General features: G+C 35.9%; 8 protein-coding genes and 1 long non-coding RNA gene across 16 annotated transcripts; 5 read left to right on the forward strand and 4 right to left on the reverse strand.

The window, feature by feature from the left end:
• Positions 1-982: 982 nt before the first annotated feature.
• LOC146136314 (muscarinic acetylcholine receptor M2-like) lies at positions 983-19,633 on the reverse strand. Its single transcript, XM_083395101.1, has 4 exons — positions 18,024-19,633; positions 13,600-14,009; positions 8,944-9,237; positions 983-3,796 (listed from the first exon to the last, which is right to left on the reverse strand). The coding sequence occupies exons 2-4, from the start codon at positions 14,007-14,009 to the stop codon at positions 2,791-2,793; spliced, it is 1,710 nt and encodes a 569-aa protein (XP_083251227.1). The 5' UTR covers positions 18,024-19,633; the 3' UTR covers positions 983-2,790.
• A 7,922-nt stretch (positions 19,634-27,555) lies between these two features.
• Positions 27,556-57,071, reverse strand: LOC146136315 (tetratricopeptide repeat protein 7B-like). 3 transcript variants are annotated; one of them, XM_083395470.1, is made up of 21 exons: positions 56,918-57,071; positions 55,949-56,106; positions 54,918-55,086; positions 54,165-54,286; positions 50,857-50,960; positions 50,545-50,620; positions 50,260-50,384; positions 48,153-48,216; positions 46,836-46,973; positions 46,500-46,583; positions 45,291-45,540; positions 44,057-44,114; positions 43,705-43,798; positions 43,212-43,351; positions 42,499-42,618; positions 40,653-40,732; positions 40,423-40,507; positions 39,833-39,977; positions 34,145-34,235; positions 31,353-31,458; positions 27,556-28,653 (listed from the first exon to the last, which is right to left on the reverse strand). In XM_083395470.1, exons 1-21 carry the CDS (start codon positions 57,027-57,029, stop codon positions 28,524-28,526), a joined length of 2,451 nt encoding a protein of 816 aa, XP_083251596.1. In that variant the 5' UTR covers positions 57,030-57,071; the 3' UTR covers positions 27,556-28,523. The 3 variants fall into 3 exon arrangements, with proteins under 3 accessions (XP_083251596.1, XP_083251595.1, XP_083251594.1); XM_083395469.1 differs by having other exon boundaries at positions 27,556-28,646; positions 50,179-50,384; XM_083395468.1 differs by having other exon boundaries at positions 50,179-50,384.
• An 8,110-nt stretch (positions 57,072-65,181) lies between these two features.
• LOC146136316 (rho-related GTP-binding protein RhoQ-like) lies at positions 65,182-71,740 on the reverse strand. Its single transcript, XM_083395142.1, has 3 exons — positions 71,371-71,740; positions 69,617-69,828; positions 65,182-66,486 (listed from the first exon to the last, which is right to left on the reverse strand). The coding sequence occupies exons 1-3, from the start codon at positions 71,495-71,497 to the stop codon at positions 66,238-66,240; spliced, it is 588 nt and encodes a 195-aa protein (XP_083251268.1). The 5' UTR covers positions 71,498-71,740; the 3' UTR covers positions 65,182-66,237.
• A 20,555-nt stretch (positions 71,741-92,295) lies between these two features.
• LOC146136317 (uncharacterized) lies at positions 92,296-97,616 on the forward strand. Its single transcript, XM_083395495.1, has 3 exons — positions 92,296-93,114; positions 95,186-95,475; positions 96,385-97,616. Exons 1-3 carry the CDS (start codon positions 92,316-92,318, stop codon positions 96,964-96,966), a joined length of 1,671 nt encoding a protein of 556 aa, XP_083251621.1. The 5' UTR covers positions 92,296-92,315; the 3' UTR covers positions 96,967-97,616.
• A 5,218-nt stretch (positions 97,617-102,834) lies between these two features.
• On the forward strand, positions 102,835-106,701 carry LOC146136318 (uncharacterized). Its single transcript, XM_083395270.1, has 2 exons — positions 102,835-103,328; positions 105,271-106,701. The coding sequence occupies exons 1-2, from the start codon at positions 102,946-102,948 to the stop codon at positions 106,673-106,675; spliced, it is 1,788 nt and encodes a 595-aa protein (XP_083251396.1). The 5' UTR covers positions 102,835-102,945; the 3' UTR covers positions 106,676-106,701.
• Positions 106,702-116,179: 9,478 nt separating this feature from the next.
• Positions 116,180-120,155, reverse strand: LOC146136319 (ribose-phosphate pyrophosphokinase 1). Of its 4 annotated transcripts, XM_083396008.1 has the most exons (8): positions 119,249-120,155; positions 118,806-118,989; positions 118,707-118,730; positions 118,561-118,659; positions 118,112-118,236; positions 117,584-117,757; positions 116,854-117,013; positions 116,180-116,781 (listed from the first exon to the last, which is right to left on the reverse strand). In XM_083396008.1, exons 1-8 carry the CDS (start codon positions 119,455-119,457, stop codon positions 116,689-116,691), a joined length of 1,068 nt encoding a protein of 355 aa, XP_083252134.1. In that variant the 5' UTR covers positions 119,458-120,155; the 3' UTR covers positions 116,180-116,688. The 4 variants fall into 4 exon arrangements, with proteins under 4 accessions (XP_083252134.1, XP_083252132.1, XP_083252133.1 ...); XM_083396006.1 differs by lacking the exon at positions 118,707-118,730 and having other exon boundaries at positions 118,561-118,661; positions 118,796-118,989; XM_083396007.1 differs by lacking the exon at positions 118,707-118,730 and having other exon boundaries at positions 118,561-118,657; positions 118,798-118,989; positions 119,249-120,154.
• Positions 120,156-125,630: 5,475 nt separating this feature from the next.
• Positions 125,631-126,740, forward strand: LOC146136320 (uncharacterized). The gene is made up of 4 exons (XR_014501615.1): positions 125,631-125,783; positions 125,832-125,987; positions 126,124-126,249; positions 126,357-126,740. It is a non-coding gene; the product is annotated as an uncharacterized LOC146136320 (long non-coding RNA).
• Positions 126,741-129,501: 2,761 nt separating this feature from the next.
• LOC146136321 (uncharacterized) lies at positions 129,502-135,902 on the forward strand. 2 transcript variants are annotated; one of them, XM_083395635.1, is made up of 3 exons: positions 129,502-131,640; positions 131,687-134,530; positions 134,870-135,902. In XM_083395635.1, the coding sequence occupies exons 2-3, from the start codon at positions 134,431-134,433 to the stop codon at positions 135,415-135,417; spliced, it is 648 nt and encodes a 215-aa protein (XP_083251761.1). In that variant the 5' UTR covers positions 129,502-131,640; positions 131,687-134,430; the 3' UTR covers positions 135,418-135,902. The 2 variants fall into 2 exon arrangements, with proteins under 2 accessions (XP_083251761.1, XP_083251760.1); XM_083395634.1 differs by having other exon boundaries at positions 129,502-134,530.
• A 745-nt stretch (positions 135,903-136,647) lies between these two features.
• On the forward strand, positions 136,648-140,365 carry LOC146136322 (uncharacterized). Of its 2 annotated transcripts, none has more exons than XM_083395452.1 (2): positions 136,648-137,189; positions 139,665-140,365. In XM_083395452.1, exons 1-2 carry the CDS (start codon positions 137,102-137,104, stop codon positions 140,282-140,284), a joined length of 708 nt encoding a protein of 235 aa, XP_083251578.1. In that variant the 5' UTR covers positions 136,648-137,101; the 3' UTR covers positions 140,285-140,365. The 2 variants fall into 2 exon arrangements, with proteins under 2 accessions (XP_083251578.1, XP_083251579.1); XM_083395453.1 differs by having other exon boundaries at positions 136,648-137,185.
• Positions 140,366-143,732: the final 3,367 nt, after the last annotated feature.

Consider the following 143,732-nt stretch of genomic DNA (forward strand, 5'->3'; position numbering starts at 1 on the left):
GGAAGAACGTCGCCTGGGTGCAACCGTTTGTTCAACAAGGAAACAAAAACAAAGACGAGGTGAGACAAACCTCGGTTGTGATTATAAAAAATCGATGTTTGCTAGCCTGCGTACCGCATTAAAATCTATACCTTGTGACATAATGGCCGAATAAACCTAAATAATGACGTGCAACGCATTTGCGATAACACAATATGGGACGTTGTTAACCTGACATTTAATCAATCGCCCAGTGATGTACTGCACTTCAGTGCTGTTTTTTTGTTATTACTGGAAAGGGGATTTAAAACGAAATGATGACAAAACGGTCGATTTGTTGATCTAACGATTCGAACGAACAACAAATGTAATACCTCAAAAAACAACATTGTACACAAATAATTTTTTTAAGGTAACACTATATTAAGAAAAAACTGAGATCACATGAAGCAAAGACATGCCAACTTGAAAAAAATATATCTTAACTTTGTTTTTTAAGCCGTTTTGTTAAAGAAATTTTCACAGGAAACCGGTACGTGGATGCCGTTTCCATTATCTACCATGTCCTACAGTAAGAATTTTCCATTTTTCAAGACAAATCAATGGTCCTAAAAAGGCACTTAAAATTACCCAAATGTTTTTCGTTATTATACTTTGCGTTTCTTGCTTATGTTTTCAACAAAATAAAACTTTTATGTGTATTCTTCGCATGAGGCCTAAGCCAAGTCGAAAGACGACTCTGATCATTTTTCCTATAATGTTTCGTATTAAATATAAGAGAATTACCAAATAATTATGGTTTAATAAATGAATTTGCAATCTTTCAAAAAATTTGCCTTGTTTTTGTGTCAAACACTTATGAAAACGCAAAACTGAAGTGTAGTTAAAAAAATGTGTGATGTATAACCAAATTATTTATTTCAATTATTCAAACAAAACATAGTTAAATTTTTGCAACAAATATCAAGTTAATAACATAAAACAAAATGCTAAAAGGTCAGAAAACTAATAGTGGTTTTAAATAACAATAGCCTACAGGGCGCTAAAGTAATGAAAAAACACGATTGAGAAGGATTTTCCTTCTTAGACGACTCGTGAAAAAACTCCGCCCCTTTTAATATTTATTTTTACTAAATTATTATTGGTTGGTTGCATGTTAGATTGTAAGCAAAAATAAGCCAGAACGAAACAAGTTAAAAACATTTTAACGAACGAAAAGCTCGTTGACTTCCCTGAGAGTATATATTTCGTAGTTAATGTCAATGCTCTTGACACCGGTATAAGACCCAGTGACGATATATATATCAAATAGGGCTGTCCGATAACATCATATCGCAGCCCATACCCTATATCAAGTGATAGTATCGGTACTCGCCCGATATTTGAGGGGTATTGATGCCGACCCGATACCAAATTAATATAGAAATTCCGGCCATGTATTGTGATCCAATCCAGCAATTCTACCTTGAAGAGTAAATTTGTCAAAACACATAGTGCAGGTTACAACTAGACAAACTGAACTTTTTAATGCTAAAGCAAATTAGGGCGCAGTAGCTTAGAAAAACTCGCTTTGATCGTTTAATTTTATTTATTTTGCTTGATAAAGCTATAGTAATGACGTTATAGGTATAGGGTGGCGAAACTTATTGTCCAAAATATCGGGTATTTTGGAAAGAAATTTTGGTAACATGTGGTCGAATACAACGATTTAGGGATGTCCGATACTTGACATTTTAATTCTATATCGATAACCTACATTTTCAACAAAGTATCGCGATCCGACCCGATGACGTCATAATTATGCGCTAACAAACACAATAGCAAAGACTTTTTTTTCTCAGGTTATTATTAGAACAAAATTTGCTTTAGTGTTTAAAAGTTTAATACCATCAGTTGTTAAGCTACTATGTTTGAAATAATATACCTTTTAAGGTAAGTATTGCTGCATTGGGCGACAAATCAAGGCTAAAATGTTTGGCCATCACTTATGGAAACAATGTTCCGCTGCGCCACAGATAGGCCTCATGATGTCGCCGGCCAATATGGTCTACGGGCTTGGATTTGCGCCACCTTGCACTATACATTTTTAGAAATTTAGAAACGTCAACAAGCAAGAACAACACATAAGAAAACACTTTAATATTAGGTCTAAATGCATCGCTGAAGATTTGCATTTGGCCTAAGAAAACGAAAACATCGTGAGGCACTGAAAAGACAAATAATTATTTTATACTGCAAAGTGCGTCGCGGGCCACACAAAATGTTCTCTGGTGCCGCATGTTTGAGACCCTGTACTAAATGTTTCGTGTCACCCGCTATTGTCAGATCTAATATGAAACATACCTTTCTCCATAATATTTATGTATAATTTAGACATCTGTCTCATGATATTAGTCGTAACAGCATAAAAACGAAGCATATTTGATTTTGGTCTTTTAATCTCATATTTTAACGAATATTGTATAAAATCCTTTGTAACCATTTACAGTACCGGGGTTTCGAGCTTAAACAATTTTATTATTTAGGCAGAACTAAATTTGCGCTTAAAATGTTGCTTCCTCTAAACTGCGGAAGAACTTGTGAGATTTTCGCTGGAAAATCTTTGTCAAAGGAAGCGTACAATGCAGCATAACGGTGTCTGCTGGGCCTTTGTTTGTAGTTTAAACTTTACGCTATGTAAGAATAAAAACAAGTTGCTTTGTGGCGAAGCCTAACAGTCATTTATAGAGTTTTATGTCAAATGCCGAACATTAATAGCGATTTCTGATCCTGAGATGAAAATCTTCATCTGCCAATGGTCCGCCGTTTAAACTATTTTTTGCTAGCTTGATATTTCAACTTAATTAGTTTTTTAATCTCGGACGTGTCGCGACTAGGGGAGCGATTTCTAGACCCGGCAATTCTCCCTGTCCTTAAAAATTTTTGTGCGTCTTTGGTCCACCACTTGGTGGTTATGATGGCTTTGAAGGTCCGGCGAAAGTTTTCATTGCAAAGCCCGTAACAGAACGGGTTGACGGTGCTGTTGAGGTAGCATAACCAGTAGCCCAGGTTCCAGGCAAATGCAGGGACGACGCAGGTTCGACAGATGGCTTGTATTACAACCATTAGGCTGTAGGGCAGCCAAAGTATAATAAAACAAAGGAGGATGACTTTTAGGAGAACAGTAACCCTTTTTTCGCGGGCTATGCGAACTGACTCACGTGGGTCCGAAATACTTCGCTGTAGTGCTCGACGAAAGGAAAACTGACGGAAACTCGAGCGACTGTGATGGTCTCGGCCTCTAAAGCTCGCCGCTCTTCTAATGTGATCGCATTCGTCTTTCGCGCTGCTGGTTACGGATATAGTGTTCGCTCTTACGAGCTCGTTGGTGGTTTCTGTTTGCCCTTGCTCAGCAAACCATCGCGCGGGCCGTCGCACATTTGCGTTTTCTGGACGAAGGCTGTTGCTATTGTGAAATTCAGGCTCCGAGATTGTCGATGATCCTTGCGAGAAGGCTTGACGTTTAAGGTTTGCTCTTGTGTTGAGAGCTAGGTTGTTGACATGCAGTGTATTGCGCATCCCTTTTAACCGGCTAGTACTGCTAGTCTTTGTGTACTTTTTGTTTTCTGAGGTTGTTCTTCTAAAATGGTTGTTACTCTTTTTGAGGTCTTCATCGTCAGAAGCTTGCTTCGGTACTGCCTCGTCCAGAAAAACGGGGGCGTTCAGGTCAGCATCAAGAGGTGAGACCATCGGAGATTCCTTCATCTCCGACGTTATCAAACTCCGGCTTTTGCACGTATTCGATGACGATGTGCTGTGTATTAGTGTTCGGACGCCTCTGACAAAACAATAAACTTGATAGCTATCGCGTCAATTAAATGCTATTGAATACAATTATTTAACATTAACACAAAATATATTCATGGGAACACATTGCCGCATTTAGCCAGATCATGTTTTATAAGAATACTTAAAGGTCTACAGTGAGTTAGGGCATTTCCACATGCTCCGTTATTTTAACCATATTTGTTATTAATAAAAATTAAAGATTGGGACAGAACTGATTTCTTACACCATTATGCGTGTCACCATTTATATAACGTGAATGTCACAAGCAAGCCTCATACCTAAGTCAACCATTTTTGTACCTTAAAGATGAGGAAAGGAAAAAATAATTTTAAAAAAGATCGTTATATGTAGTAATGCATTAGTGTCTTGAAATCGTCAGTCATTTGTTTTTGATTTTTTACTGAAGACTGGCGGAACGCAAAATAGTTCTTTATGGGTTTATGTAAAACTCAAACAGCTATAAAAAAAAGTTAAAAAAACAACAAACAAACAAAAAAACGCTGTCGTTTTAGAAAATTGTTAAGTTAACAGTTCAAAAGAATAGCCAAACATCAACAAAGAACTTAATATGTAAATTTTGACAAAATTTTGACTTTTTTGCCAAGTCAAAAACTAGCGCCCTACACACATCCTGTGTGAGAAAAAAAACTTATTTAATCATATAAACTATTATTATTATTATTATTATATTATCAAGAGTGAAAGTACTTTAACACATAAATAAACTAATATTCCGTTGGTAAGTTTTGTACTCAATCAGTATTTTTATTTTCCTTTTAAAGTAGCGCATCCTGACTATGTTCAATATCATAGAGAAATAGCGTGATCGATTTCACGTTATTCAATCATCCATTATGGGAAATGAGGGGGGCTTATTAAAACGGGAAGCTATGGCCTGTAACACATTAGCCAAAACCAAACGCAAATCACTAGAGGGCCTTAACAGCTTTGCTAAACTGTATAAAAATATACAAAAGCTCTCTTTTTTAAAGGAAAAGTATTGTGAACCCCCCCCCCCCAAAAAAAAAAAATAGTTTATAGTCAAACAAGTACAACCTAACACGTGTTAGCATAACAGTACATAGACGACATGGCCGTTACATTTTTACATAATAGGCACATATTGATTCGCGTATTGAAACGTCAGAACTTTAACGAAAAATAAGCTGTATAATCGTTTAAAAACACAAAAAAAATCGATTTAAACACAAAAGTAGATCCGTTTAATTAGACGTGTTAATTTAGCAAATGTGTGGGAAGATAACTACAATATTTAGTCCCTTTATTCAAAAATCAGTTTACTCGACAGAGCAGTGTACTAACTAATCTTAAACGTTTTTTCACTTTGATTTGTATATGTATAGGCGCAACGCAAGCTAACAGCCGATTTTAGCTCAATGCTAAAACGGATACATGTCTGGCAGGCAAAGTATCATTTTACAGTCTCTGCAATGTGCCGTGTCAACTCAAAACCGATAGAATTATACCACTACATGGGGGTTCTGACATCATTTTAAATCGTCACCAAAGCGCATGTCTACACCGGATTTATACAATACTACAGTGGCTATGTGTGCATGTAATTTGTCACATGTTATTCATGTTAGAAAAAAAGCGAAAGTAATTTAATTATTTATTTTGACTTATTGAAAAAAATAGTTATTGGAATTTATTGTTCTCACGGGCGTAACACAATAGAACTTAAAATAAAAACAATTGGCGACAATTTAGGTTTACTTGTTTAAATAAATCTCTAATACTATTTGGTGTAAACAAAATTGTACAATCTATTTTTATCGTATTGATCAAGCTTAATGTTTGTTAGAGTTGACATTAAAAACTTTCAAAGTGAAAAGCAATATACTAATGTCAGCTATACACAAATATAGGAATACCGTAAGAGCCCACAGTGCTTCCCCTGAGGTGCGCAACTGTGAAACTATGCAGCACAAACAAACTCAGCGTTTGCAGTCTATGGTTGGCCACCAGCATACAATATTTTTATTATTAGTCAGTTAAACTCATATTTGTAGTTTTTATTGTGACTTAAGAAACCCCCCTTGAGACATTTCGTAACGTTTTTTTTCCAAAAACATGAGTAGGGGGGACACAAAGTGATGATGACTTATGAAAGAATAGAGGAGCCGCAAAAGGTAACAACAACTGACAAAACCTTATGCGTATTAAAGTTCGTTTGTATTTCGGACAAATCGTATACTAATTTTACAGGCTTGCAAGATCTGTTTTTGTTTAAATCTCTGTTAACTCAGCATGAAAACATTCATGCTCACTATACTAACATTTGCTCAGTATGACAATTTATTAAAGGGAACACTGATTATGAGGCCTTCAAGAACGTTTACTGACCCCAATTGCCAGGGTACAGAAGAGCGCTGAACGGACGTAGGTTTTAGTTTCAATTAAATCAACTGCAACCGCTTTAAAAAAATCTACCGCACTGTTTTATCATCTTAACTACGTGCGCGGGATATCATCGACCTAGTTAAGCTTGGCAAAGCAAGAATGTCAAAAGGTTGCTACTTCAATTGTCGAAAAAGCTATATCTGGTTACAAGAGGTTTAAATAAAAAAACTATTTTAAGACAAACCTTATGGCACTCGGCTGGCCTAATACAAACACGGTTTCTAAATATTACATGTGGGCTCTTGTGCGATTATATTTAAAATGTTCATAGTTAATTGCCTTTGTATTTACTTGAAAATTTTTTTTTAAGTTCAATAGACATCAAGTATTCAGTTTAAACTTTCAAAACCTTTTAATTTATACAGGTGGCCCTGCCCCTCTAAACTGTTTTTTGTTTACTAGCAGTTGGTTTCAATAATTTCTGTGCAAATAAGTTCGGTTGGGTTTTTTGTTGCAAAGAAGCGAACAAGCACCATTGAAAGAAAAGGCGATAACATAGGTCGTAGGTGTACATCCGCATTTTTACCTACTAACAGGTTAACCATGTTTAATTTAAACAAGGGAGCCATTACACTACAGTCTACAAAAAAAGAATTTCTGTTGTTTGCGAAATGAAGACTTGTTCTGAATTATTTTTGGTGATTTTGAAATAACCTCAGATTTATTTCATCCCCCAAATTTTTTTTATAAAACTAAATTCTGTGAAGAAATCCCAATACACATTACATATGATTTGGGGTAATAAAAACACTCGGGTTTTGTTTATCAATTTCCGTTAAACGAACGAGCTTTAAACGAACGCTCTTCGACTACCTAATTTTATCCTACATATAGGTAACAATAAAATAGTATCCATGCCTTTTATGTCTACTCTATGGAATAGTGGAGCTAAAACAAAGAAATTACTCCCAGAAAATTAGTAGCTACAAGAGAAGAGCAAGGTGGACGTTTCAACTAAAAAGAAAAACTATTGGTTTGGCATATAAAGATACCGCTAGACAGAAATAGAGAAGTTTTACCGCACCAAGGTCAGTTGAACATTAATACAATAGGGAGAATGCATATGAACATTCTCGAAAGTCAAAACAGAGAAAATGTTTTCCGTACCACAATGTTAATTCTAGTATTGTCATCTACTGTAGATACATGCGTGCTTTTAATATTTGTTATTGCCTTATACACATATATATGTTAATATTGCATAATGCAATTTGAATGTTCTGAACTGTTAAAATTTAGAATTGTGTTTTGTAGACATATCCGCATTATAGAAGTTTTTTGGGGGAAAGCACCAACAGAAATTTAACGAAAAACAGCTTTTTAGGCACGGCCCTGCTAATATAAACTATCTAAATGTATTAGAGTGAATTATTTTTTCATAAAGGTCCTGTGTACTATTGTGTGTGCCCAACCCAATACAAAATGTAATTTCAGCCAAATTATCTAGTTTAAAGTTGCCATACCTCAGGATTTTCCCTGACATGCCGGGGGGAATCGATAATATGTGCTCAAATGTCCGGGATTTAAATATTTTAGCAAAACTTTACAAATATCGTTTGAGATGTTTGTAAATCCGAAAAATGTTTAAAAGAGTGTAGTATTTAAATATTATAATAATTTATGTATTTACGGGAAGTTACATAACAATCGGCCTAAAACTAGCACACCATTTATCGTTGGTTTAATTGTCATTTAATGCTACGTCATACACGAACAATCACATTATGTTTTATTATTTTTTAGTTCTTGGGTTTTCGTTCCGGAAAACACAGGCAAGTTTGGGTGTTTTTTAATACCGAATGTCAAGAAAGGAAACCATTATTCACACACATTGGGTCTACGCCTACTGTAAAAACGCCTGCTTCAATAGGCGATGTCGCAATCCCATAATATTTCTATTTAATGTCAACATTTTTTCGGGCGATTAGACTCATTCCAGGTAGCTTGTTTGAGCTCTGCTTCGCGCGAAAACAGCGGGTTTCTGAGAATTATAAGAAACGTTATGAAGTCATCTCCGGACAAGTTTGATCAGCCCCGGAACAATGAGCCTGCTTTTGTCTGAAATTGTGCGTTATCAAATATGGCAACCCTAATATAGTCAGAGCTATTTATGCTGTATGCGGAAATCTATGTCTTAGCAAAATGGAAATTGTATCACAAATAACAACCATTAAACTTAAAAACAACGCAATGTATGTCTTTTTTGCCCTTCGTGCAAACTTTTTACGTGAGTTCGTTGTAGCATTCAACTATAGAATCAACGGTCCTTATATATATTGAGCAATGTGCTAATCTTTCTCTTATGGCTATATGGTAAACATTTTGTCAGCTAAAACCAAATATACGCAAATTTATTCAAACTTCCGCAATTAACTTTGTTTCTTTTGAATAATTACACACCAGTTTGCTAAATAAAGGACGAATATCATGATTACATGAATTGTCGCGACATGTTCTGACAAAAGCTGTGACATCATATGTGAAAACATTGTGCAAATGCATAATTGCACCCGGCGCAAAGTTTTGTAATACAATGACCCCTCGTTAATCCGTATATCCTTATATTGCTGCGATCGGGGATTTTGTTAATTAACTTTATTGGATTCACCAAACGTAAGTAAAATCAAGCAAAATTAATTATTTTTTAAACAAGGTTGTACGCAGCGACAGTAAAGGGCCAAAGGTGGTTCGCGTTCATAAACTAACTCTTACTGCCGCCGTCTTCTCAGCTTGTAGATGACACGCTGATATAACATGCACATCAGGAAGGCCGGAAAGTAGAAGGCGATTATGATAGTGACAATTGTAACCACGGCACTATCGTTGATGAAGGGTATGTAGCAATGGTCGGGAGGGATCTTGCTTCCGTCCGAAATGACGTCCCACAGGATGATTGCTGGACCCCACATGAGGAACGAAAGGCTCCAGACGGCCGCGATGGCCAGCCCAGCACGTCGAGGAGTGCACCACTTGCGGTACTTTACCGGTTTGGTGATTGCAAGGTACCTGAAAAAAATAATACAATTATTATAAATCTTTGTTAATGTCCGTATTTATCTTATTCTAAATAGAGGAATCAGGTGGCACTTTATAAAGAATTCAATACATTTTGTCACTTGATTCCTCCATATTCAAAGTAATAGTTTATACTAGCCATTGCTGCCAAGTGTGAAATATATTTGAAAAAAAAATCTTAAACAGATTTGAAAGTACTTTTTACATTGTGTTTTTGTCGATCAAAAGAAAAATCACTGATTTACTAAAAATATTTGAGGTTGAATAGTCGTAATGTTACTATTCAGTTTACTCGTCTTTTCCCCGCTGAGCTGCGAAGAAATAAATATTAACGTTACAGGCGTTCGCATGAGATTCATATAACGTGTTTAAAACAATTAAAAAACGAACATATGTTTGCCTTATCCTAAACAATGGTGCCAACTTTAAGGTAATGCAGAGGTAAAGACTTTCAAACGTTTCATTTGTCAAAGTTTTCCGCGTCCTTTAAAACTTGATGATATTCAACAGAAAATTTCGATCCCCAGTTTTGATAGCACTGGTTTTAGGCCATTGTTTGTAAGCATTGGGTCTTGAAGCAGTTTTACGAGGTAGGCAAATAAAAAAAATTTGGAATGAACCCTTATACGCGACCAAATTAAGTAAAGCGAAGCAGGTAAACCGCAATAAGAGAGTTTTTGCATTTGAAACAACAGTTATTAAATCTACACACAGCACATTAACAGTTTTCCAACATTAATCGTTAAATGTACCTACTTTTGAACCAAAAATGTATCAGTAAGTGGGTTATATTGTTACCGACTACCGTTTTGATGATGTATTAGTGAAAGCAATAAAAACCTTTACCTACATTTGGAAATTGGTTTTTAAATACGGACCAACATAGTACATAATCATCAAATTATCACCCCTCCCGTATTTCCACAAAATCAACACCACACTGAAGTGATTGCTGTATCCCAAAAACCCAGGTTATACCGTATCCGGCTTTGACGTCTATTGGGGGTCAAACAAAACTTCACAAAACATAAAATAATAGACTGTTTAAAAGAAATTTTGTTTAGTGCAAAATTATTTTTTAAAACGGAAATGATTTATTATAATAAAATTGTTTTTATATGGATTCAAAATTTGACAATAATAACCAAACTAAGTTCTTTGGCCAAATATAATTCGTTTAACGGTGAAAAAATTGTAATACGACAGAACGGCCGCTAAAAATAGGTTGCAACTCAAAATTAGGCCAAGATCTGCATCACGCAGAATTCCCTGCAATGCGTCACTGTGGCCACGTTCGATCGAAATGCCGGCGCTCGATTAGATAAGGATCGATATTGTGGCCCTAAAATGCCTGGTATAACTGCAAATCGTGACAGCTTTAATGCAATTCGGTTAATAAATTGATCAACGTGATAAAGAGTCGCCAATTGATAAATTAAAGGCGTTATGTTAAATCATAAAAACCCTAATGGAACAAGGACAACATTCGTTATGCTGACCAACTATAAGATGTTAAGCCTATAACAAATTGCTGGAAAAGCTTTAATTGATATAATTTAAGTTTGTAAGTAGTATATGAGGCGCCGAATATTACTCATTTTCATTCCCAGTCACACACATACTAATGGTCAGCTAGATTCGTAAATATTACAAGCCAACGGTGATGGGTATAGATTACGCCACAAGAATTTATTAACAGTGTATATTTGATTAAAAACACTCTAAGCAGTCAGGCTACGAAATCTTCTACCATTTAACCACTTTCATTCAAATAATATAAGGTCTGAGACAAACCATGTGCTGAAAGGAACCGGAATGACCCGAAAGGCTTTTCGGTAAAATAGTATTTGCAGATACTCCGTACCGGTAAAAATGGTCTTATTTAATCAGGCCATGACACTTTTTAATGAAGGCTATCCCATCATCTCCTTTAATGTATTTAAACTAGAATTTCAGTTACATATTTGTGCACTACATCGAAAGATTAGCCCAAGGTTACTTGTTTTTGACATCCCGTTTTTACGTAACTTTGGACGTCATCTGTGAAAACTTACTTACCGGTAAGAAAATATTTCGACTTTTATCCCTGCTTAGAGCTTGTTAGATTTAGTGTCTTAATTTATTTATTTGTATCTTTCTTGCGCCAAACCTTGAGAGTTGTGAAAAAAGCTTGTACATTATTTCAAATGTGTTACGTCGCCCGATACTTAATGGTGTGGCTTAGGACCACCAAGGCGAGTAGCTTAATATATCATGCGGGGCAGCAAATATCAAGGGCAGCCACTAGAAAAGGAGGAGTTTATAATGAAATGTGCCAAAGGCGCCGAAAATTGTACGTATTCCTTTATCTTCTGATATTGCGGTTTTACAGACTTTCTAAAATTTCTTAAGACAGTCAAAGTCGTAAAAATTGTACTCTCTTGCAATAGCTGACGGAAAACAGAGGGCTTTTAACACCAATTGGAAAATGAAACCGGACATTGGTGGTTTGTATTTTGTAGCTTTAGATATTTTTCGAAACAACTCCCAAGACTAATTATACAATCACAAAATGCCAATAACATATTTACAATGATATTTTATGGGTTTCGAGGGCATGATTAAATCTCCCTTTTCACGTTGGTGTAAAATTTGAAAACAATTGTTGTATTTTTACAATCCTGGTAGTTCTTGGTGATTAAGCCAATATTCGATTTATGACAATAGAAGATAACATAAGTTTTAAAAGTTTTAATTATTATTGAAGTTCATATATTTACACTTGGAATATTGCATAAGGTCAAAATAATTACCTGATGAGATATACATTTTTCGCGTTAATTAGACTGATTAAGAAGTACCCTGAAACACAAGTAACACACCTACCGGAACGTCGCGGCACACCGGTTGCGGAGCAGTAGAAGCGCTGTCCTAAACCAGGCAAAATTACTACTCGCAAACAAAACAATAAACGTAACAAAGAATAATACGTAAGAAACGCAGTTGTTACGTTTAGACAACCTTCTCGACACCGGTACCACACGTTGGGTGGCGAGAAATCTAACGCATTATAAAAAGAAATAATGTTACAAAATAACTTTTGGCCGAGGTGTTTGCCATTAATTTGTCGGACTCTTATGTGTTCACAATGGCATGATTTCTGATATCGCTGTATGCCAAGCTCTATGGCCCACTGTAAACAGCGTCATGGCCCACTACTGGGCCATGGCCCATAGGTTGAAAACCTCTGGTCTAGGGCCACAATATAGTTTGTGGATTGGTTGCGGTCCAAACACAGAAAGCAGAGGCGGACTCAGGATTATTGTTTGTGAGAAAGGGCATAAAAATGTTTAAAGATGGGTTTCGTCAAAACGTGATGTTATTAAGCAAGTTACTACAGTTAGCTACCTCGTGGCAAATGTTTTCGCGGTAAATTTGCAACTAAATCCTTGTCTTTCAAAAACAACCGTTATATTTTCGATCTTATGCAGCAAAAATGCATTTGTACAGAACAAATATGCACATTTTTTTCATACAATACCATGGTGCGGCGCTTTTGGGGCTAAACCCTTCAAAACAACACGCAGCAGCACCTTAAAGGTAATTAAGTTTGGCCTACAGATCCGCCCGACAGCAATAGTATATGAATACCATACACAAAAAAAAAACAGTTAAAAACGAAAAGTTTTTATTAATAATCCAATACTTTAAATTTGATTGATCCTTTTATCGGTGAGCGAGTAGAAAAAAGTTAGGATATCAAATAACGTAATAATTCTCCGTGGACCACATGTGGGCTTGAATTTTGACCCCAAACCTATTATCTTCGCCCAAATTTTTGTTTGAAATTTTAGTATTTATTTATTTATTTATTGATGTTTTTTTGTTATTTTGTAGGGAACCCAAAACTACCGAGGGGGGCTTAACGATATTAAACTTGCGGTACTCTTTACACTATTTTGTCGTTGTTTTAGAATTTTAGGTTAGTCAAAAGCGATTTAAAAAATTGTTGGATTGGTTTTAAAAATTCTATAAAACCAAAAAAGTTTGCAGTTATATAGTTATAAAGAAACAAAAACACGAGTTTAAAATCATTCTTTGACATCATGATCTGTGGCTAAACTTTGAAATTATCGACCGTTTTCAGATTATGCAGAGCGTTTGCATACGCACTGCATGAAAAAAATCTAAGAAATATACAATCAAAGCTATAAGAAAGGTGTACCAAACTAAACATACCCTATGAATATCAGAACGGGTGATGATAACGCATTGTGTGCGGCTGGCTAAGCACACGCAAATAATACAATGCCCTCCAATGTTGTAATTTGTCAGACCACCCTGTTTTAACTAATTGTGGGCGAGGGTTCTGACCTGTCACAGCAGATGACGAGTAGGTTGGTGGCCGACGCGTTGCTTGCTGTGTAATCGACGGTGAGCCATGCCTTGCACATCGCTGGACCGAGCGTCCACGAATTATTGTTTACCGTGTAACTGGTAAAGACGTTCATTGAGAAAGCACCGATGGTGAGGTCACTGACGGCAAGGCTCAGGATCAAGTAGTTGCTGAAGTTGCGTAGGTTTTTATTAATCACGAAGGATAAGATCACGATAGAGTTACCGGCCACCGTCAGAAAACTGCACAGTCCTGCTGAGACGCACATAAGAATCACCACCTCTATGCTCAACCCGGTCGAGTTATTGCTGTTGCTTGTTAAATTATTTGTGTAGTTCATATTGACGGTTGGTGCGGACGTTGACAGCAGCGGCGAAGCGGTATTCATCTGTCAGTACAAGAAGGAGGTATATCGTAACAACTGAACTTGAAAGATTCAAATTGACACTACAAAATAGCCTATTTAAAATAGTCAATCCTAATATTCAGGGAGGGAATAAATTTTAAGTAAATCAATAAAAAATCACTAACGATAAACGTCGATCAAAAACCATTAGTGAATAAACAGGGTATATGTTCAGACAGAGATAGATGCACCAACGCACAAATCTTAGTTATTAGACGACAATGCAGCTTCAGTAAACTGTGGTTGGCCACAAATTCGATTAGCTATGACGAAAATCACGCAAACGCAATAAAAAAATTAATTCGAGCATTCAGTTTTAAATGAATAGGCCATTTAACCAAATCGTATAAAATTTGGTTTGTAGTTCTCTGTGAAACCAACTCTGGGGAAGTCTTTTCACTGCATAAAGAAACCTAGGAGAGCCCACTTCAACCTAAGGTAAAGCCATTAGTTTATAAATTTTTCACAGCCTTGCAGGTACGTTTACATTTAATTGCCTGTTTTGCGTCGAAGATTTGTTCCACTGCGTGAAACAACCCGACAATAGCGAAATACGCCCCGTGGGCAAATTCGTCCCAATGGGTCGCTTAACTTACTCCCTTTCCACAAGAAGCTTGATATTGGAAAATTTATCAAATTAGACTTTTTTCTTGATTTCGTTTTTGGCGTTTTTACCAGGTTATGCACCACTTTTAACTTTTTTTACTGCGATTTTTGTTAGTGGATGTGTATGACTTGACTATGTACAAGCGCCTTTGATGGGTCTGGTGATGGTTCAGACCAGAGCTACGCAGCAACGGATGTGTCGCGAAAGCATGTCACATGTGCGGCGGATCAACTACTTTTTTTACTGCGATTTTTGTTAGTGGATGTGTATGACTTGACTATGTACAAGCGCCTTTGATGGGTCTGGTGATGGTTCAGACCAGTGCTACGCAGCAACGGATGTGTCGCGAAAGCATGTCACATGTGCGGCGGATCAACTGTGGTGCCTTACTTATGCTTTCCATGTGTGCTATACCCAATAGTCCGTATTATAATTAACACGAGAATCGTATACACACACACCAAAGTGGGTATTTGGACGAATGCTGCAACAAATTAAACAGTATAAACGTTTCTAAATATAGTTGAAACATTTTTACAACCTATAGTAACTATAGTTACTTTAACTATACTATATATCTACGGTTCACAACCTATGGAGGTGGGCAAACTGGCTTGCTTATATGTTTTTTGTTATGTTTATTTTTTATTTTTTAAAGGTTTTTAAAGCTTTACATTAACCCAATTTATTCACTATGATGTTGCAGGATAACTGCTTTAAAGAACCGCAACACCGTTAAGTTGTTACAAAAGATTCAAAGAGTACAATAGGTCAAAACTACTATATTATATTATCAGTTGTGACCATTTTTTCGTGATGTATAGTTTGATGGGATCCAAAATCAACTCGCATCTGGCGTGGTTACATACGAGTCCAACAAACTTTAATCGAATCTACGCGGTTGTTTATACCAGTGTTTCATTCATTTTTTAGTTCCGTTTACCCCTAACACAGAATTCTACATTCCGTTCGCCCATAACTAGAACGGAATACAAAAGCATATAATGTTCATTTTTTAGCATTCATGTAAGGAAAATAGGAAACAATTTATAGTTTTTGTGGTGACATGGCCTCGTGCTCCTTGGATATGCCCCGGATGTTTTATGTTGTTAGTCCATGATTAAGCTTACCATACGTCCCATTTTAGTCGGTATAGAACTTTTTTTAAATATAGTCGACAAAAATGCCCCGCTGTTCAGTAAGACAACATTTTCCTATTAACAGATATAACCTTGTTGTGAACTGTCTTTTGTTAAACTTTGTGAAAAGTAATACCTAATGTGCGTTTTATTTCCCTGCGCAATATGATTTTAATTGTTACGTCACCATAGCGTACAATTTATCCGTGATTAATTGGTTGATTGTGAAGGTTGGTTTACACTATACGCGCTTTGCTCCTGGCATTAGCGTCTGGCGTAAAACGCAGGAGTCGTCCACTTTACACATAACGCGTTGCCAGCGTTAACGGTAAATTTTCTCGCTTTAAACCGAAAGCGTCAAAGTTAAAATATTTCAACTTTCCGCAACCGAAAGCTTTTTTCAAAAAAACTTTTTACGATAACGCTAGACGAGTGTAGTGTGAGCCAACAATTAGCCTCAGCGTTTTCAGTATAGTATCACAATATCATTTTGGCTGTAACATTTTGAGAAAATCAAATCAAAAATATAATATTATTATGACGATAGGAATTTAAAACAGTTCTGTACTATTATAAAATGGCAGACAATTCCGCCATAGGTATTGCTGTTATATTCGTTTTGGCAATGTAACTTGCGTCAAGATAATCGAGATAAAATCCGCTTTTTAGCTGTTTGCGAATCGTTTTCGTATAAGGAATAACCAAAGTAACAAAACAATACAATTACTAAAGGCGAATTTCAAGAAATTTACAAAAATCCTTAAAAATAACTAATTAGTGTCATACCAGACATTAGTACACATCAAAAAAATAACTGGTGACACCTATAGTCACTAATGCAGGACTTCATACAACAATAAGATGCTTGCATTATTGTATTCCAGAAAAGTCAAAATTTGGTAAGAAAAAAATTATTAGGTCAAAAATTGTCAAAATTTCAATTCAATAAGTGAAAAAATGTTAGTCCTATTCATTACGAATGGTCAACGGCTATGGGTCCTAAAGAATTACCCTATTCGTATAATATTATTGTGCGGTTTAGGGCGTGTGCTAAAAACAATTCTCTTTCATCGCACCTAATTGCTCTCAGGTTTTAAAGACCGCATAACAAACCGCGAAAGCGTAAACAATTTTAAAACCCAAGCGATGGACCTCACAATTTTCTACAGTATCATTAATGTTCTAATAGCTGCTTGATAAAACATGACTTTTGCAAACGTAATTGAATATTATAGTCCTTAAAAAAAACCTTATTTATTTTTACTGTATCCTTTGTTGATAGGATAAATACGGTAACAGAAAGTAAGTATCGGTTAGCCCTAACCGTATAGTTACAAATGGTGCTAACATCACGTGAAACGATTAATGTTTATCACTTTAATTGTAAAATTTTAGTTAAACAGTTACATAAATAAGCGCAGTGCACGTGTTAAACTTTCTTGATCAACTGTTTAAATCAAATGCGTTGAAAGCCAATATTCAAAATTTCTGATTAAAATTCGGATTTAACGACCTAATTCAAAATGTTTTGTTTTGCGGACCAAGGCGTAACTCTAAACAGAACTGTTGTTGGTATATCGGCAGAAAAGATAACGATAATTGTCTTTGATATCAATGGATACTAAAATTTCTTACAATTATCAATTCTTTTTAGAATTTGTAAGGTTAATTTTAAAGCCGTCATGTTTATCGAACGTTTCATTATTTTTGTTTGTTAATTCTTCGCAAAGGAAAAAACGCCCTTATATCGTTAAGGGTGGCAAAACTTATATTTTCAAGACGACATGGCGCCTCTCGAGTAAAACGATTTTTTTAATAGGATATAACATACTATAAATTGAGTTAAGAATCGCGCGGAGATATACAGTAAACATAAACCAGGCACAGCGCACGCTTTTACCAACCTATTCTAAAAAACATAAAAAGAAGTGTATAGCAGCGGGGTACACCATGTCAGTAGAAGTGTATAGAGCAGTTCAGTGCTACGCGCTGTACACCATGTCAGTCAAATGTTAAATGTCATTATGTCACAGTAAAAGCTCGGCGATCATAGTTAATAGGCAAATAGCAGTGTGGAATTCGTATTTTCAGAGTTTCTTTACAAAATTACGTAATGCAGAAGTGTACCGAGGTTTAGTAGTAGACTAAATGCTTCCGATATTGCAATTTCAATAGCAGCAATGCAGATACAAATATGTTTGGCAAAAAAGCAGACATAAATATAACCCAACACCTACTAATTTTATTTACCGTTTACTAGAGCGTTCCAAATGTTCCGAAGCAGCAATATGGACTTATTTTCTTCTAGTGGGGCACATTTTAAACCTATAAAACCGAAGTAGCTGAGGAAAAACAATAGATTTTATATTTGCCGATAAACAGAACCAATGTTTGCTTTTGTTTATTGTTATCCTATTGTGCAGTGGTTCCCAACCGTTTTTTATCTTTTCACCACTTTTTCGTAATCGTCCAGTGCCTTGTGTCCCCTTAACATATTTAATAAGTATCATACCTAAAACAGGTCGATATTTGTCGACTATTAGGCATCGCGTTGAGACCACATGGAAACACTTTGCTTCATTCCTAATCGCCGAAAACTTTAGTTCAAGAGAAATGGCATATTAGGCACAAAAAAATTTACGCATTACTTGATATATATTGGCATTTATCTAGGTGCTGCTTTCAACAAAAATGTGGAGGTCCGTTGACTCAACTGCTGTTACCTGTAAGGCTGTGTAGAAAGTAGAACCGCTTAATTCATTGCGTTTAAACTGTGTTAGTCAAATTACAATAACCGTATTGCAAAAACATTATAGATGTACGTAAACATTGAAAAATAGTCTTATATAAATATCAAAGAAAAATTATTTTTGGAAACAAGATAACTCACAGTTTATCTAAGTTAGCCAAACTTAATTTAAAAAGGTTAATTATACTTTCAATAATATGTCTATGTGCATTTTTAGTATACATGAAGCATATTATTGTATTCACCGTGACTTCGACCTAAACAAAACTGTTCTCAAAACAGGATGAAACAAACTATAAAACAAAAGATTCTTGGCCTGGTACCTAATGGTCTGTTACATAACCCCTTTAAAAACGTAGATCTTCATCAAATGTACCTAATTGTACTGGCAAAACTTATGCCAAATCCGCCTGAAAAGAAAATTAGCAAAGGGGCCAAAACAGCAAGAAACTATAAACTAATTAGCACAAGACGCAAATCGCAAGATCGTTAACCTTATTTTTGTTTCAGTTATACTTGCGTAATTACCTGCGCAGTTTCTAGGAAAGCTTAAACTCAGAGCGAAAAGGGTTTTAAGAATTTATGTTGCTTAAAATGAGAACCGATGGTGACGTTAAACTGTTCGTATTTTTTTTATTCTAGTACGGAGTTAAAATTTTTTTTTCCTGTAACACTTCATAATAAATTTAGGATTTTATTGCCATTCATTTACGAAGGTAGTTCTTAAACTTTTGACACTTGCCGACCGGTAAAAATCCTGTAACGGACCAGTAACCAGAATTTCTAAGGCACGATACCGGTACTTTACTTAGATAACCATACGGCAAGTCAATAATAATAAATGATACTAACAAGAAGTATATGGTATTGTATAGGGTTATAGCCTAGGTAATCTGGAACTGTGAGTATAAGATTTAGACATTTTAGGACAAATAACCATTTAGCATTTTTCTATTGCAACACGCCCCACAATTAAGGCAACTTTCCAGGTGGGAGTTGAAATTCACTTGAAAATTAGCTAAATTTTATGAATTAATCTTTTTCATTAAAGTTTTGCGTTAGAATTGCTCGTGCGGTTTATTAACACTAGAATTAGTTTCGCCGAACACAAAACAAATCTTACATTGAGTGACTAATGCAAGATTTTGCCATAACTAAAAGTGGAATAAGGATACAGAGCATTGCAAATTGTGTCATTGTAATTTGGCATGAATTTTAATTTCGAGAGTGCCATCCACTACTGGGGTGTTTTTCTACTTAACAGAGTCTCCCAAACGGCTTAACATATTGAAACATGATATTAAATCGGCGCTAAGTGCGATAAAGGTTTGCAGGTAAAGTTCAACTGCACAAATTAAGCAAACTTGGCAAACAAACAAACAAACAAACAAACAAACAAACAAACAAACAAACAAACAAACAAACAAACAAACAAACAAACAAACAAACAAACAAACAAACAAACAAACAAACAAACAAACAAACAAACAGTTTTTGCGGGCCAGCGAGTAAGAATCATAAATATAAATCACTCGTTTCAGTATTCGGATGCTTACAACACAATGAATTTTAGAATACAACCTTGACTGTTCTGTCATGTTAGCGAAAAAAGCAGAAAGTGCGGTTTACATTTACCGATAAACGTCGAAGTGGCGTTAACACAATTCTGAACAGCATGTTTTTGCACAAAGCCCTTAAAATGGCCGCTGTGTTTATGTAAAAACCTGAAGTTTCACTCACGACCTTAACTGCAAGATGGTAATTCGTTTTCTACAAGCCATATGATACACAACTCTACAAAAATACCTAATTATGCAGTTTTCCACCGACCTTATTAATATTTCTATTTGCACACTATACACGACGTTAGTCTTGCCTCTGAAAACGAAAAGGTTTCCAGAAATGCAAAGATATAAAATGTCGACCTGATTCAAACAAGTAAGTTATTGACATAAAAACGAATTGTATAGCATGTTATCGTAAACCCATGTTTAACCATTCATTTTTTTTATAAGTGGAGTCTTAAATTTATTCGGTAACATAGAGAGACTGTTCAAGTACCTGAGTCCTGTGACAAAGGGTCTGAACACTGGATTAGATATAAGTAAAGAATTATACACTTTGTATCCAAAAAATGTTTACATATAGGCACGTTATCACTTCCTCACGCACAGCTTTCAAATGTTTTTCAAATAGTAATGATTTAAATACCGCAGATGGATCTTTATAAACATTAACATCATCAAGGGTGCGCATTGTGCAACAAGCGGTAAGTAGGAAACAACACTGTTTTAACAGTTATTTTGCATTGAACATTTTTCGGCATAAAAACAGATTGGCCAAGTCTATATTTTACATCATACATTTTGTCTTATTTTTTGTTAGTTTAGGTGATATCACCAGCTAAAAGGTTACTGATAAAATCAATTTAACATTAGCATAATTTTATCAACTATGAGTTGACTCTAGCAATGTTATAAGCAAACAACGTTATTTAATTTTTTAAAAGTCTTTAATTGGTTTAAAGTCCAATATTTCAGATTCATTTTAGACCAGTGTGCAACTATAAATAGGGGTAAGCTAGTTTGTTGCCATGCCAACCATTTTCACTGCTGATCTATTAGATTTTATTGGTCATTTTGGAGACTCAAGCCTGAATTAGGTAAAGTTCTCGAGTAAACTCGTAAGAAAACATACAGGTAAACTAAAAAAGCTTTTAGTTGGTTAAAATTGGCAAAACTTTCAGTTGGAAAGGCTACGCGACGAATTAAACACATAAACGAGATTCGCATATTTCTCGAAATCATAGTCTAGCTGCTAGACATTTTTTTAAAACTTTTTATGCCCGACCTAGCTAGACTCTAGCTTAACGGAAATAGTACACTCCTCACATATTTAAAATAAAAACAATGTAGTCAACTGAAGGGCCGTAAGTTATGAATCCCAGCAATTAGTATGTGGATTTAAATTAAACTTCCGGGAACACCGTGGCGTAACTGCTGCAAAGTACTTTGCATCAACGTAATCTGATTGCAATGCATCCACGTAATCTAGTTGCAGTAACATGAAGACAAGACCGTTGTATCGAATTCAAAGTGCACGAGGTTAACCATGTAAAAAGGTTACTTGTTTTTTAAAAAAGTTTTTTTTAAAGATTACATGTTTTCTGACAATGTTTAACGTAAATTCGTGCAACGTCTTTAAACATTCTTCGAACAAAAATCCTGGATCCGGCCTCGGTTATTTCCCAGTCTCCTTCAAATAATTTATTAGTGTACCACTGGATTTATTTAAACACGCTTAGCAATCATATTTTTTACCTCAAAAACAAACCCCTGGGCAAGTGCGTTTCGAAAATTTGCCGAAAAACGAACAGAATTTATTGAATGTAAAACAAAACTCTTTTTAAAGGGGGCTCGGCGGACCTATGGGGGTCGGTAAACAAGTTTGAAGGGTTCAGCGCGACTAATTTAAAATTCCTTGTGTGACAACTTGTTTACAGCACATTTCAGAGTTAAAACTGACGTCATGCAGAATACTTGCTTAACATTTATATTCCTAAACTTAAAATATAATAATGTAAGGGTATCATAGTTTCTTGGTTTCGATAACAAATTGATTCATAAAATTCAACAAATATATTATTGTTGGCTGTCTATTTGCTATCAACTTTTTAATATTAATATTAACCACCCACGTTTTGTTGATACAGTAGATGGCGGGATTAGGGTTACGTGCGATGAGCAGAACAAATAGCATCCCAGGCAAGCAAACAACTGTAGCAACCTTCATGATTTAGTGTTGTTAAATAAGTTAGGGTAGCATAACAGACGGGGTGTAAGATTGGCAGGCAACACAGCAATGAAATTGACATCGGTTTGTTTCACACCCTGGGCAATCTATCTGCAGAACAGTCTCAAACAAATCAATATAACTGGAAAACGTAACAATGTTAGGTAATATTGGGTTAACGACCATAAATAAATTCACAACTATGTGTACATAAAGTTTGATCGATATTACAAAATATTCTGTTTATTCAAAACAAGTGTTGATACAAAAACCAGTATTACATTTGAGGAACCACGAATATGTTTTGTCAGCGCTTCGCTAATTAAATTCGTAAATCGAGAATAACGTGATCAAATCGATCCCAGACATAGGCCCTACAATTTTTACAAGCGTCGAAGTGAATCGAAAACGCGTTTTGTAGGACATATTCCCGTTCGTTTACCACAGCGACAAAACCGCGGGGTCGCATCAAACTGCAACAACGAAGCACCTGATCATTTTTTACAAGGTACAGATTATAAGCAGAAGTGATTAAATTGAAGAGACATACAATATTTAACTCATTGTTACGCTGTCACTAGGCCCATCCAATAGTAGTCACTGATGTTATTACTACACGCGGTAAGTCTTCGAACTGGCAAATATATTCAACTGGTCAGTATACACCTTGCTATTTTTATACTTTGCAACCCGGGAGTCCAATTAAACCACCCGAGGCCACACTACAGCTAAATCACTAAGCGTATGTCGGCTTCAACTCAGCCTATTATCGCAGCAGAACCAAACGCGAACAAACCAACGCGTGCTATGGCGCTTTGTAAGACTACAATAACGGGATATAGGCGCCTAAGTCTAACAGGAAAAAGGCTCTTCCCTTTATTTCGCGTGCTCGATTAGCTAGACGCAGCTAGCCTAGTTTAGTGTTCACGAGCTGCCTAAAACATATTCGGCAAACTTGTACTATTATGAAGTTACTTACAATACCCTAAAACGTATTAATTGCTTAAACTTAAGCTTGAAGTCAATACGTATTCACAATCAAAGTCCACAATTCGAAAATGAATTGTTTTATGAGGAGCCTTGGTCAATAGTAGTAACCTTTTAGTGTCTAACAATGACAAAAAAATAATTCTGCATTCGTATGGAAGCACAAAATAAACACTATGTGTAACTGTAACAATTTGAAACTGTTCACAAAAAATAAAGAAATGACGATCAATAGGTAATGCTCTACTATGAAGTGGGGCCAACATAGGCCTGCGATTAAAACATGGAAAATGATATCTTATGGCAAAACACTTGTGGCATTTGCTTATGTTACAGATTCATAACCAATGTTAGCAACACAAATGCAACATTTCTTGACTGGAGTCGTAAAGATTAGGCTCCAATATGGTAGTAGTCTTATTGATTTGTTTTTTTTGAGACTAAATTAAACATAAACACCGCCTACGGTACTAAAAACTATGTTTTACTTAAAGCTTACTGTTATTAAATGAATACGTTTTAGGCAAGCTTACTTTTATTGAAATGTAGTTTAGATGTGCAAATGGTAGCCTACACTTTGTGTTTCTTAAAGAGTTGGTGTAAATCAGGGATGTCCATCCTGCGGCCCGCCTGATATTTACGTGCGGCCCACCACTTATTCTTACTTTCAGTAGTAGCCTTAATTAAAAACAATTGTTTCGACTATCATTAAAACGGTTAGAATGCGCAGTATTGGATGTAGGCCTAATCTTATGTTTTTTCTGAGACTATAATCGAGTCTAATGTCGCATTTCAACACCCATCATTGCTAAGTAAGATATGTGTTTTTCCTGACCGTGTTAAGGAAATATATCAGCCCAAACATGTAACAACTCAAATTTTCGCGCTTCGCCATAACAAAAAAATAAATAAGATCGAGATTACTTGCATATTTGCGCATGAGTTCACTCTCGAAGAGCGGATGTTTATAAGTTGGGTTGTTTTATGACGTCACCCCTTCTGAGAGGTTTTGCCGCCCATCGAAATTTTTAAAGTGACAATGCGGCCCATCCAGCTAAAAGGTTGGACATTCCTAGTGTAAATCGACTTTTCTTTGGCCTAAAAAAATGCGATTTAGGAGTTAAATATAGGAATCAGGTAGACCACTGCGAGTGCCAATTTGCAGTTTCTGATTATATTAAGGCAAAATAGAATGCAATTAACCATTGGTTTGGTGAGGTCATTGACAATACCTTGATTGTAACAAAACTTTTTATCAGATTTGTTTCACAGGGAACACAATAAACCCCACAAAGCGTTGCAATGTTTAGCATTTGACAACAGTGAAAACTGATGGATCGATACAAGTGTGCACGATTCGCAAGGTCTACACAAGCTCTGTCTTGTTTTTAAACCTGTCCACACTCATTTAGGAAAAAAATAAACCTGTGCTTAGAATTTGCCGTAATTTTTACCAATTTACCTCGAAATATATTTTATCATTGTGACATTTAGAAAATCTAAGTTAAAATTTAGACCGAGGATTATTTTAAAGTCTTTTAAACATATTAAAATGGAAATTAAACGTTTTTTATTGTAGAAAAGTACTTACGTTTTTATAAAAGTTTTTAAGGAGAAAAATTATTTAAATTACTGCGATCAACTTGGCTATGAATTTGCTAACAGGTCAACAATTTTGCACGGCCAATGTAATGGTTCTGGCGATATGACAAAAGTCAGTACAATGTTAAAAAAACTGCTAAACCTGAAATAAAACTCTCGGCATTTTAACATTGATTTGAAGATGAATATGACTAATTAAAATAATCTAGTTTTTAAACTTTTTTGGCAGTTGTACGGTTTTATGTGTCACCTTCAAATAGCTCTTATTTTCTCGTATTCTTTGTTCACCGAAATATGCACAGTGCGGCATTACTAGCTTGATATCAAATGGTGGTTTTTTAAAATACCATTTCATAAACCTTTTGATGTAGGCAATACAGTGTTGTTGATCTCATACAGTTTAATTAAGCAATCCTTAGGAATTAAGGTGGTCACAGAATATTTAAGTCGACTTAATATCTTGTTTACAATCATATTCAAGTCGCCTAAATATATTTGTTTACATTTAATAAAATATGGCTTCAATTTGAAGTTACATCAAACAGGTTATACGGTACTCTGAAAATATTTCAACCAGAAAAGTTTTCCGGATAATAATGCCAAACAAAAACAATTTTCTTAAAATTGAGAATTGTCATGAAATTATTTGGGATAATGTGCTTTTTAATAAAGCCGATTAAGTAAAAAATTTAAATTTTTTTTAACAAAATGTGTGATTGCTTTGCTAAGTGTCCTAACTGACATGAACCTAAGGTTATCGTTCGATGTCGTGCAAACATATGAAATTGAAAGCCCGGTGAAAAGAAGAACAATTTTTAAACCGGTACGTCGTATGAGCTACTGGAAAAAATTATTTAACTGGAACACCGTTACGACAAACTTTACATTTAGAAGAATTGGCACAATGCTTGATATAATGATATTATTAAAGACGTTTCTGGCAAACAAGTTTACAAAAGATCTTTCACTCTACAATGTTTTAAGTTAATGGGGTGTTATGTACGATACAGTGACAACATTACAAATACCGTATATCGATTCACACTAAGCGCAAAACAGGCAATAACTATAAATCAATTTAACAGAAATTTCACTTTAAAAACGATACATCATTTCAAAAACGTGTCCTTTATTTCTGCTTTTAACGTTTCATTAAATAATGACTATAAATAACACAGAATTAAATCAGATGTTTTGTTAGCAAATCGCAATGTTCTAAAATCTAAACGACTGGTTTTCAATCTGTTAACCACGGCACACCACTATGCCTCAAAATATTCTCAAACACGCCATGGAGCTCTCGTAATTTGGAAAAAAGAAGGTATTACAAAATAGCACGCAGTCAAGTATACAAGACTTGAATTCACCACGGGATACCTAATAATATTGTTGCATTAACCCAATACCCAGCTTAAAGCAACTTTAGTTTGAAAAAATGTGCCCCGATTTTTCGTATTGCCCGCGAACCGAAAATAATTAAGACGTACTGTTCTAATTGAATAAAAGCACAAAACTTGCCAGACCGTAGTTCACTATACTCTGCGTAAAATATAAGCTGCACGTTCATAGGCTCCACATACCGGAAGCTATCCCAGTGAGGCTGCAACGCTCAGTCAATAACGACATCGCCATTACAAGCGTGAAACCAGAACTGAACTTGTGGCAGCCTGAATTGGTGACTGAATGAAGGTAAATAATCGTTTTCATTGCTTAGAGTACACGCTACCTAACTGCATTAGGCCCGCGAAAAAATATTTTTGTTTGGGTAACCCTAGCACTGCTCGGCAGAGGCGGACCTAAGAGGGTGAATTGGAGCACATGGCCATGCCATTTTTGGACAAAAAGTAGGGCGGTAGGTTCGGATACAAAATGTACGTAATTACTGACAAAACAACCAATTCTATCAAGTTAAAACGTGCAAATGTACTGCAATGATTTCAGGCTGTTAACGAAATGTTGCTTTAGCTTGAAACCATAGTTAGTTTCAAATGGTAACTGAACTATAGCCTAGAAATGTCCTTTTCAAGGTATAAAACCTTGCGTCGGTATAGATCAGTGGTCGGAAAACTGTGGGTAGCGAATTATTTTTGAATAGCTTAGTGTTATAATGTAGTTGTGGGCTGCGTGAAAGTCGTACATTCATTGCACCTTATTTTAAAAGTTGGTGTGGCATAGAATTTTTAAATTGGCTCAGCTTGGAAAGGCCCACGTGACTAATGTGGTCCTGGGAGCCTGTCGAACTATATTTTTTGTCAACTTAAACTGCATGCAATTTTTTTTTCTCGCTTGGCGCGTATATTTTTCGTTTGATAGTATGTTTTGCATTATGATATGGCAGTGTTTTGGGCACCAAGGCGCCGTGTTTCACCTTAAAATAAGATATCCTGAATCCGCCACTTTTCGTAGTGGTTTTACGTAGTGGGCCTTCAATAGCGCTAAAAAGAGTACTTTGGACCGCAACAAAAAAACGTGCCGCCCACTGGTATAAATAATACCCTTGTATCGGTGCCAGTCATTGCTTCCTGTTTATACTGTGTCTGTGTCAAGGTTACATACTGTGTCAAGGTTTCCTCAAGACCTCTGGTGTGTCGTAACTGCACAAAATAGTTTTGACAAACACAGTTTTTCTATAATAACGAAGCGGCATTATTGGCGTATTCGTCTTAATTTATTGGAAAAAAGTACGCCGTGTTGTATACATTTATAGTATTGCACAAACAGGAAATTTTTAAATACAGGTCCATACTGTACTGTAAAATGGCCAAATATACCAAAAGCTGGATTAGCTTTTCATTCAGCTACATGAGGAAAAAAATAAATAAACATAAACAAGTGTACAATGCTAGTCACAATTATGTGCAACATTGTACACAGGCAAACACATTAACTTGAATTTTTTCGTAATAAATTTTTTTAATAAAACGAATACTGAATTGCGCAGAATATACAAGATTAGACGTTTCGGAAATCAACTAACATTGTTTATCCGCGTAAACCATTGATTTTCAAACTGTGTAGCGCACACTAGATGCACTTTAAAAGATTGGCAAGTGTGCCGCTAAGCTTTTGTTATTTTTGAAGATATAGGCAGGGCAAAAAAGTATGCTAGGCGTGATTACACATTATACATTGGAAAACCAATAATCAAAGGACATTTACCTAGTGCCTTGGCATGTAAAAAAAGATCGATTGACAAGTTATGTAATTGTTGAATTGTAGAGAAAGTCTGCTGTGAATAATTTGACGTTTTTACTGTGCCGCAAGCAAAAAAGTTCAGGAAACACTGGTGTATACTTGGTAAAAGTGAGGTCATCAAACACGAATGGTAGAGTATTGACAGAAGATTCAAACAATAGTAAAGTGAAACTGTAAAAAAAAAACAATCTCTTACGTTAAAGTTCCTTGAAACGGATCATTCTAACGTTACTGTGCAAAATAAATAGATAATAAGTAAAACGTCTATATTAACATAGTCCTGGCCCGGAATACACGGAAAACACCGAACATCGGTTAAAGACTTGCTTTTTACATTTATTTAAACCAACTTTAATTTTATTTTTCTTTCTATGCAAACAAGCACCGAGGAGAACTAACACGAATATTATATGCAGATTAAGACTTTAAAGCTCCATAGGAATGACCGAAATCGGGATGACGGAAGAAGTCATCTCCAAGTTAATTGCTAGGTTTGTGCACTCGATTGCACCGCTTGTGTCGCCTTCCTCTTCAAAAATTTCGGCAAGCTGTTGCCTTAAAGATATTGAATAAAATGTTATAGACTGTAACTGATATTTATTTGTACTATTTTAGTTAAGTATCTGTTTCCAACGGCGCAGTAGTTCGCTAAAACTTCTCGCACATGGTACTAACATGAACAAAAACTGTTTTAAACCAACTAAAATGTTTGTAAAGCACTTTGGATAGGACTTAGTGTGAATTTTCAGTATGCTAGTATACGTTCTTACAACGCGCTTTTTATTGAAGGTTATCTGCCATTCTGGAAGCAAGCAATACAGTTGAATACCAATTACATAATGCTATTGTGTGGAGCGTAAAACTTTGTTTTAGAAGTGGTTGCGGAACTTCTACGTGATGACAAAAATCTAATATTATAAAAAAGCAACACAATAATGGTGTTTAGCGTAAAACGCAACACATATGCCCACAGTATCGATAACATTTAGGAGAAACACGCTGTGGTGTGATTTATAGCACACCAAAATACTCGTTTATATATGACAATGATAAAAGCAAGCCATTTATCCTGTTTACCCGAGAGCGAGAATCATGTGCTACCACCAACGCCCTTGACACCAAATGACGTAAATTCCTGAAGCACATTCGTGTTCCACGTTTGAAATCCATACACATCATGATCATTTTATTTACATGATAAAGTTTCTAGGTAAACTGGGGGCCAATAAGTATAATTGTGTACAACTTCTTTTTTAAGGCATGGAATATAAGTTGTATAGCATACCTGAGTGTGCGACATATTTAATGATTGGACAATTCCCTGGTTATTTCTTATTTTTTTCTTTGTGAAGTGCAGTATCTTAGAAAACCCGAGTGTGCATGTTTCTAAGAAACGTGCTTACTTTTAAGTTGCGTGTTTTGCTAATTTGTTTAAGAACGGTGTTTTACAAATTAGGACAGTTTGACCAAGTACAGCGAGAAACTTCATTCAACATTTATTCAATTTTCCCAATCCTATATTTCACGTATTCAACCATGAAATTATTATTCTCTCCAAAAATTAACTTGTAGCCATATCCGCAGTTAGGCAATAAGGTAATATTTTGGTTTAAACCAGAGGCGTTTAACCTGCGGCCGCCAAAGCATCTGAAGGCCCGCTAAACTTGTAACATTTGTACTTGACATATCTTGCCATGCAATTGTTTAACCATTGCTCTATGTAAAAAGTGGCAACACAACAAATATTTAGATTTAGACGATCTTGATTTACTTAATAAAAAAGCAGGATTAACGCTATTTGACAACTTCCAACTGTCTGAAATTAATTTAGGTAACTGTTTAAACGAAATAGCAGACGAAGCCTCATTGGTGTTCGCATTGTGTGGTAATTTTACGGAAATTTTTTCACTTGCGTTTGTTATTCAGATATACTGACGATGCCTTTGCTGGCGAAATGTATATATATATTTTAACATATATAAAAAGTGTCTGACCTCAATTATCAGCTTTGCTAGAGTATTTCTTCTATTAGATTTAGAAACTGACTGCAAAAAAACGGAATATATAGCCTAACGTCAGTTGTAACAAATAAAATTCGTTTCATCTGCTGTAAAGGGCAACGTCAGAGACAAGTTAAAAATGTTCTGCGTAGAATGAATATAGATTCCTTACTACTGTGAGTTACGTTAGCTTAATCTTGGAACAGATTCCGATCGATTTATAATTTTTAAAGCACATATCAGAATTAATTATATATTTATAAAACAGATTTATGACTTAAAAAATAGCAATTTCCAGTCCTTCTTTTACCAAACAAGATTTGCAAAATTAGTTAGCTGACTTGGGTGCAATTACAGTATTTGGTATAAAAATTGTATCGCAGTTCATGTACCAATGGAAAATTACCCACGTATTTGCGATCACACAGTTTATGAAATCACTATTTTTGTTAAGAAGTTTTCGCTGGAATGAATCCCCAGTGACGTCTAACATTTATAAGTAACCCAGAGGAATCTTTGCGTATATTTACAACATCATTCGATACGAATAATCTTTTAGACTTTGTAATCAATTTCGCCTGATGTATGATTAAAAATAGTTCACACTTTTTATAATTGAATCATATGTTACTAAATTATGGCTCGAGAACTTCTCTTGAACGCAAATTTTGCAATTTACTTAAATGAATTTGACGCCGACGGTTTAAAGGGTCCTCAACGTTTTCTGGCCGAGTAATATCTACACCTAGTGGTTTTTCGCCGCCGCTGCGTACCACTTGCTTTAAAGTGATAGACGGAAATATGAACAAAAAAAAACTTGCTGCAAATCGTAATTTACAATTTTCAATATTATTTTTTTCCAAATATTATCGACAACCTATTTCAGATGTGACAGTAACTTGCGTGTGATAGTTAGATACGTTACAGCAATAACGTTGTACACATCAACAGGGAAGTTAAGCTAACAAAACTCTGCATAAAATTAGAGCGTTTATCAAGCGGAAGAAAGCTGCGTCAAAGCGAAAGAAAAGCTTAACTTTTTATTTTTAATAACAATAAGTTATTTTTATAACAAATAGCTATTCGTTCATTGTTAATGATCGACTATTAGTGTGTTTCAATAATTACAAAGTGATGTGATTATTTAAGCCTGATTGTCGTTAACACATCAAAAATGACGTATTATTATTGCCTATACAATAAAATTTCGTCACTTAAAACCAGCCTTACTAGTGATACATCCACTCAACTTACCACACAGTGTGTGAGGCGAGATCCATCGCCACTGCGTCCCTGAGCAGTTTCTTTGCAGCATTGCGCTTTCCTAAACGACGTAAAATTCCAGCTTGGTTCTCCATTGCTGCAAATAAATGAAAACATTCGCAACTAGGAAAATACCAATAGTGTGTCAAACTGGCAATTATTATATAGCTATATAAATTAACATACATAATAACACATTAAAGTTATTTATTATGCAATAATAACAAATAGTATTAAGTTGAGTTTCACTTGGTTCGGTGTAAAGAAATTGATTGCCATTCGGGAATATATGATAAATAAAGTAAAATATACTTTAGTACGTATTGTAAGTATTCTAGTATATTCAGGCCACTGTGGCAGAATATCAAAACAACAAAAAAATAATAATATTCTTGTGAATCATAGATTAGCTGTTTACAATAACATATTGTGTGTCAGTCAAGCCAAAAGAACAAAATAAGTATTGGTGTTAGCAAAACTTTATATTAAATAGATGGAAACAAATTTGTTGTTTTTTCCTTCGCGCCACACAGCAGTTTAGAAAACCCTGATGTAGTTCTTTACCTAGGTGTGTTGTTTTTAAGAAGTTTATTTTATATATATATAGCCTCCTTTTTAAACTAAAGTTAATAAAAGCACTTTGCTTGATGTGAGCATAACGCTGAAAAGCTTATGTGTGTTTTTATACGCCCCCTTTTTAACAGGCAAGTCTGAAACCACATTTAGTAGGGGATTCACATTTCTGCCACAAAAACAGGATGGCCGTCATATTTTTGAACCGGAATACTGTAATGAATGTGTTGCTGACATCATTATGATGTGATTAGACCATTGTTTTTCTATCGCGACGGTATGCAAATCAACTTGGTTGACGTGCATGCCGTGAACTGCCTAACGATGGCATATTGATCAAGAGAGCTTACTCTTCTCTTAAGGAAGCGATAAGATAGCAAGCTGCAAACATAAGGATTGTTGCAAACTAAGTTGTGGTTTCGCAAAAGGCGCATACATATATAAGAGTCATTAAAGAAAAACTACAAACACAAAAATAGTAGTGCCAAATACAAAATTTCTGAACATAAAACATGCCGGCGAACACGCGGTTTGCTCACTCTGGTATGGGTCAATGCATAATTGCAGAGCGGAAAGAAACCCAGCCTAAAAATCGAAACCCTGTCGCTTAATGCAGAGGTTTAACTGTCAATATTGTTTTGACGTTATTCGAGGCTGGTAAGCTTAAGGTTTTGATAATTATCAATTTTCATCAGTGCATGGTACATTGAAAAAAAAAAATTGTTTTCTTATAGCACAGCATCTAAAAAGTCAAGTTTTTTTCGATGCCTTCATATACAAACTAATGTTTCGTTCTGGACCGAGTATTTTGACAGCAGTTTTCACGATTTGTGCTGCGGTTGAAACAGCAACGTCTGCCAGGCGCCTTGCTACCTGGCGTAATTGATAGTAATCGATTATGTGGTCAAACGTAAATGATTTGACACAGGGCTTTAACCCCAAGGTTTCTTAAAAATTTTCCCAAATCCAGAACACAACAGCCCTTGATAAAAAAAGCCTAAATTTAACAGATAAACTTTATTAGTTAAAATATAGGTTGCCAATTCTAAGTATGTGTTACAAATTAATAGGACTTGACTAACACATCACTTATTAACCGACTGAAGATCTTTATGTGTAGTAGTTTGGAATTTTGCGTTCATTAATTTTGAAAAAGTAATAAAAATCTCATACTGCATTCACGACTCCGGAATTTTGCGTTTATTTAGTTTGAATAAAGTCCTAAAAAAGCTCATACTGCATTCAAGACCCTTTCCCCTTTTAATTTTCCAAAACTACGGCAGTGACGTTGACTGATGTATCCTCCAGCCGGCTTCGGGCGTGTATTTATTTTTATGAAATGCATACGGGTCTTCCTCCCTGGCTTATACACATCGACATCGAACAAACCTAAGTTAGCAAATTTTAAAGTACTATACTAAAAATAGTTTTACTATAAAACACACTATAATGATAAGAACTGACAAATTATTTGTCGATCGGAAGCCCACTGCCTAACGAAACACAAACAAAACTGGACAAAACAGAGCTGTTTCTGCTTTATGTATTCATTATATACATGATCGTGTTTTACAAAGTATATAATTTTGAGTACAATGTAAACCTGTGTTTCGTTCTAATAAAAAAATATGTATATTTTTTTAGCCAAGTTTTGAAATATAGAAAATAAAAATTGCATTGGCTTTACGATTAAAATTAAAGTTTAATTATTATAAAAAAAATCTTTTTAAAACTTTCGATTACCAAAGCACAACATTAGATCGGTTCACGCCTCTGTAAGAAGAGAATTACTGGAGAATACCATAAACACCTCATTAATTGTACTAAATTTGTTTACCCTATACATTCTGTGCGACATGGTTAATCAAGTTTTCAAGTAACTTAGTCGAGGAATGTTATCTTAGAGTTAGAGTAGAGCAGGATTCATGTACGGACAAAAAATGGGATGTGGTGTTCTAAAAACCAATTTTTCTTAACCCGTAATAAATCAGTATTTCCTAACATTTTTCGCGACCTTAATACTAAGCATAAGTATAACAGCGTTCCCTTTTTCTTTTGGTCCAACTTTCTCAATGTTTTAATACAGTCGACAGCCAACCAAATCATATGGGCGACCCAGTTTACGATCGCCAGCTCGGGACCCATAGGTGGAGAAACACTGTTTCAAATCAAATTGCTCGTTCAATGCGTGAAAATTTCTGGATCCTTACCTTGCAAATGGACTGGTTCGATTGCCAGCACGTTGTTGTACATGACCGATGCCTCGTGCAGTTCACCCCGATGAGCGTGCAGTCGTCCTCGCTGTGTGATAAAACGGACAGTTAACGAGACATATTTAAAAGCAAGCCGTTGTCTTCCGATTCAAGACTTGGCCACTATCATAGCACTGTGCACCGTTTCACTCTGCTTTCGTGTATACTGTATTTCGGCATTGATACCGACGGATAAAAGTTCTTTTAAAAGGTAGTCATATTCACATAAACAATAGGGTTGTGGTAATAACGCCGAGCTAGTTTACTTAAACACAAATAATCTCACAGTCCATAAAATAGTACCTGTAAATGCCTCATTGTCGCTAAGCATTGGCATTCCTAAAGAAAACAAATAGTTTCAAAAAAATGAAATTAACAAATAGGTTGCGACATAGTTCTCCTGTAGGCTGTAAAAAACGACTGTTAAACTTAAAGGAAAATTGAAAAAAAAAATGCCACATGTTAACAGGTTGTTTCGTTACAATTTTTGTTCCAGGTAATTTAGAGTAAAACACTGGACTTTGTTGTGCCAATATAGTGTAAGAAACGGCAAATAATAAAGGCCTTTTATATACATTATAGCGCTTAACACTGTCAATTTAAAAACAAACAGAAGCCTTTTTTGACGCTGCTATGCTATTTCGCCAAACATCTAACGGTATATTTATGCAAATTTAAAACACATAAACACCATTTCACTGGGCTCGTGTGAACCTTTTATGTAGGTTTAACTACACAAACGGAAAACATGGTTTTATATACGATGGCGGGTTGTAAAAAACGTAAGTTTATTGAAAGGCGTACGATTGAACGATAGAAGTATAAGAGGTCAGCAACAAGTTAGGCCTACCCAATATACTTATGACTGGCCTACTATTTTTGCGATAGTTACTATAAAGACATAAAACATTTTGTTATCTACGTATATTATTATTATAAAATTCACTAATTGAGTAACAATGGTTCGACCAAACAGTATGATTGGAAATCAGTTTTGGAGCTAAATTGCTACGTTTCATATTGCTATAAAAGAATCATACTTGGTGAAACAAATACCCGGTGTAATTTGGCTGTAGGCCAGTAAATCTAGGTGAAAAATGCCTAAACCATAAAATGAATTGCAACACAAGTTTCCTTGTTGATACATCACGGAAAAGCTGCCAAGAACTACCACCCAAAAAGTCGTCACAAACTCACAATGCATTTAAATGCTAAATATCGGTCTCATAATAAAGTAGTTAATGTGTAGACATGTGTAGAAGTAATCCTTCAGTCAGCTTAATTATTCCGAACATGGACAGAAAATGGCATACCAGACTCATTACAGGTGATCCAAAAGTTATTGTCTAAACATGGCGCAAAAAATAGGTCAGGATTGCATTGCAGCACTACATTCTCTGTTTTACGAACTACAGAAGTGTGCCAACTGTTGTCAGCAAATGAACTGTTGGAAAAACAGAAAACCTATTTTAAAACTTTTTGTTATATAACAGGCAATTTCTCCCGGACGTTTATAAGCGGTTTGGAGAAGGAACTTAATAACTCTCGAGCCTATTAATTAAACATTAGCGAGTACATTTGCGTCTGCAATTGGGAAAACGATTTGGACAATCTCACAGTTCTCCACAAGGCTTTTAGTCAAGTCAAATTGTCTTTCATTCATTAAATATTGATCTGTCAATTATTGGTTTGGATGCTAGCGTAAACAACATTCAACCGTACACCGCAATTTCCTTGCGAGGTTCCTGGATGAAATAAAATACGCGCTTATTGGTATTATCGTCAGCTTAAGTTACGGATGACCAAAAACAAATGTCGCGTTTTTCTGGTAACAATATCTAGTTTTAAGCTATCCTCAATGTCTTTCGCCATTGTGAGTGGTAGTCTCAAGTCCCATGACTTTGAGTGGATTGAGACTTTTTACGAGGACCGTAAAAGATGTAAATTTGGAAGATGCGGAAAATAATTTTTTTAACCGTATATAAAGCTTTGTTTCGATCTGCCTTCAATCCTCGTCCGTGTTACTATTGTCGTATATTTTTGTAGGTGGGCCGCCAAATTCAGTGCCGCAAGTGAAAAAGGTTGCAAGCACTCATTTAGTGAACTGCCAATATTCAAAACTTATCTTGAGAAATGCGACAAAGATAAAATCCTTAAACATTTTTGGAAATGTCCCTTAATTTTGTTTTTACCGAATCAGGCAGTTATGATACTACGGTAGAGAATTAGGCCAAACTACTTACTATATTTAAGCAGTCTTTTGTGTTCTAGGCAGGTATATTTGCTGAATTGATGTAAAAAATTAGTAAAACAACATAAAATCATCTGACACACTCAACTAAAAATTATTCGTAATGTAAGCTATGGGCGCTTTTTACATTCACATGTCAAGGAAAAAACGGAAGGGGATTTTTTCTTCCATTTGACCTGCCCAAGAAAAACAGTAGGTGATTAGCCCAAAGGAAAAATTTGGTTGTCACAAGCAGGAATGCTTGGTTTTAAGGTCATTAAATCAACAAGTTCGGTCTTTGCCAACACATTTTAACTCGTGTAATAGTTCTGGCAAATATTTTTAGCTCGCCATAAATTGAAACGACTACCGAAAAATGTTACCTTGGCCGAAAAAATACAGTGTTCGCTCAAAATTTTAGGTACAAGCCATTACCAACAATGGTATATTTATCTTATATACGAATGATAAATGCGATACGCTGAGTAAAGCAAACCGTATTACATTGAGCGACCTAAGTAGGGTGGCAGCTCAATATTTGCCTGCCTTAATCGGCGTAATGTATAAGCATTTATCGGTCTCTTAAGATGTTAGGCGAAATAAAAAAGTGTCGAACCGTATAAAAATGTAACGACTATCGAACTTTTAAAAGATGTTTCTAGGGTTGGTTCGGATATTAATAATTTTTAGTATCATTAGTACATTCCACGGAAATGAATAAATCGCGCATTATGAATGTTTACTTCCTTAAAGCACATTGTATCAATTGCTAAATCTTCTAAACATTTGTCTTTTGTGTGTGTGGCAATGATACAAGATAAAGGGCTTAATATAATGATTGAATAAAGTAATCTGCTCAACAGTGGTTAAGTATAACTGCGAGATGTTAGTAGACCCAAGTATTCGACAGTAAGCAGCACTTCCCAACTGCAATCTATTAACTGTTGCCACAGTCCCTGGCGGGCTTTTGGGTAGAACTTGCAAAAACTGACTGCTGACTGAAAAAGTGTAAAAACGAACTTAAAACGTTAATGCTATCCGGTATGGCGGTAAAATTATATCCGGATATCAGATAACAAAACAGCCAGTTAACCACTATCTGGATAGTACAACCCTAGGTTTAACCCAATGTGTTTATTTTGCGCTTCAGGCAAACTCTTTACGTTAAGTAGAAAAAATATACACATTTACCACAATAACATGGTCCACTCCTTTAAATGTCGTATAAGAATTGCTCAAGGCTCATGGTGATGGTGATGTTAAAGATTTGGTTTGAAAGGGTCTTCAGTAAACCATTATCACACAGCTGTAGATTTAATTTCGAAATTTCAAAAAAACGTTATTTATATCGGATACTTTTACTACTCAAATTAAATATCTGAGAAAGTGAGTAATACTAAAACATAGCCACAGCAACTGAGGCAATAACCGCTTATGTTAGCAAAGCGCGAAAAAGTTGTCATCTTAATACAGCTATGCTTGTGTTTTCAAAAACATCGACATCGCAGTCCTTGGGTCTGTGATGCATGACCTGACACTTAAGCGCGTAGTCAGTAAAAACGGCCACTGTCAATACCCGAACTCTGCTATCATATCACAACGTGTTCTTCACCTTTTACTAAAGATTTCCGTGAAGTTCGACATTGCAGTGAGTCTTTAATCATTTCTTGCAGGCACGTTCTGCAGTTTAAAAAAAAATCCCAAACTTTGTCAATAACCGTTTTTAACATGCATTTTTTTCATCATACAGTAAATGCAGCCATAAAGGTTGATGATCCTGCGAATTGAAACGTCCTGCTAAAATCACATGGATGAATGTTGTTATTATGTGTTCAATGCGTCACTTTTGCTTCTAAATTATTTTGTTTGCAAAGGTAAATCTGATAAGCAATTTTTTTAAAGTAAAGTACATACACATAGCGAAAGAATAATAAAATTAATAAAAACAAAACCGGATGTCAGAAGAAGACTTTGTGCAAGGTCCTAATGTTAAGCAGCGCCGCGCGGACAAGGCTGCTTGAAGTAACATTCGACTTAGAATAGTATGTGGTTGTATATTTAAGATTTGTTCACAGCTTTTTGTAAGCAATGTTCTTGCACTACAATCCTGACCAGGCTGACTGATTTCGGTAACAGCCTCCCATAGGCATCTTGTGCTTATAACAAGTGTTGCGAAATTACTCGAACACTGTTATAATAAAAAGGAAAATAAGAAGTGCTTAGGGCGCAAATTGCGTTAAGTACGCAGCCTGTTTTTGATTTTTTTTATATTAATTTTAATATTTTTTTTTTATGTATTTAACCTACAGGAACTAACGATGCCAGAGTATAGGCGAAATATATATTATTCCCAAAAAAATGTCTGATCTCGTGTTTCACTCGAGTTTTTAAACTTTGGGTTTATGGTTTAAACAAAATCTTATGAACCACTAACTTAAGGTAAATTAAAGTTATGGTTTGTTACACGGTGGTTTTGAATTTCGCAGTTTCGATTGGTAGATTGGAGCCGAAGGTTATTTTCAAAGCGCCTTTTCATGCGAAATCTGCCTTGGTGATTTGTACAGCGTAAATAGTTTGTTAAAAGGTACTTGCTATGAACTTCATACTTTGTTCGTCGGTGTTAAACGTTTGTTACAGTTGAACGAAATGTCTACGCATTTTATAGTTTGTCAATTTATTAGATATAAAAATAGTAGGAGTACTATTCAAGAAAATCTATGTATTCTACTTTATAAATCTTGTAGGGCAACATGTCGTACTGTTATCAAATTTATACGGACATGGTAAAACGAAAATATGCAAAAAGCTTAAGGTACGATGAATTAATAGGAGCTCACAGTATGGTGAATTATTTTTTGTTTAACCGCGCAAAATTCAGGTATATTTGGCAAGTTATTGCGCTTGTTAAAGCGGTAATTACGTAACATTGCCGGAACAACGCAAGCAGTTCTTTACGAGTGTCAGGGGGAAACCGGGTGTTTCTAGTTTATTGTATTTTATTCAAATGAGATAAACAGTTAAATACATATACCAAAGACAAATATATCGGGTAAATACTGGGCCTTTTTAGCTTTACTAATCTTATTCAAGATACGTTACAAATCCGTGTATAGTGTAGCCTAGATAAAAATTTGTTTGTGAAATGGGTATTTATTGATCAATAATTTTAAACGATTTAACTCCTTGCCTTTACAAACACAAATAAGTAACTTGGCGGCATGTCCACACATTTAGGTTTTCCTGTTTGGCCTAATAAGCAGTTGTTTATTGTGTAATACCAAAAAACGTAATTTTTTAAAAACTAAAAACAACACAACATTTAGCATGCTTTAGAAAACTTTCATCGGTGGACTCAAATAAACCTGGCAATCCCTAACTTGATGTCTACTGATAACGTATTTATGGTAAAATCTTACCATGAAAATGACGGAAGGCGCGAGAGGATAGAGCAGGTTGGCTTCAGACACGCACATCTCGGCTTCATCGAAACGATTTAGCTCCAGGTAAACCTCGGCAACTTGCAACCACACCTGGCTGTGCACCGTCCACGCAGCTGACAACCTAGCAGAAGATCAAATGTGGTGAAAGTAAAGCCAGTTGGATGTTGATTGCTGCTCCACTGACCAGGATTTGACGACAAAAACGATAAATTGTCCCAATTTCACCTGCTGTATTCGACGGTTTGAAAATTGTTTGGACAGTAAGCGTTTTGTCGTAATTTCGATTAATATGTTCAAAACATTGGTTGAAGTAGAACTAGAGGTCTTTGAGGTCTTAAAACTATGTTTTTTTTGTTCTCTCTATCTCTAAATTGAAATTCATGGTGAATTGCAATTACATTTATGTCAGGTGTAAATTGGGAAAAAAAAGTTTTTTATATTTAATTTAGCATTGTTATACCTTTTCTAGAAAATTTATTAAAACATTCCGGTCTTAAAATGTGGGTGTTGTGTGCGGAAAAAGTAGCACTGGTATACAAAAAGCTTTATTATCAAGTTATTTTCACCTTGGTTGCAAATCAGCATACGACCCGAGATCAGATGCAGCTGTGTCCCATCTGGAGGGTGCCATAGAGTTGGCATAGGTGGAACCTAAAATATTCCATTGGAAATGAACACAATCCGAAACATATGACGAGACGTAACACCTGACTGGAATACTAAAAGCCAATTTGGACTATATAATACATACATACCCGCTTAAAAAACGAAAACAAATTTTAAGACAAAAACTCACCGGCGTCAAGCTCCCCTCCAATTGAGTGATTAATGCTCACTGCATCTCCAGTCATTCGATCGTTCAACGAAGAAGCCCCTCTGCAAAAAAGATAGTTAAATAAGCGATTCGCCCACATATGTGTATGTGTGTTAACAACTGTGATCTAGCCCTACTGAAGCTGCTTTTTTTTGAACGATTATGGCTTACGTATCATGACTTCGAACCTAACTGCAGGCTAGTTGTTTTTCTAGCCTGCCCTGCTTGCATTATTGATCGACAGACTCGGCGAGTCTGCAATGGCTGTTCGGTGTGTTAAATGAGCGATAAATAATTGCGGTTGGTGAAAACAGTGTTAATTAGGGCAGGGGCGCATCCAGAAATTCAAAAAGGGGGCGGGGGTTACGAATTTTCAACTTATGGAATTCCCCGTTTTCAGTCTGACGTTAATGACGTCATTCGTTTACTTTAGGCGAGAAACTAAACCAAGACCGTTTAATATGTGTGATTGATTTTGGTAGATCCATGCACGGGAGTACGCTAAATTACAAGCACGTCTGCCGCCACCTGCAATACTAAACGAAGATCATTTTCCGAGTGTTATTCGATTACCGCAACATCTGCGCCGGGCTGCGTGTCAAGTCAGCATAAAAAGCACGTCTTGTAGACTTACACCAACATTGCATATTTGCGCAGACAGCAAACAAGGAGCTTTTGCTGCGCCTAAACTCAACTTTTTTAGCGAGAAAAAACGAAACCGCTTGATTTATTGTTTTTAATTGTGAAACACACTTGCTGATCAGCCAAACCGAACGAATAACGACAGCGAAAAAAATCCTGCGTTTACGGTCGACCAGACAAAAAACGAAAAACGGCGTTTTGCGTTTGATTTTGGCTTTGCATTAGCTTAGACGCGCGACCTAATTACATTAAAACCATTGCCGATTAGGACGGTGATTAAAACACTGACAAAAACTAACAAAAAACGATAATATCACTAACGAAAGGGGGGGGGGTCCGGACACCCAACCCCACCTGGATACGCCACTGAATTAGGGCCAGCAGACCTATACCTTCTCCCTAGTGGAGACAGGTTGCCACAGGACTGGGTTCAGACCATTACAGACTTGTTTAGCCATTCTCGGCCTCCTTTTTGGTCAATGGGAAGAAGCCAGCCACAACTCTAACCTTATTTTACTTTACTTTTCCGTTAACCTGCGGTGGAGAAAAAATCATTAAAGTCATATTTTTCTTGGCGGGACAGAACGTTGTGAAACTGACAGTAGTGACAAAACTACGTTGTTATATTTACAAAAGGTATTGAACCTCCAATTAGAAAGGTATTGAACGAATTTTCTGTTTAAGGTAATAAAATACGACGTATTGTTTTTACTTTAGAATGCAAAGGTTTAACCCTAGTAACTTTGTAGATGTAGTTCAACCAGCTTCGATTAACATTGAAATTTGATGATTTGAAGATGAGGGGCAGCGACAGTTCTCATGGTGAAAATCATGAAGCATTGGATGCTAGATGCCAAAAAACGCGTGGAACACGCTAATATTACCAAAACAACTATTTCTTTACTATATAGATATACCAAGTGTTTTCTCAAAAAACTCAAAAGGGACAAGTTTTTTTAGGAAATCAGGGAAAAATAGAGAAATATGTGTCAAGAAAGCATTATCAACTTTAAACGAAGTCCAAACGGTTGTATACTTTGGTCTTAAAATTTAATAGAAGTCAACATCTTGAAATACACCTACTTAAATCAAACAAATTCAATTCAAATACAAAGTATCAGTATGTATACTTTATTTCTAATAAAAGTAAGTGATTTTTTGCCGATGCATAATATAAGCAACTTACAAGTTAGTAACGCCGCTCTTAGCCTGGTTTCCCCAAAGACGAACGATTTCATCACAGCTTCGTAGAGCTTCTTCACGCTCATCCGTTGTAAGTTCAAGCTTGCATTTGGTGGCGAGCAGACTGCATATGAGTGTAATTAATGAACAGTTTAAAGGCTGGTGTTTGTCGACTGATCGAACCGACGGTTACCAATTAACCCAGGGGTGCACAACCTGTGGCCTTAAATAATTGCTTATGCAGCCGATTATACATGTTGGATAAAACACAAGTGTTGGCGGCTGTAGGTTGCTACAAACATTTTGTCCAATTAATATGCGGAAATTTTGCTTTTGAAACAAGTACAAATGATATGTTATAGGCCAGGCAGATATCAGCCTCCAGTTGCTGGCTAAGATCATTGTAGGGAAGCGGGGTGAACAGATTTATGGCACAAGGCACAAAAGCTTTATGGCGCTATTCATCCTTAAGGCGTCGTTTATCATTGTAACCTTTTGCTATGAATCAACCGCCAATTTGGTATCAGGCCATGATACACCCTAGTAACGGACTAATACTGATACTATAAATTGACATCGGGATCCCGCCTCTGATGTTTATAAGGCCGGTAAAAGCTAAAATATTAGGTTATGCAATGTGCAATTTTGATCTAACCCCACTATGAGGAATACTGGGACGCTCCATTGGCCATTATCGATCGGAATCAATCCGCTTACCGGAGATTACCAGGATACATCAACAAGGCGGATCGCAGCGTGCTTTTTGCTTCGGCATGTTGTCTGCGCGAGATTTGGAGCAAAGCCAAAAGATGCAGAGAATCAAGATCTTCGGGGTTTGAGTCCAAAGCTTGATGAACCTGAAAAATATCACACCCTTTTTCATTAAACATAAGAACCCCCGACACATAAAAAATTGACTTTTCTGCATTCTAAGAACAAAAACTAAAAAAATGGTAGAAACCAAAAAAATTTGCTTTTAGACTAAAACAGTAAAGCGTATTACGTTAAGCGAAATAGTATTTTCAATAAATCGTGAATCATGTGATTATCAACAATCGTTTAACAGTAGTAAAAGCGAGACGAAGGGGCGTATGCAGATTATAAATATAGTAAAACAGCTATGCCGAAACGTTTACTAAATCTATTTTCATTTACATTCTTTCCAAATTTGTTTATGCTCCACATTGCTCTCCGGCGGATTTGTGCTCACCTTTTTAAACGCTTGTGCTATTTTTCTGGAGCGAGCAAGTTCAATGGCGAGAAAAAGGCAAGGTTTGTGATTATCCGGATCAGCCGAATGAGCCCTGATTCAACACAAAAACGAGACAATTTTTTGTGAAATAAAACGCGCTAATAAATATATGTAATATAAGTAAGTAAGCTTTAAATTATGCAACTGATAATATTTTTATTCCGTATATAAAGCAAAGATTTCACCTATGTTTATTGGATTTTAACGATACTCAATAATGTTAGGTGGAGTAAGAATCATTTGGCTGCGGGTCGACATAACGCCGTCTCAACATTGTCCAATAGATTTGACAATTAAACAACCTACTTACATTGAGAAAGCTTCCACGGCTTTCATTCGCAACTCGCAGCGCTCGGTGCCAGATAAACCTGCAGAAAGTTAAAAAACAAAACAAAATAAGAAAAAATATATAAAAGTTTGTTTAAGGAGTAGATTAGGCTGTGTTACAGATCATCACTTGGGCGGAAGACCTAATGTTTTAGAAATGTTAGCGAAGCTTTAGGTATGGTTAAACATATTAATCGCTAGATTTTAACAAAATTGCGTGCGCGGAAAGAGGTGTCTAAATCAGGTGGCGCTGTTGTTTGTACATTCACTAGCCTTGCAAAACGGTACTTCCACCAGGACAACGTAAAAATAAAAGGAACTATCTAGGCCAGGGCATGCCACTGCAGTGCTTCCCAAACATTTTTACAGTGCGACTAAAAATTTTTGTGAAACATTCTCGCTACCCAAGACACAAATAGCATGAAATAAGTTTGTTTTTACTGAATTTAGTCAACTTTAGCAAACAGTAAAAAACAGTTTATCGGGGACTGGGGTTAACTCCAAAATAATATATCTCCACTGACTTTTTTTAGAGATGACTTGACAAAGTTAAGTCATAACACAATTATTCTTAAAAAGCTTGCTGTTTTCGAGCCACCTCGTACGCAAAATGTATATAAATGCAGTCCAAAAACGCGTTCATATAATTAAAATTGATTTTAAAGGATAGGCACATCATTCGCATAAAATAGATAAGAATAATTTAAAATACCGGCATTCTTTTAGGCGGAATAAATTCCTTAAAAAAACTTTTAACGTTTTGTATTTACTTAGTAGAAGCTGTCAAAAATGTGGTTTTGGGAGCCATGGCCTGGTGACCTGGCCCCCACCACTGGATCAGCCCCTGTCCACAGAACTTTTTAACTATATACCTACAAGATAGTTCTGTAACCAACTACATTTGTATTTTGGGCTAATACGAGATTTATTAAAGGAAGTGATTTTAATACCACCAAAGCTGCTTATGGGGAATAATTTAGTCTATATGATGAGAGTTTGCACAAGATGAACTTGAATGAAATGAATGAAACAGTCCATTTTTACCAGATTCGAATCGTAACTAGGCAATTCTTTTTTGTCCTTCGCGACCAATATTTCGGAAATTGCTGATCTAGAGGCACAAGCTTTAGTGAGAGGCGGAAAATATAGCCAGTCTAATAGCACCAGACGCATACAATCGCAAATGCAAGTGGACAGCGTGAAACAATAGTACTTACTTTGCGATGCCTTGTTGGAAGCCCCAATACCCAGAGATAGATAAACAGCGCATTTTAAGCTGTCGTCCTCTACTTCTGCTTCAGCATTGTTCCGAAGAGTGGCGACGGCCAGCTCGCTGTAGCGAAGTCCACGATCGTAGTCGGGTGGACGTAAATGCTGGTAGCACGCTTTAGCGGCAAGAAGGTTGGGCAGCAGGTTATCCTGCTCGATGCGAGAGCACTCAGCGAAGCTCTGGATGGCACGTTCTGTCTGTTTACGGCAATGCACAAAATTACTAGCAAAATAGGCAGATTTTGAAATATTTGAAAGACTAACACTTAGACAAGCCCCTGATGAGTGACTTTTACCAACAGTGTGCATCAGACGTTTTCCGTTAAACCACTGCGCAACCTAAAAAGTAGTGAAATACGTTGTAAAGCTATCTTTTTTGATATCCAAAGAAATCAGTCCGCACTGTTTAACGACAAACTGTATATTAAACAAGAACAGTGATTTTAACCAGCGTGCGGTTTTCAGGGGTTCGGCACGAACGTTCTCTGAAATATTACCACATCGCCTAGTTAGGAAAAAGATATATCAAGAATTGTATTCAATTTTTTTTAAATTAGGTTCCTTTAGAAACAACAAGTAATTGGTGGTATACTTTTAGTATCGACACTAAATCGGTTGATATGGCCCCGAATAAGGCTTGGTGGTATGTTAATTATCATTCACAGAGACCATAGTTCTTATTGTCTTTACAAAAAATCTTTGTATAGGTTACCTACCTTCCAGGATTGCGTTGTAGTAGTTGTAACAAATTAATATCTGCTACTGCTTGTTAAGTTTATATAAGTTAATGGCAGGGGCGGATCGATCCAGGGGGCAATTTTCAACAAATTATTCGCCAAGAACTTAAAAGTATTTTAAGTATCTGGTGTGAACAACACAATCAGGTCCAAACACTTTAAGTCACATTAATTTTTTTTAACGCACTCATATTTAATCATAACCAATACGCGAATAGCTGTTTCTTTTTTAAATACATTTATTTATTTTTTTTAAAGTCGTTTATTTTGTCCATATAATGAAAAAGGCATTGGAAACTTCACGTTTTTTTAAATTTGAAGTAGTTGTATACATTTATATATACTATGTAGAATGAAAAAACTTATGCAACAGAAAATAAATTCTCATAACACATCAGAAATAAATGATGAAAAATGTACCTTTCCGGCGGCGAAGAGTCCAAGCGCAAACTGCTGCCAGAGATGGAAACGATCAAAAGCATATTTGAGTGCCTTTTCGACGCACTAAATACAACACAAATTATCTTACACTACAAAGTAAAGTCTGAAAAACAGGAATTATAAACGAAGTTCGAAATAACGAAACTGTTTAAAAATGATGAATACCAAATTACATTGAATTAATTACTAGTCAAAATTTTCAAAAACAGTTTTTAACAATTCTATCTTGACTTTCTAATAAAAACATTTTGAGATAAGTAAAAAACAAAATATTTTTGTCATCCCTAAGTTTGCTTATCCTAAATTTAGCAATACCGAAGAAAAAAGTCCAAATTGCCCCAACGGCGCGAGTGCGACGCTCAGAAGGTTGTAGAGAAACTCGGCATTGAGAAGCGTGTTTTCCCGACTGCCGGCGTGTACCGGAGACATGTCCAGCACTGGATCCATGTTCAGCTGGAACAACAAGTCAGCTGTGTTCTGCTTTCACTTTAAAATTTTTCAAAAACTCTGTGGTATTAGGTATGTCTTGGGCTATATAGACCAGCAAAAACCTTTCGAATTGTAGTACGATGCACGACTACTGGGGGTGGAGAAATATTATGTATGTTAAATACAGCAAAAAGTAAGTTTTATTTCGAATTGGTCGACCTATTTTAGGTTGCGTTTTTGCGAAAAAAAAAGCCTTGTACTTGACGTAAAAATTGTCAGATAGAACATTGTTGGGTTCATACTCCGGTTTTGGACTATATTTGCGAGTTTTTACGACCCATTTAGGCTATGTTTAGTCTGAGCAATATGTCATAGTTCAGGGTTTCTTAAAATGGGGGACGCAGAAAAAAAAAGCTTTTTAATATATATTAATATATATTTAGTATCGAATACCTTTTACGGCTATTTTATTTTTTAACTTATTTTATTCCAATCCATTAATATATTTTCCTCAGTACTAAATCTTTCCCATGTTTCTTATAATCAGCTACAGTGTCCATAATGTGTAACAAGACACTAGAGCAGTGGTTCTCAATCGCCGGTCCGCGTGAACTTTCCTGCCGGTCCGCCAAATATATTACAATCTTAAATCTCAACTACAAAATGCAAGACGCTGAAGGCTTGTCCATCAAATTTAGAACTTCGCCAGCTTCGTAATTTGCAACATTGTGGCGTAACATAGAGTTAATGGTTTACTTTGGACTTTATCGTACGACACAATGCAGTGTTGTGCCCAACTGTTTAAAAGTAGGCTACTGATAGTTAAAGTTAAATTTTAGGACCAGTTGCATGTGAAAAACTTTAATAGAACCACGTATAACACGTATGATATCAAAGAGACAGCAGCAAATTGCTCATTGAATTTAAGTTTCCATTCTTTGCTTTTAAGTTGCATACTTTTGTCATATTTGCATTTTGGGTTGATTTTGATTTTTGAAGGTCCACCAGTCCGCAAACTTTGTTTTGAAATTTTACCGGTCCGTAAGATAAAAAAAGGTTGAGAACCACTGCACTAGAGTATACATGCTAAACAGTTATCGAGTTGGTTGTTTTTAAGGCTTAATCAGGGCAAATGCGCAAGACCAGGGCTCAACGCCAAATCTTTTTTATACTTATCCAAACCAAGTAATAAAAAAAACTTACAATTGCTTCTGATATTCGGATAAGTAGAATAGCTTCCTGATCAACAGACATTGGATGAAACTGCCTGCAAAATTGTTAATAATATGATTAGATAGTGAATCTATTACCCTAAAGAGGAAATTATTGGAATCTATTTTAAAAAATTTAAAACAATCCCCATGCAAGTGCTGTTCAGTTGGAACGCTTTTTGACATGCAGAAGGAAATAGTAACCTAATATTTGGCACAACGATTCTATAACAAGTCACTTATATATAGCTCACAATATCACCTATGTTTTGAAATTTAAAAATAAATATAAAAATAGGAAAAATTTGCTAACGCAATTCAAAATAAATAAAACACAATAGATTTCCATCAATAAATTCTATTATCTTAAAATAAAACAAGGTCCTGGAAAGTTATTGAAATGTGTTGTTTGGTGGAAATATATGTGACAAATTAAATTTTCAGTAAGCTGAGAAAACTTTTAAGTAAAATATATTGCTTGATTCCAGGTAAAGTCCCAGTATTAGCAGGTGAACATATAAGTACAACGATCATCTAACAGTGGTAAAATTGATACTTTTACTATTTTAACTACAAAGCTTAAATTTCTACTAAATAAATTTGAAACTGTTAGTAAAACAGAATGCATTTTTTACCTATGGTTAAACAGTCAAAAACACCACACAATATTATATTGGTGATTAATAAACTAAAAGAAGATGCACAGTTTAAGATTAAAGAGTAGCAACATTTCATTAATTTTGCCTTCATCATTGACACCTAGTGAAATGAGTGATAAAATTAAATGAAGAAATGATTTATTTTAACAATATATTAATTTAGTTTTAGGTTGTTTACATTTTTACAAAAACAAACACAGCAATAAGATTGAAATTCTAGATTAGTGATTCCCAACCTTTGCTAACCTGTTGAACCCCAAGTTTTCGCTTAGCCTTTATTTCTTCTTTTTATGTGTGTGTCAATAATCAGGGGAAAATCAAGTTATTTTGTTTTGGGGAGCAGTGGAAGTTTTTAGGGATGACATTACAAAGTTACCTTAAAAACACAGTTTGTTCTCTATCAAACCCCTGGGATACCAAACAGAAAAAAAATAGAAAACAGAAGATCTGCGAATAGCGCATTTTTTGCGGGTAAGTTTGGCCTAACTACACATATGTAATTTTAATGCAAGTAATGGACATGATAAAAACAGATTGAACACCAAATGAAACCATTACTCACGCTCCCCCAAGAATTGCTTGGTGCCTCCCCCGTAGTTTGCAGCTACTAACTACTTAAGAACCACTGGTATGTAGTTTAAGAGTCACACAACATGATTAAATATGCATAATCGCTTATGGGCTGAATATATTGCCTTTGAACAGACAAAAAAGGAGTAAAATTGGGTCTATCATTAACCTATAAACCTAACAAGCAGTAGTAGTTTTAAAACGCAAGTTATTGTTGAAGCTTTGTTGCCTATATAAAGTTGCTACAGTTACTTACAGTTGCAGCAATGTTTGGACAACTTGTCCAATATAAAGACAATGAGAGACTGTTTTTTATGAATGCTATAATTACCAAAGATTTTTTAAGGTTGATATTTTCAACTTTTTTACCGATACCAGTATTTTAGTTAAAGCGGAATTTTAAATATATGCTACAAAAAGTATTTTGTCTTGAGATTTTATTTTGATGGGTTATATTTTTTATATATTGCAGTTTATTGCTTTACACAAAAAATCTAAGACATCACCAAGTTCTAATTTTGTATTTAGATTGGTACAATATATGCCTTGTTGTTTGTTATTTATGCTTTTGGTTATAGTTATAAAAAACTAAATAGATTTCTAAAGGAAAAATCATTAGATAGAGAGTTTGTCATGCTTTGGATCATGCTAATACATATTTTAGTGAATCATTCAATTCTAACAGTGGTCATTTTAACACTAGCACTCAATCATTCCGAACTTAAAAGATGTCATGCTAATGCTTTTGTCTATGCCCCACATGAGGAGCATGCTTGGCTTTACACTAACTTTTCTCCTAAGAAGAACTTTGGTTTAGGTTGGGTAAAAGGGGGACCACCATCACCGAAGCTAAAAGATAAACTTTCTGACTTTTTATCCATTGATGTTGAAAACGAGGTGAACGGGGTAGCTGGGTAATCATCTTGATGATCTGAGCAGTATTCCTTTTTTGAAATTCCTCTTAATAGAACAGTGGCCAGTTTACAGGCAAGAGTCTTTAAAAAATATATATATATATATTAAATAAGGCAAATAACAACAGCACCATGTTTCAACATAACCATATTTTGGGGATATAACAAAATATTACAATGGAATAAAATACACAAATAAACAATTTTACTCTTAGAACATCAACAAATTTTTTGTTTTTACCTGTCTGATATGAAATGTATGGCAATGCAAGAGCTTAAGAGAATGTCTCATAAGGTTGATGCCTTTCCAGCTTTCTCTGTACAAAAATAGCTACTATAAAACAAAACAAGTTTAAAACCTGGTAAGTTGGGACAAAAAATATTTCAAGCAAAAGGCATCATTTGATCGAGGTAACGTTAGGATCAAACGAATTGTATTAGCATTTCAGGTCTTGTGAGTGTTTTATACTGACAGTTTAAAATCCTTGGCATCTGATATTTTACATTAATCAACCCTATATGCAACACTTAAGAGTTTGTATAAAACTATTACTTATTATTGAAATGCAGCATCGCTGCTCTTTGGATTCCATTTTCTATCACAGAACTGATGATTGAATCATCTTCTATATTACCACCTTGTTGAGTAGGATACATCTGAAAGTTATAAAATAAATTTAAAATATTTTTATTTTAAAAAATGAACCATAATTTAATCATTAAATTAAAAAACACAGGAAATAATTTAAAATAAGAGTAACTAAGTCTGAGAACAAAAACAAAAGACAAATTTGTGTTTACCTTAATTTGAATATGTAATATACCACACTATAAATAGGTATATTAGGGTTGTGTACTAAATCATTATCTTTTTAAATTGGTTCTTGATGTTTTAACAGAACCACTTATAGGTCTACTTAAAGCAGTAGTTCTTAAACAGGGGGTGGGGGGTTGTTAGGAGGTGCAAGGCGCAAAGGACCAATGGAAACAGAGACCTAATCATGACAATTGTTTTGGGAACCGGGTAGTTCTATCATGGCGCATTTAACTATAAAATAATTTTGTTATCTTGGATTTTTTACAAATGTTTATTTAAAGCAAACTAAAACTATCAAATAATATTTTGCATAATTTGCCAGTCGTATTTTTTCAAGAGCACCTATCATCTTCCTATGCTTTATAATATTATAAGAAATGCTGGCTGTATAATACAGATTCTACATTAAAGCAATAGTGAAATTTTGAAAAGTTGGTTTTATTATATTTGAAAATTTTTTTTGAATGGAAATAATGTTTTATTAACAAAAAGCCTGTAAGAGTTTTTATTTCATTAAAGCTTACACAATAAAAATAAATTAATAACTGTATTTGTCAAAAACTGAAAAATTGCGGCACTTTGGACAAATTTGATTTTTAAATTTGAAAAGTTTTGGCACAGCCAAGTTGCATCAGGTCGGAGTAAGAAATAAAGCATTTGAAAGTGTGGTAAAACTGCAACTGTTTAGAATAAAAGCCACAAGTCAACACAAATTTTTGGACATAAAGTGGTAGAATCATTTAAGGATATGTTGAAACTACTGAGCCTAATGTCTTCAATTTTGGTTCAATTGGCTCAAGCTTTTGAGATATTTGACATAGAAAATATTTTTAATATTGTTATCTGAAGATATAATAGAGAAGCCTTTGTGTGGTTAGCGCCATTCTGGTATTACAGCGCCTCAATGTTTTTTACAGTGGCTTTAAACTACTCTATACCACATATTCAAGACTTTATTGTTCATCTTGCTGGCCATGCTTGCTATAATACAACTAATAACAGGCTATCAACAAGTTTCAGTTACTGACCAGACATGCAAAAAATGCTGTTGTAACACCATTTGATCAATGTGAGTTTCTAAGAATCTTTTTTGAGTTAAGGACTATTAAACTAAACTGGTCAAGGTTTGCACTTTCCCTATGTTTACCTTAATGGGATTCTTGTTGCAAGTCTAACCAAGGCAGCTCAAATGAAACATTTATAACAGCTTTTCCAGTGGCTTTATAGGGTCTCACAGTTAGCGCAGTTAAACCACAAATTAAAGATTGGGATGCGTATTTTTGTGGAAAAAGTGTGTCAAAGTTCAGCATCATGTTTGTTCTGTATTAAAAGATTGCAGGCCTTCACTTCCTGTTTTCAGAAAGCTATCATATTTTATTGACAAACCAAATTTGACATTTAAAGTCATGTCATCAGATAGAGGCCAACAGTTCCTGTCTGAGCTGTGGACCATCATAGGCCAACATTAAGGTAATCAGCTCCTACGCACGATAGCGTTCAGCCGTCAAGAGAACGGGAGTGCTTTAATCGCAAGTTGACATGGTGTACTCAAATTGGTTGGACAAGTTGCCTTGGGTGTTGCTAGAGACACAAACTGCCCAAAGAAGACTTATAATTATTCATAACAGTTGGTGTGTGGTGCAGCATTGGCAGTTCCCACTTCAACATTTTTACAAGTCTTAGAGGAAGCCTAATAGCTTTTGCCGCAAATATTGTGGTGTCACAGTACAATAGTAACCCTCCTTTGTCTGTCCTCAATGTTGGAGGTCTTTAATAGGCCATTTTTGCCGACAGCTGCAAACCGACTTACATATATTTGACCAAGCCTGTTCTTTTTAATAGAAATAAAAAAAACAATGAACTATACTGGCATAACTATAATTTGTTCAAAATTATAAAAAAATTGGAAACACATAATGCTTATCAAAACCAAGAAAACTATTGAAGTAAGCTAAAATTGGGAGTAATAACCAGAACTTGTTATTTTAATAGTGATGCCATCGAAGCAACCCAAATTTACAATTTTACTGATTTGTAATGACGTCATAAAAATATGACACAGCCAATTACCGTCCAGCAAAGCGTACTTTTATGATGCGTCAAAACCGCTAAGTGTGCAATCCTTAACTTTAGGCAAAAAACTAAAACAAGACTGTGAAATATCTGTGATCGATTTATGGTAGAATCTTGTTGGAACTATTAGCAGCAATGTTTCTTAAGTCGCATGTACGGGACCACGCTAAATTGCAAGCACGTCTCTTGTCACCTGAAGTACTAAACAAAGATTTTTCTGGGTCTTATTATGCCACGATTAGCGCAACATCTGGCCGTGGAGCAGTTTGCCCAATCAGCTAAAATACAAGCTGTGGTTGAGAAAAAATAAGTTGTGTCAATTACACACTAAACATGTGGTCTTAGGATATGCTTATAGAGAATAATTTTCCAGTAGCAATCAAAATAAAATGATTTTGGATTTGCATTAGCTTTAGATGCATGGCCATATTACATTAAAAACATTGCCGCCTGCAACGATAAATAACACCCTGACAAAGACGAACAAAAACGATAATATCACTAGGGAAAAGGAAATTCTGACACCCAAACCATTATTGTGTTGACATGCATACTGGATAATGCAAAAATAATTTTGCTATCAATTGATCTGCAGTATAAGCTAAAAATTAAATTTTATTGTCATCCTATAAGTAAATTACATGGAATAACCTTATATCTGCTAAGCTAGTAACATCATTGCGACTTGTCACTTTTCCGACTACAAAAATGCAAAATACCAATTCTACAGTTATATAACTTCTGTTGAATTTAGGAACTCAAGATGTGGAGTATGCAGACATCATCCCCCAACAAACACACATAGGGTTGTACACCAGTTAGTTATACTACTCCTGTACCATAAAACAGAAGCGCTGCATGGAATTGTTCCATGATGGTTTGTTTGGGTTAAGTTTGGACACCGGTTGTTCCAATAGTCTACCTTCACTGCAAAAATGTATAACAAAATAGTAAGACCCTAGGTGTCTCACCCTTTCTCTTTCCACCAAATATTTAAAGAAGAATTGGGCAGACAGTTCATACAAGTAAGCAGGCGACTTTGTCTTTGAGGTCTTCGATTCGGGCCCTTTTGCTTCTTGTTCAATACACATACCTAAGATAATGATGGTATTTAACCAAGCATACACAGAATACAGAAACATTTAACATGCTTTATATAGCTATATATATTATTTAAATTTGGCAACTAATGAAGCTGTTTGAAAACAAAATACAAAATATGTCTTAAAAATGAAATGACTTTCCCTGTTCTTAATATTTGTGTTAGTTTGTGCTTGGTTTGTTAGTTATAAAGATAACTTGTTTTCTATACAAAATAAAGTGGGGAATAAAGAGGAAGGATAACAACAGATAGTGTTGAACAAAACTGCACACAAGCTACTAAAAAAATTTTTGTCAATAAAACTTATGAAGAAAAAAATGGGCTACAGATTACGTATTTAGACAAGGATTTTTAAAAGGTGTTGCAAAACGTTTTAAAGGACTCCAGGGCTATAAGGGCCACAGTTTGACAACCACTGGTCTTTGGTATTATTCATATCATTCATTTACAGCAGTGGTTCTAGAGGGGTGTTGTGTTGCCTTCGTGGCGACTGTGTAATATTTGCTCAAAAATTAAATCTTAACGGAAAACAATTTAAACATAAAGAGAAGTAAAAAAAAGAACCTGCTGTAAACCAGCTTACATACAAAATAAATGTAAGGTTGGTACAGAGTAAACTAACCTTTTATGGCAAAAGCTTCCGACAGCAATCGTATCATGTATAACGGGGAAGCAGATTGAGAAGTTGCTTCCATATCAAATTTATCATAGCACTTCAGAGCTACTGTTATGTTTCCTTGGGCATAATTCACTTTTCCAAGTAACATTGAACTCTCTTCAGGTACTTTAAACTGTAAACAAGGTTAATGAAAAAGACATAAACCAAATAATTGAATTTGGTATTGAATATATCAGGGCTGCTCAGGCACTTTACGAATTGTCTTACACAAAAACATTTGCTGGTCTTGAAGTCCCAGTGTTTAAAGCTGTAATCAAAATAATGCAACGTTTAAAGCAATATCAAATATTTGTTGTCAGTTTACACAATACACATCATTTAACAACATACAACTCAATGTTATTTTTAACATTATTTTATCAAATTTTAAAAGAAAATTAGAAACTTAAAACATGATCTGTACTCAGTAGAAGTACAAAATGTGAACTTATTATCTAATTCATGTTGCCATATTATATACTTATATACTTCTTTTGTGAAATTAGAGATAAAACACTAAACAAAATTATTTCCGCAGACAAATAAAGTAACAGTAATTTAGGTAGACAAAACATATTATTAAAGGAGGTCATAGAGTAAAAAAACAATATGTAAAAGCTGTTTTTTTAAATCTTATATTTAGTAAAATATTCATGATTCTTGTTTCAAAAAACTGATTACTAAGGCCACCACAAACTATTGACAGAGACAAGCTAAAACATCTTTATATTTGACTAATCATAAGGCTATTAATAATATTGGGTGATTTTATGCATTTCAGTTCACACAACTGCTTTGAATAGCAGTTAAGAATGGCTGTCATTATATGGTATTGAATGAATGAGAGATTCAAGTACACATTACAATTTTAATTGACGTTTCACTTCACAAATTTAAATAACCTGCTGCAAAACTGAACACAGGCGCTTGTAGGTTGTTTTAAGTGGAACAAGGATTTGTTAAGTGCCATTTTCCAAAAAAAAAACAATTCTTACCAAAGATTCCTTGCTTTCCAAGTTGTTAATACTAGACAAGCGATCTTTAATCCCTGTAAGAGACTTTTTAGCAAATTGTATATTGTCTGATGTAAGTTCGTGATTCATCAAATACTGTTCCAACTCGGAATCACATTCAATAAGTTTGACAACTGGGTCTGGAAATAAAGAAATACATAAGACATAAGTACAGGATAGCAAGAAATATCTTACAAACAAAAGTTAGGCAGACAAGTTAGCTAAAATCATTTTTTTACCCTGCTTGACTATAATGCCAGGTGCATAGTTTGCAATTTCCTTAACTGCGTTAAGTTACAAAAGCAACATTCCGTTAAACATGCTGGCCTCAGACAAATGCGCTACAGGGTTACTTAAGGTCAAATTTGGGCCCATATTCAAGGGAGGTTATGTACAGCGTAATTGTCCACTATTGGTTATGGCAATACTAACATTGTATTTTTTGAAGCACATTTGACTGCATAACAGATTACGTCAATCAAAAAAAGTAGAACTGGCATACAACAATATTTTAACAAACAGGACCTTATTGTTGAGGAGTTGATTGTTTAGTGTTGCACTATATTGGCAAAATATTAAGTTTGGGCAACAACCTGGACATGTATTATGTACTACTTACATAACTGCTTTAAATAACAGTGGTTAAGCATGTTAAACATTTGGGAATTGGGAGATTATTTTTTATTACAATATACACATAAATTAGCAAATTGTTGGATGTATTCCTGTGACTGTCGGCACTGTAGGGTATATTAATATTAATACCCCAAACAAAATCAAGGCTAAATTTAATAAAAATATATTAGGATTCAATGTTTCTGGATTCGTTAGAAAACCTGCGTTCTTTTAGGTCCTCAGCCCTACAAAGTTACAGATTGGTTTGTTAAAACATTACACAATAATAAAAAAGTACACTCAACTCATTTAAAAAAAAACATACAATACTGCTACCTGAAGATCCGTATTTGGTTGAAATCAGTTTAAGGGATTCACTTAACTTGTCCAAACTTCTCTCATTGCGATATTTCAAAACTTCAGACTCCAATTTGTGTCTTTTACTCATTCTTGTTTTGAAATTTAAAACACTTTTATATAGGAAATATAGGAAAACTGTGTAACAAGTTAAAACAAGAGTTATGTTTGTCAGCTTTGACTCGCCTGACAACCAAGTAAATTATGGTTATTATCAGATCTAGCAGCAGATTCAATTTGGTAATCTGCTGCAAATAATGTTTAGCAGTAACATAAGGACAATTATGGTGTGAAAGTTGCCTAACAACAAACTACAGGTTGTTAAGCTAGAGCAGTGGTTCCTAACCTGTGGTAGACATACGACTATAGCAGTGGTTCTCAAACTTTTTTAAAAAAATTACGCAATGGAGCCCTAGGATTTTTTAAAATTGCTCATGATCCTCTTAAAAATATACACAAATAAACACAAATACGTTTTTAATAGTATCGATGGCACATGTACAATTCCTTTTTTGCTATTAGCACGGCTATGTTTGGTTCTGTTTTGGACAACGCAACCCTCATATCGTGAATCGCATCCACCCGGTTTCTAGCTTTTGGATTGATGGAAAAGAGGGCCGAAAATGCAGATTAACACTTGTATGTTATTGACACGACGCACTATGATGTCACAATGCACAATTCAACTCAAAGCATGCAATCACGTGAATGAACAAATAATCGTAGCTTGTGATAACGATTAACGAGTGCAAATACGTTTTAACTACGTTAACGTAATGTCACTTTGCGCGTATAGGTCGAGCCGGAGTTTTGCTTTCTTTCTTTTGTCCCACAATTAGACCTATGTACAGCATAGTCATTATTATTGTGTTTGTTAAGCTTTGTTTGGAAAAGTAAGTTGTCTGAAAATTTTATTGCACAAAATATTTTCTTCTTTAGGGTCGTCAGGTTGACTTTTTGTTAGGTGCTTAGCGGTCGAAAAAAAATTGTTTCGCGCACCCTAAAAGGATGGGAATGCAAGCATCTTTCAGGTCTTATTCATGCGAATTTAAGGAAAATCAATACAGGGGTAATCATTATTGTTATTTTGCAGCAGCAATAAGAAAAATTTTCCTTTTTCCAAATATAATCTAAAAAAAACCTAAAATTTGCTTCTAGCGTTGGACTGCTGGAAGCAAGCTTTTTACTCATATTACAGATATGATAAACATAAGTGAAGTTGTGCAAAATAATTTCATTTAAAATCAAGTAGTACCCAACAGTAGTAAAAAGTCACATACTAGTACCTGACCAGTAAAGGTGAGTACCACTGGTTTAGAGGAAGGATGTACACTAGTGGAAAAATAGGTACTTGCAAACTTGCAAAAAACTTTAGGCAAAACACAATGTTACTGCTAAAATTTCACAGATTTAATAACATAACTTCTTAAAGTTGTGTGGCTCTAAATCAATTACTTGAGTAAAATAAAATACTATTGGCAGTAACTTAAATTTATTTGCACAATTTTATGCTACTTAACACTAACAGCTCCCAGGTTGGAAAGTAAGGTTTATCCCTTGTTGCCTGCTCAGCCGGGGCCATAGCCATGCATTTCATAAAAAATTGCTTTAAATTCAATCAGCTGTTAAAAGTTACTCAAGCTACAATACTTTGGTTGCGCTAATGGTTTTCACTAGTATAGTACCTGATTTTCAGCCATGTCCATTTTTAAAAAATATTATGACAGCCTCACAAATTTTAGTAAAAATACTATTTCAGCCTACATTTTTAAGCTGCAAAATTGTCTCTCCCACGCAATATTCAAAGTTTCCAATCTGAAACAGCTCTTCTCGCAATTGTCAAATGATCTGGGTTACACACTATTATCAATTTGGAAAAAAATTTGACACCAATATCTATATTTCTTAATTTTGCATTTTTTTAAATTTAATTAACGTAGTAGCCATCTTTCCGTTCTGGCAATAGAGTATGAACTGTTTTCTTCATGCTGGTATATGAAACACTATTTTTGTGCAGTTGTATACTAAAAAGTTTGTTTGATATTACGGCAACATTTTGACCATGGATAAAAAAAAGTTAAAAAATAAATAAAATAAGTACAAAAAGTTCAATTGACTTGTTTACTTTTGTCCTCATAACACTTATTATAGTCGAAATGTTGGTTTGGAAAAAAAAACTATTAAACAAAAAACATTGTATATTTGATACTCCACTAAACTACTGCCTACAATGATATTGCACATTTGAGATGCATAAGTAAAATGAATTTGTGCGCTTGTCATTAAGTTAGTCCTAAAATTTTGGGTACTGGTGTAGAAGTCTGTCACATTTTCATCCTGGAGTTTAAATTGCTAACATTATTTGGGTTAGAGTGCGAGTTCGCCTTTGGGTTCGGGTGGATTCAGTTTAATAATTATTATATTCATTCTCCCAGATTTATTTCTTCCTTGCAATTCCAAATGTAACTCATTTTGTTTATGTAAAAATAGGTGGGATTCTAGACCAGCCAGTGCATTACAAATTCTGTAATACATTAAAATAGACAAAATTACTACGGAAAACCGTAGAAAGTAACAAAATTGATCTAAAACCGATTCATAACGTTCCAGTTCGGTTCCGGTTTGGTTCCGCTTCGACTCCCTGCTGCAAAGTACGTCACGAAAAACGTATTCAAAATGTTTGGCATATATTTTTTAATATTTTTTTATTTTCGGCAATGTAATAAAACTTGCAAGAAATTTAAAATAAATGCTGGTATACCAAAAAAATCTTAGCTCGCCAGTTGTGCCTTCACTTAAAAAGGTTAACAAACACTCAAACAGATTCACTTCAAATGTTATCGCATTCCCTCAAAGCAGGGGTGGGCAACATACGGCCCGCAACGGGATTTTGAGCAGCCCGCAGACAGTTTCCGGTTATGGCCCGCGGCCACATTCTGCCACACATAATAGTGATTGCTTTTCAGCTAAAAAAAAACAAGCATTAGGTAGATCCCCAGCATAGATAAAACTGTCTGTTCCGCTTAGTTGAGCATATAAGACACCATATAATTTCGTATAAGGCAGTAGGATTAATATGGATCCTCGCTCCTAAGGCGATGTTATATAGTATTGCCGACTACTAGTTGTACTGTTAGCTTGCTTATTTTTTTCCATAACAGAAGGTCGCAGAATGTAAGGGAAGCCAAGGGACCAGATAAGGTAGTTTTAGCCTCGCCGAGAGACAGGACGGCACTTTGACGAAGAGATGCAGAGCATATAGGCAAACACGGGAAGAAGGCCATTAATAGAATATGACACAAATATCGTTTAAATTAATGTGGAGGATACTTTCCACAAAGAGCTTAATTGAAATGACAGCGGACAAAGTTGCGCGAGTGAATTCGAACGGGAATCCCCATCTCGACCATTTTCGACCAACATAAATCGCTTCTCGCGCGCGTCGACATTTGTGAGGTCACAAACGACGGAAATGTTGTGTGTTCTTGGTAGTATATATGATTTAGTTCTATTTATTTAGTATTTGTTTTTGTAGTATTTAGGTAAATTACCACGTTGAGCTATAGGCTACAATTTATTTTTTTAAATTTATGTTGTAGGCCTACCCCTGAAAGTGAACTTAACTTCTTAATATGATTATGAAGGCTGCGCAAAATCGGAAAGGGCGTTCAATCTTAGTAACGTGTTTTTTATCTATATTTTTTGGTTGATACTTATAATGTTTTATAGGCTACTCTTCGTAGCGCTGATTCCTAACTTGGGTCTTGCGAAAGTGTTTATGGAAATATTTCCAGGGTGTTATTTGATGGTAGTAGAGTTTTTATATGTTGTTTGTTTTGAACATCCTTAACAAGGCATACTAAAGAATGTAGATTAGATTTATTGAGACCATAAAACTGTTAGCAGGGATGGATCCAGGGGGAACACTTGACAATGTCCCAGAAACTATATTTTTTAACTACAAAACTTTTTCGCACTCTGCGCGAATCTCGACTATGTTTACAATATGTTCTAGCGCATTTTTAAAACTAACATTTTTGCGTTTTAGTCAAAATGCGACGTGCAGCTTATCGCACTCTCCAAAAAGAATCCTGTTGGAATTTTAAACGATATAAATATAGCGCATCTTCGCCGAATCAATAAAGTATATCTAAAAAAGGGATAAAAAGGGAGTGGGGGGATAAAGTTACGTCATAACGTAAAACTAAAGAAGCGTGCTGTTCTCGAACGAGCTGGTGTGCAACCATACAACTGCAGTCAATTTTAACGCAAAAAATGCGTTTTTTGATTTCAGTTAAACTTTTGTACTTCATTTTTAGAATGAAATTCTACGCATTTGGCACATAAACCACTAGTCCTATAGACTCCCGAACGGCTGCATCGAATCATGGAAAATATAGGATAAACTTCCTGTCGTTCATCTTGTTTTAAAAGTTTACCTAATTTTTGTAACGTAGCCATGCAAATTATTAATTGCCGATACCCTTGCCTTAAGTGTCCGAAAAATGCTGTTAGGCGAGCAACTAATGTGCAATGCCAGGTGCAACGGTTTCGCAATTTCGGGCGTTCAGTTGCAAAAGAAACATCCATCGTAAAATACATAAAGTACTCAGGGTCATGGGCGCCCGCACAGGGGGGCAAGGGGGGGGGGGCAATGCGATTATTAGTATTATTTGTAAGTGTAATATGTATTATTTATGAAGGTTAAAAATATTATACCGGTACATTATTATCCATTGCCCCCAGTGGCGTATCCAGGGGGGCGAGAGTTAATATCCCCCATTTTGTAAGTGATATTATCGATTTTTGTTCGATTTTGTCATGGTTTAACAAAGTGTTCGAAGCGGCGTGCTTTTTAAGTAATTGGGTCACGCGTCTTAATTTAATGCGAAACCAAAATCGAGCGCAAAATGCCGTTTTTCGTCTTTTGTTTGGTCAACCGTAAACGCTGGTAGTTTTTCTCTTTCGTTATTTGTTTAGGTTGACTGATTAGCAAGTGTGTATTCGACAATTGACAACGCTAAGTCAAACTTTCTTTCTTTTTTTCTCGTTAAAAACGTCGAGTTAGACCGAGTATGTTTCTCGCTGTTCGGTCTCTGCGCTAATATCTGAAGTTGGTGTAACAACGGCATTTGTTTAACTGAAGCAGATTCTTAAAAGGAGGTATAATGGTGACTGTCGTGCGCGTTTCAAAGTCTCCATTTTTAAGTAATGATAGTTAACGCAAAATTATGCTCTTTAAGCATACTCTAAGACCACGTGCTAAGTGTGCAATGGACAAAACTTATTTCCCCTCAACCGCAGCTTGTAATTTAGCTGACTTGGCACACAGATCGACGCAGATGTTGGGCTAATCGTGGCATAATAACACCCGGAAAAAACGATCTTCGTTTAGTATTGCAGGTGGTGAAAGGCGTGCTTGTAATTTAGCGCTAGTTCCGTTCATGGAACATAAAAACTGTCCTGCTGATAGTCGAATTATGTATGATTCTACAACAATTAATCACACATATTTCACGGTCTTGGTTTATTTTTTCGCCCGAAGTTAACGATTGCACACTGGGGTTTCGCAGCTGGCGCCTGACAGGATTGTTAACGACGCACGTGGTCGCTTTTGCTGGACGTATTTGGCTGTTTCTGATTAGTTTTGTTTATCACGTCTTGCAATCACCATTCTATGACGTCATACTGTCACTGTTTTATGACGTCATTATTCATTAACGTCAGACGAAAATAGGGGAATTCCCTAAGTTTAAAATTCAGGACTCCCCTTTTTAATTATCTGGTTACGCCCCTGATTGCCTTCCCCTGGAAAATTTTCTGCGGGCGCCCCTGCTCAGGGTTATTCAAATATTCAAGGTCATTTTTAGGCCAACATTCAACGGTTCATGCACAGCTTATTTGTCAAGTAGGCTAATAGTAACGCATTAATAAAACAAAAATCGGGAAATCATCTCGACGAATGTAGTGACATCGGTTGGCTCACTACAAAACAAAGACGAATATAAAAAAACCTTGGAGACGTCGAAGAACAAGATTTGTAATGACTAACTAAGTTAATTTAAATTAAAATGACTTATTTGTACAATTTTTAAAAGTAAGTGCATTTATTTGTTGATTAATTGCTGTATTTGTTATTAACGTGAAGAAGTAAAACAAGTAAAATACTTTAAACACAATGCTTGGTATTTTTATAAGCAGGGGTCACGAGGGTCGAGAGCCTTTCAAAGGGGGCCACGAAGCATAAAAGGTTGAGAACCACTGGACTAGATCTTTGTCTGTGATGATAGCCGTGTTTATGTCCGGAATTCTGCGCTTAATGATGTGGCGGGAAAGTTGTATATCAGATATCATTCTTTTCAGTTTGTCGTTTGAAGGCAATAATTTAAACACACTGCATACGTGTTTTGGGCCCATATAATGTTCCAAGTATTTTGATACGATGCAAGCGTTACAGTGGCTGATTACTTCGTAACTTGTATCGGCTTTTCTGTCTACTTTTTCAACTGATAAGTTTTCTAATATTCCTGGTCGATGTTAGCATGAAAGGAGTTGAACTGACGCTAAATATTTGAAGCTTTAAACTGCGAAAAAACTCTCCCACTCGGTTGCAAACTTGATATGCTTATCCCTCATATTTTTGTTTTCCTGTACACTTTATTCCTGTCATAACTTTATTTCCCGTAACTAAAAAAGGGTGGGAATCACTGCCCTAGGGGGGTGAAAGCTTTATTTATAGATCGCGACATTGTGACCTTTTTTAACCAATGGTATTGGTAGTGCGTTCTCTGTGATTATTTGTTTTTGTTTGGAAGTACTCACATAAATTCGTGAATAAATACAGCTTACCGGTGGGGGGGGGGGGGGGGCTAATTACCCATGTTTATACATATGAGTATGTTTATTAATTCACATATATCTAGTTATAAAAACTAAAAGCCTTACGATAAAAAAAGCAATTTATTTGATTGCAACTTATTTTTTTTATCAAGGCAACACATTGTTCAATGTACAAAATAAAATGTGATTTGGTTGTCGTAGTTCGTTGTATGACTTCTAGCAAGTTCTTCAAATCGAAATGTGTACACACTATACCTATTTAAGTGCAATATTTAAAACCAAAAGCATAGTTAATCAAATGGATAGATTTATTTGTATGTTACCACTTTTTAACATTGGATTCAGTAAAGCTCGTGTTAGAGTTAGACCAGGGGTGGCCAACACGCGGCTCGAGAGCCACATGAGGCTCTTCACCCAGTTATATGCGGCTCTTACGTTCATGTTGCGCTTATGATTTGGTTTCGATTTCCTTTAATTAAGTTTTGAATTATTGTCGGTTTCGACTTGCCTAAGACCATTGTATTTTTAGTAACACTTTGAAAACAAGATAAACGCATAAATTATGCCCAAATACTACTAATCTACGACATTATATAAATTTGTATTCAATATGCGTCGCGTCTCCTTCTAAATTCAATTTTTGTCTATTTAACGAAATAAAGGTACTTTTTTCGAGCTTCGTGCGATCGGTTTGTGGGGTGAGTAAGAAATGGAGTGATAGGCCCAATCATTTCGTTGCTTGTGTGTACGGTGTGGCTCTTAGCGGTTAACCAAGTAGGCTAACCAATGCGGCTCTTGATATGTGATTCGCTGGCCACCCCTGAGTTAGACTATGTAAAATGACATATTAGCTGTGTTGTAATGACTTGAGTCAGTGACTTAATGGCTTGACTGGGGCAACGGATGAATTGAACTGGGACTTGACTTATTGTTTTTGCCAAAAAATTGAATTGGAATTAAATTAATTTACAAATGACTTGACTTGGACTTTTGAAATGACTTGTTTGAAACACTGCATATTAGTGAGGTAACAACTATAAAAGAAACAAAACGAATAAATTAATTAACTTAATATCCAATTCGTTTATAGGCCAAATTAATTTTGTCGCTCTTGCCGGATATTTAAACAATATTTGTAAGATTTCTTATTTTTGTTTAGAATTTTTTTCAAATGATGGGCCTTCAGAGAAACAAGATAAAAGAAGAATCGAAGCTCTTTACCAACCGGTAGACATTGTGATGCAGATAAATGTAGAGGTATACAATTTGAGTAGGACTTTTTAGTCCTATCTTTTGCATTTCCTAATAGATTTATGGATGTATACAAAACACGGAAAGGAAACTAATCGAATCGCCAACTCCCTTTTGTACAGACTTTGCTGACTCAACAAGGGACGTTTAATTTTTTGCGCAATGTATTATATTCAAAATGTGCGCTTATTGATTCCAAACATCTAAAAAAATGCTCACATTTTTGCGCACATTGTGCAAAAACATATGCTCGCCTTCCCGCCTCAACTGACGACATTGATTGACAATAAAGTTTTATCCTGCAATAGGCGCGATAACGGTAAATAAAATTTTGTCGTCATGTGTAGAATTTTTTGCAATGGAACAGCGCAAACTTTTAACAGAAATATTCCACCAGGCATAGAAAACAAAAATAGGCTACAAAGTGGCATAAAAAAGACAGAATTATAATTTTCATGTAGCCATGAACAATCGACATTTTGTTCTAAAATTATGAGTGCAAATACAATTAGCCCATTTAATTCGTACCACATTTTAATTAGGCAGTGGGCTTTTGAAGCTATTTAAAATATTTTGGATTTTACTTCTAGAACTAATATAACTGCACATAATAAGGTTGACTAGGAATTTGGGAAAACATTTGTACAGTTAACGCTATATATGTTCGCCTTCCATTTGCGAAAAATAAATCAAAGAGTGCTTGTATGCTTTAGAAACAACAAATATAAAGCTTTATGGTCATATCTAAAACGAGCCATTAACAAAGTATAGCAGCAGTAAAACCATAACAAAGGAAAATTACTTCTCTAATCGTTATTTTCATTTGTTTTTTTATCTAGAATTCTAGAATGTTGTTTTCTACAATTCGAGATTAATGGGTCTTCTAGAGCAGTATAACAGCTAAAAGCTAACAGTGTAAAGGCCACAGAAAACTTTCAAATAAAAATAACATATAATAATTCACCAGTGCCCAAACATAAATCAATAACAGTTGGCACCCTATTTCTATACGATATATATCACTAACGTTATAAAGAACACTATATACATCGGCGCTGGCTAATACAATAGTATAGAATTAATAACCCTCAAATAAAAATAATCAAAATTCTAAAATAAAAACAATTCCATTCCGAGAATTGCTACCAGTCAACAGTTGCCGATGTTTCATATTTTACCTAAATCAAACGCTTGAGCTTGTAGAAGTGTTAGGAAATCACACACAGGCGCTTTTCTGTTCGTTCGTTTTTGACGGGTGGCGACAAAATGGTATGAATGGCTTCATCAAAAACATCTTTTATTCCGTCCATCGTTACTGCTGAACATTCCTTATAACACGCAGCTCCTAGTTTGGATGCACGCTTTTGTCCCATTTCCTTGGAGACCGGCTTCTGTTTGCGCTTATGCAGCTCCTGGATTTGACGTGGATTGTCGCGAAGATCGATTTGAGTTCCGACCTTAGAAACAATGTTAAATAACCTTAATGAGAGATATTGATTTTTGAGACTATATTCATTACCTAAACAAAAAATACTGTTACATACACAAAAAAAAACAATACACGAACAAATATAACGTATTTGTAAAAAAAGTTTCTTTCAAAGTTAAAAATTTTACTCTTTCAATCTACAGTTTTGCGCTTTTTGCGATTGTGTATTGGCCAACTGACCTAAATTTAGAAAGAATATTTTATTTACGTTTAAGTTACGTGTCTATGACGTAAATATGTGGCACGTTTTTTAAATATCATGCTTTCTTCTCCCTCCACCACCAAAGAGAACACAAAAACATAAATCCTGGATTCGACAAACTTGTAAAAAACGTTTTGTGACAGGGCTTTTTTTTCAATTTATTTACAGTGCAGGCTATAGGCTATATCTTATTCTACTATTTAACGTTATTATATCAACTTCAGTACATGTGGTCCGCTAATGTTTTTTTTGCTTGCAACCTCTTTACAGGATAAAAAGGCAAATCAAATTCGAAAATGTTTGCATTAACTGCAAAAAGTTAACAAACATAAATAAATTGCCAACTGCGCAAAAATAGCGAACACTCCTGGACAGATCAGAAAATCCTATATTCCAGAACAGTTAAAAAAACACTGATCTGAATGACCAACTAAACACAGTTAAGTAATAAATGTGTCGCGGAGTTCGACCATTGTATTATTTTTTTTCTTTTTTTACCATTGTATTTATTTCGTATCCGGCGTTTTGCAAGCTTTTCTCGCGTTGTTATTTTGTTAGCGCCTCGAAAGGTCAGCATGTGTTGATTTACGTTTGAATGGTGATAACTGATCACTAATTACATCAGTGGTTCTTAACCACAAAAATAATAAATAGATTGCGGCACCCCTGCAAGATTTGTCCGTAGGTAAATCACTAGAATGTCACAATAAACGACACTGGAACAACACACACCAACTTTGCACAACGTAGGAAGTTATAATAGACTTTATTCCACTTTAATCTTACACAAAAAGTTGTAAGAGTTAAGCAAAAATCAAATTCTTAATGATTCTCAAATATCTCTCGACGCCCTTTAACATTACAAATGGCCGCGGCACCCCGGTTGAGAACCACTGGATTACATACTACGCCATATAACACTGTGCGGTGCACAACTGAACATCGATACTGACGAGTAGTAAACCTTCGAAGAATACAAAGTTACAAATGTTGATCCTGCATTTCACCTAGGTTTTGTAAACTTCGAGCTTTAGTTGAAAACGTGATAACGTGACGTCACAAAAACAAAAAATCTTATAAACACTTATTGTTCTCTAACGAATCAGGACACAAAGTTTAACTGAAATCCTGTCAAATCAATCAAAGCGCGAAAAAACAAAATTCTAATTGATGAAATTGCCAACACTTTTAATTTAAAACGAGACGTGACGCCTTAAAGATACATAAACGAGATTCGCTTATTGCTCATAATAACACCATTTAAAACCAGTTTAACAGAAATAGCACTTTGTAGACTAGAGTTCAGTGTAACGCCTTTTGGGGTGAATTGATTCAAAACGTTTGTAAAAGTGGACAGATGTTCGCGAAAAACTTTTGTTCAGATTTGCATAATTAAAGTTGGCAAAAAATATAGTTTGGCCGTGGCCTGATGCTCCTGATGGTGATGTGTTATACCAGTGGTTCTTAACTAACGGTGGGCGGTAATTTTTGACCAGTCAGTCAAAAAGTTGGCTTTATTTATGTGGATGACAAACTATGTATTTTTGACAATCATAACTGCTTAAATACAAAATTGTTTCACGCTTCGCGCGAACTTTAATTGTCTTTTGAGTATGTTCAGACCGACTTGGGATCTCAGAATGTTCAGCACAAAAGCGCCATGAGTAATTCTTGTCCTTTTACTTGTAAATCAAAATTTAATCCAACTAAGGACGTTCATGTCAAGCATGCAATAGGTAACAGGTGTACGTAGCTAAACAAATCCTGTATATGAGTTAAATATATCATTATTGCTTCCATTCGCTCAAGCCGAACAAGGCCACACAGCTGCACTAGTAAGACAAAGCAGCGAAACACCAATGTATACCAAACTAATTACAGTATGTTGTTATTTTGGTTTGAGTCTGCTGTGACACAGAATCATGCATAGATTTACGACGGCTAACACGCATTTTAACTCGGCAGTGTGAATATGACGACATTGTATGTCTGTAACGTATAAGAGCATACGCTCTTTTGCGTCATTAGAAGGGCGTTTCACAGGAATGTGTGAAACTCAATGCCCTGTAAGTCTCAATATGGCAATAAGTTAGAATTTTCTAATAAGGTTATGTAAAACAACCTAAATATCTACTATTGTATTTTACTTAAGAAACAGAACCCAACAGCAACATTACAACGACGCTAATGCATTTGAATGTAGAAGGAAAGCAAATAAATAACTTAAAGGTAAAGATGTTTTCACCACATATTCTTTAGGAAAGCGAACAGGTAATTATTAGATACACAACCTCACTGTCTCTAAACATTACAATTTTAAGCTATCGAAAGTCCAAAAAAAGACTTTGTCCTACTTTAAGTCCTAAGTTTTCAACACTTTTTTTACGTAAACCTATTTGTTTACTTAAATTCCTGTAGCAACGTCTGGAAAAAGTGCACTTAAAACGTGTAACGAGTTGCCTGTGCATCACTGATAATTAATATTAGGGTGTTCTTTATAGAATCCAAAACCATCAGCGGCAGATTTTAGCCAGTCGATCACTGCTCCGCTGACGCGTATATTAACAAGTAAAACTCATAGTTAAAAACATGAGGGAAAATAGGATCAAACGTTTTGTTTAAAAGCCTTTTTTAGTCTACTGTCGTGTTTCCATATTTCATTGTTTACTCTTATTGGTTTGTTGATGGCTGCGCTCTGATTTTATATATTTATTTGTACTCTTACAGGAATTGACGATTCCACTTGGTGAAATATATTTTCCTTTTAAACAAAACGTCTGATCCTGCTTTTACTCGTGCTTTTAACTCTGAGTTTTACACACTGATTATATAGTATGGCAATCAAACGGGAGTATATCTCCTAGGGACCTAGGCCTATTTGTCGATTTATACTCACAAGAAGAAAGGGTACGTTAGCGGCGTGCTCTTTCAGCTCTGGAATCCAGGTTTCCTTTATGTTTGTAAAGGAGGAGGGTACGACCACCGAGTAGCAAACAAGGAATATGTCGGCCTTGTTATAGGAGAGAGGTCGGAGACGGTCATAGTCCTCCTGCCCGGCCGTGTCAATCAGTTCTAGCAAGTAGGGTGTTCCTCCAACGTTGATATTAGCTAAAAAAAATATGGGTTTAACAAAAAGAAAGTTATGCATTATGAAGTTTATGTTGCAAGTCCTAATTCACCATGTGTTTCGTTTATTTCCAAGTCGTACTGTGTTGAAACAGTTTAGTATTCAAAAGTCATCATTTTTTTTAATTCAGTTCAAGCGATTTATCCGTCTTAATAAATTATCATGCCTGGTAAGCCAATAGAAGGCTTAAAGGCATGTTTATATCTCGACAGTGTAAATCTGGCGTTGTGTGTGCAGGGTTGTGTGGATAACGGAAACTATTGGTGCCGTGGTAATTTCACCACACAAACAACGGTATGCCGTACACTCGGTTTCATAACTTGCGCTGTTGGATACCATATGTGTCACTATTGTAATATATTTTGACCAACTACATTTGGTAAATATACAGATATGATGGAAAATTTTATCGGTTATTATGTGGGCTCTCCATAGTGGTTGTTTTAGACTTTTTAAACAAATAAAGACGCTGTAACTTTAGATGCAGTTCGATTTACATACGCTGTAGCATAAATTGGTATTGCTTTTGATACTGTGTTTACTAAGATAAAATAATATATAAGTTAACTGGCACACCAAGTTATCACAAAGAATCGAATAAAAAATATGTAATTTATGTATCTTCCACGTTTAACATGTTAATGCTCACCAAAGGTAATTAATTCTATTACGTTGTTAAAGAAAGAATAACTAATGGTAATAACCAATTAATATAATTTATAAACTCCAAGCGCAAGTTATACCACAAATTATTATAATTGTTTCGTGAAAGTTGTAACGCATTCTTAAAGAATCAGGTTTTGGGTTAACTAGAATTACTTCAATATATGCGCAACGGATAGCCCAAAACACCGCAATGCAGAAAAAATATGAGCCTATAACAGTGTTTCTTCAACTATTTTTCTTACGATGCCTTTAATAAAGTTAATACACTCCTGACACACCCAGCAATAAGGATTTTACTAATTTGTATCTCTTGTTTTGTGTAATAATATATTGTGTGAGAAAATGACAATCAGTCGCAGCAGTTAATTCTTAACAAAGATTTCGAAATAAATGATTAATTTTGCAAGCATTTTCTTACAGCAATTGCTTTTAAATGATAAACAGAATTATTGTGCAACGCCCTTGGAAAATTGAAACGACGCGCTAGGGCGTCGCGACGCACAGTTTGAGATATCTGGCCTATGAAGCCCGCAAAGCGAAAAAACATAAACCATGCGTTTAGCAATCCATCCAACCACTGGCAAACCTTACTAACAAATTGAAACAAAGGCAAATTGTATTTGAATGCTATACAAAAAGTAACTCTGTTATTTATGTCAAGTAAAAGACAGTGTAAAAACAGAATTCACAAAAAAGAAAAGTATAGGGCTAGGCTAAAAGTCCAGGCAAAAACGGGAAAATATTCTGTTTATTTGGTTTACGAGCCCCTAGAAGTCGTGTCCCTCATCCTGTTCACAACCAAAATATATTAAAAAACCCTTGTCAAAAAATTGAGAACGACCACACGGTATGCTCACCTGCATACTGGTCAAGTATAGTCGGCACGTATTCGTCGGGAAAATCCCCTTTACTGTAACTGATCAGCATACTGGTTTTTCCAACTGCGCCGTCGCCAACCACGACGCACCTCAGCAGACTAGCCATCGCTGTTTGCGCTTCTGCTGCCACTTCTGCCGTCCGCCTGTCGTCCAGCTCTTGGAGCTAATCCGATTAGCTTTCACGGAACTTTAAACCATCGGCAAACAACAACATAAAACGCAAAGCCGAACTGTTTGTTGCAAGTCTGAAGTTTTTGTTTGGATTCTTTGTGGAGAATTGGATGTTTCACGGCTTTAGAAATATAAAGTTTGCATCAACCAGTTGCCGGTATATATGTCTTCTACATTACATAGGTCTGAAATAAACAAAATACATACGTCTTTGCACAACGGCTCACTAATAACTCTGTAATTGCAACATTGATTTAAATTAAATACAACTTTTGAAAGCAAGTATATACATCGTATTAAAAAGGGCATGCCTTTAATAGACAGGTTTAAATAACTTGACAGTGCTGTGCACGTTTTAACCTTTTTTTAAGTCAAAGAGTTGAATGCAACATTGGCATAGTTCAGTTGCCTAACGAATTGTGCGCACTAATCATGTATTAACGGCCTTGCTGTTTTATTACACTGTCTTCTACACAATGATCTCGTTACAAGTATTAGTTACATTGTTGGCAAACACATAATAGTCTGTACGGTTTCACATTGAAGCTTTACTTTCGCTTTAAATTCAATATGCAATACACGGATGTTTTTTTAGATCTACTGGGTTTAGTGCTCATAAATAATTTACAGCGCAGGTTCTAGTCGGTTTGCTTTGCAATGTTACATTCAAAGCATTACGATCTACCCTTTCAGTTCGCATAAAACATAACTAATAAGACACATCCCTCCAAAGCTAATCAATTATATTGTATAAAAAACGGTGCAGTTTTTTTTATACCAGCACTCCAGGATGAATCTAACACTCAAAACAAAAATCTTACAAACTACAAAAATCAACATAAAAGCAAATACAGACCAGGGGTCCCGTTTTCAAACATCTGTCAATCTAATATCGCTATACTTTGAAGCAAATTTGTAATCAAAAGTGAATTCTATAGTTGTGTACTTTACAGAGAAACCAACAAACAAAACATAAACATAAGGAACAGAGTTTGCAGCTGAGTTACTGAACACCAATGGTGTTTTATTAGGCTGATTCTACATCACTAAGCAAATCGTTTTTCATTTTCTCCTATATCCCCTAAAAAAAAATCCAAAAAATAATCAGTAGTCAATGCAACAACAAACTAAAACACGCTTTATAGACTTCTCATATGCTTAGTATAACTTTACCAGCAGCAGCCTAAACCGCCGAACTGTGAGCCTGCAGAGCACTACTCGCTGTTGCGGAAATGACGTAATGTTGTTTGAAGGGAAACTGTTCCATAGAAGAATAAATACGCAGACGGCCCTGAAGTCCGCTTTTAAAGGCTATTATATATGGGATGGCATGTGGCCGGTTCGATAAAGGTAGACGTTTTAATGGATGGTACAAAGTGTGAACATCAGATGATGCTGTATGATCCTATTTTAAGAAGCCACGAACATGCGTTTGTCTGAATATAAGTATGTAGAACATTTGCGATATATACAAAATTATGAGTATCACAATAGGTAAACGTCGACGGAACGATATGCGTTTAACTTAAAATAAACTATTGCGTAGCAGCCGTGATAATTCAATTATTTACGGCAATGGCACTCACAGTATCTTTATTGAACCTTTTAGATCAGACAAAGCATTGTTGATAACCTTTTAACAGAGTATTTGAGGTTTGCAAAGGGATGATAACGATTTATCTTTTCGACCACTGGGTTTGCGTAATTAATGCTAACTCTCTTACGAATCTGCTGCCGAGAACAACACCACGTTATGTTATTACGACAAAGAGCTCTACATATTTAAGTGTAATAGTACAGAATTTCTGATAACTACAATTAAAATTCCGAACCTATATGAGTAATTCTTTGTTAAAACAACTGTTTCGCGAAACTTGGTTGAGATCAGCCGCTGCCTACATGTTTATAGCGAAAACCAATAGTTTATTAATCCACGGCATATACAATAAAACCAAGTTAAGATACACGTATGCAATTTATGACACATACACAGGCGTGGGAGACAACAGCTTCTCGAAACATTTGGAGCTTTGTACAAGTTCGGTCTAAGGTTTTCTTAAAATATTTTTTTTTAACTTTCATGAAAAACAGATTCATTTAAAATAATTTTTTGCCACGCTACATACCAGAGTAAACCTTTCAATTCTACTAAATAGGACAAAATAAAATTGACAGCCAAATAAATTGATTTCGGCATTTATCTGTAAATTTGTAAGACACCATTTGTTTCCTGTTTTTCTACACAAATGATAAATAACGCAATATTAAAATAAATAGTTAAATGGCTGCTAACGAAACTTTAGCAATTTGCGAAGCTAACTTTTGTTTAAAAAATTACGCCCTTGAATTCGAAACTGACTCACTTGGAGAAGATCATATTGTATTATTGTTTGTGCCGTTTTTGATTCCTACCCTTAATTAGTGTATACCTCTAAAATTAAATTATACTGTGCTTAGCGGTAAATGTTGCTTGGTCAGTAAGCGCTGACGTATATCAGATGTTAGCTGCTGTAAGCTGTATTTAACGCCCTGACTCAGTCTGCCCATAACGTCACTTTGTTGGAAATTTTGAATCAGACGAGTCTTCGCTTTCAACGAAAGGTGCACAGCCTTCTACATCAGTTGCTATTGGTCCTATTCCTTATCTGACTTAAAAAACAGACCGCAGTGCTAATGAATTTTCCCCATGCTGAAACGTATTTGGCGCTTGTCGACATAATTTACGTGAATTTAGTTCAATGACGGCCGCATCGACCGGCTCTTTCTTCTTACAAGTCGGCGCACAGCTAAAACTGAAACGCATTTCGTCAATAATGCATGCTAGACTAGCACATAAAAAAGCGGCTTACCGACAGAAAAAGGTTTGGAGTGCAATCAGATTATATGACGTCGTCTATAAATATACGGCATATGGCGGAGCAACCTATCAGTCGGCTGGCGTTATTCTAGTGAAATTATATTACCTGCCGATAGCAATGGCTTTTTACACAATGTCTTGCGAGCATAAATAATTTAAATTTAAGCAGCCGTTACATTTTAGTATACCAATTGCAGTGTTTTAGATATTTAGGTTCAAAAAAATGCAACTTCATATCGTACATCAAATATGTGAAGTAATTCCTATAGGTATTCTAGAATCTAGATGGCTGTTTAGGCTACTAGTACTATTTACTTATTACTACTTTTCCACTATTATAAGATGAATTTATACCTAACCCCGAACCCCACCCCAAGTACATCTCACTAACTCCCCTAATAATTTCAACCTTGACCAAAATTCTAACATCTACCATTAACCTCACTAACCCCAAACAGGGGCAAATAATACGCTGCAAAAACGGTCTGAAACATGTTTGGGAATTATTTAATTTAATAATGTTCCGCGGGCCAACGCCAGAATCTAACAAACAAAAATACGATGTTTTGCGGTGAATGGTTAATAATTTTTTTTTCTATAAAATTCCTAGTTCGTACATTGGTACACAAAATAGCTTTCCATGCTTACTCGCCCGAAAATAACTTTCTGTTATATTGTATATTAACACTCATGCCAAAATAGCAGACCGTTTACCAGTATTCCTTTTTTAGCTACTTTTCAAAACCCACACAGGGTTTATATTGATATAGTTTGCAACGTGGCCTGTTATGGAAGTGGCTAGGTTCTCAGCTGCGCACTGCCTCTGTTTTTTTTTTTCGGAAGCATTAACGGAAAATATAACCTCCAACGAATTACTTTATTTGAGTGAAGAAATCACCAACACAGTGATTCTCAATTTTTATGGCTTACGACAACCCTCAAAAATAATAAATAGATTTTGGCACCCGACTGGAATTTTCGTTGAGTATTTTACTAAAATGTTACTATAACCGGAACTGAAACAACACAGACAACTTAAAGCATGTAGAAAAATGTAATTTGATATAATGGTTTTAAATCGTACACAACTAGTTGTATCAAGAAGTTTACTAATTGAGCAACTATCGGATTCCTTAACATTCTCAAATACCTATCAACACCCTTGAGCATTAGAAATGGCACACCAGGACGCTGCGGCACCCCGGTTAGGGAACAACATTCAATTCCCCAGAAATGTGGAAGGAATGCAACAAAACTTTCAGCTGAAGTTTTGGTCAACAATAGTTCAAACTGTAAATAAATCGCGATTTCAGTTTTACTAAGTTACTTATGTCGTAACCAAGAATTAATAAAAAGGCAACGTATCTTACCAAGTTAGCGACAATTTCAGGCATAAGCAGACAGACTTGGACAACTAGATAATTCTAGTTTTCTAATTCATTGAATTAGAGCAAAATGCGGCTAATTCTACTTCTAATCTAATTTGTGAATTGCTTGTTTGCTCTAATTGTAATTCTAATCTAATTTCGATTTTACCAGTCACTCAGTTCAAAAACAGATTTTCAATTTTTTTTTTATTCGAACGACTTTTACGTAATTTTTACAGTTTAAAAAGCATAAAAAGGCATAAAAATTAGCACACACATATTTACCATTCACGTTTTAATAAGAATAAATTGCAAATTGGTTGTAAAAAATAAATGTAACTCTAGTTCAAATTCTAATTGAAATTTGTTTTTTTACGAATTTGGTAATTCTAATTCTACTCTAATTTGAGAAAACTTAAAACCATCTAATTCTAATTCTAATATAATCTTAAAAAGTCTGTAAGCAGATGAATGCATTAACAGCCAATTTCATACATCTGCAGTATACAATACAGTTACTTTAATAAACTTATCTTAATGGCTTACTTTTACTTAAACACCTTCAAGCACGTACAATGACGCTCAACAGTCAACAACAAACAAAATCACTTTTAACGAATTTGACTGAAACAGCTTACCTAATGATAAAGGTTACGACGATGCCAAAACCAATTTTTGCCATGCTCTTTTGTGCCGTTGGTGGTTTTAAAATAAATTTTGGCTACCGCTAAAGAACGCAGTAGAGCCTTTTGCGTTTCACGATGTAACTTTATAAACCAACTGGATAAAATCCTGGCAAACGTACCAAGGATTTGCTGAACGCAGATAGCGTAGTTATCTAGATTCTAGCTAATTGTCTGTTAATGTAAATTGAAAAACTAATAGTTTTGTTAACTCTTTTTTATCCGCGATTCCTTTCGGAATAAAATTTTCCAACAAAAACATTTAAAAACTGAATTTATGTATCTAATTAATAAATTTTAGGTAATTTCTACGTCGGTCGGCACCCCTGTGGACCCCTTTAACGTAGAAAAGAAGCGTAATCAAGTTTCTCGTAAATCTTATGAAAATGAATTTGGTAATGTCAATTGGAATTAAATATTGACCTATAAGTTTCTTGTTATTGTTTTCATGAATACGACTGGTTTACTTGATTCCAAGCCCAAGCAAGCCCATGTTCGAGGAGTTGTGTTTCTTATATGGTTAATTGGTTAATGGTTCACCCAGGGCCTAATTAAGGTTTTACAGGAACTGAACACAAAGATGGAATTAAACGTTCGCACTATAGTGATTACTATACTTTAATTATGTTATTTGGTTATATGTTGATTATTGTTATGTCCATGCTTGTGATTTCATTTTTGACTGATTCTAATTGATCTAATAAAGCTTGTTGTTATTAAAACAGAACGTTTAGATTTCACAGATTTGCATCATCTTTTCTGTACCTATATAAGGGAGGTTTTTTGAACCATACGTAAATATAATAACACATCAGGGGCATATCCATGAGCGCACGCGGTCATGCCCTGCAAAATAACGAGATATGTTTTATTTTTACTTTTATACTATTTTTCAATTAGGGATTAATATAGCCTAAGCAAAATTCTGTGATAGTGTTTATTGAAACTGAAAAAGTGTAAGAAACATTGTTGTGAAACACTGTACACAAGTTACTTAAAGCTATATCAGCGATTGTTTTTCAGTGCCAATTTAACTAGGTGAATATAAATTTCGGCCCTTTTTACTATGTTTTTGTTTGTTGCAGGGAAATCTATTTAGCCATAAATGCAATCCATATTAAGGCATATTGCGCTGGAGATCCATAAACACACAAAAAACATTGGACGACTTTATAGTCTCGCGTAACAACAAGGGACAGCTTTGGCAATCGATTTTTTTTACAAAAGTTTATCACAAATTGGCAACAAAACAAACACATTTATTTGTTTTCAAGAAAATTACTATTTTCAAAAGTAATGCTGGTAAAAATGTCGGCCTAAATTTACTACTACTGATAAGTGAAATATCGGGTGAAATTTTCGGTCAACCGATATATTGGCCGACCTCTAATTTGAATATAAAAACGTTAAATTAGATTTTTCGTAGATTCAAAATAGAAGTTTTGACACTTAAAGATGGAAAAATTAAAGTATTGCTGAAATACGGTCATTGTTCGAACACAGTGAGAAACAACCGAGAAGGCTAGATTTTCAACCTATACGGTAAACATAGTGAGAGCAGTGACAATTGGTAAAACAGTGTATGTTAGTATTGATATGAAAAGTTGTACAAGGGTTTACATAGTTCATAAGAAGGGCGATTATTTTTTGACTTGTCATAAAAGTTAAAAAATTTTCAGAATTAACAAGTTAGATCAAAATTTGTCAAAATTATTTCAAGTCAAAATCGATCAAAGATGCACATAAGTCGTTTACAAAATTAAAAACTATAGTCAGCTTTTTAAAATTGTCGTTCAGCTAAAATTCTATCAAAAAAATTTGTTTGAGTTATATTCGACGACATTTTAATAATATACGGTATACGTGAGCTTGTTCAATTAACCACCCAGGCCTAGTTTATCGCATTAGGTTTAGCCCGAACTTCGTTTTTCCGTTATAATTGTTTATCTCTGCATTGGACCAATGTATTTTTTTTATGATTTGCAATTATCTTATTTCCTATTGCGATAACTAGGTCTTTGCTAATTTTCTTCATTTATTGTTACCTTATATTTTAACTGTATAAACAACATTTTTCTGAAATAACCAACGTCTTGTTATTTTTGGGCATTGTTATATCTTTTGTCTTTTTAAAATGACAAGAATATCAACTTAGCATTTGTTTGAGTTTTGGATAAACCCGAAAAAAATGATTTGTGTCAAACGTTAGTCAGTTAAACAACTAAAACATGTGGTCCCAGACGCCAAGACACTAATGTAATACTTTAAATAACATAATGTTGTTTAAATGAGTGGATTTCTAATATATCAAAATTTTGATAAAAAAGTCTATTTTAGGTCAAAATTTGTTAAAATTTCAATTTGTTAGGTCAAAATTTCTCATTTTTAATGGTCAAAATATATTCGACCTAGTTATAAATGAAACGACGCCAGCAGTTGTAGCCTATTAGGTCGACGAAAGATAAAATAAATGAGTTGTGATATAATTATAAAATACAAAATTTATCTCCGCTTTTCTAAAAGGTTTTTGTAATCCTATGTTAGTATGACATTAAATCCATGCAACCGACGCCGCAATACCATCTCTGGCGAAAAAGTTCAGTTACCATGTTGGGTCGGCCATTTTTCCTGGCCGAGATTTCTGTGCAAAAGCAAATTGTGCTACAAATCATTACGTCCTTGACAAAGGCGGATTTGATTGACATCGATTGGGATTGGGCGAAACTGCCGCGCTCCCAAAATCCGTGTGAACAACAACAGAAATGGGGTCGACCCTTCTGCTTTATATAGGGGTCCAATTAAAAACGATTACGGGGGTTGCAATGGGTGAAGTCCGACCCGGTTTCAAGTTGGACTCGTGGGGATCGTTTTACCCGCGATGTCAAAATGATTGCCAACGAGGTTAGAGACATTCGGAAACCGACAGGATCGGCCAATGCACAGCGTAAATGCTGAGGCCAAATTGCCGGGAGAAAAGTTTTTCGACACCTAAGTTCTTGCATGGGTAGCAGAAAAGTTTAATTGGTTTAAAACCTTTACTTTTCTGTAATTAAATGCATAAGGCATATTTATTCGCCAAGGCAATACGTACACGAATGACGCATCTGATGAGAGTAATCAGGCTTGAGTTGATTTGATTGCTTTTTATCATAACAGGAAAAACGGCCTTGCCCAAGACCATAAGGGCCTAAACCCTAACTAGTGTGTATCAATAGCCTATACAATAAATATACTCGTTAATTACTCGTTAAGAAATATACTCGTTAAGTGTTTCTAAACTTTTTGACGTCGTGGCCTGTTTATGTTTAACAACGTGGTGGCGCACATCATACCGGTATTTCTGTTGAATAGCTTGCACAAGTTTTTGTTACACAGGCTCCATAGTCGTATTGTCATTAAATTCTGTGGGTAGTGAGTTAAGCAAAATAGAAAGCAAAAAAAAGTAAAACATATATGTCGAATGTTTTTCATTGGCCTGTCGCACACTTGGCAATCTTCCTTGGCTCGCAGATTGAGAAAATTCGAAATGAGATACGCGCGAAGGTCATGATTTCAGGGCACACGAGGGGCCAAGTGCTGCGGTCAGGTCTGAAACAAGATAAAGAGGGATTTGCTTGTTTTCTTATCAGACTAGGTCCATACTTATTAGTGCAAATTATGTGCTCTTCTTAATAATATATTTAGGTGCGGGTTTCTGTAAGACTGCATCTTGCCTTTCCAATTTAGTATTTACAATCATATAGTAAGGATTTGGGTTCACAAGAGAAAGGAATTTTCGTCACAGCGATGTGCATCTCACCGGCGACAGACCCCGTTTATGCCTTGCTTTTCTCGTCTCTTCTTACGTGCTTAAGCGTTTAGTGAAACAGACTTGACCTCGACAGAAACCGATACTTGTTTGGCGAAACGTAACAAGTCTATAATTTTTCCGCACGCGAGGTGCGTTGAACACTACGGTGGGATATTTTTAAATACAACATGTATGATGGAGCATAATTGTGTAGGAGGGAAAAACTTTTATTTTTAAAATCTATATTGGCATTTTTTTGAATGTTTATTAGAAATTTTTACAATTTAGACGATAACGCTTGATAAAGATGACGCACAATAAAATTAGGGAGGCAGACCCGTTAAACACCATTTCCGTTTTTTTTATGCCGTGTAATGTGTAAAAGACTGACTTATTCAAAATTTAACCTTTTTTAATTTTTTTTTAACTTTATATGCAATAAAAGTTGTGTATTTTTATTTTACAAAAGAGTGGTATAGTTAAGCTTGTCTTTCTTACTATTCTACATTTTGCTAAAAATTTCGAGGATAACCTAAGTTTACATACCTCTTTATTCTATTAGATTGTATGCGGTCAATTGTTCAGAACATTTTCCGTAATTTTGTGCCTCAGGTCGCAGCGTCGCGTCGCGTGTTGCTGTCGCGTGCGGCGTTTTCGAATCGTGTCGCTGGGAAAACGGCGCGACCAAAATAAGTCGCGGATATCGGGTATGCAACGGGACCGTATAGCGCATAAGTCAATGACGCAAATCGTGACGTCACTGAAGAGGTTTGCAAGTGGCGCGCTCAGATAAGTTTACCGCTTTCAAAGATACAAAACGTGTTGGTTTACCAATCGAAATAATAAAATATTTTGGCAATTTTGATGTGATTAAGCTTAATGTTGGCAAACATACTGTTCAATAAGTACCTTTAAAGTAAGCATTTCAACCAACAACCAATATGATTACTAAACACAATACGACAAAATATATTTAAACCAGATTTTGAGTTTCTCTTTAAACACAATGTATTGATGTTTAACTATTAGGTTGGAAATATGAAATGGCAGATGACAAGTAATTGAACAATCAAACTTCTATTTGAAAAGCATCGCTTTTAAATTTATAGATTTACCCTGCACAACAACATACAGTTTTAACTACAAAAATGTTGAAATTATTGGTAAAATTAAATAGAAAAGCTGAGAAATGGCCTCCTGGTTAAAATCTATTATCTTTTTACGATCTTAAGACTGTTTATTTATTAAAACAGATAAAACAGATAAAACATAAAATCATTTCTTAAAATCTTTCAGGAATATATATTACGCCTATAAGGTATCGTCAGTTTCTGTACAAAAATAAACATGTAAAAATGCCAATATTGGTAGTTAAAAAGTAAAAATATAAAATCTTTTATTTTTGGCAAAATTGATTTTGTAATTTTAAAATAACGTAAGCGATCTTTTTTCGCACGTATCTCATTTCGATTATTGGTATATTTTATACCTTTTCAAATAATGTTTGTAGCTCATAAGCCTGTGCGTTTAATATCCCTTTCAAAAATGTATGTTTCGTAACATTTCACGTGTGCTCGGTGCGCATTGTAAATTGTTTTTTGCCAATAAATCAAGGATACTCGAATATAGTATATGCTAAGGTTCAGATACGAAAGTGGGCAGTTGCAACATGTGGAATGCAACATGTTTCGGAAGCAAAATGATTTATTGTTCTGCTTTTGTCAGCTTGTGGGAAAATTTGCCTAGTTTAAAAACCTCGAAGATGTCGTCTAATTGAAAAGCAAAGCAGTTATTCAGTTCTCAGTAAACTATAATTATTTCTTTAGATCCACATTTAAGACATCAAAATGTTTAGATCCACATTTAAGACATCCAAATATTTAGGTCCACATTTAACACATTAAAAGTTCAGATACGGATCGTGGCCCGCCAGTTGTAGACAACAAAACAAATGTTCGCTTCTCGACAATGCTTTGTCGCCATCTTTGAATGTATTTAACCTCAAATTTCAGTTGCGTATTGGTACACGGAATCGACCTAGGCTAGAACTGCAGCTTTCTTGTGTTTTTTATGACGTCACATTATGACGTTATACTCGGTGACTGAATAATTGTTATTTCGGTAGGAAAATTATTTTACTTTAACCCCGAGTTGAAATTATACCACTTTTTAAAGTTAAGTTAACTGTTCAGCGCACGTTGTGCTTGAAAGTGAATTTGCGCTATTGACACCTGTGGAATTTCTTTATTTGCATTTACCCAAAACACTTGACAATCATAACTTTCGCGCGTTCGTATGTAGTTTGCCTGACAAGCGCTTGTTGACAACCCGCCCCAGTTGGGTGAGACTGTCATTGGACGTAAACACCAGCGGGAAAGCCGGGTTCGATTCCCGGCGAAGGCTCAAAGTCCTCTGAAGCCGCCTGTGTTCACGGGCACTGTTTGTGCGCGCTGATAAGGACGGAGTTTTTATTTACCCGCCTAGCCTGAAAGGCTGAATTTCCAATTGCCTAGCCGTGCCTACCGTCACTCACAGGCGCTAAACAAATGTTGGGCCCAGCAATGTTGGTTTGCTCATGATAAGACGTGTTTGCCTCACGCAGACGCGTACCGTGGCCTTATCGAACAGCACGAAGGGCGTTTTTAAATTTTTCTTATAGCAGCGTAAGTTAACAAACCAATTATAAAAATGGTGGTAAATTGAAATGAAATCTTTGATTACGTTTGTATTCCGTGGCATGCTTAGTATTTGAAGTAAATGCAACTTTAAAGAACTTATACTTTTCAAATTAACTTTACAAGTTCTAACCTCAAACAATTAATTCACTTATACAATGTGTTCAACTAGGGTCGAAATATCTTGCCATCAACCGCCACACAACAACCTTGTGACAGCACTAACCGTTGTGACTTGTGCATCGGGGACAAGGTAAAAAGTGACAAATTGCTGTCAGGCGTATTTGCTTGTCGCTCCGGACTTCGCTCGTGCCCAACGAAGATAAATTCGCAACGGGCGTGTTTCCCTTGCTGGTGGTGGCACGCCATTATCGTAGCGTCACCTCTACGCCGTTGTTATTTTTTTTTTCGAGCGCCTGAAAACGCCCCAAAGCGATGGCGGTTGTTGCGCTTTCGCAGCTTTGTTTATTCCAACACACAAATCAAACATTACTGTTCGTAATCTCCCGGCGCATGTTTTTAAGCCATGTATAGCTACGGGCTGATAAGAGAATCCTCAACACTACAACGAACTCATTTTCGCGCATACTTATATTTATTTTTGTATGTTTTTTTTCGCACATATTTACATATTTATTAACACTTACATGAAAAAAATAAAATGTATGGATATTATACGTTAGATTATCTTTAATGCCACTTCTAATAACAAATCGCAAGCCCATCGAAAAATAATCGCAAAAAAGCAGACAGGAAAATCTCGTCTAAAACACAGCAATTAAAAAACAAAAATGAATATGCAGTCCAAAATCGAACTTTACACTATGATGCTCACAACAATATGGTGTTCCAATGTGAAATGCAATTACGTTTGTCTTTTCCACTAAAAAGCAATTAATTTATGGACATGTATGAACAAACCCATGCAAGTCGAGGAGGGAAGCTTTTCGGGGTTTCACGAAAAGTATAATTAGTCGTTTATCCATCAAACAAATATGCAAAAGTTAAAAAAAATATATGTAGCATCGATTTTTGTGTGTGTGGCGTTTTGTATAAACCCAAATAGATTCCCTTGTCTGCTTTATTAGGCATGGCTCTATGAATAACTACAAGAACTACAAACGGAGGGGGTGTCGACAAAGAAAAATGGCGTCCATATATATCTTCTTTTTTGCCGTTTTTGTAATAATGAATACGTTTTAAGGTGATAGCGTTAACGGGTGAATGACTAAACAAGGACATTTTGCTAGCGTATTTCGCAAGGTGAAAATTGGCCCTTTTAGCATTAAAACAATAACAAGGATTGGTAGCAGTATTTCTATATTGCACATCTATTACAGGCAATATCTTTATAAAGTTGTGAAAATGGTGTCCATTCATCAGTATTTAGTCACAAGTAGTTAAATCACATTACGAACGAACGTGACTTTAACTACCATGGCGCGGCTTAGCGATATAATATCGAACCATAAGACAAATATGCCTGACAACGGCATGAAAAAAGGATAGTGACACGTGATAGATTTGAGAGAAAAAAGTTGTGGAACACCTGGTTACCTTCATTGAAAGAAAAGGGGAAATAAATCGCATTGCGATTTCACCTGTCCACCTGGCAAGCACAAAAAACACCTTCGGTCTGTGTGTAGTAGCGGATGACGTTATATGGGCTGCTCAGTTGGTGTAATGTTTCGTTTCACAATGGGTTAGAGATGCCAAGTAAATCCCTAATGGCCCTTTCGTACGGCGCTAGCTGTTAACTCTTGTAAGTCTCGTTTCTTCCTTGTTTGGTTAAATGCTTACTGACTATACGTTCTTTTTGTGTGTGCTAGCGAAATGCTGAAAGATGAACGGAGGCGCGCCACAGGTGCTTTTTCGAATTCCCAAACGTAAAATAAGTTGACGAAATCAATTCAAGACGCAATTAGAAAATTAAATCTATGATAACTATTTTTCGAAATGTGGTGATTTGATTAAATATTTGATTTGTTTTGAAAAATCATGACTATATTTACAATAATTAACGGTACAAAGCAAGTCAGTTCAATTGGATTTAATATGTTTTACTTAACATAATAAATAATATAAGGGACTGACAAACCCTTTTTTTGTATGTCAAATTATTTCAAATAAAACATCTAATTAAGTAAATTATATATATGACCCTTGCCCCAGTTATGCTGCCTGTGATCGTCCATAAATCGATCAAATCTGGCTATGTTTGGACGAAACGAAGAAGTTTATTGGTTTCATGTCTTGCACATATTCTTATTCCTGGATCATTGTATCACGTTATGCCTTCTAAATTTGTTGGCGGAATGAGAGCGTATATAAGAAACAAAAATGATACTACGCTCTTCGAGCCCCAAATACCCTTATAAAAATTATTCCAAAACGGCCCACTGCCCCCACCTTTTTGGGGTGTAATGGGGGCGCACGCTTCGTCAAGTGTGACGCGTGGAAACTGGGGGTGTCTGGTTTCTTGCCCGTAGCACCCGATCGCGAACCCTAAGTGGGGTAAATAGACTAAAACGGTGGCTAACAAACAGATAGGAATTGTCCCGTGGCCATCTGCTTCTTGCCGCAACTTAATTAATCGTTGGTCCCAGCTCTTTTTATAGTTTAAAGACCAGAATTTGACGCACGGTTAAGGGTAAAGTTGCAATGTGGGAAAAGGATGGTTGAGATTTTAGACAAATAGAATGCTATTAAGCGACAATAAAATAGTTGGTGGAAGCACCCATTTCACGATAACTCGACGGATACACATTCAAAAAATGTATTTATAAATTTCACGAAATTTTCTAAATAGTTTTCGGGCCAATGGTCAAGAAAAAACTAAAGGCAACGTAATATAATTTAAACACAACTAGATTTATATTATAAGGACGTTACCACGGTCAAAGACGAAACTGGAAAGCCAATTAAACTTTATAGTAAACTTTACTTTTGTAGTACTTTTTCATGTGTAACTGTTTATTATGTAAACCTTTTTTTTTGGATGAGAAATGATGGAGATTAAGCAGAACCTAATGAGGTTTAAAATCTGTTTTTTACCCAAACCGGGTTACAGGCATTTTGCAGGGGAAAATAATACGGTCACCTCTTAATAAACCAACAATTACCATGGGTTGTACTAGTACAAACACAACTTGGTGAATAGTAGACGTCTTGAACACCTGAATGTCGCAGCAGGATGGTTTAGACGTCGTGTTTTCTGCGCGGTTCGCACCTGCGAGCAGTCCTCGGTGACAAGGGACGGGGAAACTCGATCTGGCGCACTAACGGCCGGACGCCAAAATTCCCACGTTCGTCTTTTCATGAATCGGCTGCGTTTCGCACGTCAGTCTCGACACTTTACTACAACGGCGACCGAGGGACCTCAAGCTTTTTCGGTGCACTTCTCGCAATTTAAGGGTCGACCGAAAGGCAATGATGTAACTGTCGATTGACGTCACATTTATCCATTGGTGCTAATCAGATTTTAGCGTGTGTATGTTTATTTGTTAAATCATCTTTTTAAATGAAATCATTGCGTACGACATATACCTTATAATTGCAAAACAGTGCAATAAAATGATTTCAGCATAATTTAATGTTGCCAAGCTTCCAACATTCAGTTCAGAAAATTATCACATTGCTTTTTTACATGTATATTGTAGTAGTTTTAGTGATGCTACGGGCAATAGAGCACCAGCGCTTAATCTTTTTACTTGTGCTCGTTTATACGATCGTCGAAATTCGGCAATCTTCCTCAAAGCTAAACCGCACGTTGTTGATTTTTCAAAGGTGTGTCAGATAAACCCCGACTTGTTCAAGGCGTGTGTGCCTCGCAGAAAAGAACATGCGCCGCCACTTTGTTCTGCCTATTGTTTCAAGTGGCCACTCCAGCAAGCCAATGGTAAATTTCGGCGTAAGTCCGAGAGGCACTCGATCGGCCTGATTGTTTAAAATCTTCAGCACGGGGCCGTTATGTTGTCGACAGTGTTTCTCGCACAGCTTTGTGTGTAGGGCAGACTACTACTGCCGTGAAAGTGTTAGGGCGCTTGCTTGTGGCGTGCGCTCGGCAGTAGCGGCACTTCAGCAACCACGATAAGGCGCAACAGTTTGTTTGAGAAAAGCTACGTATGTGCCGCGCTGCTATGACGGTTCCCAAAATGTTTTCAGTGCAATCCCAATTTGAGATTAGTAAACATCTCGTGAACCAAAACACAACTTGTATGTCATAAAATAGCTTTGAATTTAGTCAATTCTAAGCAAACTGTTAAAATTGTTAAACTCAAATGTTACCTGGCACATTATTTGCACTTTGTAGAGTTAATGCATTTTACGCCAAATAAATTTCCTAGCAAAAACCTAGTAAAAACGAACATATGCACATTATATATGTTCGCGCGATGCGCCACGATGATATGCTGTTTTTAGGGGGGGAGGGGGTAATATACTGAGGGTGGAGGCAGTATGCGCTGTATTTTTTTGACCACATTTTTCGAACGTAAAGAATTCGCCAAACTAGGAAATGTTAAGTGCAAACTAAAAAAAGATAATTCAAAAATATTAATTTTAGCAGACAGGGCGGATGTGCAAGCAAAGTCAGACAAGCACATCGTTAATGCAATATCGGAGAATTTAATTTATTTTATAGTTTTCTTAAAAAAACGTGGTGTACTGACTAACCCGGTCACTGCGTATATGTGGTGGCGCGCTGGTTATAGTCATTCAGTTTAAAAAAAATATTTTAACTTAATGTTGTTTAGAAAATCAAATCTCGTTTTTTATTAAAATAAGAAGAAGATGCACTTTTAAGTGCTTTTAACCATTTAATTTTCTGGAAGATTTTTTTTTACTTTTCTGACCCGAAAAAATGCACATTTCTAAAAAAACACCTGCCAATTCCAAAAAAGTATTAATTGCCGGAAACGGTTTGGTGTCAAATATTCAAAAGGTCATACCAAATGTTTCTGCGCCTAATCAGCTGTGAACTTAGTTGCGCAAAATATCGGCAACCACGTTGAGCTCGCCATTCCCATCATTTAAATCGCGTGCGCTTGCGCCGGTCTTAGAGGGAGCCCGATTCAGTTACCCCCAGGAAAACCGCATTTCGTGCAGCGAGCCCCAGGCCCTACTGTGTCACCCGCAAACAATGGGTTCATGCAGCAGTGGTGAAAGACCCCGGTGGAACTGGAGTGAGTACCAGGGGGCAAAAGCGACATCGAGTCGCTCATGTGTTGTTTGTAAGATTTGCAGACTAAGTTTCCGAAACCGATTGCCAAAACACTCAAAACGTATATAGTAGTCGGTTGTGAGCTATGTTGGAAGACATACATGTGATGTTCGTATATTATCAAGTTTGTTCGATTTAGTGTGCGTAAACGATAGTACTCTTAACAGCGGATAAGATGAACTCTCGACTCTCTTATTTTCGACGATTGCTGTAAGGCAGTGTTTCTCAACCTTTTTTCGCGGCGAGCCAAATATTAAGTGCAAGTATGACGACTAAGGTTCGGCGACCCAATTATTTTTTCTTGTAAGCGAACTAAAAAATAGCTTCATGTAAGCGAACAAAAAGATCGGCATTAACATAAATAATTTCGAATTTTAATAACTATTATTAGACATTATTTGTATTGGTTCCTTAATTTTTTTAATTGAGAAATCTTGCTCAGAAACAATCTCAATTAGTATAAACATGTAAATTATTGCAGTCAGCGAGCCAACCAAATCCAACAGCGACCCAATTTTGGGTCGCGACCCATAGGTTGAGAAGCACTGCTGTAAGGAATTTGATCATAAACAATTTTAGGAAAACTAATTTTATTTTCCTCCACTAGTCCATTTACATGCTTCAAAACTGTAGCATATGCGAAAATTTGCATTAACGTTTATGACAAATGATTTTTTTTTTAAATGCTAAATAGTTAGATTTTTTCTTGTCTATCAAATTTTAAATACAGTTATTATTTCATTCTTGTGACTCGTACAATTTTTACAAAATAATGAATTGACAGTACAAAGATCAAGTTGGACAACATTGTCAATTTACATTTTGCTTTCCGGAAGAAATGTATGTCTCTCGTAAACCCTCATCCCTTGAAATCCACCAAAACGACAATAATAACCCTTTTAGTCAAAGCGGTCTCGTTAACGAGATCACCGGCATTACTATACAGTAGGTGTATGGAGGAAATCCGATCCGCTCGTCATGCAAGACGGAAGCAAGCTTCGCGCACAATTAAACCGCATCTGCCAGCGCAAAATTTCTCACGCACGACTCCGAAGCGCGCAGATGCTCTCAACTTATTGCCGTATCTCGTTACAACCTCGGGACTGTCGTTAAGCAGCCGCCGCAATTTGGTGCTCTAACGACGGCGTATTTTTTCGGATGACCCTCGATTGTCTGCAATATTTGACCGACTGGTCGAAGGTGCCAGAGAGCACAGCAAAAAAAACAATTAAAATTGAGAAGTAATTTTGCCGATTTATTTTAAACGGTAGACGTTTAATAGAATTAAATGGAACACTATTACACCACTTCAGAGGTTGCCGGTGTTAATCGTTATTTTTTAGAATTTTTAGGCCAATAGTACACATTGGACTATTTAAAGTTATGTAAACCGAAAAAAACATTCGTTGTGAATGTTTGGATTTTCTCCCCTTGTTTTCTTTGAGTGAAAAATAAACCAAATCTAAATCTATAGCAATCACGGCAATCATATCCTTAACAAATGCACACAGCGAATTTAACAAATGCAACCTTTGAACGCCTCTTATAAAAATACTTTGTTTTGTCACTTTTGAAAAAAGTTAACTTACTGCTCCGTTTATAGTCAAAAAACAAAAATAAAAATACTTTTCATACAGATCCTGATAACCAATTCCCAAAAACCAAGTTACAATCCGAACACCTGTTACCACGAGAAGCTATAGCTTGGCCCTCAACATAAGGGCCATTGGTGGTACTTGAAAGCAAGGTGAAGCACTTGTTCTGAAGAAGACATAATCGCATGTGTAAACAACGCTTCGACTCTGTCTGCCCATTTCCCGCTAAACATTTAGGGCATACACTACTACAGCTGATGTTTGTGTTTACCAAGTTATCCACTGGAGTCTCAATGACAGATCATTCACACAAAGATACCATACGATAAATTTGTTATGGAAGTGCGGTTTTGGATTAAAGTACAATTTTTTTTATTTTATTGTTTCATCCTAAGTTTACGGTGATACATATTAATTATTAAAATAGTATAGCCATGCAGTTCACTAATAAAGTTTGATATGGTAATAAATACATTGCGATCAATTTAGTTCAAACCAGGAGTTTCTACATTAAAATGTAAACGGATTGCACATCGTGTACTATCTAGCGTTTAAGATCGTTAATTTTATAAAACTTGTATTGTGCGTAATTGCGCTGATCTATGTTTGTGTTAAAAAAGTGCCACTTTATGGCGTTGTGAAAAATGGCGGTCCATAGAAACGCACAAATTAAAAATTATTTATGCAGGATAGGTTACATTTCTAAATGTCATAGAATAATAGACGATTAGCACCATGATGGGTTAAAGTGTGAGGCAGATAATTTTTTGATTGTTTAACCCGTGAAAAAATTCTAAATAACTGGGAAACTCAGGAAAAACAACACTAAATAACTTGGAAACCAGGATAGTGTTTCGGCAAAATATATATATATTTATTTGGTCAAGCTTTGCAAAAAAAAAATTCACATTGTATATTTTGCATATCCTAGTATGCTTTCTTGCTGTTATACTTTTTATTAAGAGTAACTGTATCTCTTAATGTATACCGCTAATTCTATTTCGATTTTGTTCTTAAAAGTTCGCCCCATGTTTGTTGTGACATACATCAAACATTACAAAAAATATTTTTGGTAGACAGTATAATGTGTAAATGGAGAAATATTGTACATAATGTTTTGAGATGCGTCATAAATATGACGCATTACATATAAAACAGTGCAACAGAATACATGACACCACCACACAGATGATCTTTTCAACCTTTTTAGTTTGGGGCAAAACGGCCATTAGCCTAACTCTTGACGAGTTAAAATAAAGAACATTTGTTTTTGATTGCATAATGCTGCGATCATTTTTCTAAGACGAATAGTGTCAAGGGACATTTAAAATATTAGTATTTAGATGTTGCATGTATAGTACTGCTTCATACCCATGTTAAATCCATGGGTGTGTTAGACGTATAGATGTGTTCTTTTGTTGACTGATATACTGACAATGTACAATAATACTTATTATAGGTGGTAGCCTATATTTATGATTCATTTTGTTTACATTTTCAAGATAAGGTTCAAATTGCTTTTGTGTAACGTTTGACTTCAATCAAATCCCCTTTTTTCAAATGTGTGTGAAACGCCGTTTTCTCAACTGACCTGTAACCGAATTAAAAACTCGAGTTTACTCTGATTATGCAATTTAATAAAGACATTAAATTCCTCGGTGTATTCCATTTCGAGATACGTTTCACTGAAAAACGATCAGCGTTTGTGAAATTAAAAAAAATCAACCCATATAGCACCTTTCAGTTTCGTGCTCCGCAGACTATACAACAAATACTCACGTAAAGACTAATGGACAAGAAAAAGGGGACGGTCGTTGGCTCGCCTTAGCTAACAAGCTATATATCGCAATGGCGGGACTTAGGCTTCGGCTAAACTGATTGACTCGGCTTGGCGGGCGACAGGTTGAGTGCCGACAAAATGACTCTCAAGTGGATAAACCGTTATTGTAAACACATAGCAAAACTTAGCCCATGGCGTTGCCTTTGTCCGTTAAGTGGGTCAGTGCGATATGATTATGATGTTTATTGCGGCTCTTGCGGACGTTAGATTTTAAATGAGTTATAGACTGAGTTTTAAACTCATATGCATAGCTACTCATTCATGAATAGTAAATGCACAACACTGAAGAATGGCAGAGAGGACTATTTGAATGTATTTTAAAGAGGTGACGGGCTGCTTTAATTTTTTCTATGATTGAAATGGTTGAGTATTGATCGCTTTTTAATGTAGCATACTTAAGAAATGTGATTTTCAACTGTAAAGTTAAACTGTAAAAGCAAGGTATAAAACAGTTAAAAGTTCATTGGTTTCTAAGCCACATTTGCTGTTGTACGAGTCACGGTAGGCTACTGCAAAAAAAAACATGATGAAACAAACTTATCGACGATACAGTATTTCAGTATTTTACTAAACAAAATTCAGATTAAGTATTGTTTGTTGGGTGGTATGATAGGTTTAAAAGTTTTATCTAGTTTAATCATTTATGAAAACTTAATTATTGCTAACCAACTAATCTTAATTAACAACGTGCACATTGCAGCTGGATTTAACTTTGTTTAATCGAAATGAACCCTGTACCAATGGTCGAAAGTGGGACAATAGACGACCCGGCGATAGCATGCAGCACGACTAAGAGCAGCCGCTTTTCCGTCAAGGACATCCTCCAACTTCCAAGCTCATCTGAGGGAGAAAATTATTCCATCGGTGCAAAAGAAGCGGGCGAGACTTCCTATTTGGGCGCAAACTGCAACTACCGACAGCAATTTAGGGCACCACAAAATGGAGCTGAGTACAGCAGCGCAGAATGCGAATCCTACCAGAACCCATATCCCTGTTTGCAATACCAAGCAGCTGTGACACCACAATCTGGCTACGAAAATGCCCCACCAGGCTTTAACCATTCTTATGAAGCCTGGGAACATGGACGTTTGCAGCACGGCCACCATTATTACGACATTGATTCGATGGAGCATTCTTCCGCGGGAGACCGACGCCTAAACTCGGTCGAATCCCAAGTAGAAACGTCGGCCTCCCCGTCTCCAGTTTCGCCTACCCACAGTAACTCAAGTAGCTATCGTTATTCCGATCCATGTGCGCAAGATCCGTTTCCCAAAGTTCACCAGGGGGCTGGTTTACCTTGTAGCGGTTGCTTAGAATACGACGATAAAGCCTTCAATTTATCAGAGCAAACGAAAGCAACTGGAAAGAGTGAGTTCCCCTCTGAAAACGACAGCGCTTCAGTGAAGCACTTAGACAAGAAACCAGATGCAGTTAGTAAAAAATATTCGTACAACGACCTACAAAGTGAAAAGGAATTTCCTTCGCCTTGGGTTATCCAAGATAAAAACTCCGAAAGTTTTACCGGTAAGTAATGTGAGACAACCAACAGGTTTGCCGTCTTAATATATACCAACAATGCTACTGAGCGTTGGAGTTCATGAAAACAGCTTTCGTGTTGATAAAATACCAATGATATGTCTTGCCGTCGCTTAGATGTCTTCATAAACTCGATTCACACAACCCCATAAACTTTATAAGCAAAAAAAAAATCAAAAATTTTTTTTTTAGCCATAATAATTTGTTATTTCGATATGCAAATTGTAAAACTAATACAAACAATATAATAAAATATACATTAGTTCTACAAGCGCGTGTCAAATCAGACAACAAGAATTTTTTTTTTTCGAATTATTAAACTTAAATGAATCGTGGAAAGTAAAAATCAATTTACATTGGTCCCAGATTAAAAAGCTTGGAAAACCCTGCATTACATTATAGAATTACTAATTTCCTGCAAAAACGTAAAGGTTAGTGAAGATTTTATGGATATAGTGGAAAAAGCTGCTGTGAGACATCAATAATGTTTTTATAATGTTTCACACCATAACTAAAACCAAATGTAAATTGCTACAAAAAAGTAATAAAAACGTTTTGGTTACATGTAATTATAGAGTTTGGTACGATAAGGTTCTCTTTTGAGGCAGTAATGTTCAGATGAGACACGTTGGCAGTACAACATAGTTGTGATTACACATTGGGGTTTGTCACATTAAATCAAAGATGCAAATTTAGTTAATGCAATAAAGCACCATTATAAACGTATGTTTTTATTCTTTACATTCTTTATTACACATCACAAAACTGAAGCTTTCAAGATATATAGCTAAATAGGTATTGTATTTTTTAAATCGAAAATAAAATATATCCATTTGCACCTTAGAATGGTTAAAACCCCGAAACCGCAACTATAGCGCAGGAAGCCATATGGGTTATGGTTGTTTTAGTTTCGCTTATGTGCGTGTCGCGACCCCTAAATGTTCCCAGGCACGACCAGGTTCGTCAAAGCGACGTCGGCGCCACACTTTCGTGTTCTGGGGCGACCGACAAACAAGACTGGGCGCATTAACTGGTCACGGTGGCGAATATCGGCGCCAATGTCGGCCCGAGCTCCACTAAATCGCCCTCTGTCTGCCTTACTTCAATTCCTACCGCCCAGGAGGTTTGGGTTTAGAGAAATAACACCACTAAGTCTTATGCACCTATATTGTGAAAAAGTTCGTAACACTTTCCTTCTTAAAAACATTTTTTTTTCGTTTAAAGGCTTTTAGCTTTTTTGTGCCCTAAATTTACTTCACGGAACGCATCCTGATAATCATTTTCTCCTATAAAGAAATGTTTATAAATGCTACAAAGAAAACAAAAAATTAATTTTAAAATTCTAAATTTTATATCCAAAACTTTAAATACGGCTACTATCTCAGTTTGCTTGGTCAACTATCTCAGTTTGCTGGTCATCATTGCTTATAGTTCCTAATGCAAGCCAAAGTTACCGTTTTACCGTTCCATACTTTTAATTCAGCGCATAGCAGCCAAATAATATTAACAAAAAAATCGTTGCGATCAATATTTTTTATAATTAAACCATTAGTAGTTAAGGGTAAATATGAATCGGCGTTGTAAACCAGACACCTTTATCAGGGTCCTGGAGCTGCAAAATAAATGGACATAGGATGATTGTAGAATATTTTGACGCAATAATGTTTTGCCAGCTTGATCGAAAATTAATACAATGATTTTGCTTTTAGGTTACATTTTTTAATCTTCAATGGTACGCGTCCGGTAGCATTTTACACGGGTTTCGGTTAAAATTTTAGCGTTATGCTTATGCCACCTGAGAAATCCACTTACGTTTATAATAACGTTGTTTGGCCATTTTTATGAAGTAGACATATGTTATTTCTTTTTGCTCAAATTGACACACAGGCCATATTTAAGGTAAAATTTAAAGTAAACAATGTTAAATAAAGCAAAATGCAGATTGATTGACAAAATGTCCTCAATAGTAAACTGGATATTTTAAAATGTTTATACCTACGTCTTTGTACAATCCAATAAGAATACTATACGGCTGATTAATTAGGCATGATTTACACAGATATGGATTGCCCGGCAGCAGAGACACCGTCGGTCGAAGATTTGTCGCCGATGCTTAGAGAAGGTGCACATACCCCGGAAAAATCAACGGGATCCGACGGGGAGGATGTCACTCAAAATCCCGCGCAAAGCCCCGACAGTTCTGACGATCTCGAAAAGAAGCGAAAGCGCCGCGTGCTGTTCACCAAGGCGCAAACCTACGAGTTAGACCGGCGGTTCCGGCACCAGAAATACCTGTCAGCACCCGAAAGGGAGGCCCTGGCCAACATGATCGGATTGACACCCACTCAGGTTTGGAGAAGTTTCTTGAAATTGTAAAATGGTGAGATGATTGGCAGACGCCTCTCGGTGATAGAGCTTATTTGGGGCTTTCGGTTTTTTTTGGATATAGTTGAGTGTGATTGGTCAAAATGCTTCATCAGATTTTCGATATAAATTCACGCAGTTCAATATTTTGTGAAATCTTAAAGTAAAGTTGATTTTACCAAAATTATTAACCTTTTTAAACTAATTTTTACATTCATATACATTTTTTTCATATACATTTTAATTAAATAAAAAAGAGCAAGGACATGGAGGAACAATTGCGTTTTGTTTAATTCTGCTTTAAATCTGTACGAATGAAAAGTACGGCTGACATATTATATTATGCCTTCGCGGTCTTCTGTCTTTTGTCGATGTTTAACTAAAAACGACGATTTTAATCGATAACTTTATTTACCCTGTCGCCTGTACGTTGCTACGAAAAGCAACTACAAACAATGGAGACTTAGGTGTCGGTGAAATCAATCAACGGTAGCAAAGTGAAATAAACTGATCGCTGTTCAGTCGTAATGTATTAAATGTGCCATTTCAAACAATTAACGCCTCACGAGGTTGAGCTATATATCAACATATTTTGTAAATTTGTTAAAAAACCTGGTAAATATTTAGGAATTAATAAAACAAAATAGAAATGCATGTTAGATGAATTTAGACTTTAAGAACCCAGACAATAGCGTGGGATTTACGATATAACCGCCAAGAGGGATATCAACCTTGTTTAAAACATTTAAAATTTGTATTGTTTCTTCCCCATTGTAAAAATCGAAATACAGAAAATAAATTCTGCCATCGTAATAAATTGCCCTTTTGTAAAACGAATTGAAACACCACCTTTTTGCGAAAACAACTGTGTTTATTACTTTGTTTATTTGACAGATAAAGATCTGGTTCCAAAATCACCGGTACAAAATGAAGCGCGCACGCCAAGAAAAGGGAAGCTGTTCGGGATATGAAGCATTCAATGGTCTCTCGTCTCCTCGAAGAGCCTTGATACCTTTATTGGTCCAAGACGGGAAAGCCTGTCATCCGGGCATCGGTGGCTCTCCCTCATCACGAAGCAGCTGTTTCGGCTTATCTACTGGAAATATGGCGTCGGGTGCACGGACAGGGCTATCTTACAACGGCGACCCGATGGCGCACATTTCGGGGCACATCACTCCCGCCGGACTCGGCTTGCAACATTACCAATCCAACCCAAACCAGTTGCAAAGCCATCACGGCCATCAGACGCAGCACTCGCAACAACGAAACGAGAGTTTGGCCGCTGCACAAAGCGCGGCGGCAGCTTACCACACATCGATCTCTTCGCAACAATTTACCCCCGCCTACCCTTCCTCGCATCTCCGACACACGGCAGGAGGCCCGACCTACAGTCCCCCCTATGCCCTTAGTTCTTCCTACCCATCTTCCTACCCACATCATCATCATCACATGCAGCAACAATGGCCGGCCTGGTAAACTCCAAAACAGAGTAATGCTGCTCAGTCGAGTGTTTGTTTTTCGATAAGCACAAAATACGATCAAGTTAATGAACCAAATTTCTTACACGTTTCATTACACAACGAAATGAAAAAAGCAAATTTCACAAAGTTCAGATGACTCGTTACTAATTATTATCAATAACAATTACTAGCACTGAACTGCAAAAAGTTCGATTAGATAGTATTACGTTTTTGTAACCTGTATGATTTTCCATGCATTTCTTTTTGTGCAAAATAAACACTCTGTTACTATGCAAGTTTCACTTGTTGTTACTGTATGTCAAACTATTACTAGTAACTGTATATGTTAGGTTCGCCAGTGCAAAATGTTTAAACGTCAACTTGGTTGTTTGTTTTTTTAACCTTTTCTACGGCATTCTGTTAAAATGCGACAGCCTTTAACATAAATAAACAAACATTTTCAAATGAATAAATAAATATATAACTTGTTTATATACCTCCCTTGCAACGATGTTTATCGGGGATTCTGGTTAAATAATTTTTATAGATATTTTTAGAAATGTTGTTTTTATGGTGTTTTCGTATTTGTTTTTCTCAAATTTTGTATTGTTACTACTGTGTGCATTAAGCCTACCTTCTTCATTAGCCTTCAGAGCAATAAAAGGTACCAACAAAAATACCGATAGCAATTTAGTGTCAATCGTCCGAAATTGCATAATTAAAAGCTTGTTATAAACCTAGGTATATTTTCGATCATAACTGACAACAAAAGCGTTAGAAACAAAACGACAAGAAAAACAGTTAAATGGATGTTACATTAAGGATGGTTATAGGAAGCTTAAACATATATCCTTATAGTTTTACCTTAGTTGATGCATTTGCTAGATTAAGCAAAATGGTAGTAATACTACCTTACCCATAAAAACAAACGATTTGTGAGGAAAATATATAATTCACTTTGTAATATGCCCTTAGTAAAATGGCCCAAACCCAAAATTGACCTCTTTGCCTTCAAATTTAGCTTTGTTTAGCTTTTATACACGGAATTGATAGATAGTTTAACTTCGTGTTTTACTTCGATACCGACACTTATATTTTGACACAAAACTACAACCTTACGATCTATTAAAAAAATCCATTCTACTAATAAGAAAAAATTTAACAAAAAGCAAAGGTTCTGTCTTTACCTTGTTAAGGCAGAATTTGCTTGTGTGTAAAGAAGTTTATAGTAGTTTTAGAAAAATTTACTTGGCAAAGTGAGAAACGCTGATAAATATTTTGATCACATATTATTCCCTTTGAGGCTTATTGCTTTTCGTATGTACAAATCATACGTTCTTTGAGAAAACTCAACACAGTCGCTTCTTCAAAAAAGCTTATTAAAAAAAGTTTAAATCGTATACGGATACATTAGCCATAAATGTTTTCAATAGGAAGAAGGTTTTCAGAAACGGCTAAACATGTGAACTAATCGCAATAAAAGGTCTTATAAAAGCGACGCGACATGTCGCTAACGATCACACGTCTGTCACTTGGCGCCTCCCGAAAGCGCTCGGGGTCACATACGAACTATTTCCAGCCACCCATAACCGGGCTAAGTCGTACGGTTTCCAAATGGGCTTTGGCGTTAAAACCTACTTCTATTTATAAATAGATGTCACGACAAGCGTAAGGGTCCCTGTAGACATCTTTCGTAGAAGTGAACGGGTGATATATGCAGGATGACAAACACAAAATTAAAAATTTTCGAATTTCGAATCCCAAAAGTAAATATTTGTTAAAAAGCTCAAAACCCATCTCAAGTTAAAGATTAGTAACACATTTTATCAAAGGCGTAAAGGCATCAACCCAACATAGCAAATTCAAAAGAGCTTTTAAACCAATAATTCAGTATATGCGGCCGAGCATTGCGCAGACGTAACAACGCACATTTAATTGTCGTCCAGTCTGTGAGACAGCGCCATTTGTTGAGTGGGTTTGGTGACACGCCCAACGAAAGCGAAATGTGTTTAGATTACAAATGCACTAAAATCATTGTAGTTTTAAACTCACTGTTAAATTTTTGTTATATTTTTTCAAGACATTTCCATTTAACGAAAGACGTAAACTAAGACACGATATGTTTCAATAAAACATAAAAATAATTAAATAACACAAATGTCTGCTTTGAGTGCTTTGTACATTTTTCTAGTCGCGTTATACCATAAACATAGTTTGAGTTTGGGGATAGCCTGTTTTCTTGTATATCATTAAACTAAATACAATTATTAAGTATATTATAAATTTGTAGTTTTGGTTTAACACGCAACAGCTATCAAAAAGGCGCTCGGGCAACCATAATGTCGTGTTAGCGCGACACTGACATCTAGCAGAAAATAATACTGCAACTTTTTGCACCTGTGAAAGATAAATCCACACAGCGTTAAATCGCCAAAGCATGAAAATAATGTACAAAACTATTTATTTGTGCATGATGAGTATTTTTTTATTTTGTTGATAAGTGTCTTCTGAACACACGTTTTGAGCTAAACTCTCAGACAAAATAAACTTCATACCAAAAAAACAAATTCTATGCATTTTAGGTGGCTTTTTACTTAAAGCTTTCACTGTTCACCAAAAAAGGGATAGTTTAGGCCAGGGATGGCGAACGACGGACACCTAAAATTGGCATATAGTTAAACATATGAACCACTTGTGCATTTTTTAAGGATTAAAGGTGTGTTTGTGACCCGCACGATGAAAAGGTTTGACATCCCTGGTATTGGCCAACTCTAATTACATAAAGGCAAATATTTTCAGGTTTCGCGATTTTTTTTAAACACATTGGCATTGCGTTACGTTATGCAAATGTAATCTTGAAAATTCACTTTGTTTGAGCTTCGTGCAAACTTTGTACGTGCTTAAAGAACGCGAATACCGTTGGTCTATCAGAATTTCGTTTTGTCAACTTTGAATACCTAAACAATCCCGCTCCCCAAACAAATTTAAAACATTTTTGTATGTGCTCATATTGGTAGATTCATGGCATTCGAAAACATTTTTGTTACACTCGTCCAGGCTTTTTGGGACCCTATTTATGTTACAAGGAAAGTTTATTCGTTTGTATGTGTTGTTTGCACCATTGCATTTTCACTTGCTTTCCTACTTATCTTCACTCTTGCGGCACCTTGCATTTCACCCGTTTTATTTCTTATCTTTACACGTTTTACTTTGATACCTTCTAATCGTTGGCTACCTTCTGCACTAACACACCTTTTTCTTATTGCTTTGACCAGTGCTTTTCAATCCGTGGGATGGTACGCACTTTGCTGATGAAAAAAATTGTAATGCGGATGACTAACGTCGTGCGGATAAATGTGCGGATGAAAATGGTACATGTTATTATTTTTTATTACGTGTAATGCAGTAATCAAATAAGCTGGTGCGCCCACTTATACGTTGCAGGTACAGTAATATAGTCTCGCATAGTGGATCATTGCAGCTTAAGCTATCTATTTTATATCGGTCAAGGCTTAGGCACGCGGTTTAAATACACAAACCCTTTCATTGTTATTTCACAAATAAAACTAAAGGTTGCAAACTTGCTGATCTTGTTTCGTGCGGATGGAAAATCTTAAGGTTGAAAAGCACTGGCTTAGACTTTTTGTAAAGATTGGGCGGATGAGGGCAGTCAGGTTTAAAAAAAAATGTGTGCACATATTTAAATTAGTGTTTAGAGTTGAGTTAGTGTTAAATTTGTTTTCATTTAAATATGTGCGCACATTGTGAAAAAAGTACGCACATTTTCAAAGGCATTTTTAGAATGTGCGCACATTTTTTGCACATTTTCGCGTGCTCTACTTTGTGCACATTGTGTAAAACATTTTCGCATGCCCGTCTCCTCGCAAGGGTGACACAAAGGAATGATCAAAAAACAGCTTTTCAATATAAATTTAGTATCAAGTTTTGCCAATACAATTTTCTACTTTTTGTTGTGGCTAACACTTAGTATTTTATTCCAATTACTTAGTCTGTGTTCTCCTCAGTGACTTGAATTATTCTCCCCGTTACTGGTATTTAGTTACAATGTCATGAATAAGTAGCAACCCATGCTATAGGTTATAGTACATGACTAAACAGTTGTTTGATTGGTCGTTTTTAAGGGCTGAACCAGGTGAAAGCCACAGATATAAAACGTATTTACCATAATTTCACAGTTTAACATTTGAGCGCATATTTCACTAAGCGATGTTTATATTGATAAGCTATAAAAGTGCTGCTAGTATAACGCAAGTTATTCTAAATTGAACGTGCCATTGTAAGCACATTGGCTCTATTCCTCCGAAACATAATTTTCCAAAGTTTTGCCAAGGTGGCGCGGCCTAAAAAGTTTAATAACCCCTGATTTAGGCTTAACGATCTGGCCAAATTTGAAAAGGTTTTTAAGAGTAGATGCCACCCGTTTCACTACTCATCTATTTGGATTATTACATGGGGCACAACTTTCAACTTTAATTAAACTTTATCTAAATCGGACAATACAAAGCTTTGTTTAACTTAAAGTAAACAGCATTAAAATTGCACGAAACTTGAGTTCAAATATTAAGCAAATTTGTTGTCTTATGTAGGTATATATGCTGGCAGTTACACGTGAGAAATCCACGTACACAAAACGGTAAAATAGCCCCAGGGTTTTTGGATGACATACGCACTCATTGTATTTTGTTGGCCAATTGTAGAATCGTTTGCCGTGGTACAGCGGAAACCGCAACTATAGAGTTATGCTTTGTGTTGCATTTGTTATTAACGTATGGTAATCGTTATTCATCAGAGTAGTTGTTATCAGGTGTATTTTATCTGCATTGATGTGGAATTTATAAGGAAGCAAACGCAAAGTATGTTTGCCTAATATTAAACCATGAGAAACTGTGAAAAGAGATTCAGCAAACTTGTGTGTTTAACACTATTTTATACTAATGATGCTAATAAAGCGGTTGGTGTTTTATTGCTTCGCTTTTCTTTATTGGTAAGAAAATGAACGGAAGTACAAAACATAAAACACAAAACAACATACTGTATAAAAAACAGTGTTATAAACAAGTCATTTTGAAATGACTTAAGTCCCAGTCAAGTCATTTGAGAAAAAACTTAACGCAAAGCCAAGTCATTTTTGAGTCATAATAGCAAGTCAATTCGTAAGTAAACTAATAACTAAAACAAAACTCAACATTTATATTTTTAGTCGTGACTAACCCACAATATTTTATCCAATCATTTGAGTTAATTTATTTCCCTTAATGATATTAATCTTGTCTTCATTTCTTGCACTCAGTTACAATGACCTGAATGTGACAGAATGCACTGATATACACACTGTAAAGTGTAGTCAGGGGGAATTGTACAGGGCCATTCCTCCAAAAACACGCTTATTTAATCTTATGAATAGAATATATAAACCAGGACGTTAACAACATCTAGAGTTCAAGGGAGCGCAAGTACAAAAATGTTGTGTGTTGTGCTCTTCCCCAGTAATAAATATCGTTACCCTGTGTCTTTTTTATGCCCCACTCAGGCTTAGTTTAACTGAATTTCTAAATTACTATTTACTAATATTCAATTCTTGCCACATATGCTAATATCACAGTCCACTTAACTTATCAACTAATTCACCCATATGTTACCTGTAATATTATATCCTACGCTGTTTAGTTATTTTGCAATTGACTCAAACCTAACAATTGAAAGGTTTTATAATTATTATGTTTTAATGTTTACCGTTTGCAATGTGTGTAATTACATAAACTGCAAACGAAGGACATGTAATTTCAACGAAATATGTTTTTTTTTCTTTTCAGTGTTGTAACTATATGTTGCTTGTAATTCCCTGAACTACTCAAAACGACATTCTTGCAAGATAATGATGTACAACATTACAAAGAGAGAAAGCAGTGTAATGGCAGTACTTGTTAAAGCTAAGTATACCAAGTCAACCGAAGCAAGCGGGCCAATCTAAAATATGCTAAATTCACTGTTTATCAACATATGGTTTCTCGTGGTGCTAGGTAACGTTTGTAAACCTGTACAATGTGACAAAGTAAAACAAAACCAAGGATCGAGACCAGGATTCCACCTTTTCAATCCGGCCTTGACAACAAAACCACTGGTGGATGCCACCAAAAAATCGCTTCGCCCACGTGTAAATCGTAAACCGAAGTGCCCATCGCAGTGTAAATGTATAGCACCTTGGGAAGTGGTTTGCTACGACGTAACGCGCGAAACATTTCCGTGGAATTTGCATCAAAACACAACAAGGCTATCAATATTCGACAGCAACCTGGATGTTTTGACGCCTAACATGTTTCGCAGTTTAAATCATCTGACGGCTCTGTATCTTAGCAGGTATAGCGTTGATTTTATGAATACTTTAACGTGGTATTATAGTGTGTGAAAATTACTCTTTTCTGTGTTTACCTAGGTTGCATTTTGGCCCAAAATTTGTTGTGGTCGACTAGTACAGAGGCGGATCCGGGCCAAATCTCTCTTTATTTTTTTGCCAATTTTAATTATATGCAAATGACAAAAACTTGCACGCTGTGAGCCATTTTTTTACGAAATTAATTTACGTCCTTTAGACAATACCGTTTTATGTCATTGGCGCCGTCAATATCCCATGGAATTTTCCCTCTTCTAAGAAAAGATAACTTCAAAAGTATAAAGTCCAATTTAAACTTCAACTAAATTAAGATAAAGGATAAAAATAAACATGTGAAAACAGGTACCGTCGTGGACTCAGACTCTCTTTAAATTGCAATTTTTGCTAAATAAATGTAGTTATGGCAATTTTGCTGTTTTTTGAAGTCTTTTGCTCTTTGCAATATGCACGTTGGATTGCGAGCAGGACTTGTTCTTTTTTTGAAACAAGATTAACGCGTAGAAATGAATTATCCTTTATCCGACTTATTTTACCTGTTTATAAAATCAAACGCCTTTTAAACCAGTATTATAAAAATGGTTGCGGGATGATATCTTATATGACAAAATAATATATAAGCAAACAGCTATAGGACGGTAAATTACTACAGTAGATCGTGACTCGTTAGTTTATAAGACAACCTGCTGCTTACTATGCGCTGACCATTGTGGTACAATCGATTTTAGACAATTAAACCTTCTAAACCAGTGGTTCTCAACCTTTTATGCTTCGTGGCCCCCTTTGAAAGGCTCTTAACCCTTGTGGCCCCCCTGCTTTAAAAAAAAAACAGTATTGTGTTTAAAGTATTTTCACTTGTTTTACTTCTGGGCAAAATACAGCCTCAAATAACAAATAGAGCCATTATAGAGCCATTAAACGAACAAACAAACAAATAGAGCCATTAGAGCCATTAAACGAACAAATGCACTTATTTTCTAAAAATTAACAAATTAATCATTTTAATTCAAATTAACTTAGTTAGTCATTACAAAGTTGTTCTTAAACTCCGCCAAGGTATTTTTTATATTCGGTCTGTTTTGTACAGAGCCAAGCGATGTCACAACATTCGTTGAGATGATTTTTGATTTTCGTTTTATTGATGCGTTACTATTACCCGACAAATAAGCTGTACATAACCTCGCTGAATATTGGCCTAAAATTGACCTGAAGTAATCCTGCAGCGTGCGTCTTCCTATATTATGTTTCTTATGCAACTAAATGTTGCAAAATCGTTTCACCTGGTATTACACGTTAGTTGCTTGCCCAACAGCATTTGCCGGATACTGATAGGCGAAGGGTCAGCAAGTAATTAGCCGCCCGAAAATGGCTAGCATGCGTAAAGCATCACAGTACTACTCGCGTGATAAGTTCAATTAGACGTAACTTTCGGCGATAAAACGAATAAAATAGATCCAATATTCTACTTTAAACATCCCTACTAACGAGTCAAAGCAGTTGTCAGAAAAATGTGTTACAAAACATTTACAGTCATAATAAAAAAACATAATACAATTTTTTTTTTAAATAGTGACACTTTGTACCTAGTAAAAAAGTTAGGCCGGTGGCTCCCCAATGACCGCTCCGTGGCCCCCCAGGGGGGCCGAGGGCCACAGTTGAGAAACCCTGTTCTAAATGGTAGGAGTCAGTTGCGCAATTAGCGATTGCGCCAGTTTTTTTAGTTCTATTAATAGACGGTTTAGGACAGTGCAATTGACACAGGATATATTTTTTCAACGAATATTACAACGATTCATTTGTAATACGGCCATGGGCCGATCAAGGTTTTCTTAAAGCATAAACATTTTCAGATATAATTTTCGAAAACAAAACTGACGTATTAAAACGAAATTATTGTGATATGTGTTACAGGTGCAACATTACCGGTGCAATGGAATGGGCTTTCAGAAATATGTCCAGCCTTGAATCGCTTGGACTATCAAAGAACAAGTTTACAAAAATAAGAAAGACGTTTCCAAAGTGGTTCGCTGTTGATTCAAACGTTTTTCATACGTCTTCTTTCAACAGGTCAAATAACTTAAGGATTGTTGATCTTTCGTACAACAATATTAAAAATCCAATAGAAAAAGGTTCGTTTCGTGCGTTCAGGTGGATAAAAGAACTTGATTTGTCGTACAATAACCTTACTGAATTGGAGAACGAGTTTGGCGAGTTGTGGGGCTTGTTGGTGCTTAAACTAAATGAAAACAAATTGGATAAAATTTCTTCTGACTCTCTAAAAATGGCGATCAAGTTACGAACACTGCAAATAGCTAAGAATGCAATTCGCTTCATTTCCAAATCTATGTTTCGACATTTAGTTGAATTGGAAATGCTCGATTTAAGTGAAAACCGAATTGAAATGTTAGAGCTGGGAAGCTTCGACAGTCTTATATCGCTTCAAATCCTAAAATTAAAAGACAACCGTTTGGCAAGGATAGCACAAGAAACATTTCAATTCTGCTCAAGGTTACTCTGCTTGGATTTGTCGAACAACAGTTTGGAAACAATCGAGGACAATAGTTTCAAATCGTCAATTCAGCTAAATAAACTTTTACTGTCGAACAACCGGCTTTACAACATTACTGGAAATCTGTTTAAAGGTTTAAAAGACTTAACCACATTGGTCCTAGACAGAAACAGAATTCAATACGTAAACAAAGGTGCCTTTGAAGACTTAGTAAAAGTAAAATACCTTATGCTCAGCAACAACAAAATATGTTCACTGTCTCCGTATGTATTTGACACCCTTGTCTCTGCCTTGCACTTAAGTTTGCGTGGGAACCGATTAACTCACATTGAATCGAGGTGGTTTTTAGCGCCAACTTTAGCGTTAGATGACCTATTTCTAATGGACAACTACAAGTTTCGATTTTTGTCATTGGAGGTAAGGGCAACCGCCCTCTACAAAGACCTGCGTGAAATACCTACGGAATACGACTTTTCATTCAACCCATGGAATTGTGACTGTTCAGCAAACGATTTTCTTACATGGTTACACAACCAAACTGCCCTTCCGATGAATAGGTTTCGCACCATGCACTGTAGCTCGCCTTATTTTCGCTACGGCCAAAGAGTTTCCGATATCTGGCCTCGCAAAAACTTGTGTCAATTCGATATTATGTATTACGTGCCGTACATAATTACATGTTTTATATTAGCTTCCGTTCTTTACAGTTTCAAAAACATTTTTTATTTCCTTTATAAAGATCTTTGTTATAATCGTGCATTCAAATATAAATCTACTAGACGAAATACCCGGCGTTGCCCAGGTTAAAAAGAATATTTACCAGTTATTTTAATTAATTACACCACAATAATCACCATAATGTACGAAGTCTACCTGCATTTTGTCTGGTTAAACAAAATGAAACAATCCAACATACTGTGGGCTTTTATCACTATTGCACGTTACGTTGTTACATGTTAAACTGCTGGCCTCAGCCGCCTCATGTTATATAGATATATACCATAATTATGGAAGATAAATGTGGTCATCAGAATATACCCAAAAAGTAATGTTACGGATAGCGCAAGAACTTCGTAAGAGGCATAAATGCAAACATATTTTTGTAATGTCATAACAAATTTGCTACCGCCATTCTTTAATTGTTATTTATTAAAAGTTTAAATCTATGCAAGATAATTTTTATAAGATTTTAATTAGTCTAATGCAGGGATTCCCAACCTTTTTACGATCTCGTACCACTTGGACGCTCTTGTAGTGCCACGCGACACGCTACCACTTCTTCCGTTGGGAACCCCTGGCTCAATGTAAGTTTGTTGTTTTCTCTGCGTCAAAATACATACGTCACACTGTAAAACCACAGCAGTAAGGTAATATGTTTGTTGTGTGGACCGCTTCAGCTTTTGTACATTTTATCGAATTCATTTAGTAACCCTATTTTTTGCTGAAAAGAGCAAATCTGGACAAAAATTTGAGCAAGTCGTTCTAAACTTTGTGTTATTTTGGGTTTTTAAAAAACTTTTTTTAAAGCAACCTATTTTATCAAAAATAACTTTAGAAGTGTCGCAAATAATACATTTAGTTCGTATACAAGTCAGTCTTTCTTTTTACCGTCAGTTATGAGTTATTGCCACCAGTTATACATAACTTACTAAAAAGGTCGGTGCCAGACCGATAGCCCCTCTTAGACCCTCTCCCTACAGTTAAAGTAAAATACAATACCTGTCAGTATTGTATTTTATCTGTTATATGACCGAGATATGTGAGTTCAAGTTACTGTTAGAGTTGTTGTTTATTTAACTGTGGTAGTTACTGTTTATTATATAAAGAATGAGACTTGGCCGATAGGGCACAACATGAAGTTAGACAGTGGCACATTTGTTCAACCACAATAACTGTTTTCAGAACTTCATTTGTAGAGAGTCTAAATCCACAATGCGGCAGCGCTAGGCGTGGCAACCTTTTTCTGATAGTGGACCAAAACCAAACTCAGAGACTTTCGAACCAAGATTTTTTTTTAGGATTTTTTGCAATGAAAATTGTCTAGTTATAGTGTTGGTTGGTGTAAACATTTCAGTACATTTTGAGATATCCATCATAACAATGGAAAGGTGAAGTAAAATTATGTACATTTACATTACATTATCGTATTTAAAACATAAGAAACAAATGGGATACGGCCTAGTGCCCAGATTATAAAAAAGGTAGCAGGCCGGGCGAATTGTATTTCGCGGGCGCATTCGGCCCGCCGACCGTAGGTTGTCTATACTTCTGCTGTGGATAGAAAAGCTGAGAATACTGCACGGCACTGAAAATATTGCCTTAAAATAGTCTAAATTATTATATAATGAAACAAGTTTCTCGTGAAGCACGAAAAAACGGCCTCGTTGTCACATAGTACTCACGACATCCTCAAGCAACACAGCATTTGTTATTCGAAACACTCGTGTTTTTGGATATTGTATTAAACGAGCTGATATGTGTGTAAACGTAAGTTATTCTTTGTAGTGTGTTTGGGCATTGTCTTTGCGTTGTACGTTTCGGCTGTAAAGTGACAAACATGTACAAAGTAGCCTAATGTAAATTAATAGTCTGAAAATAAATACAAGATGAAATTTAAACTTTAGGACAATAACATTAGCTCGCACTAGTGGTCTATGTATTTGACAGATTTCCTAATATTCTGATTTCACGGTTTTACGGTCTTCCTATAAAAAACGTTTTTGCAACCTCTTGCTGTTGTCATTCAGAGAACATTAAAAACTTTAAACAAGATTGAAAAATTAAAATCTGACAAATCTGCTTTCTACTTTTTTGCTTTTTTACAGGAAGAGCAGACAAGATTAATCTATACATCCAAAGGATGCCGAAAATACGTTTGAAATGATATTTCATAGGTTTCCAGCGCATGGATAATCTTATATATTTTATTTTTATTGATAAAAAGTTTGAAAACAATTGATGTAATTTTATAGTATACTCCTGTTTTCTGGCGATTGACCGTGACTATGTTTGCTTTCAAAAGAACACCATTATTTGTTTTATTTTCACTGATTTTACCCTGAAAAGCAAAATACTTCTCAGCTTCGGGGCACACCTCATATGTTTCGCAGCACAGATGTAGCGGAGCACTACACTTAAGAAACGTTATAAACACAGCTGTTAGACTGGCACATGTTTTGTTCTGTCTACTTCCAATTTTTATTGTTTATTTTAGTTTTTCACTTGTTTGTTGTTTTATTCTTGCTTTGATTTTCATTCTGGTTTTTGTAATACCGAATTAAACGAAGCATGTTTTATATATTTTATTTGCCAGTAATTGGCGATTTCTAATATACAATTAATGTTGCTGTAATCCCGAAGAATATATCTTAACCCAAATTAAGGATCGCGACTTTTTCTTTTTTTTAACCTTCTTTGGGTAAACTTGAAACAAATTGATCAAACAAGTGTTCACAGATGCAAAAGGTTACGTTTGTCACTTTCAAACATCAAGGGTCGTGGAAAGCTTTAATAGTCTCCATAGGTTCGAAAACGGTTTAGAAGCTAAAATACTTTAGCTCCATTGATGTGACACCCCTCGTGCTGAAATATGCATTCTGGGTTGGCCTACTTGTTCGACAGATTTGGTTATGCGAAAATTCAACAACATTTTACGTTTTTCAAACTTACAGAACTTACTTTTGACAAACTCTTTTAATACCTTGGTATTATATAGTTGGGTATTACACAGATCTCGGATTATAGTGAACAGAATTTAACAGTATGTGGTTGGGGTGAACAAAACTAAATAATTTTATGACATTGGCAGATTCCTTGAGCAGATTTATCGCGTTGCAGCTGAATCCAGTCTAATCTAAAAATGTGCCTTTATTAGGCTTAAATTGGCAAAACTGTTACGAAAAAATGTTACGTGGTCATCAAGCAAATAAAAGAGATTCGCAAATTGCTGGAAATGTTTATGAGCTCACACGGCAAAACATGCCATATCAAGTATAGCGTATATGATCTAAATAGATTTCCATAAGACGGACAAAAACGTAGTAAAAACAAATTGTAGTTCAATAATTATTTTTTTGTTTTTACAAGGCAAAATTTGGCAAAATATAGTTTGGGGGTGCGCCATGAACGGATGCCCCCCTGGATGTACCCCTGGTTGAGAAAGCGTTGGCACTACGTTCGATCAAATTACTAGATTTAAGTCACACTTAACGTGCAAATGACCTTAATTTGCAATTCTAATAGTGGTACGAAATAACCGCAACATTTGGGTTTGTGGAGAAAAAATTCAGGATCCAAGTGATCCTTTAAATAATGAACAAACCCCCTAAACATGCTGTCTAACAGCAATTTATTTTTAATATATATAACATATGCAAGCAATATTTTTACGCCTCCTCTATAGCACTTTCTGAAAATCGTCGCCTATACAAACATTAGCATTTTGTCACAAGAGATTATCAGATTAAAAATGCAAGCAAAATAGAAGTCAGCACAGAAAAAAATTGAGTACAGGATCTGGCGCGTATCTTCTCAACAGCACTACCGTCACCTGAAATTGCCAAATATAGGATGTTACGATAAGCTACCCGTGCCACTACACAAAGCAGCGAAAAAAGCAAAACTGCAAAAGTAAGGAAATTAACGAAAGATAGCAAATAATCGCAAAATTTTAGTTATTATGAGGTTTATTGTTCTAAAAAAGTAATTTAACCACGTTGTTTATCGTCATGACAATACCTACCAATATGAAGGAGAACAGAGTTGAAGTAGTCTTGGTCGCCGACAGAGATGGCACAAGTAATCTTGATCCAACGGTCGACTTTTACCGGCTTTGTCGTTTCTACGATATGAGCGTCACTGGTAGATGTGTTTACCGAAACTAAAAAAAGCAAATATTGTTTGCAACAAAAGGTGATGTATTTTTGGAAATATCGATACAGTTTTTATAAACATTTCCATAATAAGTCCCACTTGACCTCACTTATTATGATTTAGTCACAACTATTTTGTAAAATGATCTGTCTAAATGTTGTTTAAAGAAACTAAACCACGGGCAGCCAAACAAGGTTGCTTCGATTGTTGGCAACTTGAAAACATTAGGATTGTTGGCAACTTGAAAACATAACAAAAAAACAAGATAAAATAGCACATGGACAGTTAAAAGACCTAACGATGAACAAGTCAAGCTGCCTTTCAAAGATAAATGTATTTGATGGAATTTTTTTTTAAAGAGTGATAAATTGGAAAACAAAATGCAAAAATAAGGCAAAATACAGATTTTAAATCAATATACATATTTATTTGCTAAACTCTAAAAATATATAACAAGTTGCATAATGCTGAACCTTGGTGAATTACTATTGCTGTATTAAGGAATAGGTCCAGATAGAGACTTTTTTAAATATTTTTGACATTTTAAAGTTTTTATTTTGTTTATTTGTTTTTTTGCCATTTATCGCTCATTAGTCTGAAATAAACCAAACATAGGTGGTAAACGTTTTACAACAAGGCATTGAAAACGAGAAGTTTGCAATCAAGAAACAGAGTACAAGTTTTATTATCTTTTAAGTTGACTTTATGCTTCCTTCGACATTGCCATGTGCCCACCTGTTTGGTTGGTTATCTCTGGCTGTTCCGTCGTATTTACGCGAGACGAATTGACGGTGTCGTGGAGAAGAAGAGACGAGAATCCAGGTGGAAGATAAAGATTACTGATACCGGTTACAGCCCCTGTCGCCTTGGTGCAAACGTAAATAATTTTCAAATTTAGTTTCCGTTTATTTGATTTAAGTTCTTTGCTAATACAATAAATCAAAAAAATGCAAGCATTTAGGCTTTCAACTAGACTTAGACAACAAGATTTATTTTGGGTTTTTGAAATTAGATTAAAAATAGAATTAGAGAATTTCAGTTTTTCGAAATAAGTTTAGAATTAGAATCATCGAATTTTTTAAAACCACAATTTAAACTATAGAACTAGAACTAAAATTATTTAATTGTTTACAATAAGTTTAATTTAATCGCATTTTGTTCTTATAAGAATGTGTAAATTTTGTGTGCGAATTTTTCTATGTTTTTAATTAGCATGGCATATTCAGATTGTAAAAATCACCTACAAGTCATCCCGACCAAAGTGTGTTAATTTAAATCCTTTGTTACGACTGATGAGATACTAAAAATGCCGTTGGAAAAAGTAGAATCTTTGGTAAAATTCGATTTCGAATAGAATTAGAAGTATAGATCACACAGGAAATTCACAAACTAGATTAGAATTAGTCACATTAAGCTCTAATTCATTGAATTATAAAACTAGAATTTTCTAGTTGTCCAAGTCTGCTCTCAACTGCCAAATTTAAATAACTATTCGATCAATTAAAATTAAATATATTAATATTTAATCTGACTGAACAAACAACTTAGCTTGTTAGATTTAGGAATTATTTAAACCAACCTAAATAACTTTATCGAGAAAATACTCAACATAAAGCCTATACCGTTGAAAACATGGGACTGGACCAGTTTTCGGCCACCGACATTGTGTCATTCCACATCCACTTTAGCAACGGTTTCGGTTTTGAGTTGGTCGAGTGGCAAGTCAAGTTGATTGAGTCTTGGTCCCGGACTCGCAGTATTTGCAGTCGGGATGATTGTGAAAGCACCAAACCGTTGCCCTGTTGTGTAATGTAGGTGCGATCCGGTGGTTCTAACAAAAAATATCACAAACAGAGTGAAATCAAGGCTTTTGAATTAAACTTCTGTTATGAGACCGTCCAATGCCCATAATTGTTTTTGTAAGGTTAAAGCGAAATAACTTAAAAAATACTGGGTATATGAGTATATTAATCGTTTTACTTACTGATTAAATGAAGACGAGTAAGAAGAGGAGGCACTTCGCTCATTTTGCACGACACTTTTCCGGAATCGGAGGAGACAAAATTTGTAATTTTCATGGTGGAAAAATTGCCGTCGCTTGACGGTCTAATGTCGAACTTCGGATAGTCTCTTTCTTTGTTCTGAAAACATAATATATACATCATATACATGACCAATATCCTAAAACATTTAAATGCAGGTGTCGAGCACATGACAGTATCAGGCATAAAGTCAATATGATATAATGGTTACTTTCTCGGGGGTAGACCGCTGCAGTTTTATAAAATGATCTTAAAAACTCCACATAAACAAATGTACTTTACTATAAAAAAATACCATAACCGCATGTTTGTAACATACTTGCTACTTTTGTTGTATTTCGTGTGATTTAGTCTTTGATTTTACTATAATATTATTAGGTATTATGTGTATCAAAAGTGAACACATTACTCAAGCCCCCACGGTTTGATTTCGCTTAGGAACATTGGTTTTCTTCTGATTTATCAAACGAAACATGAGATAGCCCTTTGTGTGTGTAGGATCTTTTGTCCTAATTATGGCGTTCTTCTTCAAAGCGTTATGCAGTAAGTGAATCTGTTCTTTAGGTAAGAATCCATTTGTAAACAGACATAAGGCACAACCTAATTTTGACAGTTGAGATACTCATCTACAGCAGCCTTTCGTGAAATACATTTTTAGTCACATAATATTCCTTGTAACAAGAATCTTTATTGCATTTTTTTTTGATAGAAATCTCGTAAAAAAACGCCTGGCCGTGAGAAGGATCAACTTTAACATTTAGATAGTTTTATTACCGCGGTCAACTTTTTTTTTACGTGGCTTGTCCCGTTTAATAGGTGGGTAAACATTAGTTACATTTTTTTTTAGTCGATAAAATAATAACAGTAGTGTTTGTTTTAGCATCTATGCCTGTCCAACACTCTCAGTTATTCACATTTTTATGTCCATGTTCCAAAAAGGATTAGCCTACGAAGGTTTATATCTAAACAAATATATTTAAAAAGATAATTATGCCGTTGCGCTTACGCCTATGGCGACATCTTGCGTTCTGGGGATAAAAATGGAAACACTTCGCTAATAAAGTTGCATTAGATTATATCCTTGTCAATAAAACGAAATACGGTAACTTTCAATAAACAGAAAGCGAAACCTCACATCATATATCACTGACATTCCAGACGATATAACTGCTATATCTGTCGAACGGTGTAACCATCGAACCGATTTTCCGTTGCCGGGATCCAAGTTGCAGATTATCGTCACAGTTACATTCGCTTCAATGTAAACGTCATTTTCTTGTGGTGACATGGTCACGTTCATCTTTTCCTCTCCTATAGAAATGTTGTTTTTGCAAAGTTAAGTGCTAAGTTTATAGCAGAAGATTTTATCTTCGCCCTATTTAATAGAATTACCAACAAATGGATGTCAGGACAATCCATTGCGGAATGTATTTTAAAATTTTACATTATGCAGCAGTTTTTCATAACCATTAACAGGCTCGAGGTTGGTATTTGACCTACCTGCTAATGCCCGTGTCGATCAAATTTCTCCCAAATTTGTAGTTTTATCAATTTGTATATTGAAAAAATGCCCGATTTAGAGTTTATAATTTATTAGACTATAGCGACACAACTTTTGTGCTATTACTTACGCATTTGTCTCTATTATCTGCAAAACAGCTTACCTTGCACAAAATAAGTAAAAACCAGCAGAACAATGACCTTAAAAAAGACTGCCATTTCCGAAACCGAGTTTTTGGTGCGCGTTCTAACTTGAAAGTTTGAGTCTGGTGAACGAAACGCTCATAACACTATAATAGGCTTACATTTTGTCGCTATGGTAACGAGTATTTTCGCTGCCATCAGAATGAATTGATGGTGCCTGGGTCGTTGCACGGCGGGGTTTCGGACGCCGAAGTCCCGCTGCGCACCACAAACACAACTAAGAAATGTTGTGTAGCTTCCAGCAAAGGGACCACGCGAAGTTGTGACGCACTTTCGTTTTTTTTAAGTTAAATTAGTCAAGATATATCAACGCGGAGAAATAAAGTACAGATATATTAGGCCTAATGTAAAAATACGTTTGAACCATTATTCATTTATTTAAAAACCGACTGTTTTCTGTCAAGCAACTATTATTGAATGCCGCTGAAGTTACATTTTCCCCAATTTTTCTATGCTGTTTGTAGCTAACAAAATGAAGTTAGAAGGGGCGCTATATTACTTATTAACGCATGGTAGGCAGGTGATCCAGCGTTAAGACCTGCCCCAATATTTTTTTTCTATGCCCATTTTAACTACATAAATGTAAAAGATTTGGCGAGTCGAATTTAAGTTTACGCCTACAATGAGTTTTTCATTGCGTTAAAAATCGACGCCGTGCAGCGTTGGATATAAACGTTTAACATTTGTCATATGATCAACGTCACAGCTCCTCTAAATAAAAAGCTGGGATGTTAAAACCTGATAAACGCAAAAAATGCTTTCCCTAAAAAAATGCGTTACTTGTTCTATGGCGTAAATTTATGAATTCATAACTTAAATATGTTTTTATTTTTTGTGCATTTCTAGTTGTAAGGTATAATAACTCACTAATTAGTTAAGGGTATATAGAACGGAAAAGGTTGTTTTAAATAAAACATACGTGGACTTTAATAAATTTGTTTTTTCATGCCTGGCCAAAACCAAAATCCTCGATTCACAGGGTGTACATTTTTTATGGTACCAAGTGGCCAGTAACTTTTTTGGTCAGCCTGAATGTGAGAAATAGGATCTTCTACTCGGCGGGGTGTTAAATTTGCGTTTCCCATGACCTCAAAGTGATCCGAAGACTATTGTGAGAATCAAGCTGGAGATTAAACTGTTAACTGGAACTTCGTTTGTACTATACGACCTATTTCAATACTGCACTCAGTGAGCAAACTAAAATGCCGAAAGGGCCAAAAAACGTATTCGCACGATCCAGACCAGTGGGTTCTCGACCGCCTGTCAGCTGACCGTTGCCGGTCTGCCAAATATATCCCAATTGCAAAATGCAAGATGTTGAAAGCTTGTCTATCAAAAATATACTACTTCTGCAGTTCCGTAATCTGCAGCATTGTGACGTAACATAGGGTTTATGGTCTACTTACACTTTATCATACGTCACAATGCTACAAGTGTTGTGCCCAACTGTTTAAAAATAGGCTAAAGCTCATTTAAGTCGTTTTTAAGACCAGTTGTATGTAAAAGCTAAAAAAACTTTTGGTTACTTTTGTCCACCGGTCAGCAAAATTTGTTATGAAATTTTACCGGACGGAAGCTAAAAAGGTTGAGAACCTCTGATCCAGGACCATTGGGGCAACAAAGCACTGAAGTGAACATGTCAACTAATCGATAAACCATATCGCTATTCGAATCCGAAACGCACGAACAAGACTACAAATAGCTCCGTTTATTTTTATAAGAGAGCAGCAACTTAAGTGATGTACGAACATCTTCATGTGTCAACTCCCGCTAATTTTGTGATAAACAGACACTTTTTACAGAACGCGGCAGTGATGAAAATAGGTAAGAATGCAACATTAGCAAGCATGATCAGGGAAATAACCGAAGACCGTCATACAAGTCAAGCATGCGTTGTAAAAATAGCAGCAAGCTTCATGAAAGCATAAACTTATGAAAACGAATAAACGTAGCCCGGTAAAGTTGCGAAAACCGTATACAGTTTGTGACGTCAGCGTGTTTTTAGGCAATTTAAAGGTTAACAAAAAAAAACAAGTTGGTTTTCAGTTCTAAAGCACATATTTTGGTTCTCCACTTATGATTAGGTGGTCACTACTAAGTACAAAGTCATCATCCGGTAAGCAAACGTTTATTGAATGCTGGAAAAACGAAGAACCATTGGAGGCGACATGTACCACGCCGTTGTATAGAAAACCATCAGGTTCATAGAGGCACGTTGCTGAACAAATAGGACACGGACTCCCCGTTGTGAGTACGACGAATCGCCTCCGCTAGAATTGGTGATATGTCGATCGTCTGCGGCATATTACGACATTATTAACATGGCACAAGGTTAGAGCATGCTTTAAATTTCATAACTGCGCTCACTTTGATTCTACTAGCCTGACGCATATGCTCGTCCTGTGGCGTCGTATTTGTCACTACAACTGCCTCAAAGTTGGCGCTGTTTATTCGCGACAGCGCTGGTCCGCTGAAAATGCCGTGCGTTAGAATTGCGTAGACCTTTGTGGCACCAGCAAGCAACAATCTGAAGATTCAAAAAAAGTTGTCTCACTGCTCATTTTCAAAACTTCTAGAGAACAAAAACAAGTATGCCAAAGCAAATTTTGGTTAATTGGGTGTTAGCTTCCATGAAGTGACCTCTATTCCATAAAAAAACACTCTTTTTAATGTGTATACCGGTAAGATGTCAAGAGAACGAGTGTTTGGAATACCCACCGGTGTTTCCATGTGCAGATAAATTTAAAGGCATTAAACCACAACGCAAGTTACAATTCTAAGTTATTAACAACTACAAAATCTGCAACCCGTTCGCTAAATGCCCTGCCGAAAATGTGGATGTTCAGAACGATAGTTCATTCAGGTAGTTTTGGGCAATTCTGCTAAACCAAAACTATCACTGTTGAATACCGAGTTTACTTTACCTCTCTTACCAAATGCAAAGCACCTATGTCTGTAAGGTGTTGCATCCCCGCTAAAGAGAGAAGGTTTGCAAATTAACAAAGAGAATTACATACTCAGCATAACAGATACTACTTAGACCTCGCTTAAATTCCAACGGAACAACCGCAAACGTGTAGCAAAGACAAAAACCTACTTTTCAACTGCGTGGCAAATTGTGCCGCATGTGTCCGCCATATCATCCACTAATATCGCAACCCTGTCGTTCACGTCGCCAACAAGAACCATGCGGTCTACTTCGTTTGCTTTTTTCCTCTCCTTGTGAATCAATGCAAACTCAACATTCAAGCGATCGGCGATAGAAGTCACGCTAAAACAAGATGACCACGATCACATTAAGGTTGTTAATTTCTACCATACTAAATACTTTTTCTATGGTAAAATATTGTGCTTTCTTCCGACTATTGCCAAACAATAGGCTAGTAATTGCGATGTTTAAAATAAGATCAGTGGAGAGTTGTAGGTGGTGTCACCCAATACGAAACACAAAAAGAGTCCAGTGTCTAGATACACTTTAGTGTTCAGTGTGACAAAGTTAGCAACATCGCTAGTTTTTCCGGCAATACAATCCATTTGATATCCGGACCTTCTATTTTCCTAATGATTTTAAAAGTATACCAAACAGATTTCCTTTGGCCTGTAGGACCACAGCATGCTTTATTACCGTTTGGCACCACCTGCATCTGGTGAAACAATGACAGAGTTTTTCCATTCCACAATGTTTTCTTTAATCCATTTTAGAACGGCTGGCTCAGCATAAAGGTTGTCAACAGGTATGTCGAAAAATCCCTGTTTTTCAAATTAACATTTCTTGTGTTTTTTTTTTTTATTAATTTTATGAGCTTGTATAAATCATGGCAACAATTGGTTAAAAATGTTACATTGGCAGATACCTACGATATAAGTAATATGTTTTTAATATTTTTTAATATTTTATCATATTTTGGACACAAAACAATGGAATACCTGTGTGAGGTAACTGAGCTTTAACCTAAAAATCTTTACTTTTGTATAGTTCAATTTTACCAAGCATTTAATTATATGAGTCATTGGTTTGTGGTAATTTAAAAAGTAATTGTTAGTGGGCTAACCAAGCTCTCAACTAAACCTTACTTGAATTTGTGAGGCATGCAAGTCCATTGTTATAATATGATCAGCCCCGGCGATAGACAACATGTTAGCCACCAGTTTTGCAGAGATTGGTGCACGACTCTATAGAAATAACACAAGATTAAAAAAACAGTAATTCAAAAATAAACACTAAAAATAGGTGGGTGGAATACCTTTATTATAAATGATTATCATTATATGGCATTCTGAGTACATTTCTCAAAACAGGTTTAGAAGAGCATATTTACCTTGTCTTTTTTATCCTGTCTGGCATATGGAAATAAAGGAATAAGAGCAGTAACCCTGGAGGCTGAAGCAATCTTGCAAGCGTGTATCATAATTAGCATTTCCATAAGATGATCATTTATTGAACCACAACCGCTTTGTACTATATACACATCTTCACCACGGACACTTTCACCAATTTCAACACTAAAAACAAGCCTTTTATTGAAAATAAAACAAAATGCAAGTGGAAAAAAAGACTTGCTAAACCATAAACTAAGGCTGCTTTTGAAAGCGTAGAACACTTATTTCAAAGATCTAAATATTTATTTAATTTATGTTAATTATTTTAAATAATATAAATATATAGCAATATTTACATTTGTAAAAATTATTTTGCTTTAATGATTTTGTTCTTGGAATAAAATAATGAAATACAATTTTAACTTTTTACCAAACAGCATACCATGTTTCTTGGTTGCTAAACTTTCGGGACACAACTTTTCCAAGGGGAATTCCAAGACGGTCAGCAATTTTTTGCGCCAAATCACAATGGGACGACCCACTGAATATTTTGATGTTAGGCATAGTTGAAGTGCAGTAAACAACGTATAACCTCAGATTTCTAATCACCAAAATACAAAACAAATTTACAGACTTAATAAACTTTCCCATTAGATTTCATTCACTTTCAGCAGGAAAGGCATTCTAAACCAATATTCATCCAGCACCTGAATTACATTCCCATCTTTTTCTCTAAAGGTTGGTGCAAAAGCAATGCTTGCCATGCTAGTAGCATAGAAATTGCAATAACATAATTAATATGATAGCTGTAGATGATATTACCAAAAACTCACCCAGACAAAATAACACTTGTTAAATATGTTGGCATAACTCAAGTAATAGCGATAAATTATGCTAAAGATAGGCTTAGAAAAAATACATATTGCTAGAAATCAACAGTGTATCCGGACAAAGTCACATAATAAATGTCTACCCAATCAGAAGACATTAAGATTAGCATTGAGTAGATCATGTGTATCTATTTCCCTCTGCATGCCTTTAGAAGCGCCTAAATGGAAATTTCAAATACAAATGCTTTCAGTAAGACAAAGCAATTTTTTATTGATGCCAGACAGGCTCATTTTTTAAGACACTAATTACCAGGAATTTTGACGCATTTTAATTAGTAAAGATGTTTTCTTGGTTGAGACCAGGCCGGCAGAATCTTGCCAGTTAAGTTCACCTAACAAATGTATAAACCTTGCCATGTTTAGGAAACAAACAAGGCTATTAATTTGTTTCATGACACTATTTACATAAGGGGAGGGGGTGCAAAAGTACAATTTGTGGGTGCACATATCTGTTTTTGTTACTCAGGACTGTTTAATATATAAGTTGTTTTTAAGCGAACTCCTGTGCAAACATGTCACTCAAAAACCAGTTTAAATTTGCAAAACATGCTAAAAATATCATTTATTTGGTTAAATTGGCAAAAAAATTTAAGTTACAATGACACATTAGGCACATAACAGAGATACATTACTAAAAAAATGTCATTTATAGTCCAATTTAATGGAAATTGCTTGTCAAGATTCTGATTCACATATATGGCAACATAACATAGAATGCATCACCGCTTTTGTGATGATTAAATTTGCTTAACACAGAGAGAGGAACATAGCAAAACTTTCGCGCAAAGCAAAAATTGTTTTTATGTAATTAAAACAAAAAAAAATAATTTTAGTGTTTATGTTCGGATGCCCTAGTTTGTCCGGCGCTGTTATGGCGTCGCTATTTTGGTACCAGATTTGGGGCTCTGTTTGGGGTTATTGGTCGGTAATGGATGGGTTAGAACAGGGGCGTCCAACCTGCGGCCCGAGGAACCAAAATATGTGGCCCGCGGTGTGCCAGGTAACTGTTAAAATATTGAAACTTCCTGACTGTTCCTTAGTCTAGGTCGCCTTATATAGCATGTAATTTTTTAATTTATTAGAATTAGAATAGAATGTGACCTGCTAACATATTATAATAGGATGTGAACTGTTAACAAAATAAAACTACAAAATGTGTTTTGGATGCTGTTGCGGAAAGTGCACAACTTTGTGTGAACTGAGCGCTGCAATTTTTTTGTTCTTGAAATGCTTTAGAATAGCTACTTGTGGCCATGTAAAGAAAGCATATTAAAAATGTCCGTTTGATCTTTTTCGCTCATTTGAAATATAATTGTTTTATATTCAATTTCAATGTTCATGTTAGTTGTAAAAAAAAGAAACAAATTTCTCTCTGCGCAGCTAAGTAGTTTTTTACCGCGAACATCTCGATCTAAATAAGTTCCACAGCTGAGAAAATTTGTCGCTTTCAAGGGGGCATTGTTCGGTTCAACGTATGTGTGAGATCAATTTTTTTGTGGTAGTCACTAACACAGTGGTAGGCCAACTGTGAACCGCGAGTTATTTTTGAATAGCTAGGTGTTATCATGTACCGTAGTTGTTGGCCGCATGATAGCCGTACTGCGTACAATCATTGCACTTTATTTTAACAATTGGTGTGGCATAAATTGGCTCAGCTTGGAAGAAGACCCACGTGCCAAATGTTGTCTTGTGAGCCTGTAAAACTATATTTTTTGACGCAAATTTTTCGCGCTTTGTGTGTATATTCCTTTTTATATAATGTTTTATATAGCATGGCAGTGTTATGATCATTAAGCGCCTTAGAATACTTCACCTTAAAACCAAATATCCCCCTAAATCCGCCACTGTTTTCGTAGTGGTTTTACGTAGTGAGCTTTGAAAAGACTACTTTAGGCTGCAACAAAAAGTTTGCCGACCACTGCACTAACATCGGCGAGATATGCAAGTGGCCCGTGGTCTAATCCGAATACACATATTTGGCCCGGCAGTATGAAAGGTTGCACGCCCCTGGGTTAGAAAATAAGTAGTGGTTGAAATAATTAGGGGAGTTAGTGATGTACTTTTCAAAATATCAACAACTTGCATGCCAACATTTTTTTATGTTTGGTTCTACACTGGCAATCTGGGGAGTCGGTTAAAAACAACAAGAGTCCGACTCCAGTTAAATGTGCTATTTCATCGAGTCCGGCTTAAGACTCTACAGCAGTGGTTTTCAACCAGGGTTCCGCTTGTACAGTCCAGGGATTCCGCAATTTCTAAATTTTTAGCTAATTGATGTGTTTTTATTACATTGGGGTTCCTCGAGCCAGTGAAATTATTGAACTGGGGTTCCTCGAGCCAGTGGAATGTTTCCATAGGGTTCCACTCCAGCAAAAAGGTTGAAAAGCACTGCTCTACAGCATGTCACCGATTTACATAACTAAAATAAGATGGAGATTCAAGTCAGCTTCAGCAATCTACTCATAGGGGTCATGGAAAATATGCCTATATTTGCTATTCCACTTTAACAATTTACAGTTATCAGTTATGCAATTTGGTACTGCTTATACGCACACGTCGGACTCGGGTAGTTTTACCTATAGTGTTAATCCAGTTTAGCTTGGTTACTCAGTAGTACAAAAACACACAAGCTTACTTTTAACGTAGAATGCCCTGCTTTAACGAAGTAAACATTAAGCCAATTTTAGGGCATTGTGACATAATAGGACCGGTTAGTCGTAACAAGTTTACCGCATACCAAAATAAAAACAGTTAGGACAATAATTTGTAACACGAACTGGAAATGAGTGCAACCATTTAGTTAGCACTAGTGCTAGTGATGTAATGGTTGCACTTTCTTAAGGTGGTAGAACGTGTGCGTTAAATCATTTGGAGTGCCCTGAAAATTCATCTCGCGTGCCACTTTTGGCACGCATGCCAGGGGTTGGGGACCCCTGGACTATTTGGTATTACTTATTAGTCCTATTTTGATCTTAATAAAAATGTAATCAGGTCTGAGTTGTCTTTAATCCTTCCTGAAAAACACATAGTTCAGCATAGTTCAGTTAATTCTAAGATTGTGAGTCCAAGTTTGGCATTAGTTTATACCTTGCACATCAGGATGCAAAGTTAGGCTAGTTGCCCTCTCAGCTGCGGTCATTAGGGTGGAGTGAAAAAAATAAAAATCACTAATTTAAAAAAAGTCCCCTCTCAATAGTTGACTTTGGTCTCAAAACTAAGTTTGAAAATGTTTTTTGGAAGTTGCCTTGAATACTCAGAATGTGCACTTTCCCATCTGTCCTAAAAGAACTATATATTGGTCCTAATTTCATTAGATATATGGTTATTTTCATAAAATGTAATTTTTGGTTCAAATATGAATAAGACATATTATGCACAGTTTTACATCACAATAACATGATTACAACACAATACATCAGCATAATGAGTATGACATGTGTCTCGGGTAAACACACCCTGTTGGTATCTTAAGCAAACAGGTAGCGCTTTTTTTAATCGACCAAAATGAATTTAAGATTCTTAAGCCGGCAGCGACGCGAAATAATTAGGTCAAACGAAAATCAACATGAAATCCGGAGAAATCACGAGGTGGATATATATACTGACATTTTCTGTATGTCAATGTAAACTCCCAGTATGCTCAAAATATTGGTTTACATCCGCTTGAAACATAGATAAACAAGGGACTGTGCATTGCATGGATATTTGCAGTACAAGCAACAGGACTTGATGCTGGTTTAGAGTCCTACCACATTCATTTTAGCAGTAGCGAAACGAGTTGTTAAAATCGAAATTGCAAGGAAGAAATAAAGGCGCTCTTTCACTATTGTACGTAAAAAGTTATGCAAAAAAAAAATAATAATAATACCGCATACCACAACGCATATTGTTTGGGTTTGGGTGCGGGTTAGCGTTTGGGTGAGGGTGGGTCAAGTAATATTATGTTTATTATTAATAATAACTTGACTAGTAAAGTCGTAACACCCAGCACCCTCAACCAAACGCTAATCCGCACCCTAACCCAAACAATATGTGTTGTGGTATGCGGCATTTGAAGAAAACATTTTTGTTATTAATTTTTACGTACAATAATGAAAGAGCGCCGAAATAAATATGGGGAATAACTATATAATAATAATACTTGACTCACCTTTGGAAACCCAATAAACTAACACCCTAACCCAAATAATCTTAGCAATATATAGCTCCGGGCGTAAGTTTGGTAGGATTTTAAACGAGGGCCCAGGGCGCTGGTCTAGAATCCTACCACAGTTCTAAAATCAACGCACAAAATTTGAGTTAGGGTGCGGGTTAGCGTTTGGGTGTGGGTGGGTCAAGTATTATTATATTCTTTGTTTTATAATAATACTTGACGCACCTTAACCCAAACGCTAACCCGCACCCTAACCCAAATGGTGTTTCGTTGTGGTAGGATTCTAGACCAGCGCCGGGCCCAGGACTCTAAAACGTGCACATACATAATGTCCTCTTACACTTGCGATATGTGCACGGTTCGGCGATTTGCAGCACGTTTCGCCAATGCAAACTTTTTGAGGTTTTTCGGGTCGGCCTATCATGTAAAAAAAAGTTTTATCCGCAGCTATATTACGCGTTCACGTCGATTATCCTTGAAATGCGCGACTTTCTTGCGGCCGTGGTTGAAGTGGGCACTGCCCTAGTGCACCGGGGATTCATTAAAATTTAAAAAACATATACTTGGTCAAAAATGTTCTTCGTTGCACCGGCGGATAGCAAACAAAAAAGTTCTAACCAAGAGACATACCAAACGGTAAGAGTAACACTACAATTTCACCCATCAGTATCGCACACGCAGTCACGCAGACGAATAGCATGGGTTGATTAGTAAAACGTTGGTTAAACGCTGTTTAAAACGAACGCCATTTATGTTCTTTACGGCAACGAAATCGAAATTTCTTGCACATTAAACAAAATAAATATTGTTACTATAGAAGTTTATAAAACTACTTTTATTATATAACAAAAGTGTATATCATTCGAGTGATAAATAACGATTTGGGTCCAAAAATATAAACATGAATAGATAGTAAAACAATATTTTTTCACCAACGTTTTTGCAGAAAACAATACTGTTTTAAACAAGTTAAAGTAAATTCATTTGACTAAAATTCATTTTGTAAATAAATTGTTTGTGACAATTTTTTATGCAATATTTTTCATTGGCTGTTCCGCAGAATCGTTTAAATCCATAATTAGCCTTTCCACATGGCCGCTTCAAAGGTGGCTTTAAAGGTGGCCTGGCCACCTTTGCCTCCGAAAAAGCCACTTTTCCGCCAAAAAGGTGGCTTTTCGCTGGCCCTACTCCAGAGTAGGTCCAGGCCACTGTGGCTTTTGCGAAAGGTGGCTTTTGGGTGTGCGTATCGAAGGTTTTCGGTTTGCCCAGTTCACCTTCTACCTAATTTCGGTTTATGTGTTGTTAAGTGACGATTTTTACGCAGCCATGTGTCCATAGCGAAGGCAAGGTACATTTTAGTGACAAAAGGTGTGTTGTAATTAAAATTTATTGTATAGTTAACGGTTTTAGAATACTGTGTGCTAGGTTCACCTTATTTTGTACTTTGCAACACACGTTGCTGTGATTTAAACGATCAGTTTTTTTGCGCGACAAAGCTATTTGCAGCTGCCACAACGTGTTTGGAGAGGTCAGCAGCACATCCCTTGTTATGGAAAAAATAATTTTGCTGAAGAACCCGCAGTGGCTTTAGAGTTAAATTGCATGTTTATCTGTTTTTGGGGGGGTATTGTATATTTTCTAAATCGCTCCGGTAAGTGTGTGATGCTATATTTTGCTAACAACTTACCAACAATATTTTTGGGTTGTTTTAGCAACTGTTCTGTATTTTAATTATTTTGTTACAAAACAAAAGTGTTTTATTTCCTAACTTTAATTCTCTTTACTAGCTTGCCATGAATTCTAGGGCAAAATGGTCAGAACAAGCAACCTGTAATCTTATAATTGTATTCAATAGAATAATTTGTTGGAAAAATGAATTTGAAAAATGTCCGATTTTTTGTTTGACGCAATTACAAAGGATATTCCTCCTCAAAGTAAGTGCATGAAGATTTTTGAATTTGTTTGCTTATTTATAATGACAGTTCATCAAACAGGTTACGAACAAAATAACAAAATCAAGAAACTTGCAATGACCTTTGTGGTGGTTTAAATGAATATTGTCCTCATCAACCAAAGCAATGTCTCAACCATATTTCCAACTATTAAACAGAATATTAGCATCCTGTCCTAGCAGTATGGTACGTTTTATTGCAATTTTAATTATCAGGTAATATATTGCTAAATTATTTTCATCCTGCTGTTTTTTTGATAACTTTTGGGTATTTAAATATGTTCTATAATGTGAAAAGTTTAGCAGTGTATTGCTGTCTTTAGGCATCCACCAGTGAGGGTGTTGAATTGATACAAATTCAAACTCAGGAAAATCAATTCTCATATCAAGCTGTTGACAACTAATGAACCAGCACACCACAGCAGTCGCTGAGTCAGTTGGGGTAACAGGTAAAATTTGAGTTTTATTTTGTTTATTTAGTAAAACTCTTAGTTTTGTCCGCAACGACAAATTTACTTACTACTGAACTTCAAATCATTGTTTTTATATTGTATAGAAAATGAATCAGAACATTCTTTGGACGAAATGATAAAATTAATTGCTGATGAGGTTGAAAGGGATAGAGCAAATATTTCACAAGAAAATGGAAAGATGATCAATGCAATGGGAGAACAAAAACATTATTCATGCCCTCCCTTAAGTAAATACCTTCCCATACTTTGGTAGCTTTAACTGAATTTGTTAATACCTTTCTTTTTGAATGGTTTTTAAAATCACTGTATGTCAACATATTAAAGAAATGTTTTTTCTTGTTCGTTTTTGTCATTCTGTTTTTAAATGCACTGTACACGTTTTTTTGTAATTTATTATCTTGCTATATCATTTTTGTTATTAACATTTGCTATACATTCTTGAGTTTTTATTTGAATACACATTTAAAAATATCAAAATTGATAACTTGTTATCATTGCACAATTGTCAGCAAGATATTGACAGATGATGTTCCTCACTAAACTATTCTCTGTTGAGCCTGTACCTTGTGGTATAATGGCAGGCTTAGATATATCTCTATAAAATATGGAAGGTCTGGGGTTCTTTTATGTTCACAAATATTATGCAAAATACAACAAATTGTGAAAATCCTTGGTGCATCTGAAACTTTGACAGCAATCCGCTTTTGCAAAATCATCTTTAATAGGAAAAAATGAGGATATAACAATTTGTAGTCAGCAACCGCCGTCTCTTTCTTACTTTTGGTTTCCAAATAAACTTGTCTCTTTTAGCTACTATTTCATATATCTCCAAAATACTACATCTTGGCAATAATTTTTCGGTCTCTTATCGCTTATATACTCAAAGACAACCGTACGAATGATAGAAAACTGTGGTACAAACAGCGTTCACTTTATCTGAACGGCCATGTGAATTGACCGCTAAAAGTGGCCAAAAAAGCCACCTTTTTCAGCCGGCCACCTTTGAAAAAGCCACCTTTCAAGTTGGCCATGTGGAAAGGCTAAATGTGTTCCTTGGCTCAAACAAAAGATTGCTCTGTGTTAACCTATAGTACTGTATGCAACTATATGGAATTATATTCACGGATGTCACATTTCAAATACTTTTTATCGTATGTATTGGGAACGTATATTTCCAACTGTTTGTCCATGTGATTGCAGCGCGACCGTTTAATACTGAAGTGTTAATTTTCTTCGATTTCTTGTTCCTTGCTAAATCGGTTCCTGTTCCAGTCGGTCGGCTACTGACTATCAACCCCCAGCGCCAACGCATTCGATTTTTTGCTATATTAATTCAAGCAAATGCTCCAAAAAACTTAAATATGTCATCGTAATATGTTGTGCTGCAACGTGAGTTGTATTCACAGAATGCCTTATTTTTTAAATTAAAAAAAATCTTGAAACATGACCATACGCGCGTTATGCCGAGGCAGTTTGTTTAGTTTAGATCAGTAGTCAGTTATTGAAATAAACATATGCTTATCCCATGAAATTACTTCCATATTTTATTTTTGAAATATTATTAATATAAATGCTAACAAAGCTCCATACCACTATATCGCTATGTAAACCCTCTCGCTAAAAAAGATAGTAAAATCACTATTTATGCCGAGTAAAGTAAAAGTAAATGCCTGAATGTTAATTGTTTTTATTGATTTTAGCACTTAAAGAGGTTAAATCCTCTCTTCCTGTGTATTACAGAGAACCCCGTGGTTCTGCATATTTAGAGAAAATACAAATATGTGACACAGAACAACACAGGTCGAAAAGCGGAATTCTGATAAAATTTCAAACGAAAACAAAACACGCGTTTTGCGCAAGCGGAACTGACGTACATTGTCGTAAGTGTTTTAGATTACCACAGTAATCCAATTCAAATCACTAGATACAGCACTCGCGTGGCCTGGGCCTCAAGTGGATTTTATTTGTAAAACATTTTTGTGGCTGCTTGGATGTGTAGCCTGCGTTTTACAGAGTTTATTCACATTTTACAATCGTAAAGTAACCACTCGGTGGGTAATTTGTCACAAAGGCGGATAATGTGGAAAGCAAAACAACAAAAAAATAAAAATTAGAATAGGACAATTCTCAATTGCATAAAAGCCAAACCACTTAACTCAGGGTGGGTATTTATTTTTGACGGCGGGTCGAAAGAGAAACATAAAACGTCTTGGCGAACCGTGTCAAAAGAGGAGATCTCGGTTTCGAACAATTTAAATGTTCCGGTTCAGCTCCAGTTCGACCATTGTTATTTCCAAACCGGTTCACAAAGTTCCGGTTCGGATACAATATAAGTTGCGTTAATCTAAAAGTGTGCGTCAATAAATATATGGAGAATAATCTTTCAATTGTAAGTCATTTAAGCTAAGTTACGTGACGTATTAAAAAAACAGAAACTTATTATTAAATAACAAAAAAATAAAAATCAACGTTTTATTCAATTAATATTCATATGTTTGTCATAAAATTTCGCAAATGGCGTAACTTAACCCTGTACAATACAAGTTGTGATGTCATGCTGGAGTAAACCGCTTTTGTTTACAGGTTCGGGTTCGCTTAAGGTTCATGTTCTTTCAAATTGTTCGGTTCAGGTTCGGTTATGGTTCGAAAAAAATGACCCAAACCCGGTTCGTAAAGTTCCGGTTCGGCTCCGGTTCGACTCCCTGCTTTAAACACCTTTGTTTTGACAAGCTGGTAAAAGTAGAAACAGGTGGGATGCCTTAAAAAAGTAATGTACCGCATTGAATAAAATATCCTGAAATCAAGGAAAAAATGATATAAGGCTTATTTTGGCCTAAAAAGAGCCGCTGGCTGGATAATTTTGCTTTGTGGGCCGTAGTTTTACTCTGACTTCACTTAATAGATATAATTAAAAATTTTTGGTTATAGACCTTTTTTGCAAGTTACAAACTGGTGACCTTAAAACATTTTACGCAAACCACACAACAATAAACTAAACAAAGGTGGTGTATGAAAAGAGAGGCTTAGACGTAACGAGCAAAAACAATCATATTTAAGCGACCATTAACGTAACACGTCATGTGACGTTTGATAGCACAGCACGAGATATTTTGTCAGTTTAAGTAACTGGCAAACGAAAAACGTTTCTCCTTAGTCACGCACTGTTAGTGATATGTTATGGATCAGAGGTTGCGTTGTTCAGTCAAGCAGTGTAGGTTATGTATGTAGTACTGTAGTTGTGTAGTAACGCTTTGCGGAGTGCATCGCATCATAAACCGATCACTGCTTTATTTATTAGTGTTTGTTTTTGATTTGACTAAAGTATTTCGATATAGGAAATGCAATTTTATTGATCATTGGTATACTACGTATGTATATGCAGGGCTAAACTCAATTTAGTTTGAAGCTGATGCTGGTTTCTGCTATGATTTGAGTCTGGCTCCGTTTGTTAAGGTTGATCGAAGGTTGCGTGTTCTAACAGCTTAGCCACAGCAATGTATTAAACGTATCTGATTTTATTGTATAACATCAGAATGACAATCAACTTACAGGAATAGCTTAAGGTCCATGCACAGTACTAACGGTCCAGCATAATACCTTCTGTCCGTTACATTATTTCAGTTGTTTAGTTTCGTTAGCCTCGTTTGGCTTAATGCCCACCGCTTTTGTACACATCGTCTGGCCATCGAAGCATTTAGCAGAGGCTTGTTAAATGGTTACTTGTTTATAGACACGGTCGAATGTTGAATGGTGAGAGGTCTGCGGTTTGGCCACGTCAATAAGTTTGTTATAAAACATTAAGTTCGAATAATACCAACAAATAACAATACTTACCCTACATATACCTTGTTTAAGTAGTAAGGTTCGCAAATGTTTGTTTGTAGTAAGGTGCACAAATTTTATGAAAGTTAATTCATTTGCAAGATACTAATCACAATGTGAATGTGATTGTTAATACAGCGTTACTAAGTTGTTTCCCTAGCGACAAGGATATAAAATAAACTTATACTTCTTGTAATAGATGTTTCCGATGTAGATATTGTTTCTTTTTTACTTCTTTTTTTTAGATATTGTTTCTTTATACATCTCTTTATATGTTTTAATAGTAGTTTAGGATGAGGAGGTATTTTGTTTTGCAATGAAGGTTTAATAACCAAAATATTAGATGTCTGATAACCGAGATATTAGATGTCTGATTTGTGCTTCGTTGTTAAACAACTGCTAGGTATTTATCGTTTTATTAAAACGACATTATTCTGTCGCTACACCTCTTACAGTTACAACACTAAAATAATAAATAAAAATGACTCCTACTGTTTTCGCGGCAAATATTTTGTGATTTTAGTGTAACCCCAAAATAGAAAAACGCCTTTATCATCTTTATCGGTATAAGGTAGGGGAATCGAACATGAATAAAAAACTTATGAACCGGTTTTGGGCCAATTTTTTCCGAACCATAATCGAGCCTAAACCGTTTTTTGTAGGATTTTTATCAGCCGAACCGGCACTGACCGAATATTAAAAAAATTCTTAACCGAACCCGAAGCCTTTGGGAGGGAATGTTTCAGCTCGCTTTCATTTGTAAATGTGTTTCGTCGTGTTTTTGCTTCAAAGTTAAAATGTTTATTTTATTTTTATTAGCGAATTATGTCACGGGACGCCATACGACCGAAAACACAGTTCGGAATAAGATCAAAATACGTATAATACCTAATAGTCGTAATAACGTATAAATCGATATAGATCCTATACCCTGCTGAATAGGACCTAAATGGCCCGAATCAGTCCTATACAACGTTCTAATCCCCAAATCCACCCCTATGTGCACCACTAACTCCCCTGATAATTTCATCCCTAAACTATATTGTGTAAAAAAAAAACGGCCATAACAGCCGACCTTAACGGCCCCGTTCAAACTAGGGCGACACCAAAAAACGGCCGATGCCAGACCCAGGTTTGTTTTTAAGGTTTGGTTTGGGTGACCGCTAAGTAGTTTTAAGAGACTGCAAGTGTTTCATTTAAATACCAAAAAATAGCCATATTTGCTGAAGCGAATTATTTATTAGGCTACTGGCAGTGCACAATTACAGAACAAATTTTTCAGGTTCTATCTCATGCAACAAAACAGATTCGCAATCCCGTTCCCATCCGCCAGCTTCCATTTCTTCGTTGTTTGCAGATTCCAACCTTCAATGCTCGCACTGTCACTGTTCGTCGGTCCTTTGTTTTTTGCCACTTCTCAGCTATCGTTTGTGCATCCTCGTCAGTGAGCTGCTCCGGACCGTTTATCGAAATGTTGATTAGAGCCAGGGCTGCGGAGTCGGACTCGAGACTCGGGACTCGACGGAGTCGGTTTGTTTTGCCGGTGTCGGACTCGGGACTCGGGTAAGACCATGTAAAACTGAGTCCCGAGTCCGACGTGCGCATGCGCAGTATCAAATTTTAAAACTGTTAAGGCGGCAAAATGTAAGTTGTAAAAGTGTAATAGCAAATGGTGAAATATTTTTTAACCATGTAATGCGGGTGGATCAATTATGACATCAATATGAGTGGATTGCAAAAAATTCACCATAATTTAGTTGCGTAAATGGGTAAAATACAGGCTGTAGAGTAGGGCTACCATATTTTCAGCACCTTAAAAGAGGACAAATTTTCTTGCCTGCAAGTAAAACGAAAGTAGAATTGTTACGTTTGAGAAAAAACGTGCCATATCCAAGTATTGCATTCAGCTTCGAAATTAACACGTCCTTTTCTGAAACACGGATAATTTTGGCGTAGCTCATCAGTATACAGAGTTTTCCTTTTTAGCATTATAATGTATAGCTTATATTTTGCTTTATTGTTGTCTAAAATTAAAGAAAGCGTCTGCTGAGAACCACCTGATTCCATAGACAAGTGGTTCTTAATCCTTTTCAGCCGTGTCCTTCTTGGTAATTTTCCCATGCATTGCGCCCAAATCTCTGCCCCCCCCCCAATTTTAGCATTGGACACACAATAAATTGCTCGTGCACGAGATGATTTTGACAAACGTGTCGTGAGGGCATTCACTCCACAGTTGTAAGGCTGCGATGTCAGCGCAAATAAAAATGTAAGCGCAAAAATTGAGCTTTGCGTTATCGTGTTTCAAAAGATGTGATAACACACAACAACAGCAGCAATATTGCAAAAACATTAATGATTCGCACGATAAAGTTTTGAGTTCCCTGTTGCTAGCCTGTTATCCAATTAAATAAAACATGGACAAAAAATAGTTCGAACGGTGGATGAATTTTATCGTTTATCTATAAGTTAGCAAAATTTTAAATAGGGCCGTTATACCTTCAACGATATGAAAACATGCAATGGCAGAGACTTTGTGCTAAAAAAAGTTAACATCTAAGTAGAAAAGATTCCCGCAGAGCGCGAACATTTTTTGCCGTTTTAATGTTAAAGTTGGCAAAATTAGAGTTTGTACAGCGTTGTAGGAGTGGCGTACAACACCGCGAAACCATTGGAATCATTGCAAAAATGAAATATTAACTTAGAGCTAGCGCAAAAAAAAAGTATGAACAACTAACTCAAAATGCGAAAAAAGCGGACATTTGGACATTTTTGAGCGTCCTCGGACGATCATTCAGTTTTCTTAAGAAAAGAGGACAAATCCTCCTGAAAGAGGTCATATGGTAGGCCTACTGTAGAGTCAAAGCTGGACTCGGGACTCGACAAAATCTTACATTTGGTCGGAGTCGGACTCGGGACTCAGGAGTCGAACTCGGGTTTATTTTTTTGGCCGGAGTCGGACTCAGGAGTCGGACTCGGGTTTTTTTTTAACTCCGCAGCCCTGATTAGAGCATTCAGGGTGATATCTAGTAGCCTATTTCGTTGCTTGGTTTTAAAACGAAATAGAGGCGAAAATCCTCGCTCTGGCCAGGCGGTTGCTAGAGGAATTGACAATGCAATGCAGCAAAGTCGATGCAGCTCTGGAAACATTTGCTGGAATACGTTGCCTCGAGCAATTTTGCTGCAGACATCACCAGGATCTTGGCAGAACTCAAATTCTGGCATTGTCATTCTATCTTTTAACGTTTAATAGTCATTTAGTACTTTCAAGGTTTGTTCAGCAGGATAAAGCTGGCGCTGAGGGGTATCAAGAGGAATCTCATTAGCATCAAAGATTCGAAAAGCAGTAGGCTATATTTGTATTATCGACAAGACATAGCGAGAAACAACCAGTGTTGTATTGACTTAAGTCAATGACTTGACTTACAATGACTTGACTTAAGTGCACTTAAGTCACTGTTCTCAAGGTCATTTGGGCAAAATTATGACTTTACTGGGACTTGACTTGCGCAACTGATGACTTGGACTGGGACTTGACTTGTTATTTATTCGAAAAGACTTGACTTGGACTTAAGTTATTTTACAAATAACTTGACTGGGACTGAAGTCATTTCAAAATGACTTGTTTACAACACTGGAAACAACCATTACTTTTCTACTTTAGTTGCAATTCCAAATTTTGGGAAACCGCTGGAGAAATTTGGGGGACTGTTTCGGTCCCCCAAAACACCTTAAAAAAAACACTGGCCCAGACCCATGGCCTCCGATCACCCCATACCTTGCAGTTTCAGGCATTATTTGGACAGGCTTATGTCTTATTCAGACGATTAAGCTCAAGGCTGGGAAACACCGATCTAAACAATCTGACACCGTAGATGGAGACTTACTTTGTGTACAGGAATAAGGCACTCGGCCATACCGTTTATATGCGCCTAATATGTCACATTTCTTTCTAAATTAAAAGTTTTAAAGTCTTATTCAAAGAAACGATTTCTTAAAACTAAACCCAACCTTAGTTGTATATTTGTGTATGTGTGCGCTCGAGTCAAGAACAGCAGGTTTCCTAAAACTATTTGTTTTATGACGTCACGCTACTTCGTAAAAGTACTGTAGTATGGTTATTTAGAGGGAATTACCGCTTGCATAAAACGTTATTTTTGCTGCGTACTTCGCTTGATTTGAAACTCTATATCGAAGACAAAAACATCACCTTGGTTTGTAAAATCCGCAAATCCGATTTATCAAATAATTTCATATGACTATATTAGAACGCTACTTTTTTTTATTCCAGGTATTTTAAATATTTAAAACTTTTAAACGTTAAAAAAACACGTCAAAATGCAACAGCAGCAGCAACATAATGTATATGTGAACACAGCACCACATCACCAAGTTCACTTGCAGCAGGGATATACTGGAAGGGTGGTAACGACTGGAGGTAAATACTTACAGTATATGTCGTATATTGGTTTACGGTGCCACAAATTAACTGTTTGACTAAACCAACCAAAAAAGACTTAACTAAATTATGAATTTAGGCGACCGACACTTTTTGATTATTATTTTTTTTTTATAAAACAAGGCCTTTTTAACGTGTTAAGGGATTCGTAGTTGTTATAAATGTAAAAGTTATACAATCTTTGGGACATTTTCTTCCAAAACCAACATTATTAGTAAGAGATTGCGCGCTTTCAAGTATAAACAACGGTAGATGATGACTTTTTGACGAATTATTGTCATGGTAGTGTCTGTAAATGGGTTGTGTTTCTGTCTACAGCCAGTCAGCCTGCAGCTATGTCATGTTCGGTTTGTATGCTGATGTTCGGATTTTTCCTAATAATCCCAGGTGGGGTTATGACATCACTCGCTTGGTCGTCTACCATGGTAGGAATGGGAATCGCTTGTTTATCAATTTCGATGATATTGCTAGTCGTGGGCTTTGTAACCTGCTGCTGTTTTCGTAATCAACAGCAAAACATGGCTCGTCCAGCCACGGCGATCGTCACAACTTCTGCTGTCAACGTGATGCAAAACAACGGTAACGTTCCACAGTACAATAGTAACGCCGTAAACGCGCAGCAGTCCTTTACACAGCCTAATCTTCCAACCAACATTCACGCAACTACGACTATACTTCAGCACCAAACACAACCGGGATTCCAACAACCCAACCAACAGGGGTACCAACCTCACTTCAACCAGGACAACTTTTCAGGAGAAACACATATATCACCTTCTTATCACGAACTACGAGTGGACACCCAGGGGTTTCAGGCACCTCTAGCCCCACCCTCCTATCAGGACGCGACAGCTGGAAATAAATGATGCAAATAGTGGGTACATGGTATTACTCTGGAAAGGGAGAGGTTGGGCATGTTGAAGATACAGTGTATCTTGAGTACTGCAATATACTTAAATATTGAGTCTAAATAGCCAAACTGACGTGACGAAGTTGTTGCCATACCGGTGTCCGGATAAATTATTTTGCATAGCGCGGCTTACTTATGGACCACGAGTCGGTATTCAGAAGTTAGAACAGAAACATAGAAAAATATAAAAAACTCGAACCTAAAAAGTGAGATAATTTTTTTATTTGATATTTGTTTACGAAGTGGTATATGTGTGCTCGTAATCTGGTCTCAATATCTTGTATCGCACCTATTCTGCACTCGCTTTTGATGAAACTTAGCCTACTTCAAGCGTTAACCACATACACAATGGATATTTTTGTTTTTATATTGTATTTTTAAATTGACTGAAATATTTTTTCACATTTGTTACGATTTTCGAATAAACCAAAATAATATTTTCATGTTTGTTACAATATGTCATGTTTGTTATCTATTTTCTTTAAAAGAAATGACCTTCCAACACAACAAATAGACAACATGATCTCCGTTGTAAAAATAAGTTTGTTCTAATTTGAGGGTAGTGTATCTTAATAAATGGAAGTTAAACAAATTTGCACCGAAGCTTGATGCTGTATATCCTTTCCCTTTTAATATAATTACGCTGTGGAGCAATTTGGTGATAAGCTGCAGATTAATCCCTTTTCCTATAACGTATTACAGAAGAAAACGCAGAGTGATCTTGAAAATAGCACTTATGTAAGGTCAAATTTGTTTATTGGGTTTAAATTGGGAAACAAATTTAATGGCGACTTAACGCATTAAACACCCAAAAACAGATGTACTTAGGAAAAAAGCTGCGATTGGGTTTGCGAAATTATTTTTGTAGAAAGTGTCATCGGACGCCCTGTGTTTTGAGGATAATATTATTGTTTTAAAGAAGGCTTTAAAACCATTCAACCTAAAACTATAAAATTTCTTCTAACATCACCAGTTAAGTAAACATGTGAAACGAAATTCGTCATTGGAATTTCCCGTGAAAATCCGGCCCAAGCAATACGTCACAAAAACGATAAATACAATAGCACGCGAGAACGCGTCATGCCATATACGTCAGCAAAAAAGAAAAAGGGCTTGACTTGTTTACTATAACACGCAAATACAACTAACATACCCTTTGTGTTAGTAGATGAACTGAGGGTACCTTTTTAGCAAAAAGACTTGATTAAAAATCTTTCAGACGTGTTCAAAGTAAAATGAGACATAGGCAACCGTATTCATTAACGTAGCAATTAATTGAAATTAGCTGATGTTCTAGTAATTCATAAGCTGAAATTTCGGAACCGCATTTTTAAGTATGTATAAGTCAGTGTTAAGAAAGACTTAATTTGTTTCACATTTTCTAAAATTAGACAAAACGTCCAAAGAATATTTATTTGGAAATACTGGTCAGACTGGCTGATTTAGACAAGCCTTTTTGAAGGCATCTTGTGTATTATTTCGACTCAAATACTAATTTACAGTTCCCGGTAGTTTCGTTTGGATTAGCCCTGTTGTATTTTACCGGACAACTGTCAGTATTGTAAATTTGTGTTCAGAGAAAATTGAAGCTAAATTATGCTCGTATAACTCACGTAGGTTTTGCTGAAAGTAAATACAGTATGCCAGCAGGACATTTTCATCATGGTAACCAGTTTCATGGAGGCAATCATATGCACCGTTCCCAAATAAGGCGTTCGTATCCGGTAGGTGAGTTATGTATATCTTGAATAACAATTGTTGGGCATTTAACAAAAACGAAGCATCTTTTATAATATTGATTGCATGCTTGAGATTACATGCAAGATACTTCTTTTTAGCAACATGCACGAAAAAACGTACGTGAACAAACTGCAGATAAACTTTTGGATCTTAATTTTGCTTGATGGCAAGAATATCACCTATAATAATAATTTATAATCACCACAGCGTGGATATATAAATCTCGCAATTGACAGTAAAAAGGTAGTAACGCGTCATACCGAGCACATCTCGCCACGGGTTTACAATAAAATTCAAATCTTAAGGATGGGTACAATTAGCGTACCGGTAATAACAAATATATATTTTTAAATAATACACAACAGTTGGATCAATTACATGACATCAGCTACATTAAAATAACAGTTATTATCACTTTGTCATTTTTTTTAATTATTCAACCATTACAGTTGGGCTACACTGTCCTAAAAGAATACGGACCCAAGCCATTAAAACAAATAAACGTCGGAATAATGCACAATTTGACATAAGACCAAAATAGGGCTAATATGGAATAGGATCGAAACAGGACCAATATAGTTGTAATAACGTCTAATTCGGAAGTCCTAAATCCGTCGAAGGACTATATGCAACCTTGTCCCCAAAAGCCGAATCCAAATCCCCCGCGTAACTTCATGACTAACTGCCCTAATTATTTCAGGCCTAACCTAATTTCTAACCCTATTCATTACCCACCACTAACCCAAAATAGTGGCATACAATCTGGTGCAAAAACAGCAGCGCCTAAACGGCGTCGTTCAAACCCGGGCGTCCTAACGTTCACACCGAAACGGCCAACGCCAGGTTGATTGGCCCATACCCTCTCGTCACATTTTTAGACGTTGTTTAGACGTAATTAATTACAAATTACAATTAAAATACCATGAATAAACTTATTTTTGTCAAAAATTTTTTTTACAAAACAATTTAGGGATGGATCATGAATTTTTGTTTTGAGAAGATTACATTTTTTAGGTATAAGTTACGTCATAACGTGACGTCATAACATAGTTAGCTTAATAGAGCTGCTATACGTGGACAAAAAAAATATATTTTTATGATGACTTAACCGGGATTAAGATAACTAATATATGATAACGGTACACACAAAGCAAAACATAACGGCTTTGCACAGTCAGATTTTCGATTTTTGGTCCGTTTTTTTGTCAACCCTGAAAGAACCCTTTTTATGCTGTCCATGGCTTTGCTACTGTCTAACACAAAATTATTTTATTTATTAGGCTAGCAGAAACCTATACTTGTGTGGTAGCCCAATTGGATTTTTTATAAAACAATCTTTATGTGAAACTTCTGTATTAACAGCTCCTGCTTTCTAATAGCAAACCGCATGTTTTACCTGGTGGCGTCATTCTTTGTACTCGACTGGGAAAAATGTAATCACCACAATATTATCAGTTAAAGTTATTTGATAAATAGTGTATATTCGTGCAGACATTTGATTTGGGGAATCCTGTGGGCGACCTGCGAAATACGACCCGCAAAGCGAAAATATGTGGCCCGCAGCAGGCTTTAGTTTTAGGCCTGCGACACGAATACTCTGGCGTGTAGTTTTATGGCATATTTAAACAAGACTTGTTAGGCGCACAATCAGTTTGTCAAATTTTAACTTCAAAATTATCGATAATAGCCTAATTTATTCTGCTTGACATGGTGTCGGTTATTTAAAATTACTTCAGTATGGCCTTAGCACAGTGGTTCTCAACGTGTCAACCCGCGAACTCCTTAAACCGCTATTCAATACTCAGCTCACCCCTAAAGAAAAAAAAAACAGCACGTGTAAATTGCCCACACGAAGGGAGTATAAACTCTTTAAAATTACACGTTTATTTCGATCGCTATACCTACAGTACCTAATCATTAGTAATCTAGTTTCGCCAATAGTATTGTAATGAAAACTGTATATGAACAGTGGTATAGCAAATAACAAAGAGCACCGAAGCGCATGGTAAAAACCCTGCAATGGTTAGATTTTGAATTTGACTCTGCCCATAGCGTGCGTCAAATACCCCATAGCGTGCGTCAATGTGCAAAGCGCAAAGGCACGCAAATTTTACCCTCAATTGTGCTTTATTTTGTCAAATTACAGATTCCCCCTTAAACTTACCCCCCCCCCCCTCCCCAACAACTTTGGGACCTGCCGCTTCAACAACTGTACCACGCAGGTTTAGCCGTGAAATAAATAGAGTTTCGGATTTCAAACATTTAATTTTTTTCTTATTAAACTGTTTTGTTTCTATTTTTATCATTTTGTGATGATTTAAACAAGGATGTATATACAAATATTCTTAATAACTTTTCTCGTATTATTTACATTACGGATAGATTGATGAGTATAGCATATTACTCTTACCTCGATAATGCATAACTATTTTTACAAACTACAAACATGACGTATCGTTGCAGGCACCTACCAACGGAATTGTCGTTATCCGTGGTCGATTGTCCTGATGATGTGCGGAATCTTCTTAATTGTTCCAGGTGCAATCCTTACTAGCGAAGGGAATTCCGGCGGCTACGCTTGCTTAGCAATTGCAATTTTACTGTTGATTGGGAGTGTTATCACCTGCTGTTATTTTTGCAAGCAGCATCAGATGAAGAAACGACAGCCGACTGGGACGGCCATTAACCTACCACACATCAACGATCCGCAAAACACCACTGATATACACAACGGCACGACGCAAACCTCTAGTAGGCAAGCCTTTATGACGCTAAATTCCAACGACTTGCAGCAGTACATGACTGCCGTCGCCAATTGTGAAAACATTGAGCAAATGTTTGAAACAGCTCAACGTTACATGCCTGTTGAGTATCAAGTAGCCATCAGGTCCATGTTGCAGAACCAAGCACAGCCGCAGTTTCAGCAGACTCAGACCACTACCGATTTTCCACAAGGGCTCCAGTCAAATGAAAACCAGGCAACGATTACGGACGAGTTTTCTACATCCTGCCTGACACAACCTGACACAACTTCTAATTTTCAAGGACCACCCTCTTATGGTGATGCAATCGAAATGAAGTAAACCAATTAGTTAGAGTTTATCCAAAGCAGATCAAATAAAAGCATTTTTTTTGCGTGATTAAGAATAAAGTTTTGTATTTTCCCTGTTGTCTCACTGATACGTACTCGAAAAATACCGAAGGGCTTTTAGTATGATATTTTTTAATAGCTAAGGGGGGCGCAACCACAGGACCAGGTGCGGCAAAAAAAGGTTAAGAACCACTGGTTTATAGCGTCAAACGTTCAAGTTAGATTGGATTTAACATTAGCGTAAGAGGTAAAGGCACAAGGCACTGTTTTTGGATAGTATTTACCCACGCGTAGCCATAACAAGTCCACTCGCTAGCTATTGTATAGCCGAACCTAAACTACATGAAAGGTATATTGGAGAATGTCCGTGTTATTTTATTCAAAACTTGACCAGTACAAAACGATACTGGTAAATAACACAACTGGGCAGTAATTTTAATGAGGCGCTGGTCTAGAATTCGACGACTTTTTTAAAACAATTAAACAAGTTATCAAAATTGAAATTGCAATAAATAAATAAATATTGGAGAACAAATCTAATAATAATACTTCAGTCACCCAAAAAGAAACGCTAATGTGCACCCCAACCCAAATAATGTTAGCAACATAATTAAAACCCCCGGGCGAAAATGAGGTACGCTGTTAAAAACAATATGTCAAACTTGCCCTCAGAACAAAGGTAATTATTTTACATCGGTGTCTGTAAAGTTTACTACATGGAAATTCTGTAAAATAGTTAAATAAGTTTAGCGGGAATTTAAAGCCAGCCAATCAAATTGTTTGTTTTAAACCAGCGGAGGGCAATTTCTTTAATTGTTAGGCCGCGGGCAACATTATCGTGTAAGACCGGAAACTGTCTGCGGGCCGAGTCAAGCCCGCGGGCCACAATTACCCGCCCTGTTTTAAACGAACGAAACAAATAGATGGTGTAATAATAAATATAATACACTTTCTTGAACATCAAAAATATTTTTTGGTGGAAGGTGGATTTGTTTGCTGGTAGTTGAATTTTTTAAAAAACGTTAAAAATAGATTACGCCTAAATGTAGGCCAGTGTAACTTGTTGTTACAAAATGACAAAAAAGTGCAATTCTGCGTGTGCTTCAAATTAGTAAATATAATAAGTAGATTAAAGCAGGAAGTCGAACCGAACCTGAACTGGAACTTTATGAACCGGTCTTAGACCATTTTTTCCCGATAACCGAACCTTAATCAGTTTTTGTAAGATTTTAAGAAGCCGAACCGGAACTGAAGCGAATATTTTGACAGAACCTTAACCTTAACCGAACCCGAATCTGTCAAAAAAGCGGTTCACTTCAGCATGACGTCACAACCCGTATGTTACATAGTCAAATTATGCCATGTTCGAAACTTTATAAAAAAATTTCGCCCGCGGCAACCCGTTACCAAACTTAGAAGTATGGTAACCGAATCTTTTCCATTGTAGAAGAATGAGCCGGTCCCCGAAGTTGAAAATATAAAGTTTGATAAACGGCTATAGAATTAGTTTGCAACTAAGACACCCTTTCTTCTGCACATTATTTGGGTTAGGTTGTCGGTTAGTGTTTGGTTAAGGGTGGGTCAAGTATAATAGGATGGCTCTCTTGTATACAATTCAGTGCACTAGGGGAAACAATTAGAAAACTTAAAATATACCTCTATTAACAAGCACAAAATATAGGCCTCTATTAATAAGGCTTTCGCGACCCAAACTGAATGGTCCCGCGACCCAAATTGGCGTCGCGACCCCGTATTTGCGGACCCCTGCACTAGACTACCTAAACTACTGTACATTAGGGTGGAGTGAAAAATCATTTTTCTTCCAAATCAAAATTGAGGGGGTCTAAAATGCTGACAAAACATCTAAAACCGTCAAAAAAATTGGATTTGGGAAATTACCTCCTTAACCGACTTGGCTACCTCCCCCCAAAGGTCACGTAGGGGTCAAAATAGCCAAATCGGTCATAACTATTTATTTGATGTGCTATAGAGTTGGTTAGTGGCTCAAAAGATGCAGAACATACATGTTTCTATTCAATATAATAGATTGTTTTCTTCTAAAAAGAGCAGAAATCCATGAAATTTACAAAAACTAAAATTTGTCAAAAATTTCAAAATTTTTCATTTTTATCTAAAAAAATTTTGAAATGATTAGGAAATATTGCATTAAAAATCTAAATATACTGCAAACATCACACATTAATAACCATCCAATCACAATACTGATATTGGACACTATACTGTTCTTAAACAAATTGGTTCTTAGTATGGAAATATGGCATGAGTGTTCTCTATTTAAGTTTTTGCCGATTCAGCCTCGTCTTGCAAATCCAGCAACAGATAATGGAGCTTCTGTTATTAGCTTGACATGACGCTTGAATGCTTGATTGAGACAAGGGTGGCCTAATCTGAGAGATGTTTTTGTTATTGCTTTAATTTTAAAGTCATAGAGAGTTTTGATGACAGGAGTTTGCTGTAACGGTATATCCATTGAACTCCATGAAATCATCTGTTCGTATGACTTCGTCTTTTTGTTTATTTTGCAATGATAAAACGTGGAAGATCACGACCAGTGTTAGTGTCATCTGATTCGGACTCATTTTCTGGTTCAATAACATTACCTGTACCTTCAAAATCCTCATCGACAGTCATGTTGAAACTGCCTGGACTTCCCCGAATAGCATTGTATTTGTCTGACACTAAAGTGACGACTGTCTTCCTGTCCATCCTCAACATCCCCACAAGGATGTTTTCGTTTATGTTATGAGCAAAAAGGCATTGGTTTGCAATACCCTCAGCGATATGTTGCAGTACTTGCCGCGATATGTGACTCGTTTATTTGGAAACTGTTGTGCACTACCGATCACATTGAAAATAATTTTTGATCCATCAGTTACCTTACACATCTTTTTTAATTTCGAAGCCATAAAACTAAACATTTTATACAGAATTCATAAAACTAAACATTTTATACAGAAAAAGAGTAATAAGTGTAGAAAATGTTTTTTTTCTAAAGCATGATATTTTTAGATTCTAAATGCCAGTGTTGTCCACCTAGACTGGCAGATTGGACCGTTTTTAAATATGATAGGTGCAGAACGATTTCCAAATAAACAAGTTAGATACATATAGTTTGGAGTATTGCAAAGAAATGCCTTTTGCCCATGCCGAAAAACATCCATGTAGGGATGTTGAGGATGGACAGGAAGACAGTCGTCACTTTGGTGTCAGCCAAATACAAGCTATTCGGGGTAGTTCAGGCAGTTTCAAGATGACTGTCGATGAGGATTTTGAAGGTACAGGTAATGTTATAGAACCAGAAAATGAGTCCAAATCAGATGACACTAACACTGGTCGTGATCTTCCACGTTTTGTCATTGCAAAATAAACGTGAAGACGAAGTCATACCAACAGATGATTTCATGGATATACAGCAACCT

The sequence above is a fragment of the Ascidiella aspersa genome, chromosome 8 (assembly GCF_963924565.1).
Source record: "Ascidiella aspersa chromosome 8, kaAscAspe10.2, whole genome shotgun sequence".
Lineage (NCBI taxonomy): Eukaryota > Metazoa > Chordata > Ascidiacea > Phlebobranchia > Ascidiidae > Ascidiella > Ascidiella aspersa.

Coding starts and splice junctions, on each gene's coding strand:
- LOC146136314 (XM_083395101.1), bottom strand. CDS start 14,009: ATGAATACCGCTTCGCCGCTGCTGTCAACGTCCGCACCAACCGTCAAT. Junction 9,238..13,599: donor CTCGTCATCTGCTGTGACAG/GTCAGAACCCTC, acceptor TATTTTTTTCAG/GTACCTTGCAATCACCAAAC. Junction 3,797..8,943: donor AAGCTGAGAAGACGGCGGCA/GTAAGAGTTAGT, acceptor TTGTTTTGTCAG/AGGCGTCCGAACACTAATAC.
- LOC146136315 (XM_083395468.1), bottom strand. CDS start 57,029: ATGAGTAAAAGACACAAATTGGAGTCTGAAGTTTTGAAATATCGCAAT. Junction 50,621..50,856: donor ATGCTGCATTTCAATAATAA/GTAATAGTTTTA, acceptor ATTTTTGTACAG/AGAAAGCTGGAAAGGCATCA. Junction 46,974..48,152: donor TCCGAATATCAGAAGCAATT/GTAAGTTTTTTT, acceptor TTGTTGTTCCAG/CTGAACATGGATCCAGTGCT.
- LOC146136316 (XM_083395142.1), bottom strand. CDS start 71,497: ATGGCTAGTCTGCTGAGGTGCGTCGTGGTTGGCGACGGCGCAGTTGGA. Junction 69,829..71,370: donor TATACTTGACCAGTATGCAG/GTGAGCATACCG, acceptor TATTTTTTTTAG/CTAATATCAACGTTGGAGGA. Junction 66,487..69,616: donor CTAACGTACCCTTTCTTCTT/GTGAGTATAAAT, acceptor ATTGTTTCTAAG/GTCGGAACTCAAATCGATCT.
- LOC146136317 (XM_083395495.1), top strand. CDS start 92,316: ATGAACCCTGTACCAATGGTCGAAAGTGGGACAATAGACGACCCGGCG. Junction 93,115..95,185: donor AAACTCCGAAAGTTTTACCG/GTAAGTAATGTG, acceptor TGATTTACACAG/ATATGGATTGCCCGGCAGCA. Junction 95,476..96,384: donor TCGGATTGACACCCACTCAG/GTTTGGAGAAGT, acceptor TTTATTTGACAG/ATAAAGATCTGGTTCCAAAA.
- LOC146136318 (XM_083395270.1), top strand. CDS start 102,946: ATGCTAAATTCACTGTTTATCAACATATGGTTTCTCGTGGTGCTAGGT. Junction 103,329..105,270: donor ACGGCTCTGTATCTTAGCAG/GTATAGCGTTGA, acceptor TATGTGTTACAG/GTGCAACATTACCGGTGCAA.
- LOC146136319 (XM_083396008.1), bottom strand. CDS start 119,457: ATGGGAAAGTTTATTAAGTCTGTAAATTTGTTTTGTATTTTGGTGATT. Junction 118,990..119,248: donor TTTAGCAACCAAGAAACATG/GTATGCTGTTTG, acceptor GCTTGTTTTTAG/TGTTGAAATTGGTGAAAGTG. Junction 116,782..116,853: donor GTCAGGCTAGTAGAATCAAA/GTGAGCGCAGTT, acceptor AATATGCCGCAG/ACGATCGACATATCACCAAT.
- LOC146136321 (XM_083395634.1), top strand. CDS start 134,431: ATGCAACAGCAGCAGCAACATAATGTATATGTGAACACAGCACCACAT. Junction 134,531..134,869: donor AAGGGTGGTAACGACTGGAG/GTAAATACTTAC, acceptor TTCTGTCTACAG/CCAGTCAGCCTGCAGCTATG.
- LOC146136322 (XM_083395452.1), top strand. CDS start 137,102: ATGCCAGCAGGACATTTTCATCATGGTAACCAGTTTCATGGAGGCAAT. Junction 137,190..139,664: donor AAGGCGTTCGTATCCGGTAG/GTGAGTTATGTA, acceptor GTATCGTTGCAG/GCACCTACCAACGGAATTGT.